The sequence below is a fragment of the Ctenopharyngodon idella genome, chromosome 21 (assembly GCF_019924925.1).
Source record: "Ctenopharyngodon idella isolate HZGC_01 chromosome 21, HZGC01, whole genome shotgun sequence".
Taxonomy (NCBI): domain Eukaryota; kingdom Metazoa; phylum Chordata; class Actinopteri; order Cypriniformes; family Xenocyprididae; genus Ctenopharyngodon; species Ctenopharyngodon idella.
In genome coordinates this window covers 7,210,974-7,318,565 of record NC_067240.1, presented here as the reverse complement: position 1 = coordinate 7,318,565, position 107,592 = coordinate 7,210,974, and the positions used below count along the sequence as shown (strand labels likewise).

Sequence of the window (107,592 nt, the reverse complement as noted above, 5' to 3'; positions counted from 1 at the left end):
TAGCACATCAGGCTTTATCTGCAGTCCTAGACGCATTAGACTGACTGAGGAGCACATTGACACTTTTGTTTTCCAGGCTAAGAACCTGAAAATGACCAAAGAACTGTCCAGAAAATAAGTCCAAGAGAAAATAGGACAAAAAAATAAATAAATAAATAAAAATTATGGTTTTCACATATCCACGTTCTGTTGACAAAAATCTTTCTATTGTGAACTAATAGTTATTCATTTTATTTTTTAAAACATGTAGTTCAGCAGCTGACAAATTCATTTATATTTTTATTTTTAGTTTAAACAGTTCACATTCCCTCTCTGTCTCAGCAGACAGCAAAATGAGAAGAAGCTTTTTGTTTATTAATAAAAACAACAACAAAGTGTTCTGTCATATGTTATTTATTTACTTTTCCTGCTGTTTTAGGTTTTTGCCATAGTATCGTTTAAGTATCGGTATCGTGATATTTAAGTTGGGTATCGTATCGAAGTCAAAATTTTGGTATTGTGACAACACTACTTTGGCAGTTTGATACACGCTTCGAACCACTGATTCAAAACAAAAGATTCGTAAAGCTTCATGAAGCAGTGTTTTGAAATCGCTAATCACTAGATATTGTCATAAAGCCGTTATTTTGGGGGGTTTTTGCCGCACAAATAGTATTCTCGTCGCTTCATACCATTAAGGTTGAACCACTGTAGTCACATGAACTGTTTTAAATATGTCTTTAGTAGCTTTCTGGGCATTGAAAGTGTTAATTATCTGGCAGTGGAGGCCAGTGGAGGATTTTATCAAAAATATCTTAATTTGTGTTGTGAAGATGAACGAAGGTCTTACAGGTTTGGAACGGCATGAGGGTGAGTAATTAATGACAGAATTTAAATTTTTGGGTGAACTAACCCTTTAATGTTATGAAGCGGCGAGAATACTTTTTGTGCGCAAAAACAAAACAAAAATAATAACTACTTTTCTGTACCTTGAATGTGGTAATTTCGAGACTGTCCTCCTCCAAAAAATGACCCTATAGGTCGTTTTTCAAGCACCTTTTTACAACCTATTGACGTTTTAAAGTCATGCGCCCTCTAGCTGGCGTGAAAACAATGACAGTGTTGTGTTGCGTCTTTCGTCATGAAATGACGTATGATCATCATTATCAATCAAAATGCGTGTTCATTTAAATGCAACGTGTGGACTTTTTACACGGTCCCTTACCCGCTATTTGTCCTATTTCCATTTAGCAAAAATCTTTTTTTTAATAACGACTACACCTACCCCAACCCCAACCCTAAACCTAAACCTAGTGATTTATAGTGCATATACACTTTATGAGCACATGCGTTCCCTGGGATCGAACCCACGATCGCATGATCACGACTGCATATTGTTATATATTGCAATGCTCTACCAATTGAGTTACGCGAAACCCGAAATATGATGCAGATAAAAGGGGAACAATGCATGAAAATGAAAGTGTCCTGTTGTCGATAGGGGCGCAACTTTAGCAAACGTTTCTATAGGTCGTATTTCATGCATGAAAATGAAAGTGTCCTGCTGTCGATAGGTGCGCAACTTTAGCAAACGCTCCAATGGGTCGTATTTCATGCATTAAAATGAAAGTATCCTGTTGTCGATAGGGGCGCAACTTTAGTAAACACTTCTATGGGTCGTATTTCATGCATTAAAATGAAAGTGTCCTGTTGTTGATAGGGGCGCAACTTTAGCAAACGCTCCAATGGGTCATATTTCATGCATTAAAATGAAAGTGTCCTGTTGTCGATAGGGGCGCAACTTTAGCAAACGCTCCAATGGGTCGTATTTCATGCGTTAAAATGAAAGTGTCCTGTTGTCGATAGGGGCGCAACTTTAGTAAACACTTCTATGGGTCGTATTTCATGCATTAAAATGAAAGTGTCCTGTTGTCGATAGGGGCACAACTTTAGCAAACGCTCCAATGGGTCGTATTTCAGGAAAGTGACAAACGACCTATATGGGTGTATTGGTTGGAGGATATATTGGTAATTTCATTGCTTTCTATTGAGGATAAAAAAAAAAAACTCTCGGATTTCATCAAAAATATCTTAATTTGTGTTCCAAAGATGAACGAAAGTCTTACGGGTTTGGAACAACATGAGGGTGAGTAATTAATGACAGAAATTTCATTTTTGGGTGAACTAACCCTTTAATCTCATTGTAGTCTGAAAGAAACAATTGTTCTTGTGTAATGTGTTATTGCCAGACAATACAGTTTTGTTGGACAGAACTTCTTGTGGTTTAAGTGGACTTAAACTTACTCACTGGCTGTCTGCAGGTTCATCTTAAGTTGGCACTTGGGATTGCTTTTCTCATTTCCAGACAATGAGAAAACAACACCACAAATAGAACATGTTCTCGCATTTCCCTCCATAATAGTAACTTGAGCGGAAAATATGTCACTATACAAATAGAGACAGCTTAGAAAGAAATTATGTAAGTCTTGACTATCGCAGCACCCTTAGGAGACATAGTTGTCAACTAGATCTAGAAATGGCATGCTAAAAACAGTGTTAAAATGAGTCGATTTATCATGTTTAAAACCATTCATTTGTAGTGATGCTTGACAGAATGTTGAGACCTGAAGTGCGACAGTGTTGACATGTTTGTTTGCCAGTGTTTTTGTCTACTTGTGTTGTCTGTCTTTTTCTTTGTGCTTGTCTACACTTAAACTACAATATTTTTAAGGGCATGCGCTACAACAATACCACAATTTTCTTGTCTTGAAAAACCTGTTTTGTTTTCTTATTGAAACACCGGCTGCTGGAAAATGTATAAGTGGATACAGTGGCTCCAGGAAGTATTTTGTTCTTAATGCACACTTAAAAAGATATATTAGAAACCAGGTGTCATTTATTATGAGAAATATAGTACTAGTACACTTTGTAAAGCAAAACGTGTCACAGAAATAAGCTTGTTATAGGTTTTAAATGATACAAAATTTTTCAAAATGAACACAGAATACTACAGTACCTCCACTAAAATCATCTTGAGAGCGGCTGGTTAAGAGTCATTGCAAAAATGTCTCAGAGAAGTCAAAACGGTAACACTTTATTTTACGGTACAAATTATGCATAATTACTAACCCTAAACAAAAAACCCTAACCCTAACTGTAACTCTATAGTAAGTACATGTAGTAAATTAATAGTACTCAGTACTTATTTGAGTAATTACAATGTAACTACGGCACTAAAATAAAGTTTAACCCTTAAAAACTGTTCATTCTTGGTCCCCTGTATCTAATGAGCAGTCGTTTTTTTAAAGATCGATCTAAGATTAGATTGCAGCTGACTGCACTGCAGCACATTTACATTAATGTAAAAGGACATTGCGGGAAAACTCCCCTTGAAAAATATGCAGAGCATAATTTCCTCATTTCTTTCTTAGACATCCTGATTAGCAACTATGCGACATGATGAAATGATTGGCAGTAAATTGAAAACCTATTTCCTGGCAGCATCTTTTTCTAAAACGTTTACAACAGTTTCCACATTTTTCTTGTCCGTTCAACAGATTTTTTTTGGTCAACTCACACTGATCATGCACATACATTCTCAAAAACACGTGCCTTGCTTGAAATGCATCATTCCGTAGGGACATTTATACTTTTTGTACTTTTTGCACTTTTTGCGATGGGCAATTTGTCTTTGTATGCAAGAGGAAGCTTGTTTAGTTGTCAAGAAGGGTTTTTTTTTTAAATTGTTTTGTTGAGCATAATTTGTGGTTGTTATCATTCACCAGTGGAAAATGCCAACATGCACAATCTGTTGACACTCGGTCCAATTTATCGCTGTTCTGTGGCTTGCTACCTGTCCTAGTGAAACCACAAAACAAATATATCCCTGCTATACATCCACTGATATGGTATAGAATTATATAGCTTTATGTGGATTAAAATTGCTCTTTGAATGTTATTTAAACATTTGTAATCTAATCATTTTCGTTTACATGTCAGTTTTGACTTGTGAATGATTTGTCTGGATAAGTGCATCACAAACTATTTTCGAAACTGCAAAGATCACAGTTTCTTTTTTACATAATCAGATTAATATTCACGAGACAAGCATGTGCCAGCTCACCCTCTTTGAACTAGTCACCAGATTCAAATAACTCCCTGATAGTTTTCAGAAAATGACGTAGGTGTACAAAGCATTTAAAATATGCTATTGACAGGTTCTCATGATTGCCATTATCAGATGAACAGAATTGCAACAAGATCTGTTTTCCAAGTACAAATAACAATGAATTTTTAGAATGTCAGTGGTGCATTTACACCTGCATCAACATTACAGTTCTTGTGGTGAAAGTTTCCTTGGATTCTATTATTCTCTAAAGCAATATTTGCTTATAAAATATCATACCTATGTGATCTTTGTTTGTACTGATTATTGCTCTGTAAACTGTTTGTTAATTAGTGTGATTCAGTTCTCGTATCAGTCATGGGAACAGCTGACACAATGACTGATTCATTTCTTGTATTCTTTTGAGAAGAGATATCCATCTACAATTTATATAATACAAAAACATATAATCAGATCGATAACGTGAATAGAGGGTATGCATAGACGTCACTTTCCCGGCGGACTGAGTGGCAAAAGAGCCTGCTGCTTGACTGGATTTAATAGGGGAAACTGTGAGTAAAACAAGCGATTACACTAAAGGTTGGGCTCAAAAGTGTTCCTTATAACATGTCAAAGAAACCTAATCCATGGATATTGACATGCAGCCAGAAATCGTGTTTCCTGACATTTATATGTGCCTGATTTCGACGCCGGGGAAATACATAAAGCAAATCTGCCTGTGTTGATATATATAATTACAATCAATATATACAATAACAGCTGGGGGCTCGTCCGGGATATTTCCAAGAAACAAGGGACTGAGAGGTCATCATCCATCACAGGTAAGTTGTTTTTAATGATTTCTTGTGGTGGTAGGATTGATTGATCTCATAATAGGTAGTGTTATCCTTGGATGGAGCTCTGAGAGAGTTGTTTAAAAACACCCAATTATGCTGAATATAAGATGGTAAATATTTAATTGATGAGTTGTCAATACAATATATAACAATACAATATGTAGGGTATGATTTTACCCCAAAATCCACCATTTTGACACATAATGATAACCGCAAATCCACGTTTCTCTGCCTGGAGCCCAGCTGTTTCTGTGATTTGCAGTGATCCATTTGCTTCTTTTTTTCAGTAGCTTTCAGCAGTCTGTAAAAATATACCTTAGATTTCTTGTCAAATCTATTTGTACAGTCAATCGCAAAGCTCTTTCCCATTTTGGATGTGTTTTGTGTAGCATTTGCGCTGAAAACCAATTCAGCCACTCAGTCTTTTTGCCACTCAGTGGGCGTAACCGCGGTCACAACGGCCGACGTTGACATCACGTGCATACCCTCTATTGCCTGAAACACCATATTTAGACCCCTTGTTCTGAGAAATATTTGCCTGGTGGTTGCAGAGAAATCTTTATTGGAAAGTGAGTAAAATTCAAAAACCATTATGCAGTAACAACATTCAAGAGAAAAAATGTATAATAAATACAAATATATGCTCTGTAACTGTACACAACCTTCAGTGGGGTCCGAAAGTCCACTTCTTTTCTTTTCTAATGTAGTGCACTTTTTCAGTAAAAAATTATATTAGCAAGCTAGTAAGCAAGCTATTAGTAGGCTATTTGTTATGTCCTTTTGCTTCAATAGAGTTCAACAGCGCCCTCACACTTTTTCAGCAGCATAGGTTCCAAGTATTTCATTTTTCCTATAGGGATTTAAAAAAAAAGTCTTCATTAAAGCATTATAAGCCACGAACCAAGCCAACCAGCTACAAGAATCACATATAGACAAATATTTAAGTATTTTGAAAGCGTAGGGAGATCGACTTGATTATGTAATTCGCAGTGCTTCATGGGAGTAGGCGGAGCTAAGGTGCGCTTTTGGCGCATTTAGCTTTTTGTGGAATTTTCTGTACAGTATCATGGATAATGTAGTTTTTCACTGCGAATTCCGCTGTTAAATGATTATTTTAAAAATACGATGAAATATTGCGGTCTGACGGCTTCAACGGAATCAACTACTATCAATCAACAACCTCGTAGCTCACAGTAAAACTTTTTTAAAGGTTTATAAGTTATCATTAAAAATCAATTTCCCTATGGAGAAAATGAATGGAGTTTTTACTTATGGAACCCAACTTTTGCACTTTTGCATGACAGCAGCACTAAAGCTGACATGAACAAAACCTGATGATCACATTTTCTAGCGTAATTTTAGAAATATGTCTTCTTTAGGTAACACTTTATTTCGATAGTCCACTTTAGACATTCTACTAACTTTGAAACTACATGTCAACTACCTCTCATTAGAGTATCAGTAGACTGTCTGCTTAATATCTGCTAACACTTTATTTTGATACTCCACCAACAGACATTCTACTGACTATAAGCAACTTTGCAACTACATGTTAATTTATTCTACTAACACAAACACTAACACCTAACCCTAACCTAACCGTCTATGAAAATGAAAATTGTCTCATTTACTCACCCTCACGTGGATGAAACAATGACTTTTGAAGTGAAATGATAGGTGTGTGTAAGAAAAATACTAAGATTTTTTACTTTTTAAACTATAAATCATTGCTTCTGGTCTACTGTTATACAAGCGTTCACAAGAGGGACATTATGACGTGACATAAGTGCGTTGTGAAACTCATGTGAGTAGTGGCGGTCCTTTTGTGCGAGCTTCAGAACACACTTATGTCACGCGTCACAGCGTCCCTCTTGTGAACGGTTTTTCGTTTGTGTTTACGGTATCTGAAGAAATAAAGTCATATACATTGGGGAAGGCATGAGGGTGAGTAAATGATAAGAGAATTTTCATTTTTAAAACTAGTCTCAGACTTTTGGACCCCATTGTATATCAAGTGCATTTGTGGACACAGTTCTGAACACGTGCTACTTACATACAATATATTGCAGTATTGTGCACATATGAGAATAATTGTGAGTAAATCACTGAAAGGCCTCCAGTGATTGGCTGAGAGAAACATCTGTTGGTCATCTATCGGTTCTCTCCTCTATGATTGGTACACAGTTCCCATGGTATCTCCTGCATGAATGAGAAGGAGAGAACCATGATCAGTTGCAAAAATGATAAATTACTCAGTGGACGTTGAACCAAAAGAAAAATATGCAATGGATAAATGTTGTTTTTTTCACCCACAATGGATTAAATTACAACACAAGTTAAAGAATAAGAAACAAACATCTCAAGTAAAAGACTGATGATGAAAAAGTGGAAATACAATACATCTATATGTCAGTGTGCATTATGGAATTAATAGAATCAACAGAAAAAGCTTATAAACTTGTTTGTTAAGAAAATTTCCCATATGTCAGAGGGCTCATTGTTCCAGGAACACACATATGCTTTTTTCATATGGTGTATTTAGCACATAATTGTTTCATAGTATTTTATGTAAGTCTTTGTCGCTGAGTCTTTATACTGTAAGTAACGACTTTTTGGGCTCATTTTTATGAATATACACTACAGTTGAAAAGTTAAGATATTTGAATGTTTTTTTAAAGTCTCTTATGTTCACCAAGGCTGCATTTTTTTTAATCAAAATTACAGTAAAAAAAAAAAAAAAAAGCAATATTGTGAAATATATTTACAATTTAAAATAATTGTTTCATTTTGTAATATATTTTGAAATGTAATTTATTCTTGTGATGCAAAGCTGAATTTTCAACATCTTCAACATCACTCATCTCATTGGTCGGATCGAGCTGATGAGTCATTATTTTAATTTGCGTTATTGTGTCACGTGTAGCATCATTATATAAGAGATGATGAGCCTGTCTAAAATGGTATCCGTCACAAAACATCCTCATATTTCTCATATTTGGGAGAGAACTGCATCCTAGTGAAAAATCTATTTGATTTAGTAACACATTTTTTGAGTTTAATGCACTAAAGTAAAAAGGAATGTCTTTGTTTTGTCTTTAAAACTTTAGTTGTCTTTCTTTTTAAAACATTGACCATTTACATCTATATTGGCTGTTTTTTAGTGTTTTTCCAAGTCTCTTATGTTTACCAAGGCTGTAAAACAGTAAAAATATTACAATTTAAAATGACTGTTTTCTATTTTAATATATTTTCAAATGTAATGTATTCCTGTGATTACTCCAGTCTTCAGTGTCACATGATCCTTCAGAAATCATTCTAATATGCTGATTTGCTGCTAAATAAACATTTCTAATCATTATCAATTTTTGTCTGCTAAATATTTTTGTTGAAACTGTGATATATTTTTTTCTTTTTGGAATCTCTGCAGGAAAACAAAACATTATTATAACTATTTTTTGTAACAATATAAATGTCTTTACTGTCACTTTTGTTCAGTTGAATGCATCTTTGCTGAAATATCTTTTAGATGATAATGAAAAAACTTCTGAATTACAGTGAACATAGCATGTTGTATGTAATGTCTTAATAGAGCATTAGACAGCATTAATATATGAATAATAATAATTACAATAAATATTTCTTAATCTAAGCAGTTTGTTTGCCTATGTATGGTTGCCAAACAACTTGGCACATTAATATTAATTCAATTGACGTGTGACTAATGTACTGTACATATGTCATATTTGCAGGTGGCTCATCCAGATTGTGAAGTGGACTGTCTGTTTTAAAAATACTACCTCAGCTATGGTTAAAAGAAAAAAATGTTTACATACTGTATGGCAAGTTAAATTTTAGGAATTGCCGGTAAATGTCCTTGAATTAACACAAAGGACTCATTGATATGTAAGGCCATTTCATTTATACATTTGACAATGACTTTCCTGTTACTGGCATTTTAGGAAGAATGTTACAATTCAAGTTTAGAGCTGAAGTTGGAAGACAAGTAATTATTAGTTACCATAAATGTTTGATTTATGGCAGAAACTATATATATATATATATATATATATACACACACATATATATATATATATATATATATATATATATATATATATATAATTTTTTTTTTTTTTTTTTCAGTAAATGTTTATGTCAGGTAACGAAAATGTTTTTTTATGTTTTTTAGTTTTGTTTAATAATAATCCTGGTTTGCACTGTAGATTTAACAACAATTTCACGTTGCTACAACAATATAACTTTTCATTCACTGCTAACTGATACTAGTCATTTCATTTCATTTCATTTCCTTGATAAATCTATAGTTTCTACAGTGTTATTGTTTGTTTGCACTAGACATTCTTTTCTGGCAGCATTTGTCCTTAAGGATGGGAATGTTCTCATTTTCAGATTAATTTTGAAAGCACCAATGATTTGAATGCAAACATGGATCTCGTCCAGGTCTCATCAAACATAGCAGCAAGAGGTGTGGCCAACTCCACATGCCACAATGGTAACGTCTTTCTCTAGTCTGAGACTGCTTGCAATGTAGGTAAACATGGCTTGAATAACCTTAATAGTTATGATTGGCATTTTGGTAAGCAATTTATGTATGCACAGAGAAAAACAAAGACATCCAGATACACCTGTTTGGATCAATGGGGCCCATTGTATATTATTTTATAAAGGTAAGGGACGACCTGGGACAAGTCCCCCATTCCCCCCAACCCCCCATAATTGGAAATTGCCTAATTGTTTAACGACCCACGGTAACATAGAATGATGCAAACTACTCAACTTTTGGAATTTTTCCATTTTTAATTGAAAATATGCTATTATTTAAATGTCATTCATAACTGAATTGTTTTTTTGTTTTTTGTTTTACATTTGTGACATATTAGACATACAAACAAGAGTGAATGTGTGCATATTTTTTTTTAAATAAAATACTATTTGCAGTGAGTTTAAATGGACTTCTTCACAACTATATTTTGACCTAGACCTTTTACTGTTCTTATTTCTTTTTTTATTCCCTTATATCCCTTTTAATCCTTTATTTAATTTCTTTAAATTAAAATACCAACTAAACAACTTTGGTCCCACCCCCAATGTTCAAGACATGGTTACGGCCTTGGTCTATGGAATCCCATACCTGACAACATTAAAAATAAATAAATACATAAATAAATATACAAAGAAATGTAAAAAAGCAAAAATAAATAAATAAATATATAAATAAATATACATAGAAAAGCCAAAAAAACAAAAATAAATAATTATTTATAAATGTTCATGTTTGCCAGCCCAGGACATTTTACAAATACAGACCAGACGATGTTCTACGGCCATGTCCGGAATAAAGAGTAGCCTATCCATGTCACACAGCACAGTTAGGGTGATATTATATGACTTAACTCGTGATATAAGATTTTGGCCATATTGCCCATCCAAGTCATTCATCCCAGTTTCGCAGGCTCGTCAGTAGGCTACACTTCTTGTATTTCGGTCACACCACAAGGCTGTGGCCTCAACGCTTCGTCTTCAACATTTTGGTCGAATTTGAGGTTTCTAGAAAAATGAGTTCATTAAGCCCTCGTCTAGCGATCCCAGTGCTCCAAATAGCAATTAAACATATAAACCTATCTTTAATTTGTATGTATTCTGAGAGGATACCTTTCCTTGAAAAATGCCGTTTTTCTCTGCTCGCTTCCCCTCAGCACAAGTTTGGTGACATAACGTTATCGTTTTAAAGCGCAGCATTCCAACTTTGCAAATATTCATAGCGAATTCTCGATGGCATGAGTCTGAAACAGTGAAATATGCTTGTCAAACTCATGCTGATGTAAACAAAACTCACGCTGACTGACAGATCCGAAGCGTGTGATCCCGATATACACCTAGTAGGCCTATTTCAAATATAGGCCTATTTTAAAGTATTCATGAAAACATGATATGTTATGTCTTAAATGAATGTTTTGTTAACTGTTGGGCAGCAAGGTTTAGTCAAAGATTCTCTATTGTTTAGAATGCATGGCAAACGTCTCCCAAGGACACAGTCAACGGCTGTTTGCGGATTGGTTGCAGGGTTGCCAGGTTTTCACAACAAAACCCGCCCAATTGCTTCTCAAAACTAGCCAAATCGCATTTCAGGGGGAGTCCCACGGTTCTGGGGGGTAAAATCCACGTTTTTGGCGGGGTTCCCTGGTAAAATTCACATCCCAGGGGCTAAATATGATGTTATTTGGGGTCGCTTCAACCCGCGGATATTATAAACAACCCGCAGCAACAGCGTAAAAGTAGCCCAATTCCGCGGGAAAACTGATTGGTTGGCAGTCCGAATGTTTCAGATATATTCTTTTAACGAAAATATTTTAAATGAACAAATATTAAAAGTAAACAACAATAGCCCAAGTTTAGAAAAAGAATTTTATTAAGACTATAAAAAATAATTCTGCATCTATTTTTATAGGCGCCATTACGCCATTTGTTTGTTCTAAGTGTCTTTAATAATGCTCTCAAAACGTTAGTGCAAAAACATTATTTTTCTGCTGTTGTCATTTAGTGTTATTTATATAACTATAAAAAGTTAAGGACGTTGGATTACATTAATCCGGTTATTTATGACATTCTTATTCCAGTGAGCATTTGATTGGACAGACAGAAAAACAAACAAACAAATAAATAAATCTGTGTAGTTGCAGGAAGAGTCATTAACATTTTCAGGAAATTTTCCTGTTAGAGAAAGATTGTAAATTCAGTAACACTTTACAATAAGGTTTCATTTGTTAATAGTAGTTAACTACATTGGTTAACATGAACTAACAATGAGCAATGCTTTTAGAGCATTTATTAATATAAGCTAATGTTAATCTCAACATTTACAAATGCATTTATAAGATCAAAAGTTGTATCTGTTAACATTAGTTAATGCAATGTGAACTAACATGAACATTTTTATTAACTAATATTAACAAAGGTTTATGTTAGTTAATGCATTAACTAATGTTATAACTAATAAGACCTTATTGTAAACTGTTAACATCAATTTTAAATTGCTAAAAGTGCATTTGTCACCATTTAGAATAGCATTATAAAGCTAACACACATAAAAGCACACTAAACTCTAAAATAAGTTTGATGTAATATGTACCCAGCTGAGAACGTTCATATTAAGTTATGAAAAAATATTTCTGATGGTTATGTGAACAACAGTAAGGAATCATTCATTTTGCAAACATTATGGGAATGTTACTTTTCAATGTTTTCGGAACATTCTGAAACAAGCAGTAGTTTGTCTAACATTTAAAAAATGTTAGACGAACGTCCAACTAAAACATGTTAGAAAAAAACTTCCAAGAATGATGTATAACTGATATGTTTTTGTACGCAGTATCTAATATTTTTGTCTGGAGAATGTAGATGTGAAGAGAGGTAAGGACACTGATGTCACAGTTAAAGCATTTGCACTCAGTGTACCTGATAACCTGTCTCTTATCTGTCTGACTCATCTATCCCAGAATCCTTTGCTGCGCACGGGTCACTGTGAAAATTTACTTTTTCTGTTCTTTTGATAAGAGATTAATTAAAGGTTGAGGAGTTTATACTAAGTTGACTTTGGCAGAAAATTATAGTGTAATATTTCCTTCTAGCAAGAGCACTTTTGAGATTTACTAATATAATTATCATGATGAGGTTTTCTCTAAATCTCTAAATTGGGGTTATTATGTATAGCTGTTATATCGCATTCTACGATTTCACCATGTGAGACTTAGAAAAAAGCAACCTACCTGAGGTAAAATTACGACGACAAATCTGCAATTAACCCTGAATTATCCTTCCACTCCTTGAGCTTTAATAATTAATGCCAATCAAAACCAGAAACATCGCATTCTATAATGGAATGATCTGTTCTGAGATAACAATTCACACCTACCAATTATCTCCTCATTTTTCATCGGCTGTCTTATCATTTCTCGTGTCACTGGGTGTTTTTGTGATGGTTTTGCATTTCTGTGGAAACTGGTGTTTTATGTCTTCATTCTCTTGATAAGGATCTGAATCACATTTTAAGTTTTGCTCCACATCTCTGTCTCTAAATATGAGTGATATAGCCTCCTCTCCCTCTTCAACATCACTTAAGTCATTGGTCGGATCCAGCTGATGAGTAATACAATGCTTTAGGTTTACTGCAGTATCTGGAAAGTTACAAAAAAAAAGGTTACACTTTATTTTGATGGTCCACTTTAGACGCATTCTACTAACTTGAAGTAACTCTGCAACTGCATGTCAACGAACTCTAATCAGAGTATTAGTAGACTGTTATAGGTTAGGGTTTGGGTTAGTAGAATAAATTGGCATGTAGTTGTAAAGTTACTTATAGCCCATTGCGGGAGCATCAAAATAGACAGTCTGCTGATACTCTAATGAAAGTTAGTTGACATGTAGTTGCAAAGTTACTTATAGTTAGTGGAGAGTCTATGAAGTGGACCATAATGTGTTAACCAAAAAAAAAAAAAAAAAAAAACAGCCACAAAACATATTTCTCATATTTGGGAGAAAAATTTTAGGCATCCTAGTTAAAAAAAACACTTTGACTCAGAACATTTTGAGCTTAATGCACTAAAGTAAAAAGCAAAGTCTAAGTTTTATCAGTTTTTTGATCATTTATATCAATATTGGCTGTCAAAACCAAATTTCAATCTTCAGTGTCACATGATCCTTCAGAAATCATTCTAATATACTGTTTTGGTGCTTAAGAACATTTTTATTATCATCAATGTTAAACAGTTCCTTAATATTTTTTGTGAAAACATTGTTTTCAGGACTATGAAAACAAATCTCACATGATGTTGTAAATGTCTTTACTGTCACTTTTGATCAACTGTCCTTAAATAAAAGTATTAAAAAAGTCCTACTGAGCCCCGACTTTTCAACAGTAATGTACATTTCTTAAAACATCAATAATAATTTTTTTTTTTTTTTTTTTTACATTGAATTGTTTTGTGTTTGGCCTGTGCATAGTTTGGTGATATACATAGCTTGACTTTTGACTTGTTTTGGACCTATTTTTTTTTTTGACTGAAATGTAAGTTACTTGATTTTTAAGGGTTAGTTCACCCAAAAATGAAATTTCTGTCATTTATTACTCACCCTTATGTCGTTCCACACCTGTAAGACCTTCGTTACTCTTCAGAACACAAATTAAGATATTTTTGATAAAATCCGATGGCTCAGTGAGGCTTCCATTGACAGCAAGACAATTAACACACATATTTAAAACAGTTCATGTGACTACAGTGGTTCAACCTTAATGTTATGAAGTGACGAGAATACTTTTTGTGCGGCAAAAAAACAAAATAGCAACTTTATTCAACAATATCTAGTGATGGGCAATTTCAAAACACTGCTTCATGAAGCTTCGAAGCTTTATGAATCTTTTGTTTCGAATCAGTGGTTTGGAGCGTGTATCAAACTGCCAAAGTCACGCCCCCCAGTGGTGAACCATTGAAATTTCGAAACACTTATGATGTAACGAAGCCTCGTTTACTGAAATCACGTGACTATGGCGCTCCGAACCACTAATTCGAAACAAAAGATTCGTAAAACTTCGAAGCTTTATGTAACAGTGTTTTGAAATCGCCCATCACTAGATATTGTTGAATAAAGTCGCTATTTTGTTTTTTTTTTTCCGCACAAAAAGTATTCTCGACACTTCATAACATTAAGGTTGAACCACTGTAGTCACATGATCTGTTTTAAATATGTCTTTAGTAGCTTTCTGGGCATCTGAAAGTGTTAATTATCTTGCTGTCAATAGAGGCCTCACTGAGCCATCGGATTTTATCAAAAATATCTTAATTTGCGTTCCGAAGATGAACGAAGGTCTTATGGGTGTGGAACGACATGAGGGTGAGTAATTAATGACAGAATTTTCATTTTGGGGTGAACTAACCCTTTAAGATGGTGGTTTAAGAACTATCTATCCAGTCCACCATTATCATTACCTGGGTCTTGGAGGAAATTACTGACAGGTACAAGCCCCTCCTTCTCATCTGGCTGTCCAATCCTGGCTTGATTCTCAGATATAGGTGATGTCTTGCACTCAGCATTGATCCCTTCAACCAAATCATTGCTGCCGTCCAAAATGTTAACCTCTTTAAGCATTTCTGCATCAGTCTGTTCATCCTTCACTGTAACATGTGTTTCTTTATTAAGACCCTGTTCAGCGTCTGGGCTGTTTTTGGAGGAAGAGTGAGAGTCAACAGATTCCGATGTCTTCTCTTTCATGTCTTCTGAATCTCTTTGATTGCTCAGGTTGGAAAGATCTGACTCAACCTGAATAGTTGGTAAGTTTATTTGGTGTGAGGAGCTTGTCTGTGGCTCATTTTTATCTTGAGTGGTTGAAATACTTTCAGGAGTAGATATGTCATTGTATTGAGATGGCTCTGTGGCATGGGATTCTGGGACGAGTGGTGAATGCTGGGAGAAAAGTGTATCAGCACTGGATTCTTCGGTCTGGATTAAAGGTGTGTTCATCTCTTCCTTCTCATTTACTTTATCACTCTTCACCTGTTCAACGCCTTCTTCTGTAGCCTCATCCCTCTTTATAATCTCTGGATATGATTCGTCCTTCCTGAGCACAGTCACATTCACTGTTCTGTCTACATCCACACATGACATTCCTTCATTGTCTTGGATCTGTCGGTTTTCCGTCATCCCATCTTGTCCTTTTTCACTTTCATGTTCTTCCATGATGTTCCCATATTGAATTTTTTCACTCTCATAGTCTTCTGTCATTTTCCAATCCTGTTCTTTTTCACTCTTGTGTTCTTCCAGACTTTTTTCATCTTCATGCCTTTCCCCAATTTTACAATCTTGCTCTTTTTCTCCCATATATTCTAACTTCATTTTTGCATTTTGTATTTTTTCACTCTCAAGCTCTTCCATAATTTTCCAGTCCCGTTCTTCTGACCTTCTACCATCTTGTTCTTCACAGTCATTTGTTTGTATAATTTTCATATCTTGCTCTTTTTCACTCTCATGTTCTTCCTCACATTTTTCTACAATTTTTCCATTTTGCTCATTTTCCAGAATTCCCCCATCTTCTTCTTTGCCACTTTCTTGTTCATCTATGATGTCTCCATCTTGTATTTTTTCACTCTCACAGTCCTCTATCATTTTCCAATCCTGCATTTTTTCACTATTGTGTTCTTCCGGACTTTTCCCATCTTCATGTTTTACTACAATTTTCCCATCTTGTTCTTTTTCATTGTCATGTTCTTTTTCACTTTTTTCTACAATTTTTCCATCTTGCGCATTTTCTTGCCCACATTTTTCCATACTTTTCACATAATGTATTTTTTCAGTCTCAGATACTTCCATGCTTGTCCCATATTGTTCTTTGTCACTGTCAAATGCATCAACAATTTTCCTATCTTGTTTTTCTTTGCTTCCATGTTCTTCCATTATTTTTCTATTTTCCCCACCTTGTTTCTGTTCACTCTCATGTTCTTCCTCACATATTTCTGTACTTTTACTATCTTGCTCATTTTCTTGCCCACATTCTTCCATCATTTTTTCAGTCTCAAATACTTCAATTTTTTCCCTATCTTGTTCATTATCATTGTCAAATACATCCACAATTTTTCCATCTTGCTCATGTCCTTCCATCATTTTTTCATTCTCGCATTCTTTCAAACTTTTCCCATCTTCCTCATGTTTTTCTGTAATTTCCCTATCGTGCTCATTTTCTAATGCATAATATTCTAACATAATTTTTGTATGTTGTATTTTTTCATTCTCTTCTTCCTCACTAATTTTCCCATCTTGTTCTTTTCCACACTCACATTCTTCTAACATTTTCCCTTCTTGTTCTTTTCCACTGTCACGTTCTTCCAGCATTTTCTCACTTTGTCCTTTTCCACACTCATGTTCTTCCAACATTTTCCCATCTTGTTCTTTTCCAGTCTGACATTCTTCCAACATTTTCTCATCTTGTTCTTTTCCACTCTCACATTCCAACATTTTCTCATCTTGTTCTTTTCCAATCTCATGTTCTTCCAACATTTTCCCATCTTTTTCTTTTCCACTGTCACATTCTTCCAACATTTTACCATCTTGTTGTTTTCCACTCTCATGTTCTTCCAACATTTTCCCATCTTTTTCTTTTCCACTGTCACATTCTTCCAACATTTTCCCATTATCTTCTTTTCCACTCTCACGTTCTTCCAGCATTTTCTCATCTAGTTCTTTTCCACAATTACATTCTTCCAACATTTTCCCATCTTGTTCGTTTCCACTCTCACGTTCTTCCAACATTTTCCCCTTTTGTTTTTTTCCACTCTCACGTTCTTCCAACATTTTACCATCTTGTTCTTTTCCACTCTCATGTTCTTCCAATATTTTCCCATCTTGTTCTTTTTCACTCTCACTTTCGTCCAACATTTTCTCATCTTGTTCTTTTCCACTCTGACATTCCAACATTTTACCATATTTTTCTTTTCCACTGTCAGGTTCTTCCAACATTTTTCCCTCTTGTTCTTTTCTACTCTGACTTTCTTCTAACATTTTCTCATCTTGTTCTTTTCCACTCTCACATTCCAACATTTTCCCATCTTTTTCTTTTCCACTCTCATGTTCTTCCAACAATTTCCTATCTTTTTCTTTTCCGCTGTCACATTCTTCCAACATTTTCCCATCTTGTTCTTTTCCACTCCCATGTTCTTCCAACATTTTCCCATCTTGTTCTTTTCCACTCTCACTTTCTTCCAACATTTTCTCATCTTGTTCTTTTCCACTCTGACATTCCAACATTTTACCATCTTGTTCTTTTCCACTTTCAGGTTCTTCCAACATTTTACCATCTTGTTCTTTTCCACTCTCACATTCCAACATTTTACCATCTTGTTCTTTTCCATTCTCATGTTCTTCCAACATTTTCTCATCTTGTTCTTTTCCACTCTGACATTCCAACATTTTACCATCTTGTTCTTTTCCACTTTCAGGTTCTTCCAACATTTTACCATCTTGTTCTTTTCCACTCTCACATTCCAACATTTTACCATCTTGTTCTTTTCCATTCTCATGTTCTTCCAACAATTTCTCATCTTGTTCTTTTCCACTCTCATGTTCTTCCAACATTTTACCATCTTGTTCTTTCCCACTCTCACATTTTTCCATCATTTTACCATTAAATTCTTTTTCAGTTTCATGTTTTTCCATAATCAGCCCATCATGTTCCTCCTCCTCTTCTCGACCTCCCTTACCTTCTTCCTGACCCCTTTTCTCTCCATCACTCCCTGGCACATCTTTCCCCTCATCTTTAATCTCCCTTTCCTCATTCTCTTCCTCCACATCTTCCTCCTCAACCGTAGATATAACCGATGCCCGAGCAGTAAAATCTCCTTTCAATTCCAGGTCTTTCAGCATTCGTGGGGCAACAGGCAGTGCAGGAAGCGGTCTGAAGGGGGGCTCAGGTACCACAAGACATGATGGAGGAAGAGATGACATAAGGGTGTCTAAGGGGTCGACAAGTGTCTCAGGCTGGTTCACAGCCAATTCCGGTGAATTCTCAAAACCAGATGGAGGTGGAGGAAACTCATCCACCATCTCTGATTGATCTGTTTTGAGCTGCTCAGCAGTTGGTGGAGGTGGATAAAAGACCAGACTATCTAGTATTTCACCAATAGGACTTTCTGTTTCAGATTCAGTTGCAATAGTTGAAGGTGATGATTGAGTTTGGAGCCGTGGCGCAGGGTCAGCGGCAGTTACGGCACATGACTCCATTATCTTAGGTGAAGTTGGGTGGATCTGGCTTTTGATAGATAACGTTGCACCATTCTGCAATGAGGAAGCTGCAGTGTTAGTGAAAAGAGGTGGGCTCTGCGAAGTGGTAGTCGACTGAATGTAAGGAGATACCACTGATGATCTGTACGGGGATGCAGGTGTAGAAGAAGGTGATTCATTAAACCTGAAGATACTGTCCGTCTGACTGCGATGCAGTTGTCTATAGGGGCTCCTGACTGCAAAAAAAGAGAAAGAGATTTCAAAACAAATGGCACTAAAATATGAAAATTACAGTTAAAAAACAAAACATGAACACTGTCATTATAATCAACAAATCTGTCAACATGTCAAGTGGCGCATTCAGTTACCGAGCACCCTGTTTCTAATTTTGTCATGCCAAATTTCTGAACACAGCCACATCTGATATGAAAACATTTTATTTACAAGTCAGATGTGTTAATTGATTACTATGAAATCACTATAAATTACCTAACTGGTAACATTTTACATTAAGTTTTAGTTTGTTAGTCAATGCATTAATCATGATATAAATTTAATATAAGTTTTTGATTGTTTTATTTTTGAAAGAAGATGTTCACCAAGGCTGCATTTATTTATTTATTTAAAAACTGTAATATTGTGAAATTGTACTTACAATTTAAAATAACTGTTTTCTATTTTTATATATTTTAAAATGTATTTATTCCTGTGATGCAAAGCTGAATTTTCAGCATCATTACTCAGTGTCACATGATCCTTCAGAAATCATTCTAACATGCTGATTTGTGCTCAAGAAACATTTCTTATATTATCAATGTTGAAAACAATTGTGCAGCTTTTTGTGGAAACCCTGATACAGTATTTTAGGATTCTTTATTGTATAGAAAGTTTAAAAGAACTTTATTTATTTGATATATTAATCTTTTGGAATAATGTACAATTCTTTACTTACTTTTGACCAATTTAATGCATCATAAATGAAAAAACGTATTAATTTGCCAATTTAAAAAAGAAATGGACTGCAAACTTTTGAACGGTAGTGTAGAAATACTGTATGTAGAAACATTAGATAATAAATTCAATAAATGTATTGTTCCTTGTCATTTCATAATAGCTAATACAATAACTATTTTAAAACATCTGATATTTACATCAAATCTGCTTGTGATTGCATAAAAATACAAAATTTTTTACAAAAAGATTTTAAAATAAGTTCTCAAATGTAATACATAATATATATATATTTTTTGTGAGCAGGTTATGCAGTAGCGAAACCGTTCTTGCCATTCAAGTAAATTGAAACACATGCCGGTTCTCTTTGTATTACACTTTACCTGGATTTGTTGAGCTGGGATTGGAATCTGTCTGGACACTTGTGGAGGACAGTTGTCTGAAAAACTCTCTGGGGTTTACAACACGCTGAGACACTAGAGCTGCTGCCTCCTGCTGGTCATAAATTGTATTACACCATGAAATTCACAGGCCACAAATTAAAAGGGAGGGTTTAGTGCAGGTTTAAGTTTGATTGACAGAACTCACTGCAGATTTTTCCTCTGATTCAGAGGGGAAATATCTAGCTCTCATTTCATCTTCTTCACGCTGCCTTTCCTGATGCTGTTGTGATATAATATATATATATATATATATATAGATTAACATTGAACATATGCATGTAAACACACAAACAAAAACACAGTCTTCATACCCATTTTAATTTCTCTTGTTTGCGGGCCTCAGCCTCCATTTGGGCCTGTATTCTCCTATAAAAAAAATAAAAAAATAAAAAAAAAGGATTACCTTTGGCACTTGGGAATTTTGTTCATGTATGTGTGAAAATATTTGACGGACCTCTGCTCCTTTATTTTCTGTTCCTTTTCATTCAACCTCCTCTCTCTCTCCACCGCATCTCTCTTTTCCTGGAGCATTCGCTCTCTCTCTCTCTGTCTCCTGTCCTCTGCTGCCCTCCGCTGTTCTTCCTTTTTCCTTTCCTCCTCTTCTCTCTGTAAAAAAATATAGTAAGAACCTGATCTCTGTCTGTTATTGTATTGCGTGCGACATTTGATTTTTACCTTTTGGAGAAAAAATTGGGTAAGCCTTGGACTTGCTTACACAAGTTAGTTATCTTTAATTTTATTAAAGGGATAGTTCATCCAAAAATGAAAATTGTCATTAATTACTCACCCTCATGTCGTTCCAAACCCGCAAGACATGCGTTCATCTTCAGAACACAAATCTTTTTAATTAAATTGGAGAGGTTTCTGTCCCTTTTGAGCAAAAAACACTTTCCCTCCGTTTTCACAGACAAGGCTTAAACCTAGTCCCAAACTAAAATGCATGTTTGAGCTGAAAGCATATCTTAAAATATATCAGTGCCATTGTTTTGTCTCAAGATGCACACCGGTAATGTTTTTTTCTAAGGCATGCTTATAAAAGCTACTTAACTGTCCTAATTTAACTAAGGCTTAATCCTGGCTTAATCTAAACCCTGTCTGTGAAACCAGGCCATAATTTACCACTTTATTTACAAAATATTAATCTACAATGCACATTCACTCAACAACATCTGCTCTCGCGTCAACACAGCACACATGCGTCGTGGTGCTCTCGTAAACACTCGTTGTAGATTAATATTTTGTAAATAAAGTGGTAAATTATGTTTTTTAGGCAAACAAAGCACTCGTGTCACTGTATACAATTGAGTTTTAACCACTTGGGTCACATGGATTACTTTAATGATGTCTTTACTACCTTTCTGGGGCTTGAAAATGGTAGTTGCGTAGCTGTCCACAAAGGGACAGAAAGCTCAGATTTCATCAAAAAGATCTTTATTTGTGTGTTCCCAAGATGAACGAAAGTCTTATGGGTTTGGAATGACATGAGACAGAGTAATTAATGACAGAATTTTCATTTTTGGGTGAACAAACCCTTTAAAAATATTTATTTTTGAGGTGTATTGGTAATGTCAGCATTTTTTGAGTATTGGTTAATTCTTGTTTATGTGTGTATATATAAACACACACACACTATAACATTCATAAATGATAATATCAAGCGTGTAAAGAATAATACACAACAATGAAAAAGAAATGTAAAAACTCACTCACTCCATACCTCTGCTTGTGCCCAGAAAGAATCTCTCTGGATTCTCTGGATCTCTGCGGCTGCGATTGTTCGCTTGTAATTAGTGCCCTGGAAATGGTGAGGAGTCAGTTTAATTTGTTTACCGTTTTCCCGATTTTAATAGAGTTTAATTGCAACTTCATCATTCAGGATTCGTAAAGCCCTCTCCCTTGTGGTACGAAATTGCCATTGTGTCATACCACAATCGCCTGTCTGTCTTCCATCCGGCGGCTGGGTCTCACTCTCGGCCCCTTCGTGACCACTGCAGCATTATGGGCCAGTGCACAGATCCTCTCTTCTGTGATTTCATCCAAAGTGCGGGCAGGAAGAAAGATGTGAACTTCCTAAAGCATCAGAAAGATAAAGATATCCATAGAGAAAAGATGTTTTTTTGTCTTTATCTTTTTATCATCTTTTTAAAGGGTTAGTTCACCCAAAAATGAAAATTCTGTCATTAATTACTCACCCTCATGTCGTTCCAAACCCACAAGACCTTCATTCATCTTCAAAACACAAATTAAGATATTTTTAATAAAATCTGATGGCCAAGTGAGGCCTGCATTTACAGCAAGTTAATTAACACTTTCAGATGCCCAGAAAGCTACTAAAAACATATTTAAAACAGTTCATGTGAGTACAGTGGTTCAACCTTAATGTTATGAAGCGACGAGGATACTTTTTTTGCACCAAAAAAACAAAGTAACGACTTTATGACAATATCTAGTGATGGGTGATTTCAAAACACTGCTTCATGAAGCTTCGAAGCTTTATGAATCTTTTGATTCGAATCAGTGGTTCAGAGCACGTATCAAACTGCCAAAGTCACGCCCCCCAGTGGTGAATGATTGAAATTTCGAAACACTTATGATGTAACAAAGCCTTGTTTACTGAAATCACTTGACTTTGGCAGTTTGAGATCGTTTGATACATGCTCCGAACCACTGATTTGAAACAAAAGATTCGTAAAGCTTCATGAAGCAGTGTTTTAAAATCACCCATTACTAGATATTGTCATAAAGTTTTTTTGGCGCACAAAAAGTATTCTCGTCGCTTCATAACATTAAGGTTGAACCACTGTAGTCACATGAACTGTTTTAAATATGTCTTTAGTAGCGTTTTGGGCTTTGAAAGTGTTAATTGTTTTGCTGGCAATGGAGGCCTCACTGAGCCATCGGATTTCATCAAAAATATGTTAATTTGTGTTCTGAAGATGAACGAAGGTCTTAAGGTGATGATACACAGGGCAACTTTTTGAGCAATGTTGCCGGGCAATTTTGCAAAGCGATGTTGTTGTGGGAACTTTCCCATTATGAATGGGCAACAAATTTCTCCCTAGATATCCAGATAGAAATTTGTTGCCCATTCTCAATGGGAAAGTGCCCAAGCAACATCTTTCGGCAACATTGCTCAAAAAGTTGCCCTGTGTATCATCATCTTGGAACCACGTGTGGAACGACATGAGGGTGAGTAATTATTGACTGAATTTTCATTTTTGGGTGAACTAACCCTTATAATCCATGCTGACAAAACATGCAGTCTAACAAGATTTCTAAAAGAGAAAAATTTAATTAAAAAAAATCTAATCTCTGCATACTCACATGTTCACAAAACAAGAACTACTATTATGTTGCCTAAATCGAATTACCTCTATAATATACGAATGAAGAAAGGGAAAAAAGTGCAAAAATTCTACCTTCAACAGCTTTTCACTGAGGCAGTACCCTTAAAAGGATAACATTGTAACTTATCTACCCCTAAAAGGAGCAGACCTTAGAGTAGTAGTAAAGTACTACTATTAACTTTTATGGGTAAATAAAGTACGAAGATGTCCCTTTAAAGGGATAGTTCACCCAAAAATTAAAATTCTGTCATCATTTACTCACCCTCAAGTTGTTCCAAACCTGTATGAATTTCTTTCTTCTGCTGAACACAAAAGAAGATATTTTGAAGAACGTCGGTAACCAAACAGTTGATGGACCCCATTGACTTCTGTAGTATTTTTTTTTTTTTTTTTTTTGAGGTCCATCAACTGTTTGGTTACCCATATTCAAAATATCTTCCTTTGTGTTCAGCAGAAGAAAGAAACTCATACAGGTTTGGAACAACTTGAGGGTGAGTAAATGATGACAGAATTTTGGGCAAATATCACTTTAAGGCCCCAGTGACAAGCTTTTGTACCCCTTAAAGTACAATGTTTGCACATTTTTTTCTGAGTCTATTCTAAATTGAATACAATTAAAGCCGTCCTATCTTCTTTTACCTTAAAGAAGGCCCTGATCGCTGGTATATGACTTGCACACTCAGCTCTGCGGTACTCGTCCACTTCATTCCCTACCTGAGAGCCCACAAACACTGGTTAAGGGGGAGTTTTTACATTAAACAGTGAACTTTGTGGAGGATGAACTAACCCATAATATCATAACGATGTAGGGTTGAGCTGGGCCCACTCTGCACATCCCGTAAAGTGGCAGTCTAGGGTGGAGTTTAGTCGACAATTCTTTCAGTCCACCTACTATAAAAGAAATGGCATGAAAGCAAGCCCCAAAACACACAAAAAACATAAAGCTTTCTGTGCTCTTACCTCCAGAATCAGCCAGTTTGAGCCTGTTCATTATTCCATCATAGGCAAATAAAGCCCTGTACACAGAGAATAAAGCAACCACAGGAAATATTAAAGGTTTGTGCTATTTCATTAGGATGGATAACTCAATTTAGAAACAAAGACAAATGTATTTTAAATTCAGGCAAGTTCTCTGACATTTTAGTAACAGTCATATGAATGCTCTGTACTGATGTTTGAGTTTTGGATGTATGTATGCATGATTTATTGATAGATATCACTCTTTTAGTGTGTAATAAACCATCAGTATTTCAATATTGACAGTATATATTTTTCAGGCACAATGGCACCATTTCCTTTGAATGATGCCCAGGACCCTTTTTGGATCCCTAGGGTCTTCTCCAATCTGCTCACACCCAAAAACTAAAGGGCATTTTCCCACATTCTCATGGCAACAATGTCAGAACATATAAACCTGAGCACTCCATTTAGAAATGATTGCTCCATTTAAAATGATAAATTTAGACACTGAAGCCATTATTTTTTGTCTTTCTTGGAAATCACTAGGCTAAGTATGTCACAGCCATTCTCGAAAGCCTAAGGATAATCACATAGACTGTTAATCCAAACATTTTTCAACTTCTAGGTGAATAGTTTGAGCTATATTAAAGAAAACAGCTTATGCAAATGTCTTGAGCTGCATATAGACTCTGCCATGCATGTTATATCTAACTTACATAAGACACGTTTAAGCTGCTTGGGTGCTGTTATGCTGTGTTGCTCTTATGTAGTAATGCATGTGATGTGTAAGTTTTCTCATTAAGGCAAGAAACTACAGGCAAAAACAGTGTTTTTTCAGGCACTGGTCAATTTTGAGAGTTGCTTCCATAACTAGTGGAAAATACACATTTAAGTGCTTCTGTAGATTTCAAACACAATACATATCTCAAAATAGTTTTTTTTCTTTAGTAGCACGTCCAGAACATACATTAAAATGTACAGTTTTATAGTTATCTGTATTTTTAAGGTTTTATAGAGGGATATATCAACATGGAGAATTATTCTTTTTGGCTACTGACAGAATTTTCTGATTCATGGAGAGATAAAAAGAGATACCAAAAATCCCCTCGGTAAAAAAAAAACTTTAATATGTCAACAAAATGAAATAATTTCAAAAATGGCTTTATCCAATGTTCAGGTTTCTGTTTTAGATTTGACAATGCCTCATTTCCATATTTCAACATAAGAGTTCAGAAAGCTTATAATACGAGGTCCGGAGCACGTATCAAACTGCCAAAGTCACGCCCCCCAGTGGTGAACCATTGAAATTTCGAAACACTTGTGATGTAACGAAGCCTCATTTACTGAAATCACATGACTGTGGCAATTTGATACACGCTCCGAACCACTGATTCAAAACAAAAGGTTCACAAAGCTTCGAAGCTTCATGAAGCAGTGTTTTGAAATCGGCCATCACTAGATATTGTTGAATAAAGTCGTTTTTTTTTTTTTTTTTGGCGCACAAAAAGCATTCTCGTCACTTCATAACATTAAGGTTGAACCACTGTAGTCACATGAACTATGTTTTTAGTAGCTTTCTGGGCATTGAAAGTGTTAATTGTCTTGCTGGCAATGCAGGCCTCACTGAGCCATCGGATTTTATCAAAAATATCTTAATTTGTGTTCCAAAGATGAACGAAGGTCTTACGGGTGTGAAACAACATGAGGGTGAGTAATTAATGACAGAATTTTCATTTGGGTGAAATAACCCTTTAATATACTTTAATCATCTGGGGAAAGTTGTGATATCTATTAGTTAATAGTTATTAGTTTTTACCCTACACTCTAAAAAATGCTGGGTTAAAAACAACCCAAGTTGGGTTGAAAATGGACAAACCCAGGAATTGGGTTGTTTTAACCCAGCGAATGGGTTAAATGTTCACCCAACCTGCTGGGTAGCTTTATTTAACTCAACTATTGTTTAAAAATTACTGTATTGCTGGCTTAAAATCAACCCAAACTATGTTGGAAATTAACATTTGCTAATAATTTATAAAGTTTAATGAACAATAATTAAACAATTAACATTTATTAACTTGCTCATTAATAAGTGTTCAAATTTTGATTATTATTGTTGCCTCTAGTAGTAATTATGTGTCTAATTTTTAATTTCCATCCTATTCTGTGTTCATTTTAAGCCAGCCATATAGTCATTTTGAAACAATAGTTGGGTTAAATAAAACTGCCCAGCACGTTGGGCGAACATTTAACATAACTGCTGGGTTAATACAACCCAATCACTGGGTTTGTCCATTTTCAACCCAACTTTGGTTGTTTTTAACCCAGCATTTTGTAGTGTATTTATCCATAGTGTCTTGCCTTAAATTTACTGTGGATGTGAACAATACATTATGCTTTACTGTAAACATAAACGTGTATTCAATCAAAAAGGGAGGAAATGAAAGAGACAGGAAGGATGCTTTTCTGTGTTTAGACTAGCACCTTGATAAGCCATCTGGACTTTCTATCTCTGTTTATATGTGCTTTAAGCCATTATTAAAGTTAAATTAGAATATCTGATATGTAGATAGATCTACATAATGTAATACAGATCTGAACTATGTATGATCAAATTAGGACATGGTCTTAATAATTTAGTGGTTTAAAAACAGCATAGAGTTTAACATCAAATCAAATCTGGCTGTATGAATGTCAGGAAAGAAATCCAAACGGTTTCTTTATCAGTAACACACTGACTGAATAAATTATACAGACTTTTTTTTTTTAGCTCTCAAACAACCAACATTCTTTCTTTTGAAAAGTTCTTCCAGTGGGGACATTGTCCCTTTTAAAACGTTTCCTGTGACAACAGTAGCCAGAACAACAGGAACTGCTCTGCTCCGTGAATATGTCTGCATTTTAGCCCCCAGCATGGTCAAAAACAATCTCTCACACACTCATGTCGGTGTTCAACAGATGCTTGACCCACACACACATCCTTGCTTCATCATCTCAGATTGTAGGAGAGTTTGTCATGCTTTTGCAGATAAACATACTAATTAAGATAAGCAGGGGTATTTACAGAGGAAATTTGTCTGGGAGGGGGTTGTTTGGTCATTAAGATAAGACAGACATTCTGAAATATAATTCCCTCAGATCAAGACAACACAGCACAATTCTACTTTATACTGGATAGTTACATACTTAAATTTGGATTAAAAACACACTAAAGTATTCTTTTTTTGTGGAATGTGCCCTAATTCTTTTAAATATGAGATGCAGAGTTTTTGACTTACTCATTTAAACGGGGTCGTTCTACCTTCACTGACGAACACATTACACGCATACATACACATTAGCAGGGCCATCTGTGTAATTGAATATTTGCACATTATTTATTTTCTTTCCAAGGAATTTCAGCATAAGCATTGTTTTATGTTGTTCTCGGCGTTTATGAATAATTAATGCATTCAAGCGGCCGAATAAGAGCAACGGAAAATTGTCTTTTGTTTAGGAGTCGAGAGGGTGGCTTTGAAACACCGCCTAGCAGAGTGGCGCAGCGGAAGCGTGCTGGGCCCATAACCCAGAGGTCGATGGATCGAAACCATCCTCTGCTAAGAGTTTTTTTTTTTTGGCTTTTACAATTTAGTAAATTATGCTGATTATGTCATATTATAATGATTGATTATAATGAATGATATATTCATTATAATTATTGTTGTTAGTTTAAAATGCATGTCAGGGTTATCAGGGTTATTATAGTTAAAACTAAAACCATATTTTCGCTACTTGAAATAAAATAAAATATAAAAAAAACTTTATATTATTTTACATAGTTGTCAAAGCAACATTCCTCATTTTTATTTAGTTTAACTTGATGTACTAAAATAACTAAAACTACATATAGCCTACATATAAACACTAACTAATAAATACGACAAAAACAAACAGCAAAATTACTAAAACTTTAACTAAAATTTAAATGAAAAAAGGAAAATACAAAATAATTAAAAACACCCAGAAATACTAAAACAGTAATGCATTAGCTAGTATTTCATTAAACGTTATGTTACTAAATATGGTCAGAAACATTTACTGGGAAAAAAAAAAAATAAAATATATATATATATATATATATATATATATATATATATATATATATATATAAAAGTATTACATTTCAGTCAACTTCACATACCACATGTATGGATTTCAAAAATAAGCAAATAAGCAAAAATCGTCATACCAGTTTGTTGATGATCGTGGATTCAGGATATCTTCTTTTGCCGTAAGTAGAGACAAACTGTATGTTTCCAGATTTACTTCCCTCATTGATTTCATGATGATGTTAATGTAGTTTAGAAAGTATTATTTCCAATCTTTAAATGCAAAACAAATGCGACTACAATAACCTGTACTCATACAGCAGATCTCGTTATGGCATCAGCTATATGTCCTCCTGAAAGATTAAAATAGCCAGCATTTGTCAATTGTATGCAAACTCTTAGGAAGCTTAGAAAAAAACATAAGCCACTCCTGCTCGGAATAGCGGTTTGCATTGTTTCAAAGGTTAACGACTAACAAATCCCACCCATTCAATTTAATTTAATAGGACAATACTGAATTTAAGGCTTCATGAACAATAACAGACTAACATGTTTTAATCTAATGTCTATATAAGCCTTTTGACTATAATTTAATCAATAATCTATGCGAGTCTGTATTATATCACGTGTTTATGATTACAAACATTGGTTAACGAATGAAAATGTATCATATTATTTTGAGCTATGATATGGAACATATTCAGAAATGTTAATTTATTCTTAAAAGTTATTTTATCCTGGCTGTATTTTGTCAAGGCAAACACAAATAAAATCTCAAATAAATAACTAAAAAATAGAGAATCTATTTAAAAAGTACATACTTAAAAGCCACAACTCTGAGCCAATAGCAGCGCTCCTCGTGTGTGACATCAATTCTATGCGCCGCGGATCCACACACGACACCGGCTTCGTGTGATTTTTCTGTCGAGTTGAAATATGTCAACTGTCCAAGAAGTTGATGAATAAGCTCGCTTATCGGTTGCATTAGTGTCTAATTTTTATTATATTTAGTGTGTTATTAGGTTAGTGCTGTTATAGTTTTATTTTATGATCCACGTGGGCAAATTGATGACATTTCGTGTGTGTTGTAGGTAATGACAGTGGTTTTCAAAGCATAGCCTTTACAGTTGTGCAAGACCTCCCTCAAGTCCGAGCCAGGATGAAGTGTCACTATGAGGTGCTGGGCGTTAAAAGAGACGCATCGGACGACGACCTGAAAAAGGCTTATAGGAAATTAGCCTTGAAATGGCACCCAGGTATTTGATTTCACTTGATCTGTTCGATAATCCATAGTCCCATATTAATATAAAGCTGTTTGTATCGCTTCATATTTGAGCCTGTTCTCTAACAATTCCTCAGCGATGATCTGTCAAGTCAAGTGCTGTTAATTATAGGACTTACGTCAGTTTAATCATGAAATTATGTAATAATGTATCATATTTTTGTTCTGATTCTAGACAAGAACTTGGATAACGCAGATGAGGCTGCAGAGTGCTTTAAACTGATCCAGGCTGCATATGATGTTCTGAGTGATCCACAGGAGAGAGCCTGGTAAAGACCTACAGTGCAACAAACCAGTGGAAAAAACAACACCACAATGTTCAGCAAATTAGGGCCCAGTGAAATTCAGTTTTAATTTTTATTTTTTTCCAAACTCTGTTATTTTTTACTTTTTAATTTTTTCTGGACTCTGATTTAATAGTTAAATTAACTGTTAGTAATCAAAAAAGCATGTTTAATCAATTGAAATCATGACACTTATACATATAAAAGTTTAACAAAAGTACATTTTTAGGGCTCTATGAAATGTTTTCTTTTTTTCTGGAATTCTTTTTTCTTTTTCCAAAATTCCATGTTTTCTGCTTTAAAGGATTAGTTCACTTCAGAATTAAAATTTCCTGATAATTTATTCACCCCCGTGTCGTCCAAGATGTTTATGTCTTTCTTTCTTCAATCGAAAAGAAATTAAGGTTTTTGAGGAAAACATTCCAGGATTTTTCTCCATATAGTGGACTTCAAAAGTTACCAACGGGTCGAAGGTCAACTATACGGAGCTGTTGAAGTCCACTATATGGAAAAAAATGAAGAATGTTTTCCTCAAAAACCTTAATTTCTTTTCGACTGAAGAAAGAAAGACATAAACATCTTGGATGACATGGGGGTGAGTAAATTATCAGGAAATGTTAATTCTGAAGTGAACTAATCCTTTAATTTTTTGGACGTCCATTTTAATGGTTTAATCAAATTTATATAACGAAAAAGCATGTCTAAATCAATTGAATTCATAACTTTAACAACTTACACAAATTCTGTTTTAATTTTTCTGGATTTATGATTTAATATAAATTTATTATCAAATACTGTGGTAATCAAATGAAGGCATGAAACATTAACAATTTGTTTATTCTTTTAAAATGTAATCAAATGAAAGTTAAACAATTCCTTTTATTATGTTTTTTGGCAAACAAAATGCTCCACAACAGGAGTTAAAACTCCCAATTGTGAGAGAAAAAGTTGCAATTATCTCTTAAGTTTTTTATTACGTGACAGAAAAAAGCTTCCATAGGCTCCAGAATCCAAAATACAAATTGCCTTATTATAGTGCCACATAGTGTCAGGGACTGAGAATTTGCAAGGCATGTTTGTGATAACTAAAAATAAGTAAATAAATCCAGCTGTTCGAATCCATTCCCACCCCCATGGTTAGAGTTGTTGATTCTGTCCTGTATGGGGATCTTAATCAGGATCAGTTTGATAAACATTAGAACTTCCTTGTACAAGAAACGTGTGCACAGAATCAGATGGTGAGAAAATGCCCAGTTTTCAGTGAATTATTCATTCCAGTGTGTGTTTAGCTTCAAAGCCACAAACTCTTTCATATTCTGTGATTGATTCTGAGCAGCTCGAGCCCTCCGCTGCTGCGCAGTGTGAAATACTTTTCTACTTGGTTTTCTTCCCTTTTTTCTGAATTAAATTTTCTGAATTAAAAACAACAGTTCTGTGAGAATCATCCTCAAACATAAACTAATGTGTATGCACTTGTATATGGGTTAAATGCAGATGACAAATTCTGAGTATGGGTTACCATACTTGGCCTTCATGTCACGTCACACCACGTGCCACATACTTTTTAGTCTATTTGAGCTTCTCTAAAACTGACCCTGAGTAATTCTGACACTCTGACAAGAAGTCCTCCCATGTGCTTTCAAAAGATCAAAGCGTTCTTCAAGCTGCAGCTCTTTCATTTTGAGTATGTCATTTTCAGCTGTGGGGGTGCTAGTTAAGTGGTTTAAGGAGTAGTTCACCCCAAAATTAACATTTTGTCTTTTTTTTTTTTTTTTTTTCCTCACCCTCCTGTTGTTCCGAACTGCTTTGTTTATTTCATTGAACACAAAAAGATGAATTTTGAAACTAAGCTGTTTTCCATATGGTGGTATGGATGGACTACTTTTGTGGAGCTTTTTGACAGAAGTGACAGAAGTGGCGACTGCTGTTGTATACAAAAGAGCTTCTTCAAAATTCTTCTTTTGTGTTCTATGGAAAAAATAACAGCATATGGGCTTGGAATGACAGAGAAGTACTGAATGCAATTGTTGCAAATTCTGCTTATCTACATGGTCTAGCTGCCAAACAAAAATATAGATTGGTCAAAACTGTGTACTTGTACGAGTATTGGATGCATCTGCAATGGGTTGAAGATTGCAAACAAATTAGTAATATAATATTAAAAATATAATTATATTAATATAAATTTAAAAAGTTTATACTTGCAGCGTAATACATTGCTTTCCAGTTTAAATGAATTTTCTGTCATAATTTCTATATAAATTCCAGCTTTTATTACAAATTGAAAATATATTGCAAAACTACTTTATTACATTTGTTGTAACTTATATTAATAAAAATTACTGTTGTTTTCTGACACATTATCTCTGTAATATATGGGACTAAATACCAGTAATACTAATCATTTTTTGGCCGTTAGTATACAAAAATGGCTAGTTTAAATAAATATTACAGTCTTCATTTTACATCATTAATAATTAATTGTTGTTAATATGGCTGTTACTTTTATTTTAAGGTATGATAACCACCGAGAGGCGCTGCTGAAAGGGGGAGTCAGTGGAGAGTACCAGGACGACAGCATTGATCTCGTGCAGTTCTTTACTGTCACCTGTTACTCGGGTTATGGAGATGATGAACAGGTAAATATTAAAATGTATTTTTAGAATATGTATAGAAGCTTGTTTCTGCCACAGAATAAAAAATGAAAAAGGTAAATGTGACTTTATCTCACAATTCTGACTTTTTTTCTTGTGATTGCGAGTCTATATCACACAATTCTGAGAAAAATCATCTCACAATTCTGATATATTTTTCTCTCAATTGCGAGTTTATATTTTGCAATTCTGACTTTTTCAGAATTGTGGACTATAAACTTGGCAGTGCAAGTTAAAAAGTCAGAATTGTGATATATAGACTCGCAATTCTGAGGAAAAAAGTCAGATTTTTTTATTCTGTGGAAGAAACAAGCTTCTGTACATATGTCTGCCATTGATATTAAAGGGGGAATAAAAACCCTTAACCAGTAGGTTTCCTGCTCAACATTTGCAATTACAACTTACTTTGCCAAGTGGACGCCTTCATGTACCACTGGAGGGCAGTAGAAGTTCATGCTGAAAATGCCCTGCAATCCAAGTCTTGCTTTCAGTTTGGAGTGATTCAGATTATTAATTGTAGAAATTTATGTATTATGTGTTTTAATAGTGCAAACTCTTTCTCTTTTTATCTCTGTAGGGCTTTTACACTGTATACAGGAACCTGTTTGAGTCTATCGTAAAGGAGGAGATGGAGCACAGTAAAGATGAAGAAGATGAGGAGGAGGAGTTTCCCTCATTTGGAGATTCTCAGAGTGACTATGACACTGTATGTAAACACTAGCACACAACATTACAGCTTTTAAAGGGATAGTTCACCCAAAAATGAAAATTACCCCATGATTTACTCACCCTCAAGCCATGCAAGGTGTATATGACTTTCTTTTTCAGGCAAATACAATCGGAGATATATTTAAAAATATCCTGGCTCTTCCAAGCTTTATAATGGCAGTGAATGGGGGCACGATTTTGAAGCCAAAAAAAGTGCATCCATCAAACGTAAAAGTAATAAAGGCCTTCTGAAAATATCAATGGAAAATATCCATATTTAAAACATTATAATCTAAAATAACTAGCTTCCGGCAGACGACCGTACGCATACGCTTAGACGCCTCACGCGGTTCAAACAAATAGGGCTGTGCAACAAACTCAAGCTCCTCTTCTCTTTTATTGAAATCCTCTGACATTTCTCTTGAAAATTTCTCATTTTAGACTTCTAATTTGTGACCAGTGTTTTGTTTTGTTCTATCCTCTGCGCTTCCACGTTCGTCAATACATCATGCGTCAGGTCAGAGGTTACTCTTCCGCCGTAAATCGATGTGTACGGCCGTCTGTCGGAAGCTAGATATTATGGTTAATAAAGTTTTAAATATAGTTTTTTAAATTTATTTTTTTATTTATTTTTTAACAAAAACCCATCGCTTCGCTTCAGAAGGCCTTTATTAACCCCCCAGAGTCGTGCGGAGTTTGCTTCAAAATCAGGCCTCCCATTCACTGCCATTATAAAGCTTGGAAGAGCCAGGAATAATTTTTAATATAACTCTGATCATGTTCATCTGAAAGAAGATGCCATATGAAAGTCATATACACCTAGGATGGCTTGAGGGTGAGTAAATCATGGGATAATTTTCATTTTTGGGTTGACTATTCCTTTAAATGATTTATACTACTGTTCAAAAGGTTGGGGATCATAAGACAGTTTAAGATATTTATAATGTTACAAGATTTCTATTGCAATTAAATGCTGTTATTTTAAATTGTAATAATAATTTACAATGTTAATGTTTTTACTGTATTTTTGATCTAATAAATGCAGCCTTGGTGAGCAGAAGAGACTTCTTTCAAAAATATTTTAAAAATCTGACCGACCTCAAACTTTTAAACAGTACTGTACATGATTCGGACTCTTTTGAGCTGGCTCTTTTTAGTGAATCAGAAAAAGAAAAAGAAAAAACCCTCAAAAATCAGTCTGTTGTTAGTTTCAATCAGTCTAAAGACACAAACTTCTTTAAGTACTCATAAAATTGTTATTGGAATCTTTAAAGAATTGGAATCTGAACCAGATTAGTTAATATATCTATAGAAAATTGAACAAGTCTTGAAACAGAAGTAATCTATAGACTGTGTTTGATAGAGGAAAGCCATTTCTTTTTGATTAATTATTTAAAAATGCCTCAAACTCATTAGTTATAAATTTATGAATTTTTAGACTACAGAAGAGTATGCATTGTGTTTGTTTTTAGAGATATGTGTAGATTGTACCATGAAAATACTCCAACATGGCATCAGAGTTCTTTAGGGGCTCTAGTGCATTTTAGACCTTTCAGCCAAATGAGACTGTGGATTATTAACTTGGCTAAACTCAAAAGCATTCCCATCTATAAATACTTGTCCAAATAAGCTATTACAGGTAACAGTAGGACGGCAGTATTTCGTATCTGAAAATATATTTCAGACTGTTAGATAAAAGAGGGGGAAAATCTTGACCGAAGACTTCACATTTGGTTCAAGCTATCCAGCATTGCTTTTATTCGTCAAGATGATTTTTTTCCGGGGTCTGAACGATTAGATTCATCCACTCCAGTTAGAAGTGAAGGCTCTTAAGTGATCTGAACCATTTCCCTTTCTGGTGTGGCTCGTACCTGCACTTTACCTAATGGAGGTTTGGGAGTCATTTGCCATTAGTGGAGGCCTGCAAGAAGCAGATGTACTGAGGATGACTCTACAAGCCTCTTGATATTTTTGTTAAAAGGATGAAACATCCAGGAAGTTTATCCAGAAAATCTAGTTATATAGTATTATGTTCTCTTAACTTTTTAAAAAAAAAATCTGAATAATTATCTTTATTTGTCTCCCTGGTGCTCTCAGGTTGTGCATTTATTCTACGGCTACTGGCAGAGCTTCTGTACACGCAAAAACTTTGCATGGAAAGAGGAATACGACACGCGACAGGCTTCCAACCGTTGGGAGAAGAGAGCCATGGAGAAAGAGAACAAGAAAACCAGGGACAAGGCCAGGAAAGAGCACAGCGAGTTGGTGCGGCAACTGGTGGCCTTTGTCCGAAAACGTGACAAGCGCGTTCAGGCACATAAGAAACTGCTAGAAGAGCAGAATGCAGAGAAGGCCAAGAAAGTTGAAGAACTGAGGAGAAAACAGAAGCTTAACCAGGCCAAGTGAGTAAGATTAGCCCATTTTATGGGGCTGGGTGATATTTCGTCCATACAAACGGTAAAAATGTGTCAAATGGGAGAGATATTTAGTTATATATAGATAGCTATATAGATATAGTCACCACAGTCATGTAAAACCTTGAAAAATGAGGGAGCTTTTTTTTTTTTTTTTTTTTTTTTTTTTTTAATAAATCTCTTATGTTCAGTAAAGCTGCATTTATTTGATCAGCCATTTATTCCAGTCTTCAGTGTCACATGTCTCTATTAAATCTTTGACATGTACAATCAGAGTGAACACTCAGATCTGCATTGGCATTGCTTTGCATTGGCACTGCATTGAAACGCACAGTATCATATCATAATTTTTTTGTGTTACAATACAAATATTCATATTATCACAGAAGTACTGGGATAAAAGTTTACAATTCATATATAAACACTGATGTCTATGGTGGTGATCAGAATTACCTTTTGAAAGGAACATGGCACTTCAAACGATTGCATCAATTACATCGTTATGCCACCAGGTGGCGACAAGTGACTTAAAAACGTATTTGTCATTGTCCAGAATCACCCCCTATACCCTTAAAAAGGAGATTATTTGAGTGAAAGACTAGAAGGGATACAGCTACGGACACTGGGTATGCGCAAAATTAATATTGGGTCATTTAATTACTGTATTTGCATTATTGTAAGGGTAGGTTTGGGGTAGGTGTAGTCATTAATAAAAAAAACAATAATCTGATAACTAGCAAATGAATTTACTGTTATTTTATTATGAAATTTTGCTTCGCTTCTGGCCGTCCCTTCTAAACACAACCATTATTTGAGGGGACAGCCATTTGTAATGGTGCCATTCCTTCAAGTTGACTATATTAGTAAACTAATGAAGAGAATAGTAAATGAGGGTATAGGGGGTGATTTTGAACAGCAATTTAATCATTTAATCAAGAAATTTGTTTCAAAAACACTGATTCATCCAGTAATGAAACAAGTGAAGTCTTTATGAGTAAGTTATTGAATCATTCATTCAAACAGATTTTTTTTTTTTTTTTTTAAATAATTCATTCAGATTAATTAAACATTTTAAATAGACCATATTAACAAAATATAGACTTCTGGTAATCTATACTCCATACTAGTTTCATTAGACCAAATAAATAATTTTGGATCTAACAGCATCCAAAATGAATGGCATTGCAAGGGTACAAAGTACAGTGAGAAGTGTCTGGTGCCCACAGTGAAGTTCGGTGTTAAGTAAAAACTGCTTTTCCACAGTTGGGCCAAACCGTTCTCATTGCTTAACCATTTCATTTCGTGCTGAACCAGCCCAGATATTTAATATGCTGATATATATATATATTGATTGTGTGCCATTAGGCTGGCGGAAGACTATAAGGAACAGAGTTGGGCCGCCATGTCAGAGCTGGAGAAAGAACTGCAGCAGATGGAAGCTGAGTATGGTCAAGTGTTCGGTGATGCATCAGAGAGTGAAGAGGACGAGGAGGAGGTGGAAAACGGGCAGGAGAGGGCAAACATAGACGGGGGAGGTGAGTTCTGATGATGTACACATTTATACTTGAGTGGATTCTGGGTACAGGAGGTCACGGGTTCAGGGACCAGTCAAAGGTTCAATGCACATTTTATCATTTTGAGACTGAAAAAAGTTTAGAAGGCTTAAAAACAGTCCTGCAACACCCAAAAAGCCAGTTGTAAACACACCCTCTCAAGCACATGTTGCTATTTTAAACCTATACAGTGACATTCAAATGTTTTTAAGTGTGACATCAGTGTCCAAATACTTGTAGAGGTCACTATATAAATAGACCGGACAAGTCAGAGCTGTGATTCATGATGCAATAATACACAGAGCATCACCAAGTCATGAAAAATACCTCAATCATACTGTAAAACATTTGTGAGTAATGAACGGAACGTATCTAACAGCTGCTTGACCTTTGTCAGATGCAGTGCAGGCAGATGGTGCCGCGGAAATGGACGACTATTATGATGACCTGTATTGCCCTGCCTGTGACAAATCTTTCAAATCCGATAAAGCGTGAGTGAATGGATCTCCCACACGCACTGTTCTGGGAAACTTTCCTTCCTCCTTACTTCCTCCATCACCTCAATGATAAACATGTTGATTTAAATTTTTAAATCTCACATTTTTAAGTCCGCCGCTTTACAGATTAATAAATTATGTAATTTTTCATTTCCGTAGTTGATTTACATTTATAAAGTATAAATATTTACACTACCATTCTACATTCTGCTTTTTTTTTAATCTCTTCTGCTGACTAAGACTGCGTTTATTAGATCAAAAATGCAGTAAAATCAGCAATATTGTGAAATATTAGAATTTAAAATAACTGTTTTCTTTATAATATATTTTAAAATATAATTTATTCCTGTGATGCAAAGCTGAATTTTCAGCATCATTACTCTAAATAAATAATTTCTGATCGATCCTTCAGAAATTATTCTAATAATGCTGATTTGCTGCTCAACAAATAATTATCATTATTAATTTTGAAAACAGTTGTGCTGTTTAATATTTTTGTGAAAACCATGATACATTTTTTTTCAGTTTTCTTTGAAATAGAAAGTTCAATTGAATGGCATTTCAATATAACTTCAAGTAGAAATATTTTGTAGCATTCTAAATGTATTTACTGTAACTTGTGATCAATTTAATAAATACATTTTTTTTTTTTATTAATTAAAAAAAAAAAAAATCCAAACCTTTGCATGGTAGTGTAAATGGAAATGAACGTAGACATTTAATGATTAAAAAAAATTTTCTCAGGTGTGTTGTTTTTCTATTTCAGCCTATGTTTTATTAATTTATTTAATAACCACAAGCAAACGGCATGTTTTTAGCTAATTTACTTGCATTACATGTATATAATGCAGCAGTATAATTAGTTTTTCTCATATCAGCATGAAAAACCATGAGAAGTCCAAAAAACACAGAGAGATGGTGGCATTGCTACGGCAACAGCTGGAGGAGGAAGACAAGTCGCTGAGTCAGAACTCTGTCGAGAGAGAGGAAGAGGACGATGATGATGATGGTGATGAACTTGATGGCACACAGAGACAAAAGTAAACCTGGAGATCTGCTCTTCGAATATAATTTGTTTGCTTTGCTACTATGGTATTTCACAATATGTGCCTGATTTATAGACGTCTACTGTGAACATTAATGAAATGCTAATGTAAAAAGATTAATAATAATATTAATTAATATTAATGTTAAAATAAATAGGATAATGTCATTGCTAAATTAAAAATGCAAACATTTTATTTATTAGTTATTTATTATTGTTTTTCATATTGTCTGAAATTGTAATAAATAAAGGAGTTTGTAGAACATCTATAAGTTTGTGTACTTAAACGAGGCTTCTGGTGGCATTATTGGCTGTTCCTGTTCACTGATTGGTTCATTTGATTACAGATTATCTAAAAGGCAGAAGAAAAAGAAACGCCAGCAGAAAAACGTAAATGTAAGTCACTGAAATCTAACCTCCGAACCCCTGAAGTATTTGAATTGACTAAATTTGTTCCAGTAAAATATAATTTTTTTTTTTAAATACGGTTGTTCTGTAGAATCTCCCAGAAGAACCAGAGATGGACAGTCCAGTTCAACAGTCCACAGAAGAGCATCCCCCACCTGCACCTGATTCAGGCAACAACGAGGACACCCCTGTCCCCTCTGAGGACCCAGATGAGAATCTAAAACCAGAGGGATGTGAACCCACAAACCAAAAAAGGTGCCTGTTTAACAAACCACCAGTTTAAAATGTTATGTTGTTGTAAAGAGCATTATAGGTAAAGTCCTCTGTATATTGATATGAACTGAGATTAACTCTCAATATCACCTTTTACAGCTCCGCAAAGACAAAAGGGAAGAAAGGCGGAAAAGACTCTAAAAAGAACAGCAAACCACATGGAGGTGTAGAAGTTGCACAAGAGGTGTGTGTACTAGCGTTAGCATGTGTGTGTACATGTGAGCAAGCAGCCACTCCTCTGTGGCCTTACAGCTGTTTTATAATCATCATCCAGTCATGTACAACTTCATATGACTTGTAAAAATGTGATTTTTCCATCAAAATAAAAGTTGATGGTTAAATCAAGCAATTAAAACACCCATGAATATTAGTATTATAATTTTACATTTGTAATGTCAAATAAAAGTATAATATTCTTCTTAAATACTATTTTTTTTTATCTTTATTTTACAGTGAAATTTAGTTTTTTAGTAATTATATTTTTAATAAGTATTATATATCAATATGGCTATAAAATTCTACTACTAATAATTATTATTACTATTATTTTATAGCCATATTGATATATAATCACAAAAAATTCTGCAGCCCTACATACAAGCACAGCAGATTTGTTTTAAAGGGTTAGTTCACCCAAAAATGAAAATAATGTCATTAATTACTCACCCTCATGTCGTTTCACACCTGTAAGACCTTCGTTCATCTTCTGAACACAAATTAAGATATTTTTGTTGAAATCCGATGGCTCAGCGAAGCCTGCATAGCCAGCAATGACACTTCCTCTCTCAAGATCCATAAATGTACTAAAAACATATTTAAATCAGTTCATGTGAGTACAGTGGTTCAATATTAATATTATAAAGCTACAAGAATATTTTTGGTGCGGCAAAAAAACAAAAAAACGGCTTACATACTGATAGCAGATTTCAAAACACTGCTTCATGAAGTTTCGGAGCGTTATGAATCTTTTGTGTCGAATCATGATTCGGATCGTGTGTCAAACCGCCAAACTGCTGAAATCACGTGACTTTGGCGCTCCGAACCGCTGATTCGACATGCTGATTCATAACGCTCTGAAGCTTCATGAAGCATTGTTTTGAAATCGGCCATCACTATATAAGCTGTTATTTTTTTTTTTTTGGTGCACCAAAAATATTCTCGTCGCTTTATAATATTAATATCGAACAACTGTACTCACATGAACTGATTTAAATATGTTTTTAGTACATTAATGGATCTTGAGAGAGGAAATGTCATTGCTGGCTATGCAGGCCTCACTGAGCCATCGGATTTCAAAAATATCTTAATTTGTGTTCCGAAGATGAACGAAGGTCTTACGGGTGTGGAACGGCATGAGGGTGAGTAATAAATGACATTATTTTTTTTTTTTTTGGGTGAACTAACCCTTTAAGTACTCACCCTCATGTCGTTCCAAATTAAGATATTTTTGATGAAATCCAAGAGGTTTCTGATCCCCAACGTAATTACTATCATTCAAGGTCCAGAAAAGTAGTAAAGACATTGTTAAAATAGTCAGTTATTCATTATTTTTGTTTTGTTTTCGCGCACAAAGAGTATTCTCGTCAAATTGTGTAGCCCTAGCTTGGAGTTAATTATCGCTCTCTGAAATGTCTGTCAACAATTTGTGGTAGAAAAGCTTTATGCAACTTTTTCTCTGTTTTATTTCTTCCTGCTCCTTATAGAAGGAAGTCAACCTGCGCTGTGTGACCTGTCAGTATGAATTTGCCACCAGGAACAAACTTTTCGATCACCTGAAGACCACAGGCCATGCCACTGCCCTCTCCTCCAGTAACGCTGCCCAAACATGCAAGAAAAAGAAGAACAGATAACTGAGAGGCAGACTGAAAGACTGAAGCCTCTGACTGTACTTTTGTCCAAAACACCTTATTTGATGACATGCAGTTTTGCAACCATCAGGGAGTGCGTTTATGGGCCTGTGTGTCTTTTTGTCCCTATGAGAATGAATTTGTGCCCCGTGGGCTGACATTTCTTTTGTAATGCGACATATGCCAAAAGATTTCCCTAGAACTGCCATTTATTCCTACCATAATTGACACACAATCTGGTGCCTCACAGCGGCTCTGTAGGTGAATGAGACTTATATTGAGTAGACCATGCAGATGTTGTTTTTTTTTTTTTATTATTATTATTTTAGGAGGTTAAGAATTATCTTGCTGCTAATGATGGCACGTTTTTACGTAACGTTTAGTTGCATTTTCATAGTGGCCATTCCAAACTGGTAACCTGTAAAAGGAAACATGAGGAATAAAACTCTACTGGATGTTTTGAACATGGATGTTTTTGAAAATATTTCACAGAGCTTTCATTTTATTGGAAATGTTTTGGAAGGTGGAACTGTTTGTTTGGAGAAATATGCTATGAACCGCAAAATCTCACAACAATGTTATTATTAGTAATAAGACCATTGGGTTTAAGATCACAAAGAGGGTAAAAGCTAAACATTTAAATATTTTTATTGTACCATGTGTAATGGATCAGCTGATATATAAAAAGGCTTAGTGTTATGCAAAACAATACCAATGGATTTCCAGGAAAGGATCTCAAAAAGAACTAGAAAAAAGCAACAGATGCTTATTTAATAAGCAGGTTTAAATGTAATCCCCTCAAAACTCTACAAACATGCTTTATGTATTTATAACTGTCATTTTTAGACACGACCCTGCAGTTGATGTATATGTAAAAAGCTAAGGACATTTGTAGAAATCTTTAAATGTTGTTTGTCTACAAATGTGCGTTAGTCTTTATTTAGCATTGCAAGAAATCATTTCGTTCAATACTTTCGTTCACTTTTTTCCAGCCCTGAAAACAATGACCTGATTGAAAAGGTAGTTTGTACCAAATTATGAGTGAGTTTGTTTGTTGCATAAGGAAATCTGTCAAGTTCTATTTTGACAGTATAAAATCATTTGAAAATTTGGCAAGATGTATCTGTACCTGTAAAACAACACAAACCTGTTATACCAAGTATATCATGGTTTATTGTTAGAAGATAATGTTGAGATGACAATAGTGTCAAATATATAATGAAATCATGTCAATGTACCAACTAATTCTGTTAAATTACTTATATACTATATTACATTAAGGTAAGATGACTAGAATTATTCACGTTTTTCTACATTTAATTAAGATGTTTGATAAGCCAGTCTCCTAAAAGATTTGACAGTAAGACCTGGTCCCAGTTTTTGAAACTTCCTGAAAGATCTGATTCAGGCCAAGTGCTTATAAATACTTTGTGAAGGTGTCTGAAGTAGTCTATTCAAATCAATTACTAAAGCGAGAGGGGGTCTGATAAGAACTGTTCTTGACATATCGCTCTCATACATTGTGAGTGTGAAAAATGTGTTAGTTGCCTTTGGTCTTTAGATTCAACTGCCCAAACCTGTTATGTAATGTATAATTCTCCAGATAAAATATGAGCCAATGTGTCTTCATCATGTTCTGCGTGTCTTATCTTCTCTCCATATAGTTGAGCACTGCCTGGTTGAATACAGCGAGGAAGAAGTCTGCGTCGTCTTTAGTAATGCACATAGGAGGCTTGATTCTGAAAGTCTGGAAAAGAACAGGTGGAGTGGGATATTTGAGAAAAAGTATCATGCGCAAGACTAAGATTGAAATATTTGAACGTGAGCTTTGAATATATAAATTAAAGCATTCTGTGTTGTCAGATTTAGTCACAAAAGTGCTTAATTTTCCCAAATTGACCCAAACAAGCATCTAGTAAAAATTCAGAAATCTTTAATTTTATATACACACTACCATTCAAAAGTTTGGGTTCAGTATTTTTATTATTATTATTTTTTTTTTTAAAGAAATTATTATTTTTATTTAGCAAGAACACGTTACATTTATCAAAAGTGACCAGAAAAGACATTTATAATGTTACAAAAGATTTCAAATAAATGCTGTTTTGAACTTTCTACTCCTCAAAGTATCCTGTAAAAAATGTATCATGGTTTCAACCAAAATATGAACTGTTTCCAACATTGATAATTATAAGAAATATTTCTTGAGCAGCAAATCAGCATGTTAAAATGATTTCTGAAGGATCATGTGACACTGAAGACTGGAACAATGATGCTGAAAATTCAGCTTTGCTATCACAAAAATAAATACATTTTAAAATATATAAAAACAGAAAACAGTTATTTTAATTGTAAATAAAATTTCACAATTTTAGAGTTTTTACTGCAGTATTTTGTATTAAATATAGTAATTTACATAAAAATATAATACAAATCTATTATACATATTTTTTATACATTTAATCTTTATTTTATTAATGATACAATATATATATATATATATATAATATATTAGTTTTTTAACACATGCAGTTTAAAAAAATAAATGTTAACAAAAATTCATAAAAAAAATCTTTACATTTTAGAGCTTTTGGGTTGAACTGTTCTTTTAAGTGTACATTCAACGCTTACTGTGACTATTTCTATAAGTTCAGACAAGCAGGATTCCTGAGGCATTGAGCGACCATGCCACTACAGGACCAAAGTGAATCCCTGGAATACCTTTTCTATTGCACAACATCCCTACACACCCTGTGCATTCATGTTCCACCTTTGCAAGAATCACTTTACGTATAGACCTCGTCAACCCCGCCTACCTGTCCGTACAGTCCCCCTTTTCCGATCAGCACTCCCATGTCTTTAGTCTCCTCGAAGATCTCAGCCATGGCCTCTCGAGGGAGCGGGTCTCTGGTGGCCTAGACATGGGTTTCAGAGAGATGTCAAAGTGGGTTTTAAGAGAGCGATTTCAGGCATGCTGTTTGATTAAACACACTTTTTGACTTGCTTTTGAGTTACAAAATGTGAAAATGTGATGGAATAGTTTTCCCAAAAATGAAACTTCGGTCATTTACTCACCATCATGTCATTACCAACTTGTATGACTTTTTGTTGACACTTAAATGTTTGGAAAAATGAAATTCTCCATGTAATTAAAGTAGATAAAGGTGATTTTTACTGCCATATATTATATATATATATATATATATATATATATGGCTTCAGATGACTTGCACTGTACTGTAGTCATATGGACCAAAATTATGGTGCTTTTTGGAGCTTTGCAGTAAAAGCCACCATACACTGTCATTAAATGGAAAACAGCAGCTTTGACATGCAGCAAAATATCAGAAATTAAGTCATAAGTTTTGAAAAACATGAAAGTGAGTAAATAATGTTCTTTATATAATTACTACTTCCACTCTGAATTTCCACTCTAATGGAAAGTGTACTTTGTGTGCCTGTATTATCTTTCTAGACACATCCTCAAACAGTTTCCAGTATAATAACCATAGGTAAGTGAGGTACACTGGGTGTTTTTAACTCCGGCAGAGAGCAGAGTGTACTTCTGGGAATGTTCAAACATGCTGTCTCATTGCTATCTGCTCTAGTTAATGGCTAACAAGTTTTGTAGCTCATTCCCTGTGAGGAAAATTACAAACACTCACAACAAACACTCTGAATCATTAACTATTCCATCTGGAGCTCAAGTAACTCCTACATTCAACTCTTCTCATTCCTCAAGGTCAAGAAACCATGATTGCTCTGCAAATAAAGTTTAATGAAGTGGATGCACAATCACAAAGCTTGAGGATTTTCACACTGATTTCTGAAGCGAGCAAAAGCCTGAAGTGTCATTGGGATTATTATTCACAAAACAAGGGGTTTAAGATATTTAAAGCTGAAGTGTGTTGTTTTTTCCCCCATGTTAAAATACTTTATTTTATGCTGAGACTATTGCATCGCCATTTGTTTCTTTGTGAATTCTATTCTATACTCTTGAGAAGAAAAGCTGCAGTAGTTTGTGCTTAATGCACTCGTACCAGAAAGGTAAAAATGAGGTTACAGCATCAGATGAGAGGCATTTTCCATCATTAAAGCTTTGCTCAGTGGGACACGTGCACTGCCAGATGTCTTTGTGTATTCAAGGCATTAGTTCAGGTGGAACGAAATGTTGTTACTCAGAGATACAAGATCCTTCATCTGACAAATATGTTGCTTTTAAAAGCTGGAGAGGTTGTACTTTACGGATACTTGCCAACATTGGGCAGAAATATAGGCTACTTTCTATAGCAAATAAATGTATAGCTCACTTCAGTCAATGCTTTTTAAAGGGTTAGCTCACCCAAAAATGAATTTTCTCTCATTAAGTACTCACCCTCATGTCGTTCCAAACCTGTAACCCACTAGAAATTTTACGTTCCCAGAACATTCTCAGAACGTCCCCACTGGTGTTAAAGACCTTGCTTAGTAACGTTCCCAGTACGTTCAAAGACAGTCATGATGTGGAGTTTTTTTAAGGTTTGGGGGGACGCTATATGGCGAACATTCAGGACGTTCTCTGAACGTTTAGGGAACCATATTTTATTTGGAAATAATCCCTGCTGCCCTTGTCAAAAAAATTTAATTGAAAATCAGAACTAAATTGACTAACAAAAGTGGCTGTTAAAAAAAAAAAAAAAAAAAAAAGCTCTTTACAGGTTTTTCCTGGATTATTATTACAGTAATTATGAAACCTTCTCTTTAAAATGCAAATCTCTTGCAGTAAGTCATTAGCTGATAACAACACATGCATGAGCTAATGTAACTGCTGTATCATTGCATCAGCAACTACACAGTTATTGTCTTTAAATAAAGCAACACGCAGCAGAATATCAGCGTTTCTGGATCATCACTGACTGAAGCACAGGCTCTACACTCCAGCACAATGGTAACCTCACAAAACTCAAATAACAGAAACAGAACATTAAACACTAACAGATCTCTCTAGATCTCAGCATCTTCACTAATTACAAACCACTCTGACTTTATTTCTTTCATACAAAACTTCTTAATGAGGTGTTGATGTTTTATCAAAATTTATAAATGTCACCGTTACGGAGGTAAGCGCTTGCTTTAGTTGGGCTCCTGACCCTTGACGTTTTCTCCAATTGTTGTAATTGTGTATTTCTAAAGCACATTTGTTATAAAAAAAAAATATGAGGAAAAAAAACTCTAATCAAATGGATTTGGCTTTATTCACTGATCTCTGAATATCGTATCCTTTCATGTTGTTGTAACCCTATGATAATACATAAAATCCTGTCCTGCTTTGATATTTTTAAAGTTTTTATCATTGTGCAGAAATTATTCAGACAGGATCATGTAGACTCACACAGACATCAAGATTCTGCATATGAACCTCAACAATGGTGACAAAATTTTCAGATAAACAGATCAGTTCTGAGCATCACAAAACAAGCTACTAAAGTCACAAAAAAGATTTTGTTTATTGTCACCATTGTTGAGGTTCATACAAAGAGGATATTTGGGACATGAACAACATTCCCACATGGTTCTCTGTTGGTCATTTAATGTCCCAAATGTCCTCTTTGTAACGTTCTTTTTTTTACCATAAAATAACCAAAATAAAACATCCCCCTAAAGTCATATAAGGAACCTTGAACTGCAGCACTTTCATTACCAAAATAGGACGTTTTAGGAACGTTCCGAATGTTCTGTAAAGGTTTGGAATTTTTGTCACCTTTAGAGAACTTTTTGGGAATGTTGCGCAAGGTCCTGAGAACATCGCCTTCTACGTGGGTAAGACCTTCATTCGTCTTCGGAACACAAATTAAGATATTTTTGATGAAATCTGAGAGATATCTGAACCACACATAGGCAGCAACGTTATTACCACTTTCAAGGCCCAGAAAGGTAGTAAAGACATCGTTAAAATAGTCCATGTGACTACAATGGTTCAACCTTTAAGAAGCGACGAGAACACTTTTTGTGTTCTATGTCAGAACGCTGGCTCAGTATTGGCCGGCCAATACTGCGCTGGCATTCTGACGTAGGACCTGGAAGCGCTGCACTGTGTTCACTACGTGAACAGCATAGGAGAATGACAGGGAAGAGAAGAAATTGTTGAATAAAGTCATTATTTTTGTTTTTTTGCGCACAAAAAGTATTCTTGTTGCTTCGTAACATTAAGGTTGAACCACTGTAGTCACATGGACTATTTTAACGATGTCTTGATTTGTGTTTTGAAGATGAATCAAACTCTGATAACTATTGATCATATACTGTGAAGCAGACAGATTAAATGACATTAAATGCATACAACTTTCAATCATTCACCTTGTCTTTGACCATCTCCACCCCGATTTGAAGACCTTTTCCCCTCACGTCACCGATGATCTCATACTTGTCTCTGAGTTTGGCCAGTTCGGTCAGTAGGTATGTCCCCACGTTAGCACTATTCTCCTGCATCTTGTCTTCTTTTATTGTCTGAGAGCAACATACAGCATTTAGTTTCAAGTATTCATTAGCTAGTATGAATCATATGATAATTTAAATAAAACTGCAGTTAAATCAATCAATCCATCCATCCATACAAACATTCACAGCAATTTATGTATTCACTATTGCTGATGCCACTATTTATGAACCATTTATCTTTTTATTTTAATTTTATACTATCTTTATACTTGTTTATCATTTATTATCTTACAATGCTCACTTCAATAGTGTTTACTATTGCTGATACCAGATATTTTATATTTTATTTTGTGAACATTGATCTTTTTTAATTAGATTTTATACTATTATATTGTATGCTATTATTTAGATTTTTGTTCTAGTTTATTTATTATTTCACTCAGAATGACATTTTATGTATTCACTATTGCTGATCCCAGATATTTTATTATGTACTGTATATTATTGTAGTTTATCATCAGTGCTGGGTAGATTACTTATAAATTGTAGTCTGTTACTGATTACAAATTACATGACAAAAATTGTAGGTAGTAACGTAATCTATTAGATTACACATTTTAGGTAATGTATTCTGACTACTTTTTAATTACTTTGACCCAACTCATTTATCACATAGATATATATCACATAGATACTTTGTCTCCTTCAAAGTTAAATGATTTCTGTAAATCCAGTGGTAACCTGATGGCCGGTACGTGCATTTCCAAAAGACTTTTCTTTGCTATTCGCTATTGCTGATACCAGGATATAACTGTACACTGAAAAGTAAAATGGTCTGCACTTACATCTAGCACTGATGAAGCGACTGCACAGGCTAATGGGTTTCCTCCGAATGTGTTGAAATGAACTCCCTTCGCAAATGACCTGGCAATCTCTGCAAAATACACAAATCACTTGATATCAGTGCCGAAAACAATCAATGTGCAACACACAAGAAGATGCTTTTAGTTGTGGTTTATTTATTTTGTTGGCAGAGATTTATGCATTAGATACGCTCATAAGCTTCTCAGGCTGTATGTGACCTAACACTCTTTCATTCTCTCTCTCAGCTTTTCACAGGATGAAGAGCGAACAGAGGACCAATTAGAATGAATGGAAAAAATAGGAAAGGGAACAGTGGCACTCCAGCATGCTTTCAGAGTTCAAGTATGTGGGACTAATGGGGAATTTGAACTCATTTGATCCACGTGTGAATGAGGTGAATGTGGCCCTGTGGTACCACATTAGGAACATTTTAGGAACAACACATTTTGAACAGGACATTAGGAACAAGACATTCCCTATTACTATTACTATACTATTTCGTTCCGTCAATTTACTAAAACGTACTATTTATACAAATCATGCGCATAATTTATAAATCAAGGGAACGAAACAGTAAATCGCGCGCATGATTTGGTAAATTGAGGAAACGAATTAGTAAATCGTGCGCACGATTACATTTTTTTTTTTTCTTGCATGTCATGTGCGGGGCTCCGTAGGAATGACATGACGGTGAGTAAATGACGACAGTATTTGCATTTGTGGACTGTTAGGTGCTTTGCAATGGCAAAATGATGACATTGCAAGGATAATCCTTTGCAGGGTTTGAATCTATGACATTTCAGTTAACAACTAAGGGGCCATTTACACAACACCATTTTCAACTAAAAATGGAAAACTCTGTTTCGGCCATTCATTTACACGACATGTTTTGGGGGCCTGAAAACGCAAATTTTGAAAACAGATTTCAAAGTGCATTTTTTGATGATACCGTTATCATCTCTGTGTAAACTACAAAAAGGCAAATTTGTGAAAGTGGTGATGACATGTGCATGCGTATTATGTGTTCAGTCTATAGGCGTGTAGTGCTTCACAAAGTGACATCGCCAACTACTGGCCTGGCATGAATAATGCAGCATTTTTAGGAGTTTTTTGCGGATCCTTGTGAACGAGGACCATTTTGACAATGGTGTTGTCTGTAAATGCAAAGGAAAAACTTTTACATTTTTAGTGCATTGTTGTTGTGTAAATGCAATATATTTTATTTTATTTCAGCTTTATTTTAATTAACATTTTTAATCGTGTTCGCTTTAACTATTAAAAAGCTTTGTTTTAGTTTTCTTTTGTTTAGCCATGAAGGTACTAAATGTAACATTAACAGGGTTTGACAGATGTTTGATGTGTATGAGGACATACTCAAACATTAAGATCTAGTGTGTAAAATCATTGTGTCAAACTTTCTTTAAAAAAAAAAGAATATCCAGCTGCATCTAACCCCAGAGCTTTTCAATATGAAATGCTCAACCAGAGCTTTTTAAAGTCACAAAGCATTGAGGTGAACGCAACGGTAAGCCTATTAATGCAACATGAGATATAATTTAAAATTTGTGGCTCATTTTGTTCCAAGAATATCTTAATTTCCTTCCATGCTGGAACTTGGATTCAAGCTCACCAGTGGGTTCATAGTGCTGCTTCCTCTTTCACCTTTCTCTTCCAGCATAGTCCCTCATTAAATTTGAAGAATAAGACTCAGTGTGTGTACCTCATTTAAAACACCTCCATGTCTAAATGTAGTTAATTAGTCTATGAACGCAAACTTGCTAAAATAGAACACATTTTACAAAGCCATTGACAGCTTGAATTAGCAAATCACACAATAAGTTAATCAAAATTTGACTGATTTAACAAAAGTAGGCACTAGCCTCACCTGATGTGGTGACTACAGCCCCCATCGGGAAGCCGTTCGCAATGCCCTTTGCCATGGTAACCATGTCTGGAATGACATTATGTCCTTGGAAACCCCAAAAGTGGCTCCCTGTGCGGCCAAAGCCAGTCTGGACCTAAAAGAACCAAAAAATACCAAGAAATAACTTTTTTTCACACTATAAAAAAGGTTTTTCAAAGTTGTAAGTACAAAGATTATTGGAGTATGTTAGATTATTGTAGGGGGCAGCGTCGCTTTACTGCTATTCACAAATCCTCTCCCATGGTCTCATGGGATAGTAAAGTGTCCATCATATACACACTTCAGAATCTTGCCAGTAGTAGTAAGTAATCTTGTTTCTGAGTACTGTGAATTCGGACATACTTCTTTTGTCACATACTCTTTTTTAACCTACTATATAGTAGGAAAGTATGCGATTTCGGATGCAGTCTAGGATTTGTTTTTGAAAAATATGGGAAATGAGGGTGATAATTCTGGGCCGTCTCAACTATCTGAAGCACCAACCATGCGTGTTTGGCTTCACTGATGTACAGAATGGGATTTACTAGCAAATTCTTCAGACCTCATCTGCTATACAGATTCCTCCTTTCTCCCGAACAAGCTGGTAGCTGTCTTTCAGGTAGTTTTTCGGAAACTGAACAGCCCCACCGACACCCTGCAGAAAGATAAAAATCATAATCATGATATAACTTGTCACATGTTAATATTTGAGGGCAATGAGTTTGTTAGTGGCATTTTGTTTTTACAACAGTACACTAACATATCACGTATTTGGGTCATTGACGAATAAGGTTTTTAAAAGTGTAAAAAAACATAATGGAGACATAATTAATTTTGAAGTTTTATTAAGTGTTAACAATGAGATTTTTATAATCAATTAACACTGCTTTTGTCATTTTTTACAAGATGGACAAAATTTGTCACCAAAAAATTTCAGTTTTACCGAATGACACTTTTGGTTATACCGAATTACGATATTTTCAAACAATGTTAATGGGCTGATATCTAGGTAGCTAGCTAGTTAGCTAGCTAAGAAAAGGACAATTAAACATTTTATATTTAGTGCAAATTTTTAAAATATTACATTTTCCATGTTTTATAGTGGTTGTACCGAATGACCTGATGACATCCGTATCAGCAAGTGAAAACATGAATTTTTCAAATAGTTAAAAGAGAGTTAGTTACTTTGCTTCATGACCATGTGGTCCTTTGCAGGTGTCTGAATGATGGCACATCCTGTCACATGATAGTGACCGCATGACTTGATCCAAAATGGTCCCTTTATATTGGTTACTCCGAATGACGTCAATGAAATTCATTTTTCTGGACATTCTTTCTCATAACAAAGCAACGACTTCTACACATAATTTTAATACCATTTTGCACTATGTATTACATTTTAAGATATTTTAATCAGAAATGAAATGGCTGTATTGGCCTTTGGACGGTTAAACCGAATGACCTTTTGACACTTCAGAATCTTTAAAATACCTTTATATGTAGCAAAATATAATTAAAATGGATTCAATAAAAGAGATCTAGTTGTACTACTTTACATACTTTGGACATATCTTTGTTTTTTATTAAGGCCTTTGGACAAAAAAATGACCCATCACGTAATTGACTTATTTGTTGATTTTAGTCAGTACTGGAAAAATATATGCAATTAATATAGAAATGCACATTTAACTTCCATGGATGCTACTGGCCTTTTTATTTAATTATACTTAAATGAAAATGAAAGCAATTACTGATCAGAATCATTTTATATAATTGTATAGCTTGTACAGCTACGGCTGCCAAACAAAAACCATAAAATTAAAGTAAAATATTCTAATTTAAATAAAGTGCAAAAAACTTTAACAAAAATTTTCTTTAAATGTTAAAAAAATCTTTTATTTTACAGGTATTTCCTGATTTGATTCAAATGACTGAACAGAACATTAAACACTAACAGATCTCTCAAGATCTCAGCATCTTCACTTATTACAGTCTAGACTTTATTTCTTTTATACAAAGGTTCTTATTGAGAATTAACAAAGATTTAGATGTTGATGTTTTATTGAAAAAAAAAAAAGTTTGATGTCACCATTATGGAGGTGAGCGTTTGCTTTAGTTGAGCTCTTGACTCTTGACTTTCTTCATGTTAGTTTTTCTTTGACTGCTTTAACTGTGTGCTTCTAATGTACATTTGTTATCGCAAAAAGTGCAGGAGAAATGCTGATCAGGTGATTTTGGCTGCTTATTGATGATATAGTTTTCATGAAATCGATTGATTCACTGATATCGCATAGTCTCAAATTTCTGAGTACATTAACGGTTAATTTCATATGATTTACTGTAACTTGATACTCTGTTTTTTTAAGTCATTATGCAGAAAGTGTTTTCAGCCATGTTTTTTTTTTTTTCTTTTGGGCGCACAGAGACATCAATAATCAACATATGAATCTCAACAATGGTGACAATCAACAAAGCTTTTTTGTGACGTTGTGAGTAGATCTGATTTTTTTTTTTTCTCACCCTTGTTGAGATTCATACGCTGATTCTTGATGTCTGTGTGAGTCTGCATAACCTGGACACAATTGATTTTCTGCATAATGATTTAACAAAACTGTTTATAGTATCACAGCACTGCAGTACAATTGGCATGTGAAATTACAACTGTCATTAAACAATCCAGTCAGAGACCAGACTCTGCTATCATTGAATCAGACCCCTTTATGATAACTATACCATCATTTAAAAAGTGATCAGCATCATCTGATCTGAGTTTTTCTTGCTTTTGTTTTTTTGTTATAACAAATGTGTATCAGAAACACTAATGTCAAAGAGTTAAGGGTCAAGAGCCCAACTAAAGCAAGCACTGACCACCAGAATGGTGACTTCAATCTTTATTATTTTATTCAATAAAACATCAACATCTAAACCTCTGTTAATTCTCAATAAGAACTTTAATATGAAATTAAGTCTGAATTGTAATAAGTGAAGATGCTGAGATCTTGAGAGATCTGTTAGTGTTTCATGTTCTGTTGGGATTTAAAGGGTTTCTGTATCATCTGTTTTGTGGGTCACCATTGTGCTGAAGAGAAGAGCCTGTGCTTCAGTCCAGGATGAGCCAGAAAACATTGGTGTTATGCTGTATGTTGCTTTATTTTAGATGCAGTAACATATAGTTATATTCATTCATTCATTCATTCATTTTATCATAATCATAAATATAAGAGATTCACATTTTACAGTGAATGTGTTTTATTAGTAATATACGTGTAAAACAACTGTTTTCTGTAGAAAAATTTTAATGAAAATTTCTGTTAAAGTTTTTTACACTTTATTTAAATTAGAATATTTTACTTTAATTTTAAGGTTTGGCAGCCGTAGCTGACAGTCATTGACCATTTTTTTTACGATTTATTTTTTTACAGTGTATGCTGCAATTTACCATATTGCAAAATACTGACATCCTGCTATGAAAATGCAAGTTATTTTCACTGATGTTGTGCTTACTAACTTATAACATCCACCAGCAAAGTGCTGGGTAATGGATGTGGTCTTTGTCTGATTTTGTTTCTGTGACGACCAAAACGCCCCTGTTATCATGGTGAACGAAGCAAATTACACAACACTTGCAACTGGACAAGGACTGTGTTTGTTGAAGAATATTAAACTACAGCAGATTCAGTCCTGATCTTTTAGGACACTCAGTTTATATTTTCATAGCATTTATGTTTATATAATTATATATTTATACAATACAGTGTAAGGTATGGTGTAATAAAACCTGCATGGGTTCCGCAAAGAAGGCAGCAATCCGATTGGGAACGGTTGTAGCGAACATCTCTTTGAGCTGACTGATATACATATCATTGGCCTGACAGTGACCTGAGAACAGACAGAAACAGAGATTCACAATCTATGATACATGAAATTTGTGCTAACAATTGAATAAGAAGTATATTTAATGAAAATGTGAGTGGTGCTTGTGCAAAACTTGATGCCACAGTGCTAGGGCTTTGTGGGTTGTTGCCAGGGTGTTGCTAAGTTGTTCTGAGTGGTTTTAAGAATGTTCTTAGTGACGCTGGCCTTATCAAGCAACACTAATTATAGAAAAGAGTTAACAAGCTCTGCTCATGTGGGGTTTTTTAACAGCTGCTGGTTGGGAAATTTCCTGAATGACTGCTTTTAATGTTTGACCTGATGAGACAAACATACCTTGTGCTGCCTTGAAACACATCTTTCTTAGCTATTTAAGAGGGAATTACTGATTATATGTAACATTTTGAAGATTTTTTCTTCAGGTTTTGGAACAGGTATGCAAGGCAAGTTTATAGGCACCATTCATACACACTGGTTATATAAAAATTCAAAGAGTTTGGGTTACGGTTAGGCTGAAGAGTTTATAATAGAGTATTAGCTTTATATAAAAACAGAATGATATGCCCTCATTATGCTATTGTGTGTGTTTGTACCTGGGGAGCAGCTGCATTCTCGGATGGTTTGAACTGGAGAGTCTCGACAGTGGCTTCCTCCCCAGAGGCCCCTGAACACATCTGGACACATGGTCTAAAATGAACACAACCCACATAGGAATAAAAGTCTCACAAAATGTATCAAAGTTTTGCAAGACAGATCCCACAACTCAAACACATACAGTTTTAAGACATGCTTTTCAAATATGAAAATGCACTATATTCTCAGTATTTTTTGTATGTTTTCCATTTACTTGAGAATCAGACTTTTTCTTATCCTATTGGCATTTTTTTTCTTGTTTAAGTCATAAACCTCAGTAAATGTTATGCTTAAACCAAGAAAAAACTATTTGCAACGGAGTAAGAAAAATAACCTTAATTCAAGAAAAACTTTATATATAAACTTAAATATATTCTGTGAAAACCAGACTTTTCTACACAAGTTTTTCTTCAAGAAAAGATAAATATTTTTTGATATTTTGAATTTTTTTTTTTTTTTCTTTTACATACTGAATACAATTTTTTTTTTTTTTTTTTTTTGCAATGGCACCGAAATCATTAATTAAAAGGCTGAAGTAAAATATAATATTTTGTGTGGGTCAGATATTTATGGAAGCTTGTTATCGCCACTGAAAAAGGTAATTGTGAGTTTTTATTTGACTTTTTTTTCTCCGAAATGGACTTCAGAACTCGCAATTGTGAATTTATCATATGTTTAACAATTCTGAGAAAAAAGTCAGTTGTAAACTTACAATTCTGAGATACAAACCCGATTCCAAAAAAGTTGGGACACTGTACAAATTGTGAATAAAAAAGGAATGCAATGATGTGGAAGTTTCAAATTTCAATATTTTATTCAGAATACAACATAGATGACATATCAAATGTTTAAACTGAGAAAACGTATCATTTTAAGGGAAAAATAAGTTGATTTTAAATTTCATGGCATCAACACATCTCAAAAAAGTTGGGACAAGGCCATGTTTACCACTGTGTGGCATCCCCTCTTCTTTTTATAACAGTCTGCAAACGTCTGGGGACTGAGGAGACAAGTTGCTCAAGTTTAGGAATAGGACTGTTGTCCCATTCTTGTCTAATACAGGCTTCTAGTTGCTCAACTGTCTTAGGTCTTCTTTGTCGCATCTTCCTCTTTATGATGCGCCAAATGTTTTCTATGGGTGAAAGATCTGGACTGCATGCTGGCCATTTCAGTACCCGGATCCTTCTTCTACGCAGCCATGATGTTGTAATTGATGCAGTATGTGGTCTGGCATTGTCATGTTGGAAAATGCAAGGTCTTCCCTGAAAGAGACGGCGTCTGGATGGGAGCATATGTTGTTCTAGAACTTGGATATACCTTTCAGCATTGATGGTGCCTTTCCAGATGTGTAAGCTGCCCATGCCACACGCACTCATGCAACCCCATACCATCAGAGATGCAGGCTTCTGAACTGAGCGCTGATAACAACTTGGGTTGTCCTTGTCCTCTTTAGTCCGGATGACATGGCGTCCCAGTTTTCCAAAAAGAACTTCAAATTTTGATTCGTCTGACCACAGAACAGTTTTCCACTTTGCCACAGTCCATTTTAAATGAGCCTTGGCCCAGAGAAAACGCCTGCGCTTCTGGATCATATTTAGATATGGCTTTTTTTTGACCTATAGAGTTTTAGCCGGCAACGGCGAATGGCACGGTGGATTGTGTTCACCGACAATGTTTTCTGGAAGTATTCCTGAGCCCATGTTGTGATTTCCATTACAGTAGCATTCCTGTATGTGATGCAGTGCCATCTAAGGGCCCAAAGATCACAGGCATCCAGTATGGTTTTCCGGCCTTGACCCTTACGCACAGAGATTGTTCCAGATTCTCTGAATCTTTGGATGATATTATGCACTGTAGATGATGATAACTTCAAACTCTTTGCAATTTTTCTCTGAGAAACTCCTTTCTGATATTGCTCCACTATTTTTCGCCGCAGCATTGGGGGAATTGGTGATTCTCTGCCCATCTTGACTTCTGAGAGACACTGCCACTCTGAGAGGCTCTTTTTATACCAAATCATGTTGCCAATTGACCTAATAAGTTGCAAATTGGTCCTCCAGCTATTCCTTATATGTACATTTAACTTTTCCGGCCTCTTATTGCTACCTGTCCCAACTTTTTTGGAATGTGTAGCTCTCATGAAATCCAAAATGAGCCAATATTTGGCATGACATTTCAAAATGTCTCACTTTCAACATTTGATATGTTATCTATATTCTATTGTGAATAAAATATAAGTTTATGAGATTTGTAAATTATTGCATTCCTTTTTTATTCACAATTTGTACAGTGTCCCAACTTTTTTGGAATCGGGTTTGTATAAAAAAAGTCAGAATTTATAACTTTTTTTCTCAGAATTGGACTTAATAACTCGCAATTGCGAGTTTATGTCTCATAATTCTGAGAAAAAAACATAAATTCTGACTTTTTATATCTCAGAATTGTAAGTTTATATCTTGCAATTCTGACTTTTTTCTCAGAATTGTTAGACATATGATAAATTCGCAATTGCGAGTTCTGAAGTCCATTTCGGAGAAAAAAAAGTCAGAATTGTGAGTTTTTATATCTTGTAATTCATACCATGTAACTTGCAATTGTGAGTTTATATCTCACAACTCTGAGAAAAAAATCAGAATAGTGAGATGTAAACTTGCAAGTGCGAGAAAAAAGAACTGTCAGATAAAAAGTCACAATTACCTTTTGTGTTTTTTATTGCGTGGCAGAAACAAGTATCCATAGATATCATCTTGCGTATTGGGTAGTTAATCTAACCTCAATAGGTCTGGCAGTAATTATGTTACTTTTGCATTAAACAACAACACCAACATAACTTCTTATGATGTTTCCTCTTATAATGTGGTTTGTGGACTTGACACCGAGGAATATTGCATTATAAAGCAGGTAGCTGACAGAAGGAGAGATGTGTGGGTGTGAGACGTACATTATGGCAGCCCAGAGAAGAGGGGATGGGATATTTGTAATCTGCGTTGGATGTCAGACCCGTCGCTTGTGGACTGCCACCGTGATAAGAACCCCTTGCGCACACAAACACGAATGAGACAGTGATTATCTATGGCTGTACAGGGCTGCTTGAGCTGTCACCAACAGGTTTCCCAAGAATTTACCGTCTTCCATTTGTTCATTTATTGGAAAGAATTATTGGCAAATAAGGTCAATCACCTGAGAGTGATGACGTCAAAATTTCCTGTGTGAAGCCGGGCCATTAGCACTGCAAGGTCATTAGCCTCCGAGCCACTGTTGGTAAAATACACAACCTAGAAAAGAAGACCATCACAATATTAAAAAAGATATATGTACAGTATTCAGATTTTCTCTATGCATAGTTTTACCATGTTTTGAAAGAAGTCTTTTATGCTCACCAAGGCTGCATTTATTTGATCTAAAATGAATCATAAGCAGTTACTTTTAAAAGTAATGCATTACAATATTGCGTTACTCCCTAAAAAAGTAACTAATTGCGTTAGTTACTTCTTATGAAAAGTTTCTTTTTCTCACCTGCGCTGAGCTTGCTTGTTTGTTTTTTAATAACAACTAAAAAGTTCTATTTTTTGGCAGATGTAAAGGCCCTTTCACACCAAAAGTGGTAATGAATAAGCCTAAAGCGGAAGGAAATGCATATTTACGCATGTACAGTAAAGGGCGCAGCTCAAACAAACCTTTCAGCTGTGCTGCCAGTAATTTTAATTTTTACTTACTAGTATGGTTAAGTTAGGTCAGCAGTAAAGACATTGGTTAATAAAGTAAGATTAAATACATAAAGTATTATATTTGTGTAATTTAATATAGTTAATTATTACAGGTTTGCGTAAAATTCTGAGATTGCATTTCACTGTTTTTATTCATTTTGAGGAATACTGAATGTTTTCGTGCAAGTGAGATGAGTAAATTCATGTTCATATTTAATCTAGAACTACAATAATGTTTACACAATGCACAAAACGCCTCTGCACTTTATTTCTCTCAACACGGGGACAGGAGAGCTGTCAGTCAATAACTGTGAAAAAGTAACAGATATTTTGTTGTAAATTGAAAAAGTAATGCATTACTTTATTAGTTACTTGAAAAAGTAATCTGATTACGTAACTCAAGTTACTTGTAATGCGTTACCCCCAACACTGATCATAAGTCTCACACATTCACAGAAAATAGCTTATTTTCACCTTGCAAAAAAAAAAAAAAAAAAAAAAAGTTGGAATATATATAAAATTATTTGTACAATATTTAATTTGTTTAAATTTTCTCTTTCTTTATATCATCAATAGAAAAAAAAAAATTAATCTCATTATTTCCAACATTACAAAGCACAATGAAATGTCTGTATATTTATAATTTCTTTATTACTGTTTTATTTTAATTTATTTATTAATAATTTAATTTTGTGTATTGTTTTATTTTTTATATCTATTAGTTATTTAATTTAATATACAGTATAATATATTTTTAATGCTTTTCCTTAGACAAAACAGCCCAGACCCTAGTTTAAAAAATCCCCTGCAAGACGAGAATACACTGCACATAATACTATATACCACAATGCAATGCGCTCAACCTTCAACTTCCAGAAATGAAAACATACCTTCAGCGGGTCTGGCAAAAGGGAGGCAAGTTTCTCTGCATACTCCTGCATTTGTGGGTACACATAGATGGGTGTTGTGTGCCATAGACGCCTTAGCTGTTTCTCGGCTGCCTGTGTCACTTTCCTGCAACCATATTCAAAGTTCTGATTCGATCAATTTTAGAAATAATACCATTTCATAAACAAAAACAAAGCCCATGTAAAAGCTCAGGGCAATAATATTCTGAAACAAGTCCACAGACATTAATCTAATTGCAGTCATTTAATTTCAAGATAACTATAATGCACAATCAGGAAATATACAAATAAAAATGTTGTCTGGCAACAAATTGAACCTTACGGGTTACAGTGTCCAACACTGACAGTGGCCACCCCCGCAAACAAGTCCAGATAGCGTCTTCCATCCACATCCCACAGCCACTGCATGTAACCCTGGTTTATGAAGACTGGCTTCTTGTAATATGTTATCTTCATGGTCATGGGGTTGCAGTTGTGTTTCCTAATCTCTAGTAAATGGTCTTTAGACATGCCCTATAGGAGAAATCATTCATGCTTGCTTGAAAATAAATTGATTTCTCTGTGTAATTGATTATTTGATTTCCCCATGTGTATTATTATGACATGTCCCCAGACATAAACCTCTTACCTGATATGGGTCAGGTTTATAGTCACATGGGGGAATCTGGGGCAGGACAGGTGCTGGGTGTTTCACTGCTGATTTTTGGCATAGCACACCTGGAGAGAGGTACATTTTAGTGCTTAGAAATGCATAGGGACAGTTGTATCCATCTATCTATTTATCTCTCTATACAAAAAAAAAAAAAAAAAAATGCATAGATAGATAGATAGATAGTGATGACAGGTGACAAGGCAGTCATTCTTCATCAAAGATACCATGGTATTGTCATGGTAATGTTCAAACGCATAGTTATTTGTACTTTTGTTGTTATGACAGGACCATTATGAGTTCGTGATTCGATGCTCAGGAATCTGGACAACAGATTTGTTATGGAGTCTAAATACGCAAATATAATTATGCAAAACTTCACACAAATGTTCCGGTGCCTTTAAATGTGGAGACAAAAACACTGCATTCTTACCGCCTTCTTTGTGGAATTTCACACAAACCTCCACTGAATTCCACAAATCCGTTTTCCCGAACAGAGACGGGCGTTGCAGCCGAGAACAAACTTTATGCATTACTGATGTTTTTCAGAACAATTTTTCTGCATCGAATCTAAAAATTAAGTGTTGGGAAGCGGTGAATTCTTTCCCCAAATGTGCCCGGGGAGGGTCGAGCTCAACCAATGATATGTCGGGGTAAAGTCTGTCTCGAGGCCTTTACTGAGAAGTGATGTGTCGTCCGTCCTTTCACAGAGAAGGGCTGTTCGTTTACTATGTTATGTTACATTTAATATACGGCTAAAATTATATCAAATCTAGTTGGTTCAGTCTTATCAGGTTGTGTCCAAGAAATTATAAATTAATGAACGTAAATGTCCAGAATATACAGGGTTTTTTTTTTTAATTATTATTATTATTATTTTTTTTTTTACAGTTTATCCAAATAGCCCGTTGTGACAAATTAGCAAAAATAAATCAATAAAATAAAAAAATCAATAAAAATAATAGTTCATATAAGCTAAAGTAAGGGGGAAAAAGTGGTTATTTTAAGCCTAGCATATTATTTTCTACTAAGCAATACTTCCCATGAAAAACTGTACGTGCGTTTGCTGATTTGGTTAAATGTGTTTCAGGGCAAAATAAAAAGTCATCATTCTCAGAATAACCACTCCAACACACCGGAAACAGTCTGAGCATGTTTTAATGGTTTTGCTATGTAGTTTCACAAATAATGTTTGTTATGGAAAAGCAGAACACAATAAGGATGTATTACAGAAATGTGTTATAGTCGGCTTACATAGGTTAACATCACAAGTTTAATTTCAGCACCTCCAGTTGTTTGAATTCACAAAAAAAAAAAAGACAGTAAAGAAAATAGCGACATCATTTCAACAAGCCATATTCTTAGTGTATAACAAACTAATGTTTTTGAATTTGAAAGATTTTAATACAGCAAAATGTTGATTAAATTGAAGTGGCTTGGGTTTGATATATTGAAATCAAAAACTGATTTCAGTAACAAAGCTTTAATGCCTAAATGAGTATATAATCATCCTCCTGGAAATTTATCCACATGCCTTTTCTTCAATAGCTTACTCTCAGATGAAAAGACTAAAATATTATTTCACATTGTTGTCCTGAGGCTTCACGTTAAATTAGATACTGTTACAAACACATTTTGTCGATTTGCCATTGCCTGAGTTAGAAATCTATTAAAATCCATTAAAATAATTTATGCATTAGGCCTACTCTGTCCATGCAGATTTATTATGCATGAAACTGAGAATGTATGACTGTTGAACAACAAAGACATAAAAGAATTATGCTACTCACAAATCAACAAAATTAGATTAGGACGATTTATGTACTGAATGGCTTAGGCAAACCCAAGAAAACTATTTATCGTATTTATATTATCTATAGGTTACATATAAATGCATTTCTACATATTATATATAACAATTGAATTTATTGTATATTTTACATGTCCACTTTAGACATAAACACATGTTCAGTAAATAACTCTTTCCAACAAAATACACACCAGTCTCCTCTCAGAGATTTCTGCATAAAATAAGGCAACGTGGAGTTTGACTCTTGCACTAACAAGGGCTATTTTCGCTAAATCGTATCCGTATAACTGGTTTCACGGTTAGTGATTTGTGCATTCACAATATAATAACTATGGTTATTTTGGAATGAATTTTATAAAATATTTTTTACAATTTCTTTTTTATATCAAACATAAAAAATATGCAATGCTGAATTAATGGCTACCTATGATTGAAGGATATACAGATTTGGAAAAATAGATTCTCAGAGGGTTAACATTCAGAGAAACACACAAATTCTTACAGCGAATAATTCACTGTAACGTGGAAAAACACTGGCAGTTTATATTTTTTCATTTTACACCAGCTGTGCCTTTGTGTTCAAAATCAGTGTCAATAACATTTAGAATAAATACATTCGGTGAGTTTACCTCCACCTGAGAGCTGTAAATATCAAAGGCAAATTCTCTAAAATTATAACAGTTTACAATCAGTTCAAATCCCTTTTGATGTATTTACATTTGCATTAGTGTATCATAAATATGCAAAGACATTTTGAATTGTATGGCTGAGATTGCACTGTTTTCAGAATAAACACCATACTACGCATGTTGGAGTTTTAAGTAAATGCCGTTATATTTAAAATTCATTTCAATGTGGAGTGAAATGCATCAAGCAAAAGCTTTGAATTGGGTGAATATTTTTACAACACTCAAAATCAGTTCATAAAAATATTGTCCATGTACATTATAGCAACCGATCCCATCATGTAGTTTAGGAGTGAACAGTGGTATAATAAACCAAAGTGGTTTTGAACACGTAACAGAGCCATGATGCAAAATACACACAATAATATAATGCATAGTGGATTGCTGAGGGCAACTATGCGAAGTGCTAAGTTTTCAAATCTCATGAACCTCTAACTATGACAAATCATTCAAGTTAACATGAAATGGTTTTGAAACCCATTTTACTTCTATAATACCATATATTTCTGAGTAAAACAGCATAAAAATTGAGCATATATTCAACGGGAACTGATTGGATTGTGAAAAGTGGACTTTCTATAACTATATAGTAGACCTGAATGAAAACACAATAGGTGTGTCCCAGTTTGTGTACTTGAGCACAATGGCATTTTGTAGTATAATAGTGTGAGTAGTGTGTTCACACTGAAAATTCCAAATAGAAAAAGTACACTTTAAATACCCGGTTGATGCACTTAATTGACTGAAGAGGGGCTATCATTACAAAATAACCTTATAAAATTCATACACTACACGGTTGAGTGCATAGTGCATAAGTATAAGTGCATAGTGTATAGTGCGTCATTTGGGACACAGCTAATGCCTAAATAGCTATTTCGCTATTGGCTAACATGTAGCCAAAAGGAAAAGTTGTACCAGAGATGGAGAACTTTTTTAGTTGGAAATTTTGCAGAAAAGTATATTAAAGTAAACAGGATCCATTTGAATTTTATGTTAACTTTAAAGACATTAAAACAGTTATTTTAAGTGTAAAAAGAAAAATTTTTGGTGTCACCTCATCAAAGTACACAATCTGAAACGTGACTTTTACAACACGTTTCAAACTGCACACTTAAAGTTCACAGCGCACAGAGCCTTTTCAGACCTCACCTCTGAAACGACACCTTCTTGCCTCTGATTAAAAGTCAAAATCATTTGTATAAATTTTAATTCTCTTATTCTGAGAGGGACAAAAGCTCTTCTTTTAGGGCTTGGCATGAGCTGTTGACAGTCTAGTGTTTAGGATATTGTTTTTGCTCTGCCTTCTCTGCCCTATTGTCTCTGGACCACTATATGCTAGTAAGATGGCATTAAGACAGTTGAATCCACATAACCGTTTCCCATCACCCTCATGCCTTCCTGTGGCATTGGACTGTACGATTGGTGGACTGCAGGTTTGCAGGGGTGAGGTGGTTGCTGGCTTGTGCATTGATCAGCCTGGCTGTCCAAGTCCTGGCTGTAATTGTCCACACACTGATGGGACGTTTCCCTTTGCAGAAACAAAATATTGTTTGACGTCACTTCTTTGACCTTACTGTAGTCCTCCCCGGTGCAATCAGACCCTTCAAGCTCACGGTTTGGGTCTGAAAGCGGCCTAAGCAGTAGCATATTTTCCGGGTTGACCCTTTGCACCTCTACGTATCCCAAGGAACGTGACGGAGGCACGCCGTGAGCAGGAGTGTCAGAGCCATCCAGATTGAACTGGTTGTAGCTTTGGGAATGTGAGCAGGCCAGCTTGCTGAAATGGCCCTCCTGTGGCGGGATGTCCTGATGGTGAAGCTGGTGGTAGTTGCTTGCCGTTGCATGTGGCGACAAATGGCTGAGGATCTCTGGGACGCTGTGGTAGGCCGGTTTCGCACCTCCTACTTGGTAGTGGTGGTAAGGTTGAGTTTCGGGAGACAAACACACAATTGGCCAGGTCTTGACGCGTCCATCAACGGACTCCGGTGAACTGGGTTCAGGGCCCTGGCTCTCACTGCTTTCAGTTGAAGCCCAGCTTGTTTCTCCATGCTGGCTGTACTGATGTTGGTCACTTCCGCTTCCTTCCCGTCCCTCAATGCACTTCTCCAAAAGCAGGGTGCGACTGTCGCAGCTGCCCCGGCCGGAGTCGCAGTCCGACGGGCTTTTGGACTTTATGCAGTCCTCTGATAGATCTTTACCATCCAGTACCAGCTCTTGCTGCTCATTGTCGTACACCTCAAGGTACTCCACCAGTAAGTCATCATAATCGGTGGTTGGAGGGAAACCTTGGATCACCAGAGAATTGAAAATTTCCTCTGATTTCCCACTCTGTAAAGAAAACAAAAAAAATTGAAATAACTGCCTAAAAATGCAATTCAAAATATAGCGGCGAGCAGCAATTATCAGGGTTTAAGTGCTTTAAGGCCTTTAAGCACATGCATAAAAAGGTATTAGGTTTTATTTAGCAAGCCTGTAACCATCTCAATCATAGATGGAAAAGACCATTTACAGGCAATACAGGCAATATATTTATGATAGGAACTATATGGTTTTTACACCTTTTTAACAGTTATAGCCCTCTAGGGCTATGAGTCAAACAGGCCCAGCGAATTTCATTTCATACCTTGTCTGATAGCTGCTCAAATTTCATTGGCCGATGGCGGACATGTTTTTTTGACATACGTCAATGTCCTCATAGACAATCATGGCACCTCGGACAAAGACACTGCATGCCAATGTTCAAGTCAATCAGACTAACGGTGAAGTAGTTATAGCCATTTTCGTGTTTTTTTCTAGTTATAGCGCCACCAAGTGGCCAGTCGCCGTGTCCGTTTACACGCGACCACAGAATGAGGTGTGCTGAGATGGGTAAAAATATCTAATTCTGTTTACAAGTTAGAGCCATTTTAGAAAAAGTGGCTCCACCCACTTCAAACGTTTTGGCAGCCCTTAGGGACCCTGAATTGAAATTTCAGCTTTTTTGATAATTATTGACAATCAGACTCCAGAGAATCTTGCCGCACTGGTTTGGTTCCAATCGGGCCAAAAAACTAGGACTAGTTCGCAAAAGTAGGTTTTTCAAAAAATCCAAAATACCCATAAATTTCACCAGCCCTCAAAGTTTCAAGCCTCTATGACTTACGGTTTGGTCTGCCGATCACTTTTAGGGGAGAATCCTGATCCTTGGAAATTTTAACAATTTTAACTACGCATTTGAACCCCTAATAATGTCGAAGATATCAAAACCTTTATTTCCTCAGCACATGCCTCCCAATTAATGAACCTGGCATTTTAAGGGGTATAAAGATTATTATAATTTGTCTTCTGAAGCATTATGGATCTTTGGGGAAAAAAGTTTTTCTTGAATTTGGCTTGCTTAGTTGGGATTTAAAAGACAATTAATATTCAGTAATATTATTGATTCAACTGCACTGACACTGAAAACAAAATTTAAACTGAATTGAGCTGGATGAGCTTTGTAACATCAACACTTATTGAACTGAATTGAATCAACATTGAACTGAATAATGACACTATTGCCTTCTGTGGAGCTGCTTCACTAAACTGAACCTGTTTCATAATAGATGAAATTTGCAACATAGACACTGTTATTGAACTGAATGAATCAACGCTGAACTAACTTGAGATGAATATTGACACTATTGACATCTGTAGAGCTGCTTTACAGCTAAAGTTGAATTTGTTTCATAACTGAAGAATTCTGCAACATTAACATGCTATTTTCCTGTTTATTAGTGTGAAGCTGCTTTGACACAATCTCTATTGTACAAAGCACTATATAAATAAATGTCACTTGACTTAATTAACTTTCAATGGTTGCATTTTAACACAAGTGCCATCAATCTTTGCTGTCTGGCGTTACAACAAACACATTCAATCTAACTTAAAGAGTCTATCTTTAAAGCTAACTTGAAAATTTTCAAGGATGATTTGAAAACAGGCCCTTCTGAGGTGCATGAGTGACCTTTTTATTACCTTGAGCAGCTGTTTGTCGAATCCTTTGATTTTCGGTCCAGGAACGGGAGGCAGCAAACAAAGCCTCACACTAAACACAAATATATTTGGAGAAAAAAAACAAAAACATAATGAGATTCTAAAAGTTGATACTGAATTCAACATTTTGCACAAAACTGTTTTTCAAAGGTTAAATAAACCGCTTCAGTTCTTTCAGTGGATAAAAAGTACTTATTTGGATGATTTATTTAGATAATTATTATATTTTCCTAAGGTGTTTGCTAAGGAGTTAATTTGTCATCATTTCATTGTTAATGCATGGTTAAGAACAATGTCTATCAACAAATGTTTTTCATGATCATAATATAAGCACTATGGATACTGAAAAACTACTTATCTAGAGTACGGAACAAAAGCTTCCACGTGTCCCGACAGGATTAAGAGATTAATTTTGGATCCCGTTTGTCCTTGTACTATTGAGAATGTCTCACATTATTTGACAATGTAATTAGTCTATCTTTGTCTATTTAAATCCGTGCTGAGAGAAACTGGCCTAAAAACATTTGAGGGTGAAGTGAGGTACTGCAAAATCTGGATCAATCCTCTAATGGCAATTTAATCCTACATAATGAGTATTTGTCAGCAAAAACAATGAGGCAAATGATGTATAGATATGGTCTGAGCAAATTTGATTTCAATCACACTGATAGATATGACTTTACATTTTCCAGTGCTGATATAAAAACAGAATAAAATGCAAAACTAAACAGATGAGATACCAACCAGCGATATAATGTTAAAATATATCTGAAAACAAAAACATTACATTTAAAAAAAAACAACAACAACAACTAATAATTCACAACATCTTTTTCTGTAATTAATCGCGATTAAAAACATTGGAGTTTTTAATATTTTTTTATTGTAATAATTTTATAGTTACTCTCCAAATTAATGTAGAAACAACTTAAAGACAGTATATTTTAATTTTTTGTTTAATGGCGTATTTTTTATGAATGAAGACCAGTATCACTGATACTAATACTGGTACTGATGTCTTATGAAATTGATTTTTTAAACATTAATTATAGACATTCAACATTACAGTATAACTAAAAGCTATCAATTTCAACATTTATTAGGCTTTAAAAAATAACAACTTAATATAAGTGAACTTAAAACAATCTTCACATAAACCTATTGTAATAAATGTCATATTTACCTGTGGCCTTCCTACCTGTCTAACAGGTAGGAAATATACAGAAATTGAATAAAGTTAACAAACATTCTTCACTGCATAAATTATAAATTAAACATAGATTAATCCTTATTAAAGCTACAATTTTCTGTTACCTTTGTTCTTTGATTAACATTAATGACAGACATCACAGCAACTGGTTTATTAGGCTGCTGTACCTTTAAGACCTGCCGGCGCCGAATATGACGCAGATCTCATTTTCTCACAAGTCTTTAAGTTCATTTAACACATTATTTAACTCATTTAAGACTGCTCTTATGAGGATACTCGATAAAACTGACATTTTGGCATAATTCTGTAAGTTATTGTTTGTTCAAGCGCGAAAGAAAACTCGATACTGGTGCGCGTCTTTCTGTGCACACGAGTCTTGTGTGTGTCACACGGACACAACATTCACAGACAGCGCGCTCTCGTTAGTCTCGTGGTGCTGTTTAAAACTGAAAAAATTAATCGCATGTGTTAACGCTAATTTTTAAAATGTTAAAATCTTTAAAATAAATAAAATAAATGAATAAATAAATAAATAAATAAATAAATAGAAATGTTTCAGGCTCAAAAAAGCACCTGTTTCGTTTCATGTTTAGCATCCAGGTGAGGATGAGGACGACGAAAACAGAGAAAACCGTGACCATGATCCACAGCGAACGCTCTTTGGATAGATCTATATAACACAAACACAAAAACAGGAAATAGTGATGAATAGAGTACATTTCTACTGCAATTTGTTTTTCACTTATGACAGTAGTTTGCAGTGACACATACAGTACTAAAAAAATTAAAAAGAATAACAGGATAAATGGTAGGTAAAATTGGGTCAGTGCATTTAAAAAATAGCACACATTGGAACAGTGTAGTATTTGAAAATGCTGTGAGCTGGAACAGGCTGATCTCTGACTCATTTTGCTCTATTTCATGCTTGCAGTCGTCAGGTGCGACTCCCTCCGGGCCTGAAGCTCCGGGGCAACTGAGGCTTAACAGGAGCTTCAGCTCAAAAACATGCATGGCTGAGGTTGTGCTAGCCGGGTGAAGATGAGGTCATAACTCCCTGGAGAAACTGAAGGTCTGTTGGTATTCCCTCTAGAACTGTCTGCTCTGTTAGATACATATGCGTACAGCAGATTTGTTCTCAGACTCAGCGGGAGACCATAGAATCACAGGCTGTGGTCCTGAAAAGGCTCTCTGTGCCGGATGATAATTTAATAGGCTTCAAGCATACCTCAACCTACTGGACCAGAAATGTTTTACGTCTCTTACATGTGTCTAAACTGAAATCATTTTTCGTTTCTTTCATTAGCCTACTGGTGCACATTTTATATGTTTAGCGGCTGGCAAGTTCAGAAGTTAGAGAATAGAAAATCTGGGATTATAAGTTTCAACTCAAATTGTTATGTTGATAAATATAACTTAGTTTAAATATTTTAGAAAAAATTTAGTAAAACAATCAGTTTTATATAAACATAAATAAATAAAAATATAAACTGGGGGTCGAAAGTTTGGAATAATTAAATCTTTTGATCAGCTCTTGCTCAGTAAGGTTGCATTTACAGTAAAGTCATCTATTTTAAATGTATTTTATCCCAGTGATCAAAGCTGAATTTTCAGCATCATTACTCCAGTCTTCAGTGTCACATGATCCTTCACAAATCATTCTATGCTGATTTAGTGCTTAATTATTAGTAATGGTTCTTATTATCAGTGTTGAAAACTGTAATAATTTTTTTTCAGGATTCTTTGATGAACAGATAGTTAAAAAGAACAGCACTTATTTGGAATAGAAATCTTTTGTAACACATTCTAAATGTATTTACTGTCAATTGATTTGATGTGTCCTTGTTGAATAAAAATATTAATTTCTATTTTTTTTTTTTTTTTTTAAATCTTACTTACCTTAAACTTTTAAATGGTAGTATATCACAGTATATGAAGCAGCACAACTGTTTTCAACATTGATGATAATCAGAAATGTTTCTTGTTCACCAAATCAGCATATTAGAATGATTTCTGAAAGATCATGTGACACTAAAGACTGGAGTAATGATGCTGAAAATTCAGCTTTGCATCACAGAAATGAATTCCATTTTAAAGTTTTTTTTTTAAATTGTAATAATATTTCACAATATTACTGATTTTAAAATTTTTTGATCAAATACATGCAGCGTTGCTAAGTATCGGAGTTCTTTCAAAAATATCAAAAATATTAATTATTGCAAACTTTTGATTTGAACCTTTAATGAGAAATTTGATATATAAATTTAATTGTTGGCTGGATAATTCACAGAATGCTATTATTATGCTGTTGTCAAATCCTAGGCAAAGTGTGATCCGATACCAGTCATCTATGCGAAAATACTGGTATAATTGTCTTTTTTAAATGCTGTGTATTGTATGTATTTTTTGGTGTTTGTTTGTTGTTTCTTTTCTAATGGACTTTGAGTCTGGAAATAAAAAAATTTAAAAAGTTGAAAGTTTTGACCAGTGTATGAATGTGTGTGTGTGTGTGTGGTGTCTCTCTCTCTCTCTCTCTCATATATATATATATATATATATATATATATATATATATCCCTAAAATATTTATAATAACTAAGTTTTCTTCAAATAATGGGGAATAAAAAAAACACTTACAGTCTGGCATTATAATGTAGGTGGTTTTGGTCCATTCACTCCAGAATCCATGATCGGGTTTACATCGCACCTGCACCATGTATTTACCAGGGTGAAGACTGAACACGTTATAGTACTTCTGCCTGCCAGCATCATACTCCTACACACACATAAAGAAAACACTTAAGTCTCATTAATCAATATGAAAATATATTAAATATATTTTTATTTATTAATAATAACTGTATTCATATTTTTATTACTGTTTTAAAAAATAAATGATAATGTATTAAATCCCAAAATATACAAATTTAATATTTGTATATTTTTGGATGTAATACATTATCATTTGTTAACATTTGTTTAATACAAACTCTATTTGTTGCATATTGCAAAATATGTTGATATGTCTATTTAAAGTTTTGTGAATTCACAAAAAAAAATCTCTTGACTAAAATGTTCATGTAGTTAACACATAAAATCATGACAATCACAGCATCAGCAATAATCATCAGTTGTGTTGTCTCAGTTCATAGAGCCAATACTATTGCTCTCAGGTTACTCTGTCACTAGGCAATCATTATTGGTAATTCCTCTGTGTTACTGAAGTACAGCCTTTGGGCAAAAAAATCTGGTTTGATCTAGTCCCTGTTGTTCTGCATATCTAGCCTCCCTCAGGTTTCTGCGGACTAATGAAGACATAAACCCAGACTGGGACAGTCAATGATTAAACTCTTGTGTATCAGCTGATTTAATGGCTGTCCACCAGCGTTCCATTCATTCAAGTTCTTGGATAAAGTCACAAACAAACAACTGCTACAGTTAACTATTTTCTAGTCTGTTTGGTAATATTTGAAAAGCTCACATTCAATAAGTTAGTTGGTAATACTAGTCCATCATATCAAGAAAACAAGCGTGTAATGTTGTGAAGACAGCCAACTGTATTCTAGTTGTTTCCTGTAGGTGGCACTAATCTAAATAGTCAAGTGCAAATAAGGTAACAATCTAGACTAAAATGTAATCGATAATCAAAAATTTTCTATAGAAGATGCACAATTTTTTTTTTTACCCACCACCCATTCTTTATCTTTTTCTTGTTTAACTCGTAGCTGGTAAAGTAGCGTGATCCATCCTGAGCGGGTGTCTGCGGTTCGTGGTTTCTCCCAGAACACTTTTACAAACGGACCCTGGTCTTCATGGACCACTACTGCTGTGACGTTCTCTGGAGATTTTGGTTGAACTGTGGGTAAAATAGAGAGGACAGGATAAGATAAGCAAAATATACAAGAGTTAAACCAACTAATGTACTAATAATATGATCCCGTGATACATTTTTGTGACAGTAAAGACTTTACAACAATGTCACTTTTGATCAATTGAATGCATCCTTGATGAATAAAGGTATTAATTATAGGGGTCCTTGATTATGATTTCACTTTTTTTAATTTAGTTAGAAATCAATCCCTTTTTTTAAGGACCACAACAAATGTCTGGTAGGGACTACAACAAGCTTCTTCCTGGGTTGGTGACATCACAAACCCCAAAATTGACATAAACCCTGCCCCTGGGAACATGCAACAAAGGTGGTGAGGCCATGTTGGGCTGCTTTAGAGAAGAGGAAGAGTTGTTGTAGTAGAGTGTTGTTGCCATGCCGTCATGTTACGCCGGACTGCTTCACAAACGAGGGTCAATTCAACGCTGGATTTGCACAAAAGATTAACATGACGGCACATGCTAGTCGATGAGTTGAATCAACTCCACAGCAACTACATACATTTATCTACTAACAATTCAGAAACGTCCAGATGCATTCTAAAAGTTTTAACTTCTTCCCGAGTCTCTCCATCAGTACCCGACTTCGGTTTGAACAATGTAAGGCTGAACACCGTTACTGACAATCGTCATTTTGGCTGCGTGAGATTCTCCAGCTTTGTTGTTGTTGAGCAAGTGAAGCGTGAGCTGTTAAAGCTCCGCCCTCTTCTGGAAAGGGGGGCGGAAGCAGCAGCTCATTTGCATTTAAAGGGACACACACAAAATCAGCGTGTTTTTGCTCACACCCAATTTGAAAAGCTATAATAAATTATCTTTATTTTGAACTGAAACTTCACAGACAAATTCTGGGGACACCAGAGACTTATATTACATCTTGTAAAAGGTCCCCTTTAAAAAAAAAAAAAACTGACTCCACACTTTTGAATGGTAGTGTAGATCACACCATTTTAAATGTGGAATACTTATACAAAAATTAGTTCTGTTATAATTTACTCACCCTCATGTTAAACACAAAATATAACATATTGCTGAACGTCAATATATTAGGACAAAAAAAGCACCATATAAGTGTTCCAAACCATATATTGCAAACCAGTTTGATGGCCCCTAGTAACTTAATGCTTTGATTATACAGAAAAGAATAGGTCTGATAGTTTTTCTTATTTTGTGTTCTAACAATCTCATGCAGGTTTGAAATGACACGAGGGTGAGTAAATGATGACATAATGTTTTTTTCTTGGGTGAACTATTGATTTACAATTCTGTACATTCAGCAATAACACAGAAAACTAGTTTCTTCCAGTTAGAGGGTAAAAAGCTAGTCGACATCTAATAATGTCATCCTAAGGGACCTTTGCTCATAAACTTGTTGAAGGAGGAATAAAGAAAGAACAGAAAAGTGTTCTTCGTAGTGTGAATGAGTGTTTCGCACCTTCAGCATGAATAAAAAACTTTAGTTAAAGTTTAGTCTCAGTTATAGTTGTACATATGAGTTAATGATAAGATGGAATTGGACTGCAAAATTGTTCAGATCAGGTGGATAACTGTGCAGGAACTGAAATAGCTGCTAAAAATAAACCACTAAAATTAATTAGACTGGTAAAAATTACCCTTTTGGCTTAATGCAGGAGAGAACATGTGACCGACGGAAACTGTGTAATGTTTTATGACCCAAAGGACAGAATAATTTTGTGTCTTTCGCAACAGTGATTCCAGACGGTCGGGCAGCAATAACATTCCTCTCATTGATGACTCCACCGCAATAAAATCTGCAACAGCGGTCAGTAACCTCCAATATGTACTGATAAATGAAATTACGAACAAATGACACATTATACAGGAAAGAACATAAGGTGAGAGAGGTGGTTGAAGAGAAATGAATGGGTGACAAATGAAGAGAGAGGGTGATACAGTACAGGATGTACCTACAGAAAAGCTTATGATGACAACATATAAGCATACCTATATAGACCACATCCACCTCCACGGGGTCTGAAATATTCTTCCCCAGGGCGTTAGTAGCAACCACGGTGATGTTATAGTTGACCCAAAGCGATGTGTCATTTTTGTTGAAGAAACACGAGTTCTCGCCCGCGGTTCTGTAATCTGGGCACTCGTAGACCGTCTCTGAGCTGAAAATGAAAGATATTAACAGACCGATTTACACATGCTAACTACAATTTAGACACCAAAATAAAAATATGAACATTTCTAGTTTGTGTCTGAACACTAGGGATGCACCGATACCGTATCGGGCCCGATACCAAGCTCAGGTACTTGTACTCGTACTCGTAAAAATACCCCCGATACCAAAGACCGATACCTCACGTGACGTAACCGAAAACGAGTTTTCCGTGCACAGAGACACCGGCGGCAGCAGCAGAAACAATGTCATCCTCAAGGGAGTGGAAACACTTCAAATTAATGATGACAACACACACATTGCGAACTGCATGCTTTCAATCACAATTCGTTATCGATTCGTGAAGGCGGGATAGGCGGAATCGCGCTGAATGACGCAGTCCAGAAGCGCTCTCTCTCGCGCGCTCTCTCTCTCTTTCTTGCGCGCGATCCCAGTTCTCAGACAGCGCGCGATCAGTTCTCCTCGCGCCTGAATGGTCAAATGCACACATAATTGTCAAAATGTCCATCGTGTGGAGTATTTCACGTAAATACAGTTATGGCTTAAGTGGACGTAAACATTTGGGTGAAAACAGGGTATGTGTCAGTATCCATGGATTCGGTCTTAAAGGGACCGTAGCCTATATGTCATTAATGTTAATAAAACAACAAAATATGTTAAATAAATGTATACATGGTAAATAAACCTACTGTATCTGAAAAAGATGTGTTTGTAATTTGTTTGTAAATTTCTTTTTATATAACAAATATATATATATATTGGTAATTATGCCCTTTGAAGGTTATTGGACACTGTGAATTTTTTTGTTCTTTAAGTTTGTGAGAAGCACATAAAAATTATTACTTTTTTCATTAGAGTAATAATAAAGAAGCTGTCCTACATTCATTAGTCTCACTGTGTTGTGATTGGAAAACTGCAACAACACCAAAAAGAGAGAGAGAGAGAGAAATTAATAAATGTATAGGCATCGGTATCGGCGAGTACTAGAAAAAGAAGTACCGGTACTCGTACTCGGTCCTTAAAAAATGATATCGGTGCATACCATAACCAGAGGCAAAAATGTGTACTTCCAAAACTGAAAAACAATACTGTGCCAACCATAGTACTCAATACTAATGTTGATACAATCAAAATATTAACTAGATTTGCTCAGTGTACTTTACGTTTACTATGTTTGGGCCAAAAAGAAAATGACTTTCTTAAGGTAAACTGGAGCTGTTGGGGTTTAGTCCATGTCTATTAGCTTTGATGCTAATCTACAATTCCATTCAAATGTTTGGGGTCATTAATATATATTTTGAAAGAAATTAATACTGTTATTCAACAAGGCTGCATTAAATTGATCAAACGTGACAAAGACTTTTACATTATTACAAAAACTCTATTAATCAAAGAATCCTAAAAAATGTATCACAAAAATATTAAGCAGCACAACTGTTTTCAACATTGATAATCAGAAATGTTTGCTGAGCAGTAATGATTAATGATGAGTAATGAGTAATGATGCTGAAAATTCAGCTTTGACATCACAGGAATAAATTACATTTGAATAGGTTGTAATAATGTTTCACAATATTACAGTTTTTACTGTATTTTTTTAATCAAATAAATGCAGCCTTGGTGAGCATAAGAGACTTCTTTCAAAAACAACAAAAAAATCTTACCGATCTCAAACTTTTGAACAGAAGTGTATATGCTAGTGTACTCCTTACAGTTGACAAAATAAACGTTTTATTGCAGTAAATGTACAGTCTTTTCTGAGAAAATGGACCAAAAATATTTGATGATTCATCTTTACTGCAGGGGGTGTATGCAAATTTTTGTCAAACTTCCCTTTTAAATTACAAGCTCATTTCATTTGTATCTTATCATTGTAGCCTTGAAATGCCATAATTCAGTCAAGTTACCTTTATTTATAACACTTTATACAATACTGCTTGTTTCAAAGCAGCTTTACAGTGATAACAGGAAAATGATTCAGTTATGCAAACAGAGTTCATTTAGGCTGTATAGCAGCTCTAAAAGAAAATAGTTGTTCAGCTGAATTCAGTATAGTGTTGATTCAGTTCCAATTATTTATTTAGCATGTTTTTCACATGCAAACTGTAGGAACATGAATTCTCCGAACTGCACTTGGTGCACTATTACATGGTATTACTGTAGGTTTGATAGGTTTGTTTACAGTACTTGCTGAATCTCAAACCCGTAATGTTGGCATAACACTTCATGGACCTGCTCTGGTGAAAATCGGAGTAATTTATATTTGACAGGGTGTGTGGGCACGTGTGTGTTGACTGAAGGCAAGTCATGTATGTCTTTCTGATTATTTCCCATGTGCTCAGAAACAGAGAAATAAACACATGGCAGTTAAACCACTCATTACTGGAGGAAAGGGCGAGACACAACACAACAAGAGACCTTTGATATCTCATTAAGAGCCAAAGAAAAGTGTAAAGATGCTCATTAAAGACTGAGTCTACTCTCAAGATAGAAAGGAAATGCTTTCTTGGCTCTAAAAAGGGAAAAAGTAGAAAAGAGACTGACTGTTCTAGACGGTAGTAGAGGGCGTAGGTGGTTGGCAGACCCCCGTCATCTCCAGGCTCCCACCAGCAAGTGAAGGTCTCCTTCTCTGGAGAGCGACAGCTTGTGAGTCTGGGTTTGCCTGGGGGACTGACACCTGTGGAGATATTGTGCCCATTTAGAGTGCATTAGTTGAATTCAACATTTTTGTTGCATTATGCTCATGTCGTTCTACACCCGTAAGACCTTCATTCATCTTCGGAACACAAATTAAGATATTTTTGATTAAATCCGATGGCTCAGCGAGGCCTGCATAGCCAGCAATGGTACTTCCTCTCTCAAGATCCAAAAGGTACTAAAACAGTTCATGTGACTACAGTGGTTCTACCTTAATATTATAAAGCGACGAGAATATTTTTTGTGCGCCAAAAAACCCCAAAATAACGACTTTTTAACAATATCTAGTGATGGGCGATTTCAAAACACTGCTTCATGAAGCTTTGGAGCGTTACGAATCTTTTGTGTCGAATCAGTGATTCGGATCGTGTGTCGAACCGCCAAACTGCTGAAATCACGTGACTTTGGCGCTACGAACCACTGATTCGATTCGCAAAGCTCCGAAGCATCATGAAGCAGTGTCTTGAAATCAGCCATCACTAGATATTGTTAAAAAGTCATTATTTTGTTTTTTTTGGCGCACAAAAAATATTCTCGTCACTTTATAATATTAAGGTAGAACTACTGTAGTCACATGAACTGATTTAAATATGTTTTTAGTACCTTTATGGATCTAACAAAAATGGAGTGGCATTTTGGAGTACCATGTAAATACCATAGTACATACTGCTATAGTACATATATAGTACAAAGTACCATGACATGAGTTTTTGATCCAAAATTTTACTTCTTTGTAAGTCTAAGCTTTAAATAATTTTGACAGTCAAGTAGCTGCAATGCTGAGTGAGATCTCACTCTTTTAATATAGTTTATACCATTTACATAAATGTTAAATATTACAAATACAAAATAGTAAACTAAGCAAAAATGGATGACAAGTCCATATTACTGTTTAAAAGTTTGGGGTCAGTAAGATTTTTTAATGTTTTTGAAAGAAGTCTCTTCTGTTCAACAAGGCTGCATTAATTTGATCAAAAATACATTTTCTATTATTTTAAAATGTAATTTATTCCTGTGATGGCAAAGCTGAATTTTTAGCATCAGTTTTCAGTGTCACATCAATCTAATATGCTGATTTGCATTGATTTGCAAACATTTCTTGTTATTATCAATGGTGAAAACAGTTATGCTGCTTAAAATTTTTTGTGAAAACTGATATTTTTTTAAGGATTTTCTCATGAATAGAAAGCTCAAAAGCATTTATATGAAAGATAAATCTTTTGCAACATTATAAATGTCTCTTCTTTGTACTGCCTACTGTAGGTTCATAAGCAATAACACTGCTCACCTGCTGCTTGTGATATTAAATTGGCAATAAAGGTCAAACTCAGCACGGCCCAAGAGTTCCTCATTGTCCCTGATGGCTTCTAAACCCCTTAGATCTGTCAGTGAGAGATAAGAGAGAAAGCAAGATATTAGTTCTCATTTCCATTGGCATACAAGAGCCCAATAACTCTTTAATAGATGGGGAAATTACGTTTATACAAAATACATTTATTACAAATAAAAATGTGCATTAGCAAATAAAAAAATGACAAACAGACTTAATTTGGTAATGTTTGTCTCATGCTAAAATACAGGTTGTTGAGGAGAGCAGATACAGTAACTGTAATTGATTCGCACGTTCATGAACCTTCTGTGTTGACAGTATAAACATAAGATCATGTTCATGTGGGACAATTACAATGAAACAGACAATGGACAAAACAAAAACATATTCATTTGGAAAACTTTCTTTGTCACCTGAAAATAACTACTCCTTACAGACCAGAGCAATCATGCCACTTCTGATATTTTGAATATGATCCATTAAAAAAAAAAAAAAAAAAACTGCAGTTCTAGATCAAATCTTGTGAAAATTATTTTTTCTGCATTAGCATTTGCTCTTAAATTGTTTGTTCAGATCAGATTTCATTATTTTTGTTTAAATATTTTTCCTGGAACAAGTGTTTTTGCTAAAATGTTTTTATCTGTAAATCAAACTGAAGGCATGTTTTATACTGTACCTATCACAGGAGGTTGTTTCACAATAATCAGATATGTTCTTGTCACTCACTGGACATAAACAATACCTATTCACCATGTCTGCATCTTTACAGAGCCCCTAAAGGGACATGGTGATGAAAAAAATATGAGATGGGAGGAAAAAATATATTTCAATGCTTTTGCATTCGTAAAAGTTCTGCGTTGCCCCGAGAAATTTTGTGTTCGCTTGCAAAACCTTTGCGTTAGATTGCAAATCTTTTGCGTTCACTCGAGAAATTTTGCGCTCCCTCGCAAAACCTTTGCGTTCCTCCAAGAAACTTTGCTTCCTCCAAGAACTTTGCGTTCACTTGAAAAACTTTTGTGCTCCACTTTGAAACTATGTGTTCCCTCAAAACTTTTGATTTCCCCCAATGAACTTTGTGTTTCCTTGTATTTTGCATGTGAATGCAAAAGCATTTACATATATTTTTCCTCCCATCTCATATTTTTCCCCCGGGCCCGTAAATCTTTCAACACTTTCTCAATTATTTGTTCCTTCAGTACTTTTTATCAAAAGCCAATATAAATCATGATCTATTTGATTTTAGAGAACAGGAGCAATTCGGGTCTGTTAAATTCATAGTTAGCTGTAAACTACTGTGAAAAACGTACTATCTATATTCCATGAGGTTTTGCAACCAACAGCCTACCAATTAAAAATATAGCGGTCATCAAACTGCCACTTTGTACATTTTACATGGCCAACGCACCATGTAAAAAAGCAGTATCTCTTCGTGTGGGAATTTTCCTGCTAGTTTTATGAGTTATTTCTGTATGTTTACAACATGACATAGACCTTGAGGCAAAGCCCTTTTAAACTTGCTTTTCAACATCACCTTTCTGTCAATGGAAGAAAAGACTGCTGTTGTCATATGTGAAACTTCCAGAAATAACTGTTCAACTCATAAAACAGGCAGACAGATCCATGCCTCCAAGCAAAGGTTTAAAGGTCTAAGGAAACCATTTTTAACTCAAATTTTCATCAAAACAGACAAACACAGCAAAACTAATTTTCAAATGTTTAGCTAATGCAAGATAGTAAACCTAAATAGGGAACAAAACAGGACTACATCTTATATTAGCACTTTTATTTATTATTTATCACTGTAAAAAATTATTTTCATGATTTATCATCACAACATTTTTTCTTTTGTCAAATCAACTTAAATAATTAATGTGGTTCAGATAATATAATAATATTTTGAGTTTCTGTTGATTAAACCAATCGCCTTCATTGTATTAACTCAAATTTTTAATTTCAATTAACTCAAAATATGATTGATATATGATTTTCTTTTTTTTATTAATACTTTTATGAAGTAAGGATGCATTAAATTGATCAAAAATGACTGTAAAAACTACTGAAATATATATATATTAAATAAACGCTGTTCTTGTGAAATTTCTATTCATTAATGAATCCTGGAAAAAATAAATTATCACTAGCTGTTTCCACAAAAATAGTAGGCAGCACAACTGTTAGATGATAATAAGAAATGTAACTTTAGCAGCAAATCAGCATATTATAATGATTTCTGAAGGATCACGTGACACTGAAAATTCAGCTTTGTAATTTACTGAACTTTTTCATAATGATGCGAAAAGTTAAGTAAATTACTAAATGTACTTAATTTGTGGGATCAGACAATCATCAGAACACCCACATTAGCTGTGCAATTGGGTTGTAGAGATTTTTAATATTTTTGTCGGGAAAATCTATTCAAAACGTCTGAAGTATGTTACCTACGACTTTGAATCAACTTGCAAATACCTCAAAGTGTGCCTGTGCATGTAACGGAGCTCTGTAAAGTCCAAATCTATTGCTCATCTTTCCAATGAATGCCCATACTAATAATTCTCATATAGATATATTAGTCATATATGAATGATGTCACAACCTATACACCACTGACCTATCCTCAGTTGTGTAATTCATAGAAACTTGAACTGAAGACAAGTCCTGACTCATAGAAAAACATGACTAAGTCAACTCTCTGGAAACTAAAGGACGCATGAATGCATTACCAGCAATTGTTTTCATTAGCATTTAGCCGTTAGCTTGAGAACACACCTGTAGCATGGGAACACAAGCTAATCAATCAGTTTGCATTTTCTGCTTTGGCATGCAGGCTCTTTTTCACCTAACATATCAGTTTCTGTCAGCTTTACGATATTAAGTGCTACCGGTGTAAGCATGGAAATAATATGCAAATACATTTGGCATCTGACTCCTCCGGAATCGGCTTAATCTCCAGCCTACCATTAATCTGATGATAAAAATAAGCACTAAGCACATGGAAAGCATGATATTAGGACTGCAGATTGAGACAGACATAAACATGACAGATAGAAAATGAGAGAGAGAGAACTTTTATTTCCCCTTGTGAACAGGATGGCATCACAGATTAAAAAAAGAAAGAAAAAAAAAAAGGCTTCTCCAGCTGGCATTTTCTCCATATCTGATTACGTAAGAGATTATATCATCATAACAGAAAGACCCGGTCCAACTGTGTTGGGCTTCATTCCCTCTCAATGCAAAGTGGAATAGTGCATGACACTGCCCTGACACAAGCTGGCAGCCTACCAGCGCCTCAATGAGTTCAACCACCATGGAGATTGAAGGAGGTCACTGGATTGTTGTTTTTTGATGTGAATGGTTCAATACACCTTCAACTATGCATTGCTGAAAAATGGCATAGCTTGGGTTCTAATATGCTGATTTGGTGCTCAATTATATCAAGTACTATTGATACTCAATTATTAAAGACCCCTTGTGGTGAAAATCAAGTTAAAATCGCAAGCGTGTCTGACTGCGTCCCGTACTACAAACCACGCCCCATTCTGGATGTCATCAGAGCCCGTCCCTCTGGAATCACTGATGTCGTCCAAAGCCACTTGAAGGAAAGCCTGCAACCTTAGCCAAAAAAAAGCATAGTGCCTGCTAACGCTGCGGTACGTAGGGAAGGAGACAAGAGCCGCCTTTTTTTAATGGATGTCAATGGAGAAGAGGCTCCCTATAATAAGACTTTCCCTGCATCCCAATGTGCATACTACCCACCCTATCCGCCCTAAATAGTATTGAATATTACCAATGTCACTATTTAGGATGGTTAGTATGCACATTGCAAATTAAGCTATTTTAGGGCATGAAGAAATTATTTTCACAGGAAATGTCATTTTGATTATCAAGGATGAGTTTTAACCAATTAAATAATTACTAAATTCAGAGAAAATACTACAACTATTAATAAACCGTCTCTAAACTGTATTCTAATTAGTCTGTTGTGTACTAACCTTAATTGGCAATCAGTCAGTAAAGCTATAAAGGTGTGTGGATTGCTGACCCTTTAATCTTCAAAACAGAATCCTGGGCCGAGTTTAATTCAGTAATGAGACATCACAGCACAAAGGGGCATGTCTGACTGTGACGTGTATATACTGCCATTTATTATGTAATCAAAAAGAAAATTACTGTTGGTCTTCAATCGTTGCACATTATGTCAATGCATTTATGCCAAGAAATGAACATCAAAACAGGCAGTGATAATGACCCTAAGCAAGACCTTTCCAAAGATGACAACCTGGAAGGATTGATCTTGCATTGATCTATTGACTTGTTTAAATGTACTGAATGCTTGTCCATTGGCAAACAAATGGTGCACTCTGAACTGTTGCAGAAAAGACACTGACAATCACTGTCTTGTTACTTAGTCGTGTACAATGAAAATTCCGACACTGTGGTGCCTGTGGTGACAGCAAGCACAACAAGAATATCATCTACTTCTAGCAGTAGCTTCCTGCCACTCATTTGTTGTCTATGTTCCTGATGGCAATATCCACTGTCTAACGCTTTGATTTTAAGAATGTTCCTTTTGATCTGATAATTGGCATTAGAAGATTGCCTTCCTACTGTTTACAGCTATCTTACATAACTTCCAAGTGGGGGTAAGCTGCTAAGCCGGGCGAACAGTAGCAAGCCGGGGCTTGCCGACAAGTCGGACCGTATCTAAAGATTATCTAGCAACCCGCGCTCTCACCCACACGCAACTCCATTTCTGTCTCCTGTAATTCCATAGATAGACCTCTGAGAGTTCTTGCTGGCATTAGGAATTAATGTTCTCAGGTTAAAGCTATGAAAAGATCTAGGAGGATTACCTGACCTAATTTTGCCCCATCATTTTATGTACATTTTATTTTACATTTGCACTTTGCATTGCGAGAAATTAAAGAGGACTTATTATGCTTTTTTACATTTTAAAATTTCTAGTACCGACTTCGATACCAAGCCGGTGCTGAAATTTTAAAATTGCTTTGAGCGCTATTGAGCGGATTCGTAAACACCTCTGATTGGCCATTGTGTTCAAATGCTCATCAGATATATCTGTGATTGGCTAAATTGATCAATGCACGGGAGAGTTTAAAAGCACACGGAAGTGTTTGAATTTGAAAGCAGGAGCATTTGAAAGCAGGCTTCTATCAGTGGACCGGATAGACTTTCAAACGCTCCCGTGTGTATCTGTGAAAGTGTTCAGTGAAGAGCGTCATTGATGTCTATTAGTATTTACAACATGTTTTTGAAGCGTTGATCATTGTAACCAATCACAGACATATCTGATGAGTGTGTGAACACAATGGCCAATCAGAGATGTTTACGAATCCGCTAAACAGCACTCAAAATGTCACATTTTTAAAATTTCAGTACCTACTTGGTATCGAAGTCAGTACTTTTGACAACGCTACTTTCTTTAGTGTGTACTGTTGCTGTTTGAGTATGAAAAAGGTCTGCAAAGTTATAAAGCACAAAGTCCACTCCAAATTATTCTCTATAGGCCTATCATTAATCACTGTTTCTGAACTCCCTGAAATGGCTCGACTGTAGCCTTCAGTTTTCTTTCGGCAATGTACATGTCACAACATTCCTAACTTAAATAATTCCCGCCCAAGGCATACACAAAATAAAGAGGCAGTTGAGTCGCGTTAGTACTGTGTTGTCACCACGCCCAAGAGATGCTGTTTTTTCAACCCTAGATCTAACCCTGGATCAGTTATAGTAAGGGGAGTGATATTTCCAATCACAACAAACTGATCTAGCTGACCAATAGTAGCACACTGTACTTTCCAGAAGGAGGGGCTTCATAGAGACAGAAACTAAACAGAGCGTTACTAACAGACGACAGAGGTGCTATGTGAAAAATAATGTTTTTTGAAAATCAAGCATGAAAACCTATTCTAGTAGATCCCAAAAACAAAACCAAGACTTTGTAAAAGGTCTTCTTTATATTATATTGAACTACACTTGGACTAATGAATATTAACTATATAGTTCATCAGAAACTGTGCATAAAAATAGAATGTCAACCTATCGGAATGTCTTCAGGACTACAGTATCTGTTTTTACTAACTACACATAAATTAGATTTCATGCATTAATGCAAATGAACGGGTGCATGTCTGTCATAGAGCAATGAGGTTATATGGGTTGTTTCAGCACATATCAAAAGGAGATAGCTTAGCAAGTACAATTTTCCATTTAGAATTACTGAAGATGGTAAAACAGTAGTTCAGTCGAACAGATGACATGGTTCTTGTAGTCATGACAACAAAATAAAATTAAATTCATTTTTTGCTTCTTATTCCTCTTGGTGGAAAAAAAAAATGCCAAGGTGGTGAATCATACTGCAGAAGGAGTGCATTAGAGAGTAGTGAACATAACTGTATTGTTTCCTTCAGAAATTCTACTCAGTTTATATGCAATTAAACCCTATAATGTTCCACTTTGTATGTCTATTAAAAGCATTTGACATGAAAATATTGTACTGTAGAAGATAGAAACAAGAAAGTAGGAGGAAAAGAAATCTTTTAATTTATTTTTGTTTTAAACTTTCCTATAAACTATTAACAATAAATGCAACTACACAACTGCAAACTTATTCAGTAGATAAAAACTTTAAAATGCTACACACATCCAACTATGCTTTTTCACATTTTTGAATGTTTGGGATATAAATGGCATGTTGACACATGCCAAACATCTGCCTAAGGAACACACATTAAAAAATTTCCTAGAATTGAGCCATCTGTTTAGATATTATCCAGAATTTAGTGGAAAACCATAACAGGAAGCAATTTTTAAAAAAGTTTCTCAAACAGAAACAGATAACTTCCATGGTCGATTAACACTTTTTTTCTGACAGTTTACAGTGTTCAGACATTTGTCAGTCTACAATGTGTTGTTCTTTCAAATGATCTTTCCTCCAGCCCCCGCAATGAAACTCTGCACCGGCTGCACAATATATATCCATCCAACCCAAGCTAGATCCAACACACCTCCTCAAGGTGTGAGCGGCGGTGTAGTGTTGCATTAGTGGGTGACACAGAACTGAGCTGATCGGCCGTGAGCCAAATCCAGACTAATGTTAGGGATTAGGATCGTTACATTGTTGACTGGTTGGACCTGTGTCTTTGGGGGCATATCTAGTCATCCAGGTGGGTGGCGACGACTGCGTAAGATTAATTAACAGCAAATCTCTAAAGTAGTCTGTCGTCATTCAGGTATAATCAGATCACATGGAGTTTGTAAACTCATTATAAATTACAAATGACACAGATATCGTAAAAGCAAGATACTTGTTTTACATAATTGCGACAATATAATAACAGGCTTTTCTTTTTTGAATTGCCTTTTTCTTAAAGGGATAGTTCACTCAAAAAATGAAAAATTCAAAAGGATAGTTCACCCAAAAATTACAATTCTGTCATCATTTACTTATCCTCATGCTGTTTCAAACTTTTCTTTCTTCTGCAGAACACAAAAGAAGATATTCTGAGGATTTTTCTCCCTATACAATGAAAGTCAATCGTGGCCAAAACAACACAGAGGAAAAAATGACAATTCAAAATGAAAAAATGCTGAAATTTTTTCAACATATCTTTTGTGGTTCAAAAAATAAACTAGTCATACAGATTTGGAACAGCATGAGGGTAAGTAAATGATGACAATTGTAATTTTTGGGTGAACTATCCCTTTAAGAGAATAGATTCACTTCAATTAAAGTTGAATGATTTAATGCACTTAGTTTCCACCAATTGTTTGATTAATGTAATTTAATATTTCATTTGTGACGTGTAATGAAGAGGTGATTTTGGCCCTGAGACATACTGTAATCTAAGTGAGAGGCAGTCTGGTGGGAATGCATCTGAATTTGATATAAAATCATACTATATATTTACAAGCTGAGATACAAAATGCAAAGAAAAGGAGTAGCACGTGTACTGCACAGAGACCAAAATACACTACGTTAGTATAGATATACATCAACATTTGTTATTGTTGATGGAATAACAGAACGCCTTAGATTAACAACTGAATGAACGGTGAAACCAGTCAGACAAGCTCTCTGACATCTTCCCCTGTAATCTAGACATACAGTGGGTACGGAAAGTATTCAGACCCCCTTAAATTTTTCACTCTTTGTTATATTGCAGCCATTTGCTAAAATCATTTAAGTTCATTTTTTGTCCTCATTAATGTACACACAGCACCCCATATTGACAGAAAAACACAGAATTGTTGACATTTTTGCAGATTTATTAAAAAAGAAAAACTGAAATATCACATGGTCCTAAGTATTCAGACCCTTTGCTCAGTATATAGTACCCTTTTGATCTAATACAGCCATGAGTCTTTTTGGGAAAGATGCAACAAGTTTTTCACACCTGGATTTGGGGATCCTCTGCCATTCCTCCTTGCAGATCCTCTCCAGTTCTGTCAGGTTGGATGGTAAACGTTGGTGGACAGCCATTTTTAGGTCTCTCCAGAGATGCTCAATTGGGTTTAAGTCAGGGCTCTGGCTGGGCCATTCAAGAACAGTCATGGAGTTGTTGTGAAGCCACTCCTTCGTTATTTTAGCTGTGTGCTTAGGGTCATTGTCTTGTTGGAAGGTAAACCTTCGGTCCAGTCTTAGGTCCTGAGCACTCTGGAGAAGGTTTTCGTCCAGGATATCCCTGTACTTGGCCGCATTCATCTTTCCCTCCATTGCAACCAGTCGTCCTGTCCCTGCAGCTGAAAAACACCTCCATAGCATGATGCTGCCACCACCATGCTTCACTGTTGGGACTGTATTGGACAGGTGATGAGCAGTGCCTGGTTTTCTCCACACATACCGCTTAGAATTAAGGCCAAAAAGTTCTATCTTGGTCTCATCAGACCAGAGAATCTTATTTCTCACCATCTTGGAGTCCTTCAGGTGTTTTTTAGCGAACTCCATGCGGGCTTTCATGTGTCTTGCACTGAGGAGAGGCTTCCGTCGGGCCACTCTGCCATAAAGCCCTGACTGGTGGAGGGCTGCAGTGATGGTTGACTTTCTACAACTTTCTCCCATCTCCCAACTGCATCTCTGGAGCTCAGCCACAGTGATCTTTGGGTTCTTCTTTACCTCTCTCACCAAGGCTCTTCTCCCCCGATAGCTCAGTTTGGCCGGACGGCCAGCTCTAGGAAGGTTTCTGGTCGTCCCAAACGTCTTCCATTTAAGGATTATGGAGGCCTCTGTGCTCTCAGGAACCTTAAGTGCAGCAGAATTTTTTTTGTAACCTTGGCCAGATCTGTGCCTTGCCACAATTCTGTCTCTGAGCTCTTCAGGCAGTTCCTTTGACCTCATGATTCTCATTTGCTCTGACATGCACTGTGAGCTGTAAGGTCTTATATAGACAGGTGTGTGGCTTTCCCTAATCAAGTCCAATCAGTATAATCAAACACAGCTGGACTCAAATGAAGGTGTAGAACCATCTCAAGGATGATCAGAAGAAATGGACAGCACCTGAGTTAAATATATGAGTGTCACAGCAAAGGGTCTGAATACTTAGGACCATGTGATATTTCAGTTTTTCTTTTTTAATAAATCTGCAAAAATGTCAACAATTCTGTGTTTTTCTGTCAATATGGGGTGCTGTGTGTACATTAATGGGGGAAAAAAATGAACTTAAATGATTTTAGCAAATGGCTGCAATATAACAAAGAGTGAAAAATTTAAGGGGGTCTGAATACTTTCTGTACCCACTGTATATCAGCACTTATGTTTGAGAATTCACGTTTCTGCAAAACCAAGACAGATTCATACCTGATTGCTTTCCCCAAACTTCTAAATTACGCTACAATGCATTATTCTATTAATTTGCTCATGTTATAAGGCACTTCTAATTTCAGGGTGGCTTTGACAGCTTGTTACAAGGTGAGCACTGTTGACGTTAAATGACGTGCATTCAACAAGTTGCAGTGAATTACCTGCCAGACTGCCATTTTTTAAGGGAAAAAAGGTCTTTTCCATACAACTTTACAGTAGCTTATGTCAACATCCAAAAACGACAAAAAAAAAAAACTATAACAGTCCACAAATTACCATGAAAGTAGTCCAAATATGCACTCTATATCAAGTCTTCTGATACAATGCAATGGATTTTTAGAAGGAACAGGATAGAATTTTAATTATTCAAAAAAAAAATCCAAACTGCTATTATATGGGAAACTATGGAAGCTTGTTTCTGAGATAAAAAGACCTTTTTTACCTTTTTTATTTTTTTAAGCTATAGAAGCTTGTTTCCACCACTGAATAAAAAATAAGAAGGTAATTGCGACTTTTTAATCTCACAATTCTAACTTTGTATTTTTTTTTTTTGAGAAAAAATGTCAGAATTGTGAGATAAAAAGTCGCAATTACCTTTTTTATTTTTTATTTCATGGCGGAAACAAGCTTCCATAGGAAACAGCTTTGTGAAGATTCTTCAAAAATCATCATTTTGTGTTCCACTGAAAAAATAAAAATTTACAGGTTTGGAACAACATGAAGGAGAGTAAATAAAGTTTTTGGGTGAACTACTGTATATTTTTATGCTCTGTTCTGACATGTAAAAAAAAAAAGTAACTGCAATACGAAAACAAACTGAGTAAACCTCCAAAAATGATTCATTCGGGAGTGCAAACAGTGACTCAACAACATCATCGCTCTAACATGGGATCTGTTCCTCACACCTGATAATACCAAGCAATAAAAGCATACAATTATGCAGAGGTCAATGAGTTAATCGAGTGAACAGGAAATAGGTCAGTGCTGGATAGAAACTGAAAATTTAAGAGTAAAATATATGAAGAGCTGCTTAAGCTGGCTTAAAGGGGTTATTTGTACCTGGAGGATTTTTCTGAAGAACGGAGCTCAGTTTAACTGCTCAGGACAAACAAAGGACTCATGAAGAACCATCACAAAACAAACAAACAGTCGTAGATCATCCAGGTAACCACACACAGTATTAAGAATCAATGGTTCACATACTTATGAATGGGGTTATTTTAATAAATTCAGCTATTTTTTGTCTTGTGGATTATATGTAAACATCTTTTATGTAAAATATCTTACTCAGGACAGTACTAAATAAAAAATAACATGCATTTTGTATTATCTCCTTTATTTTGTTAAAATTATTCACATTTTCACAGATTCTGCAAGTGGTTCACATACTTTTTCTTGCAACTGTATATAAACATCAAGATATTTAACACTTCATGACCGTTCAATCCAAACTGTTAGCCACATTTACCAGATATACACTCCACATGCCATGTTTGATTCTTATTGCCAGTAAGATCCAGGCTCTCTAGATGGCTCTAACCAACAAAAGATAGACTATCATGATAGCAGGAGTTTTACTGGCCAGCTCAATAAACAACCAGAGCGATATGAAAGTGTGTTGAGCACTCTCATTGATACAATGGCTAAATGGCCACTTAGGAAGTGGCAGGTCTCACATTAATCAGGTTAAGAAGCTATTGTGAGATCTTCCGTTGTGTTCAGTACACGTCACACACAAAGCACTGGGTTTAATACAGATGAATATCAAATACATAAAAGATAAATAGAAAAAGCTAATTTCTGCTCATACTGCACACTTTGTCCGACCTCAGTTTATTGAGCATATCAAGATGAACAATTAAGATTATTTTTTATTGTCTGACCATAAAGGAAACGGGAATTTCTTAAGCTTTATTTCAGTATTACAGTATAGATCAAAAGTAATCACCTCTAATTAATAGGATAAAGAAGCCTATTTATATGAACTCAAGCTAAAGATATTTCATTCATTTTCTGTGTTTAAGACATCTTAACCAGTGGAACACTTCTGTCCCAGTTTAGGAAAACTGTCAATATTCTCATAATCAATACTGAAAAGAATATTTTCTTTTTGTTGTCTCCACTGACCTCCACCTCTGTTTGAATTGCATTCCAGCTGACAAAAGGATCAAATATGACACCAAATCAACATTTAACTCCGAAGCATAACAAGTCACCCATTATTAAACCGTTGATACTCATTGCTGAATTGGAACACTGAAGACTTCACAGGCATTCTGTCCTCCTATGCCCAGGATTACACTGATGCAAAGCTCATTACATAATGAACGCCTATATCAGCACTTTCCACCCGCTGATATAATTAGACTTTAAAGCCCTGCTCTGATTCTGGGTCAGTGTGAGGCTACTTGATGATCATGTCAAAATCAAAAATATTTAAGTCACACTCTACATCAGTGCCTGTTAAATGTATAATAATGAATTAAAATAGTTGCACATGATAACATATAACCTGCTTAATATATAATTGCATGCAGCTATTGAAATTCATTCATGTTCACTCACAATGATTCACAGATTAGTAATTCAATGCTATTACTTAGAACAACAATAAATACACTATAATAAACACACTGTATATAAATGTTCTAATGTAAAGTGTGACCTATATTTTACATCCTGATTAAAGAATTTGGCAAAAGTCACAGATAATGTTAAGAAAATAAAATAAAAACCTTCCCTTGTCCTTCATGGAATTTTAGTATGAAAAATCAAGCAGTTGAAACTTATAAATAAAACATTATGTATACAACATTATATATAAAAGACGTTAACAAAAATGCACAATAAAGTGCAGTTTTCTTATAGATAGATAGATAGATAGATTTCCTTAACTATCATCTAAATTATTTGAATAAAAGCAGTTAACTTAGATGTTACCCTATGAAGCACACTGCAAGCTAACTAACAACTATTTAAACAATAGTAAAGTTGATTAAATATTAAGTGTTTAAATAAGTAGATTAAATAGTATAATTAATATTGCAGAAATAAATATTGCAGTTCAGTCAAATCATTCATCAGAACATTTTTACCATATAAATAAATATACTGTCTTGCATTATAAACCTTGTTGGGTACTTACGCTAGCATACAGTCATCTTTTCTTATTAAAATGTTAATTCTAATCAATCAAAAGCATTCAATAAGAGTTCTTCGACATCTCAAAAAGCAGAAAAGTAGCAGCTCTGCGCTTACCTGCTGTTCACAGAGCTCCTATAATCCCTCTTTAATGCTATCAGGATGCCTACATTGAACTGGCTGATTTCTGCTTTTCTTACTTATGTAACAGCACACTCGTAAAGCTTACTTTATATCTTGAGCCGACGTGCGTTCCTACAACACTCAGGTAAGTCAAATGCCTCCGGGTGATGGGCATCTCCTATCTAACCGGTCTGTCTGTCAGTGGGCGTGGTTTCGATTGCTCAGCTCCTCCCACACCAACTCCTCCCACTTTGCGCTCTGTTGTGTACTGAGCGTTCAGTCAGTGCTGATGCTGATTCTGCTGTCGTTTTGACGATACATGAATGAAAAATGGATTAAAGATTGCTGATTTACATTATGGATTAAAGATCTGTGATTTGCCTTATCACAACAATAAATAAATTTTGAAAGTGCTCAAAATACCATAAGAGGTAGGTTTACTATGTCATCTAAAGTATTCATCTTATGCAAGCAGTGCTGACAGAATTTGTTTCTTATCTCTGTTTTGTTCAGTTTTGATTGATTTTTATTTATTCTTATTTTATTTTTTTTATTTTTTGTATGTGGGTGTTCTTTTGAAAATCTAATAAAAAGTAAATCAAAAAAAAAAAAAAAAAAAATACCATAAGAGGTAGGCTATATAAAAGAGAATTTACATTTCATTCAACTGAAATGTTTGGTATACTGCAGCTTTCTTTGTGGTTTTGAGGTTTTTTGAAGAAGAAGAAAAAGAAGAAGAAAAATGTAGAAAGAATACACACACAAAAAAACATTTCATCTGTATCATTTCACTGTGCCAAAGTCTGAATCATAAGTGACTCATATGACTTCACAATCTTGAGTGTTTATTTTCCTTTTAGATGTACTACTGTCAGTATTGCTATTTTTAACAATGTATGTATACAGATTGATAGATGATAGATAGATAGAACATTACCTGTTTAAATGTATGATACAGCTGGCAATTATTTATGACCATCCGATATGACGCTAAACTGCTTGCATTTGCTGTCCAAACACATGACTGTACATGTTCTGCTCTTGCTCAAACACTGTAAAACCTGTTGTTATAAATGCTACACATCATTCTCTTGAGTAGGCTACTTTGTTTGCCACTCAGTGCGTCTCATTGAGATGGTAATAAATTGAAAGATTACTAGGATACAATGGAACTTCCCCTATTTAGTGACACTGCAGTATTCCTAGTGGCCATGGAAAAACACAGCATCAGGATGTGGAATGATATCGTGACCAATAAAAACTTCAGTATGAAAGGATGTGTCTGATATATATATCTTCTGATCTGGGCCAATCTGTAAAAACAAGGATGACTAAGACATTTTTAATTGCCTAGTTTCTAATTTTTGCAACAACAATCTTAGACTGTTCTGAATATACAGCTTCAAGTGAAAATGGGAAGCTAAAGACAATACCAATGCCTAAATTCTAAGGTGAGAAACGTTTAAAGTATTTACGGATAAAACATGTTTTACGAAACTAAACAAGGTAAAACCAGACAACAAATGAATACTGAGAGGGAAAAGCAATGGAAAAAGAATTACTTAAAATAGAATGTCTAAAAGAGAGAAGGCAAGTTGGCCTTTTTGAGTATAAATTACTGAAAATCACATAAAGCCCAGATAGCAAATTTGTGCCGGCCCAGATCCGGCCTGCATCTGCCACGTGTGGTATGATGATCTGGGCCACATGTGGCATGGAATGATGGCACTTGGGCGGACTGCTCCTGTTTGCCAGATCTGCGACACAAGCAATGCCACATGTCAGCCAAGAGCAAAGAAATAAACCAGAACTGGACCTTATCTGAGCCACAAAATCTTTATATATTATCTTATCTTATCATCTTAGCATTAACAAGCCTGTTAACAAGCAGAATCACTGAAGGAAAGAAGAGAACAGAAACAGAAACACAAGAACTAGTTAGAATTAGTTAGAATTAAAGAAAATAATAGGACAGTTTTTACATAATTTATTCACGCTGTGATGCATGCTGGGAGTTTTGTACTGGTGTTCCCAGCATGCATTACGGCATGACACTTTTGATTGTCACCATTGTTGAGATTCATGTGCTGATTCTTGATGTCTTTGTGTGTCAACTTAAAAATAATTCTTGTGTGTTTTTTTAATCTTCTAACTGATTTCTGCAATATGATGTGATCTCAAGAAGTAGTAACACAGGGTTCATAATGTAAATGTATAAACTGCGCATTACAATTATCAGATACGAGTGACATCAGCGATTCAGGCTATTTCACAATGATTATAAAACATACTGTCACAGAAGTCAAACTTATAATAAGAGTTAAGAGCCCAACTAATGGAAACGCTGATCACCATTATGGTGACTTCAAATGGAAAGAAAAAAATTTAATATTTAAACCCCTGTGCATTCTCAATAAGAACTTCTGTAGATTTCAAACATAAACAAAGTCAGTGGTTAATAATAACTTAAGCTAGTAAGGCTTACAGTAGCCAAAGTACAACTAATGTAAAAATACTGACCACCATAATGGTGACTGAAATTAAGTCAATCTGTTTAGTCAAAAGTGAAGCTTGTAATGCTGTTTGTGGAGTTATTCAATCCTTCTCTTGAAAGATTTAGTTCATGTGATAAGATTTGGTACTGCATATTTATAAATTTATTGAACCAGTGGTCTCAAACTCAGTTCCTGGAGGGCCACAGCCCTGCAGAGTTTAGCTCCAACCAGCTCCAGCTCACAACTGCTTGGAAGTTTCTAGTAATCCTGAAGACCTTGTTTAGCTGGATCAGGTGTGGTTGATTTGGGCTGGAACAAAACTGTGCAGAGCTGTGGCTCTCCAGGAGAACCCTGATATAAACAGCACATACGCACACACTGCAATATATAAGACACTATACCTTTTATATTTTGTGAATTTTAACATTATATATGTTTCGTATATTTAGTTAACAACAGCACAAACACACCTGCATGTACTAAACCATTCACCAAAAAGCCAAGCATAATCTTTCATGCCTTTATATAATTAACATATGTTTGTAAGTACTTCAGATCTAACCAGAGGCTCTACTCTTCAGCACAATGGTAACCCCAAAAACTCAGACATACCAGAAACCATTTTAAATTCCAAAATAATAGAACATTAAACACTAACAGATCTCTATGTGTGTACATAGATTCACATTTATATGGGAAAATGTATGTGCAATATATATGCACAATAAAGGATACACCTTTTTTTATTTTGTCTAAATATTGTATCAATATATAGACATGCATGGTCAATGTATATACTGCAGTACACTGAAAAATATAAGCACTAGTTTCCCATATATGGAAATGTATTATATAATAAATCACATTATATTTTGCAGTATATTCCCATATATTTTTGCTACGTAAGAGGATCTATGGTTGGAAAGATGCTTCAGGTTGACCGCCTGCAGTGGTCAACCTGAAGCTTTCACCTGCATATCCACTGAAGCTAAGCAGGGTTGGGCCTGGTCTATATCTGGATGGGAGACCTCATGGTAGACTGGGTAGCTGCTGGAAGAGGTGTTAGAGAGGCCAGTGGGTCCGATAAACCTGTGGCCTGAGTGGATCCTAACGCCCCAGTACAGTCGCAATAAGCTGTACTGTATAAAGGGTTAACATAAACCCCAGAATATATGGGGTGTAACCCTGGTGTAAAATAGTCTATACAGCACATACCGCCCAATGCCCCAGTACAGTCGCCATAAACTGTACTGAATAAAGGGTTAAAATAAACCCCAGAAAATAAGGGGTGTAACCCTGGGGCAAAAATAATCCCTACATTAGTTAGTTAGTTTCACATCACAAATTATATAGTACTTTATTTAGTTTTTACAACATGGAAGCACACTATTTTTTTCATTACTATTTTTAATGTTTTTGAAAGAAGTCTCATATGCTCATCAAGCCTGCATATATTTGACCAAAAAATACAGAAAAAACAGTAATTTTGTGAAATATTATTACAATTTAAAATAATGCTTTTCTATTTTAATATACTTTAAAATATTATTTATTTCCGTGATGCAAAGCTGAATATTAATCAACCATTACTCCAGTCTTCAGTGTCACATGATCCTTCAGAAATCATTCTGATATGCTGATTTATAATAATAATAATAATAATAATAATTCCTTACATTTATATAGCGCTTTTCTGGGCACTCAAAGAGCTTTACATATTGAAGGGGGAATCTCCTCAACCACCATCAGTGTGCAGCATCCACCTGGATGCTGCACTACTGTCAGTGTTGGTCAGTAGTGTATATTGTTACAAAATGTTTCTATTTTGGAAAGATTATATATTATTACAAAATATTTCTAACAGCAGAAAGATTTCTATACACACCATGTTTTAAATGTATGTCTGTAACCTGTGCAGTCTCCAAGCTGGACTCGAACCCAGGTCACTGGCATGGGAGGCAGGCCCACTAACAAGAAGACCAAAGACCACAGTGTCTCGCACAAGTTTACCTACACAGTTCTCACTAGCTGGTCTCAGTTACAAGTCCACCAATGTCAATCTACTAACTCTACAGTTTGGTTAATTTGCCTGCCAAAGGGCATATTGAGCGTTATGATTGGTTAGATCGCCTGTCAATCCAACTCCCAGCAAAGGGTGAATTGTTAATAGCACTTCCAAATGTTGGAAAAACAGTTTTTTTGGAATACATTACACTTGCGATGGGAGAAACAAAGCTTTTCAAAGCTTCGAAACAATTGAACCAATTGCTTTGCAAAATGATTCACTGTTTCGAGGCATTTGAAACACCACACGCTGGTGACCCCTGCTGGTCAGAACAGTGTAAATGCAACAAAAAATCTGGCCAAACATGCATGAAAACAGCTGGTTCAGGAGTACAGGTGAGAATGAACTCAAAATGAGCAGAAGTTCAGATGTGAACGAACACAGAATGAACAAAAACACACTTATGTCTAATCCAAGAGGAATAAAGATTAGTACAAAGCTTACCCGGATAATATAGGAATTGAAATGGCACAACACTACACTCAATTTTATAAAGTTACCCCCCACAGGATTCGAACCCACAATCTCTGGGTCAGGCAATTGTAACTCATCTTGTTGCGCCACTAGGAAGACTGTGTTCACCCTGATGCTGAATTTCTATAGTTCAAGTAAAAATGAACTCAAAATGAACAGAAGTTTAGATGTGAATGAACACAGAATGAACAAAGACAGACTTACTTCTAATACTAGAGGAAGAAAGACTAGAACAATACATATCGGGATAATAAAGGAATTGAAATGAAACAACATTACACACAATTTTATAAAGTTGCCCCACACAGGACTCAAACCCACAGTCTTTGGATGTGGTGGCTATCATTCATCTTGTTGCTCCACTGGACAGGTGCATATTCACACACCTACCGAAGTTCAGTAGTTCATGTGAAAGTGAACTTAAAATGAAGAATTTTTATAAAAATGCACCATGTTATATTTAATAATTTTAGTTTAGATCATTCTGTAGCTCATCATGCTATAGTGCAATGCAGAGCAGGAAGAGCAAAAACAGCAGAAATTGAAAAAACATGAAAAACAACCGGTTCAGAATTATGGGTGAGAATGAACTCAGAATGTCCAGAAGTTTAAATGGAACACAGCATGAAAAAAAAAACAAAAAACAAAAAAACATTTATTTTCTAATCCAAGAGGAATAAAGATCATGAATCAAAACACACAATTTTACAAAACTGCTCCACCCTGGAATCAAACCCACACTCTCTGGGTAAGGTGCTCAACAGGTCTCTGGCTTTACACATTGAGCTACTTGAAGATGCACATTCACTAAGCTGCTAAAGAGAGCTTTCAGTATGTGAATGAGTACATCAAAAGTATTATTTTACATGTTAACTTAACATTAATGTAGCTTAAAGTTAACCTGACAGCTGAAAAGCCACATTAGAAAGAAAGACAACTGGTTAACCAATTAGCTCGCTAAACTAAGTAACATAAAGCAACAAACACAGGCAAGGTCACATTCAGAGACGAATATCTCAGGAACGGTAGCAAATATCAAAAATATGTTCAGTCATTTCTTGCATTGGTTTTAATATTCTAGTCGCATCATAAAATTAAGGTTGAACCACTACAGTCACGTCGACTGTTTTAACGTCTTTAGTACTTTTCTGTACTGTCATACTGTCAACTGACTGTCATTGAAATCACGTAAAGGAACAAAACCTACCGTCATTGAAATCTTGTAACGGACAAAACCGACCATCATTGAAATCTCGTAACGAAGCAAAAACGACTGTCTTTGAAGTTTCGTAAAAGAACAAAGGAACAAAACCGACCGTCTTTGAAATCTTGTAACCGAACATAACAGATCGTCACTGAAATCGTGTAACCGAATAAAACATACCACCATTGAAATCTCATAACCGAATAAAACCGACCATCATTCAAATCTTGTACCGGAACAAAAGCGACCATCATTGAAATCTTGTAACAATTCAAAACCTACTGTCTTTGAAGTTTTATAAAAGAACAAAGGAACAAAACCGACCGTCTTTGAAATCTTGTAACCGAACAAAACAGACCACCATTGAAATCTCGTAACCAAACAAAACCGACCGTCATTGAAATCTCGTAACAAGGCAAAACCGACTGTCTTTGAAGTTTCGGAAAAGAACAAAGGAACAAAACCGACTGTCTTTGAAATCTTGTAACCGAACAAAACAGACCGTCATTGAAATCTCGTAACCGAATAAAACCAATCATCATTGAAATCTTGTAACAAGGCAAAACTAACTGTCCTTGAAGTTTCGGAAAAGAACAAAGGAACAAAACCGACTGTCTTTGAAATCTTGTAAACGAATAAAACCAACTGTCTTTGAAGTTTCTGGTAACCGAACAAAACAGACCGTCATTGAAATCGTGTAACCAAATAAAACCGACTGTCTTTGAAGTTTTGTAAAAGAACAAAGGAACAAAACCGTTTGTCTTTTAAATCTTGTAACCGAACCAAAACCGACCATCATTGAAATCTTGTAACGAGGCAAAACCGTCTGTCTTTGAAGTTTCGTAAACAAACAAAGGAACAAAACCGACCGTCTTTTAAATCTCGTAACCGAACCAAAACAGACCGTCATTGAAATCTCGTAACCGAATAAAACTGACCATCATTGAAATCTTGTAACAGAAAAAAAACAAACCATCATTGAAATTTTGTAACGTGGCAAAACCGGCTGTCATTGAAACCTTGTAAAAGATCAAAGGAACAAAACCAACCGTCGTTGAAATCTCATAACAAAACAAAACCATCAACCACTGAGATCTCATAAAGGAATAAAACGGACTGTCCTTGACATCTAATAAAGGACCAAAAAAATCAGCCGTCACTGAAATTTTGTAAAGAAACAAAACCGACTGTCTTTGAAATCTCGTAAAGCAACAAAGGAACCAAAACTACCGGCATTGAGATCTCGTAAAGAAATAAAACCGACCATCAATGAATGCTCGTAGCGAAACAAAACTAACTGTCTTTGAAATCTCGTCACTGAAATCTTGTAAAGGAACAAAACCGACCATCATTGAAATCTCGTTACAAAACAAAACTGACTGTCTTTGAAATTTCATAACAGAAGAAAACCGACTGTCTTTGAAAATTGACAGTCACTGAAATCTCGTAACTGAACAAATCTGATCATCACTAAAATCTCGTAAAAGAACAAAATATACCGTATTGTGATCTTGCAACTGAACAAATGAAAATTTGACTGACTGACAATGAAAACCGACTGTCATTGAAATCTCGTGAAGGAACAAAACCGACCATCATTTAAATCTCGTAATTGAACAAAACCGACCATCTTTGAAATCTTGTAATTAAACAAAAACGACAGTTTGTTTTGTTTCAAATATCAACCGTCATTGAAATCTCATAACGCAGGGGTGTCCAGTCCTGCTCCTGGAGGGCCACTGTCCTGCAGAGTTTAGCTCCAACCCCAATTAAACACACCTGAACCAGCTAATCAATGTTTTTAGGCATACAGGAAACTTCTAGGTAGGTGTGTTGAGGTAAGTTGGAGCTAAACTCTGCAGGACAGTGGCCCCCAAGGACCGAGTTTGGACACCTCTGTCATAACGGAACCAAACTGACTGTCATTGAGATATCGTAACTGAACAAAACCAACCGAGATCCCATAACCAAACAAAACAGACCATCACTGAAATCTAGAAGCGGAAAAAAAACGACCATCACTGAAACCTAGAAGCGGAAAAAAAAACGACCGTCATTGAAATCTCATAACAAAACAAAACCGTCAACCACTGAGATCTCGTAAAGAAACAAAACCAACCATCTCTGAAATCTTGTAAATGATCAAAGGAATAGAACCTGCTGTCATTAAACTCTCATAACGACACAAAACCGACCGTCATTAAACTTTCGTAATGAAACAAGACAGACCATCATTGAAATCTCATAAAGGAACAAAACCGAACATCACTAAAATTTCATAACAAAACTGATCATCATTGAATTCTCGTAAAGAAACAAAACAGACCATCATTGAAATCTCATAACCAAACAAAACAGACCGTCATTGAAATCTCATAATGGAACAAAACTGACGCTGAAAACTGACCTTATAATGGAACAAAACCAAGAAGAAGATATCAAAAAAATAAATAAAATAAAATAAAATGTTGACACACAAAGACATCAAGAATCAGCACATGAATCTCAACAAAGGTGACAATCAAAAGTATCATGCCGCAATGCATGCTGGAACAATAGCACAAAACTCCCAGCATGCATCACATCATGAATAAATTATGCAGTTGAATTGTCCTATTATTTTCTTTAATTCTAATTATTTGCTTTTATTTTTTAATGTGGTTTTTGTTCTGTCTTTTAGTAGCTTTTGTGATGTCCAGACTTGATCTGAATGTCTGAACATTTTGTTGTCACCATTGTTGTCTCATGTCTTTTTTTTTTTTTTTTTTTCAGTCTAAGCAGCCATAGAACACCAATCACCATTATGGTGACTTCAAATGAAACAAACATGAGTGTTATGTTTCTGTAGATGAATGACAGAAATAAAGTCAATCTGGTTAATAATATGTGAAGCTGTAATGCTGTTTGTGGAGTTGTTTAATCCTCCTTTGCAGAGATCTGGAGAGACTTAATGTCTTTTATCTTCAGTTGATATCATCCAAGGCTGTTGTAGCTCTTGTGTTTCTGTTTGTCTCTTTTTTTTCTGTTCTTTTCTTTCCTTCAGTGATTCTGCTTGTTAACAGGCTTGTTAACGCTAAAATGATTCTATAAATAATATATAAAGATTTTGTGGCTCACATAAGGTCCGGTTTCAGTTTCTTTGCTCTTGGCTGACATGTGGCATTGCTATGGCCTGCTTGTGGCTCAGATCTGGCAAACAGGAGCGGTCCACACAAGTGCCATCATTCCACGCCGCATGTGGCCCAGATCATCATACAACAAGCCTTTTGGGTGGTAGTATAGGTAGCATTATTCGCTGTCGATTTGCACTTGTTCTAACAAATAATGTTATATCAGATTGTGCTACCACCACTGTACTTGCATTATTGTAAGGGTAGGTTTAGGATCGGGGTAGATGTTAATAAAGACTTAAGTCACATTAATATCATGCTGGAAGAACAACTTTATGGGGGATCGACTGGTTTAAAGGAAAATCTATTTTTTAAAGTAATTTTAAACTACTAGTTAAATGCAACAGTATCTCGGGGTAGCAATCTCTTGAGGTGCAACGTAATTTGGCATCTCTATCAAAGCTAATCATCAATTAATTAACAAACGTGGCTTAGCATAGGCTAAAAAGTTGCTAAAATCAAAACCCCAACGTTCTTTAAGTTTTGTGATATGTAAATCCATATCAAAACGATAATGCCTTATGCTTTACTGACGTATATCGTTCAAAACTGATCTATATGGTTACTCACTCAGGGAAACACGACTGCTCCTTAAAGTGCAATCATATTAACAATTTCACAATTTCACTGGCAAAAAAAGATAAATTGTCTATTGTCAAAAGTGTAGCGATGTAAGAAGCACAGCTCACACAGAAGTCACTGTAAAACCAAGCAGCTTTCTGTTGGTAAACGCAGCAAATTTGCATGACCAGCTGAACCCGATGCAAAATCTTCAGAGAAATCTTTCACCCTCAGGTGAAATTCCAGATCGAGTAGATTCCTATTGAAACCAAACATCGATGTGAAATCACCTTTAGCGTTTTTTAGCAACAGATTGCAAATGTCTAATCTAAAGTTTATCATTACTGAAACGAAAGCCCTGTTGAAAACAACAAACATGTATAGGCCTATAATTTGTTGTTTTTAAATGGCTAATGGTCTAGGTCAATGAATATGACAGATAGGTCTACTCAGTCTTTGACTGTGAAGGAATATGGGACTTTCAGGAGTCACGTTCATCTTCAATGCAGGAGGAGACATAGATATGTAGAAACCTCACAGATCCAGCTTACACATGTCCTGCACCCTGGGGCTAATTCCATAGAAATGAATCCATATAATAATAAAGGGAGACAGATTGCATAATGCTTAACTGCACATAAAGAAATAATGAATAACAAATATACCACATATCACTTGCTATAATAGGCTATGTCAAACAGTTGCTCACAGAACTCTGGAATTCAGTGAATTATTGAAGACTTGAAGATTTTTAACCTTTTCTTGACCTTTTACACTTATATCAACACAAAGATTGTTAGGACAGTGATAATGACAGGGTATAATGTCACCAAATGTGATCTTAAAATTCCAAGTAAATGTTTTAGAGAACTCACTGTCATCACAGCATTCTCACAGTATTTCACGTTTTATTTCAGTCACCAGCTTAAGTTTGAATAGCATTTAAGTACAGACTGGGGTTATTGCAGACTGTTATGCCATAAAGATAGCAATTAAATCAAATGAGGTTAGAGGTGATGCACAGTACAAATAAGTTTTTAATAAGACACGGTTCATGTGAACCAGAGGCAAAAATGTATTTCAATAAGGTTTCACAATGTTTCACCATGACAACTGGACTTTTTTTTTCAAAATTTTAAAATTTAAAATTAAACCACCATCCCACACAATGAAAAACAGTAAATTCTTGCTATATTCTATGACCATAACTATAATAATAAAATAAAAATGTATAATATAAAGGAGGAAACCAGGTGTGGCTCACAGAGTGATAAGAAAAACTAACCAAGTACCTTTTCCTTATAAAAAAGGTAAGCATTATAAAAACCTCTTAACAGCACCTTCAGTATTTATTTAAAGTATTTCGACTGTTTATTAATGCACTATGTAAGTAATTCCCAAAATTAAATTTCCCAACATTATTCCAATTAAGACATTTGCCATTGTGTCATCTACTGAATAAAGCGGCAATTTTGTAATTATAATTAAGAAATTGCTTCTGCTAGGCCAAGATAATAGCATAATTCTGATGATCTCCAATGAATTTTTATCCTGAGTCACAGAGGTCCACCATTCAGTGCATTTGTAGTGGTATATAAGTGGATGAGAAAACAGGCAGATTTAATTAAACAAGCTATAAAATTAACAGTGATAAAAGGCTTCTCTGCACAAACAGTAAGTCCAGAAATATTTAAAAAAAAATAATACACTAACTCATCCAGAGGTAATCCAACTGGAATGAACTCTGTGCTTAAAACCTAATTATGTCTTCAACATTAATCAGCATCATTTAATTTTTTTTTTTTTGCCCAGTTTTTATTTTCATATACTCATATACTCACCGGCCACATTATTAGGTACACCTGTTCAACTGCATCTTAACACAAATATCTAATTAGCCAATCACATACATAGTAGCACTCCATGCATTTAGGCATGTAGATAAGGTCAAGACGATCTGCTGAAGTTCAAACTGAGCATCAGAATGGGGAAGAAAGATGATTTAAGTGACTGAACGTGGCATTGGTGTTGAAACCATACGGGCTGAGATTTCAGAAACTGCTGACCCAGCTAACAGAATTTTGTTATAAGAACATTCTCTAAATATTCAGTGTTGGTTCTGGGAATGTAAAAAATGTCCAGTTTAGAGGAACATTTTTATAAGGAATGATGTTCCTCAATCGTTCTTTCAACTTAACATTCTAGGAACGTTGATTTGTAACATTCCAAGAACATAAAAATGTCCAGTTTCCTTAATGATAGTAGAATGTTATTTAAAGGTTAGTATGATGTTCCTGAAACATTCTTTCAATCATTCAAACACCTGCTGTGAACAAGCACTGAAAGAAAGAGAAATAAGAACACAAACTACAACTTTCTTCAGCCACGGCCTTAGATGAACTAAAGATAAAAGACATTAAATCTCTGATTAGTCTCGATTTCTGCTGCATCATTCAGGTGATAGGGTCAGAATTTGGCATAAACAACATGACAGCATGGATCCATCCTTCCTAGTATCAACGGTTCAGGCTGCTGCTGGTGGTGTAATGGTGTGGGGATATTTTCTTGGCACACTTTGAGCACCTTAGTACCAATTGAACATTGTTTAAATGCCACAGCCTATCCGAATATTCCTGCTTACCATGTCCATACCTTTACGACCACAGTGTACCCATCTTCTGATGGCTATACTTCCAGCAAGATAATGCGCCAAGCTCAAATCATCTGAAACTGGTTTCTTGTAAATGCGAAATGAGTTCATTATACTCAAATGGCCTCCAGTCACCAGATCTCAATCTGATAGATTGATAGTGATGGAACGGGCCGACAAATCTGCAGCAAATGTGTGATGCTATCATGCCATTTCTCCAACATGTTCTCCAACCAATACGCCTATATAGGTCGTTTGTCACTTCCCTGAAATACGACCCATAGGAGCGTTTACTAAAGTTGCACCCCTATCGACAACAGGACACTTTCATTTTAATTCATGAAATACGACCCATATGAGCGTTTGCTAATGTTGCACCTCTATCGACAACAGGACACTTTCATTTTAATGCATTGTTCCCTTTTATCTGCATCATATTTCGAGTTTCGCGTAAATGGAAATAGGACAAATGGTGTGAAAAGTCCACACATATTTAAATGAACACGCATGTTGATTGGTAACAACAGTCATACGTCATTTCATGACGACAGACGTAACACGACACTGTCATTATTTTTATGCCAGCTAGAGGGCGCATGACTTTAAAACGTAAATATATGTTGTAATAAGGTGGTTGAAAAACGACCCTCTGAGGACTGTTTCCAGCACCTTGTTGAATCTATGCCACAAAGAATTAAGTCAGTTCTGAAGGTAAAAGGGTGGTCCAACCGGTACTAGCAAGGTAATAAAGTTGCCAGAAGTGAGTGTATATGAATGTGAAAATAAAGTGAACCTATAGCACTTTTTAAGCATAATACAAAGTTATAATGCTCTTGAATATCTGGTAAACACTGTCATATTGTTAATGTCTCTTAAAATACTTATTTTTTTTATATAGCTTGTTTTCTTTTGCTGAAGCCGGACTTAAAGCTATGAGCATACTGTTGTGTAAGACCTTGGCAAGGTTAAAACCATGTTATCAGTGCTGTGCCGAGGTCACTGTACTCCACACAATAAAAATTACCATTAAAAAGAGCTAGAGAGTCAGAGAATAAGCAACACTGAGAAAATCAGAAAAACATGAAAAAGTCATGCAAAGAGACGTTGTGGACGGGTATGTAGAATTTAAATGGACCACAATGCAATGTAATCACTCTTTATCTTTTGCACAGCCAAGGGAGTAATGTGGTAAGAATATTGAATAATGATGTCACTGTTCTTCTATCTTGTTACAAAGCACTAGTGCTATAGTTCACACAAAAATGAAAATATTATTTATTCACTCTCATGTTGTCCAAACATTTAAAAAAAAAAAAAAAAAAAAAAAAAACATTGTACAACAAATGGATATTTTTTTTAGAACTCATGGGTCATTTTTCATGTATTTACAATAAATGGGGACTGGAGCTTTTGAACTTCCAAAAGGACACCATAAAAATCATATGACAAAAAAATATGTTTGGAACAAAATGAGGGAGAACAAATAGCAATTTAATGTTCGGGTGAACAATTCCTTTAAGGTCAAATTCAAGTCAATGATGAACTAAAATGGTCATATTTAAATGTAACAGGATCAAAGCACCAACCCAAAGCACCTGTTATAAAACTAAAACTTGACTTTTTCAACTTACCTTTTGAATTTTTCCATGGCCCATGGTCAAGTGGCAAGATATGACTCAAGCCCATGTGCCTAAACATTTAACCTCAGCAGACAGAAGGAAATCATGGCTCAAAGATCAAACGAGATCAAAAATGACCTCTGATAATGAATGTTTCTATGGTCAGCTGAGAGACTAGCTGCAGTTTATGGGTCGATGGAAGGAGCTCTGAAAACATTTATAAGTCATAAAATAAAGTCATAAAGTGAAGCCATAGTGAAATTTCCTTTTTGATGGTGTAAAGGTCAGTATTTATTCATTTGGCAATGTAAACGTGCATGGATTTTTTTAGGCAAGGACCACCATTTGTTGATGAATTCAGCTTTTACTGGCCTGCTATAGAATAAGGAGACAGCTGGCTTTTAATTACATGCTATAATACACACAGACACACATATGCACGCATGCATGCACATGCAAAAACACACGTAGAGGTAGCCAAATGTTAAAGAATTTGACAACAAAATGTCACAGATATAATCCTAATGTTAGTATGTCCCGTGCACCGTGCAGTTATTGAATTGACCTTGAATTCACTTGTGCTCTTGAGTGAAGCACTTAAAGTATAAAAAATACTTTAAAATAAAAAATAGTAAATCAAAATAAAAAATGTTTATTATAATACTTGTAAATGCATTTCTTTAATTTAACACTTTGATCTTGCAATAGCAACTTTATTATTAGTGTTTTTATTATACATTTTATTCTATTAAAAAAAGAATCAATTTAACTATAGTCAAAAATGTCTATTTCAAGCAATTTCTGTTCTTTTGAACTTTCTATTCATCAAAGAATCTTGGAAAAAAAATGTATCACTGTTTCCACAAAAATATTAAGCAGCACAACTGTTTTCAACATTGATAATAATAAGAAATGTTTGTTGAGCAGCAAATCAGCATATTAGAATGATTTCTGAAGGATCATGTGACACTGAAGACTGGAGTAATGATGCTGAAAATTCAGCTTTGATCACAGGAATTAATGACATTTTGAAATATATTAAAATAGAAACTATTTTTTAAAATTGTAATAATATTTCATGATTTTGCTGTATTTTTGATCAATTAAATGCCGCCTTGGTGAGCATAGGAGACTTCTTTAAAAAAACATTAAAAAATCTTACCGACCTGAAACTTTTGAACAGAACTGTATGTTATGTTCTGTATTGTTTCCATGCACCTGACTTCTGAATGAATATGCACACAGGCTCAGTTCTCCCTCCCTCGATTTTTTCATCCACTCCTCTAATCTGTGAGATTGAGCCGTCATCATGGCCAGAGAGGGTCACGCCAGCTGTCCAACACAGAACGAGTGCACTGCCATGTGCTTTTTTCCGCTGTCAGTCATCTGTCCTATTACCAAATCTTCTGTACTGTACAGTAGATCCTTACTTTTTACTCATCCCATCATGCTCCCAAAAGGTTAGTCTTGCTTCCAGTTTTTGTGGTATCCTGTTGTCAGTTCTGGTGCCTTGCATACCTGTAAAAATTTGAATAATTACAATTTACATATTTCACAAATGCTTTTGAAAATAGAGGATAATTTGACAATTCAAATAAAAGAATATCTCAATACGAAGTTCTGTCATGAAACTCTAGATGGCACAGGCTGATAGGTTCTTAACTCAATCTGCTTACAGTCACATCAGTCTTTAGGGCACAGCTGATTGGTTCCTGCTGTATCAGTAGCCAATGAGCTCGCTGCTCAACCTTCAAATACTTGGTCAGCATTTGCTGTAGCAGTTGCAGAGCGCTTTCAGAAACCCTCCACCTTCCCCAGCTCCACCTGTATAGACCTGTTACGGGTAATTCATGTATGCTATTTTGAAGAGCAGAAGCATATCTTACTTGCTCACAGCAGTGTTGATTATGTATTGGCAGTAGCAAGTCCCATACTTACTCTGAAATATCAGAAATATCTTAATATATTCAAATTGTTTCTCCTAGATTAAATGTAGGGACATTTTTTGCTTCTCAGACTGTTTCTGCTAAAAAAAAAAAAAAAAAAAAAAAAAAAGATAAGAATTTCAGA

At 35.2% G+C, this 107,592-nt stretch overlaps 4 protein-coding genes and 1 non-coding gene across 10 annotated transcripts; 2 read left to right on the top strand and 3 right to left on the bottom strand.

Annotated features, from left to right (window-relative positions):
* Nucleotides 1–5,483: 5,483 nt before the first annotated feature.
* LOC127504054 (golgin subfamily A member 4-like) lies at nt 5,484–28,914 on the bottom strand. Of its 4 annotated transcripts, none has more exons than XM_051878379.1 (13): nt 28,653–28,914; nt 24,428–24,483; nt 24,255–24,358; nt 24,107–24,181; nt 22,047–22,190; nt 21,838–21,915; nt 20,575–20,726; nt 20,432–20,486; nt 20,266–20,340; nt 20,061–20,172; nt 14,946–18,962; nt 12,875–13,136; nt 5,484–7,140 (listed from the first exon to the last, which is right to left on the bottom strand). In XM_051878379.1, exons 1-12 carry the CDS (start codon nt 28,745–28,747, stop codon nt 12,886–12,888), a joined length of 5,214 nt encoding a protein of 1,737 aa, XP_051734339.1. In that variant the 5' UTR covers nt 28,748–28,914; the 3' UTR covers nt 5,484–7,140; nt 12,875–12,885. The 4 variants fall into 4 exon arrangements, with proteins under 4 accessions (XP_051734339.1, XP_051734340.1, XP_051734342.1 ...); XM_051878380.1 differs by having other exon boundaries at nt 20,061–20,169; XM_051878382.1 differs by lacking the exon at nt 24,107–24,181.
* trnam-cau (transfer RNA methionine (anticodon CAU)) lies at nt 27,952–28,023 on the top strand. Its single transcript has one exon. It is a non-coding gene; the product is annotated as a tRNA-Met (tRNA).
* A 463-nt stretch (nt 28,915–29,377) lies between the features above and the next one.
* LOC127503858 (dnaJ homolog subfamily C member 21) lies at nt 29,378–41,941 on the top strand. Of its 2 annotated transcripts, none has more exons than XM_051878030.1 (12): nt 29,378–29,768; nt 29,970–30,063; nt 32,594–32,717; nt 33,310–33,438; nt 35,538–35,842; nt 37,220–37,389; nt 37,811–37,898; nt 38,783–38,944; nt 39,297–39,345; nt 39,449–39,612; nt 39,730–39,814; nt 41,334–41,941. In XM_051878030.1, the coding sequence occupies exons 1-12, from the start codon at nt 29,672–29,674 to the stop codon at nt 41,478–41,480; spliced, it is 1,614 nt and encodes a 537-aa protein (XP_051733990.1). In that variant the 5' UTR covers nt 29,378–29,671; the 3' UTR covers nt 41,481–41,941. The 2 variants fall into 2 exon arrangements, with proteins under 2 accessions (XP_051733990.1, XP_051733989.1); XM_051878029.1 differs by having other exon boundaries at nt 37,805–37,898.
* Nucleotides 41,942–42,627: 686 nt separating this feature from the next.
* LOC127503860 (alanine--glyoxylate aminotransferase 2, mitochondrial-like) lies at nt 42,628–61,074 on the bottom strand. The gene is made up of 14 exons (XM_051878031.1): nt 60,865–61,074; nt 60,411–60,499; nt 60,105–60,295; nt 59,765–59,888; nt 58,348–58,442; nt 58,109–58,202; nt 55,128–55,221; nt 54,440–54,540; nt 51,224–51,316; nt 50,644–50,776; nt 48,740–48,828; nt 47,814–47,963; nt 44,294–44,392; nt 42,628–43,224 (listed from the first exon to the last, which is right to left on the bottom strand). The coding sequence occupies exons 1-14, from the start codon at nt 60,962–60,964 to the stop codon at nt 43,123–43,125; spliced, it is 1,554 nt and encodes a 517-aa protein (XP_051733991.1). The 5' UTR covers nt 60,965–61,074; the 3' UTR covers nt 42,628–43,122.
* Nucleotides 61,075–61,571: 497 nt separating this feature from the next.
* LOC127503857 (prolactin receptor-like) lies at nt 61,572–92,505 on the bottom strand. 2 transcript variants are annotated; one of them, XM_051878027.1, is made up of 9 exons: nt 91,279–92,505; nt 78,165–78,258; nt 76,724–76,856; nt 73,999–74,168; nt 71,838–72,004; nt 70,786–70,924; nt 68,725–68,821; nt 66,924–66,993; nt 61,572–65,255 (listed from the first exon to the last, which is right to left on the bottom strand). In XM_051878027.1, exons 2-9 carry the CDS (start codon nt 78,226–78,228, stop codon nt 64,263–64,265), a joined length of 1,833 nt encoding a protein of 610 aa, XP_051733987.1. In that variant the 5' UTR covers nt 78,229–78,258; nt 91,279–92,505; the 3' UTR covers nt 61,572–64,262. The 2 variants fall into 2 exon arrangements, with proteins under 2 accessions (XP_051733987.1, XP_051733988.1); XM_051878028.1 differs by having other exon boundaries at nt 91,391–91,446.
* Between the last annotated feature and the right edge of the window lie 15,087 nt (nt 92,506–107,592).

Bases quoted from the DNA above. Each gene is read 5' to 3' on its own strand.
- LOC127504054 (XM_051878379.1), bottom strand. From the start codon at position 28,747: ATGAAATCAATGAGGGAAGTAAATCTGGAAACATACAGTTTGTCTCTA. The intron at 21,916-22,046 runs GTATGACACAAT...CACCATTTCCAG, and splicing joins AAGACAGACAGGCGATTGTG to GGCACTAATTACAAGCGAAC. The intron at 20,487-20,574 runs GTCCGTCAAATA...TTTTTTTTATAG, and splicing joins CAGAAAATAAAGGAGCAGAG to GAGAATACAGGCCCAAATGG.
- LOC127503858 (XM_051878029.1), top strand. From the start codon at position 29,672: ATGAAGTGTCACTATGAGGTGCTGGGCGTTAAAAGAGACGCATCGGAC. The intron at 30,064-32,593 runs GTAAAGACCTAC...TTTTATTTTAAG, and splicing joins GATCCACAGGAGAGAGCCTG to GTATGATAACCACCGAGAGG. The intron at 39,346-39,448 runs GTAAGTCACTGA...GTTGTTCTGTAG, and splicing joins GCCAGCAGAAAAACGTAAAT to AATCTCCCAGAAGAACCAGA.
- LOC127503857 (XM_051878027.1), bottom strand. From the start codon at position 78,228: ATGAGGAACTCTTGGGCCGTGCTGAGTTTGACCTTTATTGCCAATTTA. The intron at 72,005-73,998 runs GTATGCTTATAT...TTTTACCCACAG, and splicing joins GGTGGATGTGGTCTATATAG to TTCAACCAAAATCTCCAGAG. The intron at 66,994-68,724 runs GTGCTTTTTTGA...ATTTGTGTTTAG, and splicing joins CTAAACATGAAACGAAACAG to TGTGAGGCTTTGTTTGCTGC.
- LOC127503860 (XM_051878031.1), bottom strand. From the start codon at position 60,964: ATGCATAAAGTTTGTTCTCGGCTGCAACGCCCGTCTCTGTTCGGGAAA. The intron at 44,393-47,813 runs GTGAATGATTGA...ACCCATGTCTAG, and splicing joins TGGAGATGGTCAAAGACAAG to GCCACCAGAGACCCGCTCCC. The intron at 43,225-44,293 runs GTAGGCGGGGTT...GTTCTTTTCCAG, and splicing joins AAGGGGGACTGTACGGACAG to ACTTTCAGAATCAAGCCTCC.